This window comes from Diadema antillarum, unplaced genomic scaffold, assembly GCF_040938485.1.
Source record: "Diadema antillarum isolate AM-2024a unplaced genomic scaffold, OU_Dant_1.0 scf00000098, whole genome shotgun sequence".
NCBI lineage: Eukaryota > Metazoa > Echinodermata > Echinoidea > Diadematoida > Diadematidae > Diadema > Diadema antillarum.
The window spans coordinates 1,138,346-1,275,000 of NW_027270987.1; the positions used below are offsets into that span (position 1 = coordinate 1,138,346).

At 39.1% G+C, this 136,655-nt stretch overlaps 6 protein-coding genes, 1 long non-coding RNA gene and 2 pseudogenes across 7 annotated transcripts; 5 read left to right on the forward strand and 4 right to left on the reverse strand.

Annotated features, from left to right (window-relative positions):
* Window positions 1-2,688: 2,688 nt before the first annotated feature.
* On the reverse strand, window positions 2,689-19,688 carry LOC139718617 (EGF domain-specific O-linked N-acetylglucosamine transferase-like). Its single transcript, XM_071630076.1, has 16 exons — window positions 19,633-19,688; window positions 15,644-15,835; window positions 14,943-15,046; window positions 13,830-13,938; window positions 12,590-12,690; window positions 11,377-11,484; window positions 9,848-9,957; window positions 9,279-9,382; window positions 8,988-9,080; window positions 8,045-8,203; window positions 6,674-6,742; window positions 6,195-6,253; window positions 5,216-5,246; window positions 4,613-4,704; window positions 3,590-3,692; window positions 2,689-2,970 (listed from the first exon to the last, which is right to left on the reverse strand). The coding sequence occupies exons 2-16, from the start codon at window positions 15,830-15,832 to the stop codon at window positions 2,821-2,823; spliced, it is 1,581 nt and encodes a 526-aa protein (XP_071486177.1). The 5' UTR covers window positions 15,833-15,835; window positions 19,633-19,688; the 3' UTR covers window positions 2,689-2,820.
* Window positions 19,689-19,864: 176 nt separating this feature from the next.
* LOC139718681 (zinc finger protein 277-like) lies at window positions 19,865-34,878 on the forward strand. Its single transcript, XM_071630140.1, has 8 exons — window positions 19,865-19,939; window positions 20,744-21,025; window positions 21,794-21,864; window positions 22,416-22,646; window positions 23,459-23,714; window positions 25,737-25,879; window positions 33,322-33,499; window positions 34,213-34,878. Exons 2-8 carry the CDS (start codon window positions 20,766-20,768, stop codon window positions 34,409-34,411), a joined length of 1,338 nt encoding a protein of 445 aa, XP_071486241.1. The 5' UTR covers window positions 19,865-19,939; window positions 20,744-20,765; the 3' UTR covers window positions 34,412-34,878.
* An 8,663-nt stretch (window positions 34,879-43,541) lies between these two features.
* LOC139718682 (uncharacterized) lies at window positions 43,542-48,172 on the reverse strand. Its single transcript, XR_011710045.1, has 2 exons — window positions 46,966-48,172; window positions 43,542-46,095 (listed from the first exon to the last, which is right to left on the reverse strand). It is a non-coding gene; the product is annotated as an uncharacterized lncRNA (long non-coding RNA).
* A 54-nt stretch (window positions 48,173-48,226) lies between these two features.
* Window positions 48,227-51,729, reverse strand: LOC139718683 (RNA-binding protein 15-like). Its single transcript, XM_071630141.1, has one exon. It carries the CDS (start codon window positions 51,647-51,649, stop codon window positions 49,280-49,282), a length of 2,370 nt encoding a protein of 789 aa, XP_071486242.1. The 5' UTR covers window positions 51,650-51,729; the 3' UTR covers window positions 48,227-49,279.
* A 5,369-nt stretch (window positions 51,730-57,098) lies between these two features.
* LOC139718618 (large ribosomal subunit protein mL42-like) lies at window positions 57,099-69,000 on the reverse strand. Its single transcript, XM_071630077.1, has 6 exons — window positions 68,876-69,000; window positions 65,681-65,723; window positions 64,683-64,773; window positions 63,495-63,527; window positions 62,375-62,499; window positions 57,099-58,818 (listed from the first exon to the last, which is right to left on the reverse strand). The coding sequence occupies exons 1-6, from the start codon at window positions 68,952-68,954 to the stop codon at window positions 58,758-58,760; spliced, it is 432 nt and encodes a 143-aa protein (XP_071486178.1). The 5' UTR covers window positions 68,955-69,000; the 3' UTR covers window positions 57,099-58,757.
* Window positions 69,001-84,057: 15,057 nt separating this feature from the next.
* Window positions 84,058-85,414, forward strand: LOC139718614 (lengsin-like; annotated as a pseudogene).
* A 6,418-nt stretch (window positions 85,415-91,832) lies between these two features.
* On the forward strand, window positions 91,833-93,176 carry LOC139718619 (lengsin-like). The gene has a single exon (XM_071630078.1). It carries the CDS (start codon window positions 91,833-91,835, stop codon window positions 93,174-93,176), a length of 1,344 nt encoding a protein of 447 aa, XP_071486179.1.
* A 10,660-nt stretch (window positions 93,177-103,836) lies between these two features.
* On the forward strand, window positions 103,837-105,194 carry LOC139718649 (lengsin-like; annotated as a pseudogene).
* Window positions 105,195-119,894: 14,700 nt separating this feature from the next.
* On the forward strand, window positions 119,895-121,238 carry LOC139718620 (lengsin-like). The gene has a single exon (XM_071630079.1). The coding sequence runs from the start codon at window positions 119,895-119,897 to the stop codon at window positions 121,236-121,238; it is 1,344 nt and encodes a 447-aa protein (XP_071486180.1).
* Window positions 121,239-136,655: the final 15,417 nt, after the last annotated feature.

Sequence of the window (136,655 nt, forward strand, 5' to 3'; positions counted from 1 at the left end):
ATCTATTCATTCATAGATTACTCATCATCCAAAAAGGTGCAATGTTCAAAATATTCAAAGTGCACTTTGGAATACACATTATTCATTCACATCGAAATTCCAATATATATACATCTTAATTCACACAATTCAGATCCACAGATACTGACACTAGTATAAATATTGACGAAAGACTTTTGCAGCGCATCAGAAAAGGCAAAGTTTGGACTTGCTCGAGAGAGAAATAATATGCTAAGAGAACCCGATAAGGCAGTTTTTTTTTTTCAAATACCTGGCAAATACAGCTTTGCCACAAGCTCCCCATGCTTTGAATATTTTTGGTGCGGTTGTCTGAAACAACTTAACAGGCAGTAATCCTCATTTGCATATCAGCATGGGGGAGGGGTCTCTCAAAGTATGTTGATACAATCAGTCATAACATAATTAACGACGGCTAAGAATATCTCATGTCTTCACAGCTTCTCTCGACATGATAAAATGTGCAACGGGCAAGTTCAATAACCGCATTCCATTTAGATTTAAACAAATCCATTAACAACAGCAACAAAAAAAAATGTACCCTCTACTCATCCCACAGACATGAATGTCCAATCGTTAAAAACAGCTAACTATGACCCCGTTTACAGTGCGGGGCTGGGCCGAGCCGCGGCCGAGCCCAGCCTCAATTGCGGGGCCAAGCCCCGCAATTTTGTCCGTTTACACTGTCGGGCTCGGCCGCACTTTTAATTCAAACCTTTCAATATTTTGTCGTAGTGGCGCTCTGCTCGTAAACAAACGCAATTTGGTATAGTCTGGTTTTCAGACCCTTTGCCAACTGGATTCCGTGGCGACGAAGTCGCCGTTTGGGCAAAGACCTTTGCCGAAGGAAAAAATCCTTTGCAGGACAAAACCACCTTAAACTATACTAGTTTTCGGCGTTGAGGGGGTTAATATCCTGAATAGCGAAATAGTACGGGCAGAGGGTTTGGAAGCCAGACTAAAATTGGCCGCGCATTTGGCCCAGTTTGCGTTTACACTGAGAAAAGGCCGGGCTCGGCTGCGGCCGAGACCACCTCCAGAGCGTGCCCAAATGCGCGGCCAGTTTTGGCCCCGCATTTGGCCTTTTGCGCGTTTACACTGAAATGAATGCGAACTTGGCCGCGGCTGAGCTGCGGCCGAGCCTCGCACTGTAAATGGGGTCTATGGTAATCTTCCCGTACATTGATTGCTTTTACGCATCTACAGTTTGGCATGAAAAAAAAAAGAAGGAAAACAAACCCCTCATGACAACAACCAAAAAACAAACAACAAATAATTAGGAACTGGGAGCACTTTGTATGTTGGTCCAGATATATATATACATTATAGATCTATAGGTGGGAGAATCATAAATAGTGTAACAACAAATAATTTTGCACTCCTAATGTAAACTCATACATTTGTATTACACACACATAGTTCCTCGTGCACTTTGAAGTATGATCTCCACAGTCATCACTGCATTACACTGATTAAAGATTGGTAAATATAAAATCTGAGGCAGTAAAGTTTGTGCAGATTTGGTGGACGAAGTTGTCATGACATACAAATATATCAGAGTTGCAGAGAATAACATTATTCATGAAGTAGAAAAATTACCCCTACAAAAACGAACAATTGATGCATATTTCAGTGTTCTTGACCACAGAAAAAATGAAATGTATATACATAAATCTGCCAGTAATCTAACGGACTCACGGCTATAAAGGATGGGAGCAAAGAGCTGAGAAATGCCAGATTTCAAAGTGCATCAGAACACATAGCTGTCTTTGAAGACTTGACAGTAAAATCACAAAATGATAAGACGATCACGATGTTCTCACATACTTGTTTTTTGTCATAAAGAATATACAACAATGAAGGGAAACCCCACTGTAATAAGGTCATTGGGACCACCAGTTTTACCTTGTTATAACTGGCACATTGTAAACGTACTTCAAAAGAAAGCAGTTAGCTACAGTAGGGGAAAATCTATACCGCCGAATGAAACTCTTTAAAAGCAGCACCTCATTGTAAGTGAGCTCTTTGAGCGGGTTTTCCCTGAACTCTGTGGATTTGAAGAAGGCCAAATATTGCAGCTTAATCTTCTCGTCAAATGCCATGATCATATAGTCTAATAAAACTTACATATTGCATCCATTTCTTCATGCAGGGAACAAGGTGCATATAAAGATATGGCTAGGTGGGACTGTGACCAAATGATCTCACAGTGCACCATTGCTCATCACTTTGTACATCCAATCTGCAGAAGAAAAAAAAAAAGCCTTGCAATTTTTGTCTCCTCTCTGACATCACCCGACAACGACATCCTTCAGAAATTACTTCCAATGAAACCATATGATCTCACAGACACTTAATAATACAGCACAAGTAAATTTCTTCATCCCAGCTGGGTCCATTCAAAGGAGACTTTGTGCAAACATATCCTCATGTAAATTAAAGGTTTCTTCCCCCTTTTGGTAAACATGCGCCGTTCACATTTGCAAATCCATCAAGTTACCAGGTGAATCACAAACAAACTGATACTGTATAAGCCGGTATTTTCGCGTATAGATATTTTTATGAATGAGCAGTTCACGGATATTTTTGCGAATTGACACCAAGGCTTTTGTAAGTGCACTACTGCCCCAGGGCATGGCGACATTTTCGTGTGTTGTTATTTTTTGCAGTTCAACAATGATTTGTGAAATTCACGAAAATTAAACCATCGTGAAAAATGACGGCTTATACAGTAAAAGAATCATCCCAAAACTAATATACAGACAAACCTATAGGAATAATTCACATGGAATCACACTGACATCACAACTCATCCTTTTTGACCCACTGTCTGTACTCTGGATGTGTCTTTACGTGATTTATTGCTTGCTTCATCAGTCGAACAAACTCGGGCACATCGAATTCATAGTCGCAGAACTTGTCGTGGGGAGTTCCAAGGGAAGGATGAACAATCTGGATAAAAGACATTTAAGTACAACAGGAATAAACAAACAAACAATAAAATTCTTACCTAACCCCATCTTCTAGTATTCAGCATCAATGGCCTTCCCTTGCATAGGTTTTATAGACACAGATATCCCTGAGCAGCTAGAATTACATAAATGATAATAATACAGGGCACTTGTAATGTGCCAATTCCACATGACTACTGTGCTCTATGCACAGTGGGAAAGAATGAATTGTTATAAAATACATACACAAAAAACAACAACCAAGTACATGTACATGAAAATATGTAAAAGAATTACATGTATTTATTTTACAAGGGGAAAAAATCAAACATTGTCACACATGTCAATATCCATATTAGAAGCTTTAAGTGTGGAACTGTTGTCAGAAAATGTCAACAGCACTACACAATCGATCTAATCATGCTCAGTCAACAGTGGCAAATATTTTGGCATTTAAACCTAAGCAGGACTAAGTGTGATTAACCATTCAGAACAAATTTTACACAGCTTCTGCAATCAGAAGGATTTATTATACCCAAACTTTGCTGGTAGATTTTCTAGTCTCGACTTTATTTGCTGAGGTTTTATCAAGGTTATTGCACACACATTCATTGACTTACGATGTTGTGCTTTTGGAAGAGCTCCGTTTTCTGCCATGTGATGTATTTCACCCCTCGAATGGCAGCCAAGTCCTTGTAGCAATTCTTATCTCCACAGTTGCATCTTTAAAAGAAAGAAGGCACAACTTTGATATTAAATCAATCTCATCAAATTGCAGCACATAAAGCTAGACTGATTGAATTCATGTGGTTCAGAATCAGTGATTTCTATGAAATTTCTCTTTTTATCTTGTCGCCATCATTGCATGCATTTGTGCAAGAATTTCAATTTCATTTATACTGCTATGCACCACTTGATAGATGTAGTTATCTCCTTCTTTACATCGTGAATGTTGCTGTTCAGCCAAGTTTGCATATAGATTATGTTGATCCTGTGTAAGTACAAAAATCAGTTGTGAACCTTGTGCTAGATAACGTCCTGATCTTTCTCAGAATTGATGTCTGGCCTGAGCAATTACGTTGATCACGATGTGAATCATAACAAAGTCTTTTAATTTGGTCCAAGAACAGGTTTGCCCAAGTGATGCAAGGTTGACTACACAAACAGAACATGTTTTTCCTCTTCAAAGACGTGCGTATACAGAGACTCCAACTCTTGATTTTTGAAATCTTCTTCTCTCCAACTTGAGTGTGAATTTCTCCCACTCAAAATTTAGCTTTATCCTGCCCAACTTTAAGTTTTGTCATATACTATATAAGCTGTTATTTTCACAAATTTCACAAATCACTACATTGGACCGTGAATTTAGCAACATGCAAAAACATCTCGAACCAACAGGCATTAGTGCACTTATGGGAGCCTCAGTGTCAAAACCGCGAAAATGATATCTTGCGATTATGTCTGTGACCACCTCATTCGCAAAAATATCTGTACGTGAAAATAACAGCTTATACGGTACCACAGTATGTTCAATTGACAGGGCAAGAAGAAATACAATCCTGTCATCCAACCCCTTGCAGGGATCTACAGAGATGGGAGATGGAGAGGGGAGTGAGTTGTGAGTCTTAAGATGGAATGCTCACAGCTCAAAGATGACAGCCCAGTCTGGTAGAAAGAGAAGGTGGGTCAAGCCAGCACCATGCATGCCAATAAAGATGTCAGAATTCTGAGTGTTCTGCAATGGGGTAAAAACACAAAAATTTACAATTTAGAGAGCTATACTAAGGTCTAAAACTATTCAAGAAGGTACTGCTTGCTTGCTTGGTACGTTTCTGTCATGGCTGACAGTTTGTGACTTCCATGATTGATCTCCACATTTTACGGTCAGCAGCGAGTTGACAAACAGTTGATAGGGGTTTACGAACAAGGGGTTTGATTCTATCAATCCACCTAGCTTTTGGTCGTCCTGGTATTCTTGAGCCCTCAATTTTCCCCTGAAGCATTACTTTCTCAAGACAGTTGTTTTCTCATCTTGCTATGTAACCAAAGTAGCTCAGTGCCAAATGATTTATCATATCAAGCAGTCTTTTCTTCAAGAAGGTATACATTACGTGAAAATGTCATTGAGAACGTTAGAAAACATAACAATCTGAATTAGGTAAAAGTTAGCAATAGGGTAGCCCAGATTTATTTTGCTAAAAATGTATACTTGGTTTACAACTCTCATAGAGGGAAAACTCACTCACCATAAGTTGTTCCTTGAATGTAATATTTCGCCTGTAAAGATAAACACATCAGAATTAAGCACTTGTATCCAGTGGAAAAGGTGCAACACAGATATCGGCACTATAACAATTACAGAATAACTCACTGCTGTGTGAACAAATTAACTTGATGCTACCTCAAAATCAGTAATGATGTGAAGAACATACATCAATGTACATAGCATGATGATATTAGTTACTCAATGCTTCCCAAAGTGAACTAACAACCTTTTAGCCTCTCAAGAGATGACATTGTACATGTAGAACTTCCTTCTATGCCACGCATGGTATGTACTAGACAATCTGTTCAGGAAGTATTATAGAATGGGTAGCGAGAATCCTGCGATCTGATTGGTGGAGAGCTATGTGTTGATTTTTACTGGCCGCACGCTGAATCACAGTGGTAAACATGTTATCGCGCACTTGTAGCAAGAGTACGCGTACTTGTAACAAAGGTTCGCGCACTCAGTACGAGACGCCTATTGGCTAAAACAACCATGCATCAGTTTTTACTGGATGCATGGCTGGCCGTGTGTCCAGTAAAAACTAATACACGGCTGGCTGTGCGTCCAGTAAAAACTGATGCATGCTCGTTTATGGCAAGCCAAAAGGAAATGCATCCAGTAATTTTGTCATCGGGTAACACGATAGAAAAATGGGTTTTTGGCAAGAAAATTACCCATTCTATAAATCAGATGACGCACATGTCTTTTTGTGCGTCAGTCGGAATATAGTGTGCATGCGGTAACTATGGAATTTAGCCTAAACCCACTCGGCTTCGCCTCGTGGGTTAAGCATTCCATAGTTACCTTATGCACACAATTCCGACTGACGCACTCAGACCTGTGCGTCATTTGTATACCGAGGAAAGTTAACCCATAACCTCTGGAGGTGAAGCAAATCAATGTTTAGCACACATAGTTCCAGTATGCAGAGGGTTAAAACTGAAAGGCACACTCACCAGTGGTAGACTATGACAGTCACTTCCACTCCAGGGATGTCTCTGAGAGCTGCTACCAACTATTGACACATACACAGGATAGGTGAGAAAGAGAACATACACTGAAAGGTTCAGATATTGGCTGGGCTAATCAAGAGCTCTTTAATAAAGCAGTCACATGTTTGTCAGTGAAACTGGTCCAAAGAGGAAGACATTTAAATGCCCATGATATGTATAAAAGCTATACTGCAACTCAATGAAAGACACACTTTAAAAAATATATATATATTTGCCAATGATATAGGCACATTCCATGCAAAGTCAAAACTTCTACACACTTTATTACTTTACTATTCATTCTTGAAATTCCAAGTGTGCAGCATGTTCACTAAACAAATCATACACAAAACACTGAAACTTAGTATGAGGTGAAGAATTGCCATATTTCATTAGCTCCTTGGCAGAATCGCTCTTAAAAGAAAAGAATCCGCACATCTCACCTCATCCTGATTGATAATGTTCCGATGCTTTGACTTTCTGTCCAGCAGAGTCACTCTGATCTTTCCTCTCTAAAAAAAACAAAAAACAAACAAAACAAACAAACAAACAGTGCATCACCAATATCAATATTGGCAGGTATATAGACACACTAAGAATGTAGATTCGTAATTCAGAATACATCTATGAGCATCTGTGCACTTACGATATCTATGACACCTTTCAGTGGCGGATTCAGGGGGGGGGGCGCACCAGGCACACGCCCCCTCTCTATTTTTTGCTAAAACAGAAGAAATGATAAGAAAAAAATGGGGGGTGGGGTGGGGTGCGCCCCGCCTCCTTTAATTTTGTAAAGGCGCCTCCCCTTCACGGAATTCCTGGATCCGCCCCTGCCTTTGGTACTAACTAGGCCACTTTCTGACTCATTCCACCATGGACTGTTATAAGCTGATTGTTGTGTTGTTCTCAATCGTATAAATGGACATAACAGACAAGAACAAAAAAATTGATATGTACCACTTTGCAAGTGACTACTTCTGTGTCCATGGGCAGAAGAGTGTGCACAGAGCATTTTCACAATGGTCTAGACTTCTACGCATGGGTTTAGATCCTTTTCCAGTAACATTTCTCGGTACTGAGTGTATAAATAGGTATCTGGTAGGTTTTGAGGCTCATAGGAATTGAATACATACTCTTTAAGTGTGAGGTTCTTGGTCTGACACCGCTTAAAAAGCAGCAGTTGTGGCCCTTGACAAGGCATTTTATCCTCATTGCTGAGTCCCTTGCAGGGGACTGGATCCCATTGGTCCCTGGTCACATGTTCAAAAGCAAATCCCTGGGGGCCATGTTAAATAAATCCAAACAAACAAACCGGACAAAACCGTATGTATTTCCACATGTGTGTACCCAAAAAAAAAAAAATGAATAAATAAATAAATAAATAAAAGAAATAAAAAAATGGCAGTCTTGCTGGAATCTGATGCAGCTCAATAATAAGACCATGGACCAGAAATCACAATGTTCCTGGTTCCGGTCTGCCGGCTGCAGCAGTCATGCCCCCTGGCAAGGCACTTTATTCTCACTGCTTATATATATCCTTCTACGGGGACTAAAGGCCATAAGTCCTGTGGTTGTTTGTGTATGAGCATATCATGCTTTCCCTAGTGGTCACATGAACAAAATCAATTCTAATCAAATCAAATCAATTGCTGCCAAGGGGAGCAATGGATGTACACCATACATGGTGGTTTGATTTAGAGCCAGGGTAAGTGCCTTGACATGCTGGAAAAGTGCCATATATAAAAAAGGAAAGGACTATTATCATTTTAAAAGGCTTTATTTATGGGCCATTCTTGTGCCCTATGATATCTTACCGTGGGGCCTTCTTGGGCTACGCCAAGCCTGTTGAGGAGATGCTGGGAGAAGGCCCGCATCATTGCACTCCCATGGCAGTGGGGTACCAGTGGCATGTTGTAGTACATTCCTCGCTGCATTCGGGGTAAGAGGCTGAACACACCATCCGCAATGCAAACCTACATGTGGAAGGTTTCAAGTATATTGGTGCTATTAGCAATTGTATAGAAATGTACATGTATGTAAGTGTGTTTGCTTTATTTAAATGATGCTGAAGCCATATAATGCACTAAACATTGAGACAAGGATTCCATTTTTAACTTTTGGCAAGATACTTAGAAAACACTTTATTAAATGTTAAAGAGCATACAATTCTAGGGAAATTTAAAGTTTTTTTGATAAAAATTGGTATTGAAATGGCTGATATCCAAAAACAAAGTAAAACAAAGCAATCCTAATGAAACGGTGGACCCATCTTTTATTAGGATTGCTTTGTTTTGGATATCTCAGCCGTTTCAAAACCAATTTTCATCAAATAAACTTTAAATTTCTCTTTGAATTATATGCTCTTTCATATATCATAAGAAGTTTCTCATTATCTCACAAAAGAGTTGGAAACCTCAAGCCCCATCTCAACTGAAACTATACCATCCCTTTCAAGTACATACAGACTACAGTAAATTTCACAATGAAGGAAGGTGTGATGATTACCATGATGACTTTCATTCCTATTATCTGATACAGAGCACTCCCGTCAAAACGAACGCTGTAATAATGAAATTCTTGCTACAATGCAATCAAAATTGAGGTCCCAAATTATCATCTATATAATCTTTATACACTATACTGTTTGGCTATAACAAAGTTTTGATATAACAAAAGAAAACCACCGGTCCCAAAGACTTTGTTATATCGGGAGAGCCGTGTACTATGACTTGAAACTATCAGTCTGCTCTGACTCACCCTTTTTCCGTCCCAGTTACGCAGAGGAATCATTTCAGTGTCGCTGAATGCTGACCAGGTGTCGTGGAACAAGTCTCCGTAATGCAAGCCACTCTGACAGATCACAACGCAAAGCACACACAGAGTTGACTGAAATGCGATCTTCTTTGCATGATTACAACAACAACATCATTTAGCAGTGTACTGAATACATGATTTTCAAAGCGCAATCAGTCAGCAGTATCGAAGACCATTTTTGACGTAAACACTATATTTAAGTGCAAAAAGCACTGGAGAAGTTACAAGACTTACAGCATCCCACATGACGATGTTGACATCCCGTGTGAAGCTTCCATTGATATGTTGAGACATGTACAGATTGATGAAGTCACAGAAATGGTGGTACATATTTACTCCTAAATGACAAAAAAAAGAAGAAAGATTGAACATTGTTATAACCAGGGAAAAAAACAAACACATCCAAACAGAGAGAACTGACTGCACTTATTTAACCCTCTGTTCACATTTTTCTCCGTCAGATTTCACAGTGACACGTCTGTAAAAAACATGAATCAAGACATGTGTATAGTATTCATGGTGTCATCAATAGTTATCATAAATGTTTTATTTGTAAATTTAAATTCATCATAAGCAACACTTGACATGATCAGATTATTTGCCAGGTTCATGATAGCTCTCTTTTTAGAAGAGAGAGCGAAAGAAAAAAAGAAAGAAAGGGATATTACTGTTACAATGTAACCATTTATTTTTTCTCAGATGGTAACTCCATCACGAGTAAAGGGAAAAGCTTTGCAAATCAGTGTTCCGGTATGAAACATTTTTTGCTTCAAGCTTTCATCTGACCTAAAAAATATCCTCACCTGCATCTAGTTTCATAAAGATGGTAGGGCGAGTGATCGTAATGTCACATCTTGCCTCTTGTACAACAGGTTGGAAATCCACTTCTGTGTATTCATTCAGTTCCCCGTACCTGATGCAAAGAGAACAAAGATAAAATGAATTTGACACCTCTCTTTCTCTGAGCTCTCTCTCTAGGCCCATCCTGTACAATATGAGCCATCTGTATCTCCTCAACGTAGCCTCACATGGCATTGCCATCACTTTCCATTCTAGGGCTTTCTTGAATGCACAAAGAAACTAGAGAAGCACTCTGAGAGCACAGACCTCCGCTAGGCAGCTAATTTCCACCAATAATCCTGTTCTTCCGGAGATCAGTGAATTCCACCCATACATATTGCATGCTAAAAATCATCCACATTCCTAAATATCGAAGACTTTTGTTACGTCATCAACCCTCAGCTGCGTGGAGCGCCTAGCAGTAGAGCATGCACTTTAGTGCGCGTATGAAAACCTAAAAAATATGCAGCTTGAACTCCCAAGGTAGGGTCAAGTTCATTGACCCTACCTGCCAAAATATCGAAAATCCTTCATAAAATCAATAAAAATTTCCAGGTTACTACCAAAATTTAATCATCTGTTCCTTGTGCCATTCTCAACCTTTCCTGCAAGTTTCATCCAAATCTGTTCACATTTTGCACACGGACAAACAAATCAACAAACAAACAATCAAACTAACTAACGGTAATGAAAACATAACCTCCTCCCTTGGTGGAGGTAATAAGTGCATAAATGCATAAATGCTGAATGTCCATTATTATGTACACACAAAAATCAATTCTTGGATGCAGCAACTGTCGAACCTTATAGTGTGGGTCACATTTCAAAGAAATACCAGTTCAGCACACACTTTCCCAGTCATTGAACATCTTTGTAGATCTATACTTGATATCAGTTCACAACACAGGTGACAGCAATACTGTAATCTGCTCCCTGCCTTCTACATCTTGTATAATCAACCCATCAAGTCCCCAAACCATCATTATTTAATTATCATTATTATTACTATCATTTATTTATTCTTATTTTCTTTTGGGGAGGGTTTGGGCAGAGTCTCATCATGATTTTCATCATTCGTTGCCAGTATTTCATAAGGTACAAAACAAAATTCTGTTTCACTTGAGCCTTATTTGGATCACATATCGAAGATTCTTTCAGTTGCAAAATGCTTGAATGCCTCTAAATTTACAACTGATCCTCAAATTGGCAACACTAAAATGCTTCTGTCTCAAATTTCCTTATTCATGCTATGTGTGCAAATTCAATGAATTCAACCAGTCTAACCTCATATTTTCCAATAAAGTATACACAGTAAAATTCATTTGCCAATTTAATGACAAGATAATCAGTTCTGCAGCAAATCTATTCCAAGACTTGATGATTTAAAATTTCATAATAATAACTGAGGCTGTGACATAAAACTTTTATATTCCCAAAGTCTTGCTGAAAGAATGCTCACGACAAAATAAAAAATGTACGGAGCCTGTCTTACCATGACTGAAGCTCCGAAAAATGTGCACTCTGGGACTTGAGGTAGTCTCTGTCCAGCTTGCAGTGGCCTCCAACTACCCCTGGCTTGTTGAATGCTTCTACACTAAACCTGCAGAATATTTCGCAGAGCATGCTAACAATCAGCAATCCAATACTATCCATGTACACATAATTGAGTGTGACATAATAAATGCCATGACACATGGTATTAGCCTTTTTTAAGTTACATGGACCAAAAATTTAAGATTGTGCTGTTGCATGAACCCATATCAACACATCTGCCATGTACCGAATGTGCATATAAAACCAATTCATATGGTAAATATGTCAAAAATGGCTTGAAAAATGACCTTCTCAGTTTGTCTCCAGATTGGTTCATCAATCTTGACTGGTTCCACCTACTACATACAGATCCTTCAGAGACAAAAGTTTGCTGGCTAGCTAGCTGCAGAAACTTGCGAGTAAATACATGATCTACTTTGATTGATAGTAAACTAGATTTTTGTTGATCTTCATAATGATGATCACAGCAATCAGCGGGAGTAATTATCACGCTATCCAACAGTGCCCTCTTGAACCTCGGGTCCACGTACCTTAAAAACTCACAGTAGCTTTTTTAAATTTTAGTGCTGTTCTTCCCAAGGGCTCCTCCTTTATTAGTTGCACTCCAGCATTGCCATTTCCAATAATATGCTTTACATACCATGGGTCAATTGGGACATTGTGGGGGAAATTTCTCATCCATGGAAGTACATGTAGGCACCTGGCGTGATTTGAACCCAGAGTCCCCTCTTTACAAATGACAGGGGCTTATTTACTGGACCACAGTGCTCCATCCAGATCTTTTGTTTTCCGAACAGGGTACTACTAATATATGGATCAACCTTGCACCATCTCTATATCAAATTCACATTTTGGTTTGATTAAAAAATATGTTCGTAACTTGGATGTTCCTATTGTAAAATGCATCCAAGTGCTTCTCAGCAAATACACGCCACATCTGATGTTTACTTCCTTGACCACAATGGATAAGTTTAATGGCACCTAGAAAAACAGTAACATTCATAAAGTAACAATGGTGTACAACCTTAATCCTTAACTTTGAGTTTCACATGTCTTGGTGCATCCATGCACTTTAATCTGCACTGGGTTTTTTTTTCCCCTAAAATGGTATAGAGATATCAAAGAAAACTTTACTGCAGCACTGCACATACCTGTTTCTGCTGCCTGCCGTACCCAAATTCCTCAGATCCAGATACAAATTCTTCACCTGGCAGTGACGGATAAATTCACTACACCTGAGCATGGAATCACCCTGGAGGTCGGGAAAAAAGGAAGCAATAATCAGTAATATGACAATTTCCTTATGGACAGAACCTCAGTGGACATTCTGGAACCATAAGCCTGTAGAATTATATATGCTATCTGTGTTGTCACCCACTGGTGATACAGGCACAGTGTAACATGACTTTCCATAGAGAGTTTCATCGACACAACTTACAAAAGAAGAACTGCTTTAATATTTTTTTTTTTTAATTCATGTTCCATATTCCACATTTCATATTCAGGTTTCATATTCCATTTGATTTTGAAATAAAATATGTTTAACACAACAGTCAATTTTAGACATACATGTAATTTCACAAATGTATAAGGACATACAGTTTATAATATAATGATGTGTAATATGACAAACCAACTAAAAAGCAATGTTTGTAGGATGAAGGTTCCAAAGTTATAATATAGGCATCTGGTACAACATGCCAATTACGAAAGATGACGAAACACATGCGAAATTCAATATGTCGAGATTATAATAAAAACTACGGAATGTACAAAACAGTATGTAATGTTCAAGATAAATCTGAAAAAAAAAACACCAAAAAAACAAAAACAAAAATAAAAAAACAAACTAATTACCTACAAAGTTAAAGTCCAACAAAAGTTCAGCGTTTCTGCTTTGACCCTTTATGTGCTCTGGCACTTGGCTTAACTTGCCAAGCTTTTTCATCAGCATTCAGCAATCCATTCAAACTTGACCTGGTGGTGACATTGGCAAGCCCACCCAGGTGTAACAGTGTGCCTCAGTCCAACAGGTAGATATGGTGGCACACTAGGGATTACTGAGATTTTATAATCCCTATTCATTGACAATTAGCTTCCACTAGTTGCCAACTGGCGAATAAAGCACAGTAAGGGTTAACCCTAAATCACTAACAGGTTTCTTGAAGCATCAACTTCTACTCACTGGAGAAAGATGCAAGGGTTTACACTATCATTGGACAAGACAGGAATGATTCACATACAAAAGTTACACATGCATGTGCATTGTCATCCACGGAAGGGGCAGCTGTAGTATACACAAATGCTACGCATGTACAGTATCTGGAGACTTATTACTTGAGCATTGTTGTGCCCTCTTTACTCAAAGCTACATATGCTAATCATACAAACCTCCTTCTCTGGTTGGCAGATTGTCTTCATTGAGGCAAAAGTGTTTTTGATGAAGCCAAAGTCTGCTTGTGTCCAGAAAATGTCCCTCTGAGCTTCAATATTTGCTGACCTTCAGGGGGAAAAGGTTGACATTGTAATCATTCAATAGCATAAGAAATATATAATTGCCTGTGAAACATCATTTTTCAAATTAAAGTTTCAAGTTTGTAAAACATTTATTTCCAATATGTTCTTCATATTGTGTATTGCATACATGATATCATACAAAGGAAGGCAGCGCCTAAAAAACCCCCAAAAACAATGCCTGCGGTGAACTGCCCACCAGACACACACTACATTACAATAACAAGAAACAACAACAAATCATAGTTCCAATGGCAATATCAAAATAGGATGCTCTTCCAAGAGAATAAGTATCATAGTTAACATCTCACCTTTGCAAGTAATCAGAAAAAGGTATACAATACAATGTTGAAATTCATTTTTCCCCTCAAATTCAACGATACCAGTCTAGAAACATGTATCTGATAATGATCCCCCATGATGAGCAACATTTCATTGTTAGATGTATAATGACCACCAATGCCAAAGTTTATACATAAAAATAAGGAATGATTAACATGCACATGATAAACTTTACATTTTTTAATCTATTCTGAGACTGGTTGCAGAGACTCCAACTCTCCCGTCTCCCGCCGAAAACCCATTTTTGCAAAATCTCCCGTTCTCCCGCTTAAGATTTAATTTCTCCCGCCCTGGCTCTTTGTCTCCCGTTGGAAAGGATTTCTTACTTATTTCTATCGTACTTGAAAAAATAAGCCTTAGATAGCACCAGAGAGCATCTAGAACACTGGGAATTTCGCGCTTCGCACACATCAAGTTGGAGTCTCCCGTTTGCTAGGGGTTTCAGGCGGGAGAATCTCCAGATCAGAAGGTGCTTGGGGTTGGAGTCTCTGTGGTTGTGAGCATTAATCTCGTATCAAGAAAAATGACAGCAAGCATAATCTAACACATCTAATCCGTAGAATATTCCATCAAGATAAATCTGCTGTTTGACTATCACAAACTAGTTGACTGAAGATGAGACTACAAGTGTTGTGCAAGGAAACATACCAGCCTCTGGCAAACTCTGTGCATACAGGATAACTTGGATAGTCTTCCCTCAAGCAGCTAGCCTCATAGCCCCAGCAACAGCAACTGGACTTGTCAAGTGCATCCTACGTATGAAAAGGTTACATTGCGAACATGAACATTAGCATGCACTTACAAGTTAATACAACTCTCTCTGCAAAACTCTCCTAACAACTGCACAGGTGATGATTTTGATAGCACAATACATGATTGCTTTTGTTTTGGTAATGAAACATTAGTTGCATTCATTCGTGTGCTTTCTGCTTTCATTGAGAGAAAACCCATGACTCAACCCAACAGTTCACTTGTACTTTAGTTTGGTTGCAGGAGGCTTACATTATGCAAAATATTGATGACATCTGATACAGAAATAAAGTCAAACATCAGTTACAGTTCAGATACAGTTCATTATAATTCATTAAAAAAAATTTGCAATGTAAAACACAACAAATTCATCTATCAATTGCAGCTTCCTTCAAAACAATTTTTATCAATTTCAACTGGTGAAGCACATACCACAAGAAGTTATGGTGACAACAAGAAATAAAATCATGATGCTCACAAACAAATGTGAAATAATGTTAAACCTAAATGCTCCTTTTCAAAGACCAAGCAAGGTCATGAAATGTGAATAAAAGTCTTACTTGGGTTTTGGTGAGTCAGTGAATAGAAATAAAACACACCTTATATGGGCAGCTTGCATCTTGCCTGCAACTTTTCGCCGCCTCTTTGTCATTTCTGAAGAAGTACGGATAGTGTGATGGGGGAAGGTCGGGGTCAACAAACTTTTCAGCATCTCCGTCTCCGTGGCAATCACAGAAACACAGCCAGGTGAGGAGGGCAGATAAGGTAAGCATCAGTGGCAGATCCATCTTCTTCATGTTGTGTGAACAAGATTAAGGCAAGAACAGAAAAAACAAAACAAAACAGAATATAGGTTATGATCATACTCATACTTTTACATCAATATCAGATTACCCATGGTATTATTATGCAAATCACAGAAAAAAAATCAATAATTTGTATTCTGTATAAAGGGACTTTGAATAAAAAACATGATGACATCATTACATATATTATTCCTCTCTCTCTCTCCATATACACAGAATACATAATTATACACAGATATTTATGCACCACTTTCAGACAGTAAGTGTACCTCATCATCAAATATGCACCGTCTTTGGGACAGGGTTAGCATGGTCATAATATTCATTTCTGATGTTTTGTCTGAGAATTTGATGATCAACTGCCTGAGGAAACATTAAACATATCATGTTGATAATGCAAATCATACATGCAACAATTAAGCCCCATCAGATGCTGAACAAAGCACAGCACGATACAAATAGTGCTGTGCAGCGACAGGGCTGTGTAGAGTTAAAGGGCAAGTTCACCTCCATCCCAGCAAACACATAACGTTTTCAGAACGTTTCCTAAAAGTTTTTTTTTTTTTTAGGTTCCGTATGTCTTAGTAGACGTTTTTAAAACGTACATACAACGTCAAAGTTGGGACTTAGCATTTACAGCAAAGCACAGGTTTTTTGGAAAACGTTTTAAAAACGTCAATGGACGTTACAAAACACTTTTTATTATGTCTGCTACATCTTCGTCCTTTATAAATGTCCACAAATCGTTTTTCTTAGGTCTGCTACGACTTCGTCTTTAATGAACGTTTAAAAAACGTTTTTATTTGGTCCGCTACATGTTCGTCATTGGTTTCTTTATCATGAATATTCATGCCTATTTATGAATATTCAAATAAGAAAATATAAGATTTGAAAACTAGTGGAAATAGATAAAAGACATTGAAATCTAAATATCTATGCTGGGTTCAAACTTTCTGTGTTAAAAATAAACTTACCTACGTTATTGTTCAGTTATTGTCAATTTCAACTTGTGTTATGAAGAGGTATTTTCATATGTTAATAGGCCTAATTAAGGTGTGTATGATCTAATTTTAGTAACCATGTCTTCATGCATCACAACATTTTGCTGGTAAAAGAATGTGATACAGATTCATCAATTGTAGTATAGGTATAGGTGGTAGGACAATAGGAACAGGTTAGGATAGGATCAAAATAATTCATAAGATTAGGATTAGGGTACATTAATCACAGATTGTGCCTGTATAATCTCATAGCTATAATTTTTTTTTTTTTAAAATATCCAATAAAAAATAAACATTAGACATTCTTAAAAGGTTTTCTGGATGTTCTAAACGCATATGAAAGGTTCTCTAAATGTTCTGGAACAGGTCTCACTTTTTAGACGTTCTTAAAACGTTTTTTGAACGTTCTAGACGGTTTTCAAAGGTTTTCTGGACGTCCGCATAACGTCCACAGAACGTTTTGAATATTCTTAAAGGGTTTTACTGACGTCTATAACGTCCAAAAGGTTTTCTGCAGGTCCTTAAAAATTCCGAAAGGTTTTTTATTGTTGTTTTTTTACATTTAAAAAATGTTTTTATAACGTCCATATGAAACGTTTCAAATACGTCAAAAACCTTCCAAAAAAAGACGTTCTGAAAACGTTTTGAAAAAAACGTCCAAATAACGAACTTGGAACATTTCACGAACGTTCAGAAAACGTCCAAATGCTAGCTGGGATACATGTGGATTGAGTAAATGCAGCAATACTAGCAGAACAAATCAGTAAAAGTTTGAGGAAAATTGGACAATCCATTCAAAAGTTACTGATTTTCTGCACAGTCACAGAATTTCACAAAATTTCATTTTCTCATGTACTTATCCCCTCGACTTGTCACTGACAATTATCCCCTGCCTTCTGAAAAAGGCAAGTCAAGTACTCTCCAGAGACTCCAACCCCAAGCACATTCTGATCTGAAACCCCTAGCAAACGGGAGACTCCAAGTTGATGTGCACGAAGCGCACATCACGAGCACGAAGTTCCTTGCTGCCGGGGTCCAAGCTCTAGGTTTCTAGATGCGAGCTCTTGTGCTAGCTAAGGCTTATTTTTAAACATATGATGGCAATACGTAAGAAATCCTTTCCAACAGGAGACACAGAGCCAGGGCGGGAGAAATTAAATCTCAAGCAGGAGAACGGGAGAATTTACAAAGATGGGCTTTCGGCGGGAGGTCTCCCGTCGAAAGCAGGAGAGTTGGAGTCTCTGACTCTCTATTAACTATGCGAGAAAAGTGAAGATATGTTGAATTTTCTTTATACATGTAGGGCCTATGTATTTTCTTTACATCTTTCAGCACATGTGACATCACAAGCTGTGTTAGTCTTCTCATCCAGTGATGGCAGCACTGAAAACTAAAGTAAAACAATTCAGAACTTTGAACAGATTGTCTGATTTTCCTCAAACTTTCATTGCTGCATTCTCTCAATTCACATGAATATGAAGGTGAACTTGTCCTTAAACACGCAACATGACCATCCCTATAACAGGGTAAGCTCAAAGCAGACAGGACAACTGATATTATCGAGTATGTTTCAATATTTTGTACAGAAATTTATGGAAAAATGTTCTACTTCTAGATTAAGAAGTAGCCACCCATTGGACATGTTGGATGTGTATGCTGATGATGATACACTCTCCACATACGGTTTAACTGACAGAATTGTATTTAGGGACCTACTTAGATTGTTTGTACTAATTGTAGATCAACTTTTGCCCAATTGAGGAAGTAATTCTGCTCAATAAATTCACTGGGTGGCTACTGAGGTGAATAGAAGACCCAACATAAAGTCTATGTAGTATGGTCTGTACATGTGCAATCTGAATTGTTATATAAGTGAATTGGATTTATTTACAGACACTCTCTTGACTCTAGCCTACTCTTTTACAACAACAATGTATCACTTATAGCTTAATATACACCTGTCTGGTTCAAAGGCTTCAGTCTGACTCCATACATTCTCTAAACCCTAACACAAACAAGACATCCAGAAACCATCAAATTCGTGTTCTGCCACTGGTTTGATTTGTGCTAGAAGTACACTGACGTGAAGAAATTACGGAAAGAGTTCCATATGTCCCCCCCCCCCCCCCCACTTATTTGCACAAAATAAATAAATTACTTTTTTTTTCTGATAATAAACTAAATTACAAAGGTTATGCCATTTATGGGAAGACTTCCTTTTGAGACCAACTATACACAGCCCTGTCGCTGTACAGCGACAGGGCTGTGACTAGCCCCGGAGACCGCGCCGCCAGGCGCGGTCCTGGCGGCTTCCCCGCAGTTTCGCTTATGTTAGTTCCTAAGTATTCTGTGCGCTTGTGCAAGTGATTGTGAATTCTGTGAACATCGGTGAGCTGCTTATAAGACATCATTTTGTGCATCACAAGCAATGAAATGCATCAAACAGTCGCCGATGATAGTCATTTAGGTTTCATCGACCCATGTAAGTATTCCTAGTAGTTTCTGTTGAAAAATTAAGGAAATATAGCGCCGCAAAGGCACCCGTTTGTTCAACATGAAGATCTTTTATGGGAGCACGGCGCAGCCGCCACAGTCGCAGTTAGGCTGTGACGTGTAGAGACCTAGATCTCTAGTTATTTTGAGACATAACCCTAGCATAACCTTTATTTAGTTTATGTTCTTAAAAAAAAAGTAATTTATTTATTTTGTGCAAATTAGTGGGGGGACATAAGGAACTCTTTCCGAAATGACGACACAAACCACCTCAAAACAACAACTTACCGGGAATATCTTGTCATTGATGCTGCCACGTTGAACTTGCCATCTGATGCAAAACGGCCCGCTCCGATCCCCGCACCGCCGGGCGCGGTGCGCTGCTGGCTTACCTACCTGCCTGCCTGGCCTCGCCCGTTCGTCCGCGACCCGTTCCGCTAGACCGGCCCTGTACTAGCTACTATCGATACGTGTGTGTGTGTGGCGTACACATGCGGCCGCTGCGGCGGGGTTGAATGGACTTCGACTAGTGAACAAGTACTGTGGCGTGGACAGGGAATCATGATTATTCTCTCCTCGCCTCTGCTGAGCTAGGGTGAGTGTATCTACAACTGTACATGACTGAAAGCTGAAAGACCACATGACAGTATGAAATGGAATTGCTCTTTTCATCATTGTTCATTTAGGAAGAACAGCCCTAAACTATCTCGCCTTTAGAGTTGATGTAACGCAACTACTCGTGAATTGTAGTCCCACATATTCAAAATCAAATTAGTTTGCCGTCGGTTGACGAGTGCAGAGTGTTTGTTCATTTTGTGATTTAAATAAGAAATTATTGTGCTTCGTGTCTAGAGATTTCTACTTCATTATAAGAGATTCATATCAGGAACAAAATAGTTCAAAGTATTCAGATAATTATGTACCGGCGCGGTAATGGTATATTTCCATACTGGCCATGGACCTTACATTTTTTTTTTTTCTAATTTAATGCGAAATGAAAATTCCGTAAGGTGAGTGTAAGGTATGTATTTTACCAGTACTATATTAAGCCTCTTTAACAATGATATTAAAGTCAAAGAGCTCTTATATCTCAATGTTAGTCACCTACATTGTTATTGTCTTCACCTGCCTGTAGTTATATCAGATAACTTTATTTTTTATCTGTGTTTCCTCTGCTTTTCTCTTTGTGTATCTCTCTCTCTCTCTCTTTCTCTCCCCACTGATTTATCATGTTTACATGCTGTGGAGTCTACGTCTACTCATTTGCTTTTAATTTTAGGTAACCGCACCAGCGACCCCAACACATACATTTACAGTGCCCCCGGGGTTACATTTTAGGTATAATTTATCGTTATAATTACTGTCATTTAATATTTTCTCCTTGCATTTACTTTTACAGCGAGAACAGCAGTGGTGTTGCTATGGCTGGTGTTTCAGACAATCCTGGTAGCCATGTCACGGAAATCCTACAATTCCCAGAAGTTCCTGAAAATGGCATACAGCATCAGAGTGATGCCAATGACTTAGTAGACAGAGTGACGAATGAGGGCGCTTCTCAAACTTGTATGCTGTGTCATGTGATGTTCAGTCTCCCAAATAATGCCGATGATTTCCACCAACATCTCCTTCAAGAACATCAACTGGTCATAAAGGATCCCCACTTGATATGTAATCTTAACAAGTGAGTGATCGTTTGTATCACTATAGAGTCGACTCCCATTATAACAAAGTCCTCAGGACTGGCAGTTTTCTTTCATTATATCGAAATTTCGTTTCAACTGAACAAGTAAAGAATAACAAGTATAAAGCAGAGAATGTTGGGGCTTGAATTTTTTACCCCATTGTAACCAGAATTTCATTGTAACAGTATTTGTTATAACAGGAGTGCACTGTATTTACAATTGAATGTGGCATTGAAAACAAGAAAACTCAGGTGTCTCATTCATTACGTGTTGAAGGAAAGTCTGCCAAGTACAACAGTGATGTCCTCTTAAATTCATGTTTTAGAGCTTTGCTTTGGGTTTGGGTCATTTATTATTTTTATTCCTGTGTTACAAAACCATATGGGAAATCAAATTCTCAAGGCCCAAATTAGATGATTGGATAAGTTTAAACAAAATTGATGAGTATGAATTATTTCTATTTTCCTATGAACATTTTACATTTGTGCATTTGTCAATTTGTATGTGAATTGTCATATATCTACCACCAAAACTGTAGCACATTATATTCTGGACACTATATTTATCTATAGTTCAGAGCAGCTATAGAAGACTATTACAAGGAATGATGTATTGAAGTTTGCATACCATTATGGAATACTGATTATATGATATATTTCCCATGGACCAAAATCATCACCCCAATTCTTTTTGCTTGATGTCGTTATAAATTTCCTTTTCAGTTTCATTACCCAGACTGCATTTTACACTCATGCTTTATTTTGCAGGTATGCTGAATACTGGCGGCTGCAATTTTCTCAAGAGAGTTACAAGTCGATTTGCAGCTATTCAGAGAATGGTAATTTCACATGATCATTGATTCAGATTGCCAGATTGAAAATTCTATAGATGTAAAATTGCAGCATATGTGATAACAAGTCACTGATTACTTTCTTCAACTTTCTTCTCGTGAGTTCTTCATGCGTTTCTTCCCTGAAATCTTTATGGTGAGCAATGGTGATCTTTTTGTACATCCCTTCACGTGTGCCATTGTGTGAGTAAAGTCACACACATATCTAAAACAGATTTGATTTTTAATTGTTCCATTAAGCATGAACCAAAAAAACAAGTTATGAAATGTTACTTATCCACTCAACTTGCCTACAACTGTTGTTAGGTGTTTTGAGAATTGAAATTATGGTAAGAAGATTTATCTAATTTATGTCTTCTAAGGCTGCTTAAAAAAAAAAAATTGTTATATTTAAAAAAAATTGAAAAGTATATGTTAACCTTCAGCAAACCTTGTGCAGTGCCTTCGCTTTCAAACATCATTTTTCCTTTGTAATTTTACATATCGGATGTGAACTTGATTTTTGCTGAAAATTTCTGCCATTGGAATCTCTCCATCAGACCAGCACTACAGCCTAGATCCATCCATGAGTCAGGACCATCAGATCCGCGAGTGTCTGCAGCGAGAGCGGCTGGACGCCGTACTGACCGTCCAGCAGAGGGAGCGGGATGGCAGTTCCTTGTCCAGGTCGTGCCTCTTCTGTCGCGAGCACTTCGAGGGCAACCGAGCGCCGCTCCTCAATCACATGGCCTTCGACCACAACTTCAATGTTGGTCAACCGGACAATATTGGTGAGATTAACTCAGCAATGTACAGTATACCGGTAGCAGCTCCCATGTTTGAGACGATACTGTTTAATAGATATTCTGCTCGAACTTACAAGGTGTTTATTTTCAGTCAAAGGCCTGTATCACTTCCCATAACCGACCTTGTTTAATTGGTCATAAACTCTCTGTTCCCCTGAAAACAATTACTGCACAAGTGTATGTCTTTGCTACCTGCTTCAGTGAACACTTTTATCATGTATATCTTTTGATAAGTTTTTATGTCACGACAAGATGCCTGCTATTCTTGTATTCCTGACTGCAATAGCTTTCTGTCAAGAATGTTCATGATAGCAGAGCTTGTGGAAAACATTTGGACCGCTTCTGAGAACAGGGACAACACCATGAAATATGATGGATTTATAGTAATCCAGCTACCACAAAAATTCATGGATGTTTAGCTCTGATTTCTGGTAAAATTTATGACTTTATTTAGGGAACTATTTTTCATGCCGATAGAAATATTTCAAGGCTCGTGTGATTGTAAAGAACATGATACAAGCCAGCGAGTACTACTGTAAGTGTAAAACACGATATATTTGCGGCGTGAAATTTTTGCAAATTGCCACTGGCAATCAATGCATATAGTGTAGTTTAAAACTTTTGTGTGCATTTGAATTTTGCGAATCTTGGCTCTCACAAAATTCGCAAAATTGAAGTGCACGCCAACATTCCTCTTTTCACAGTATTTACTACAGACAATATGGTCAGAGTTATTCCAAAATGCTGCAATGTCTTGGCAGAATGAATTGTCTCGTTTACATTTGTCTTTTTGACAGTGTTTGCGAATGAGTTCCTGGATCTCCTGCAGAGTAAGCTGGAGAGCCTACAGTGCCTCTATTGCGAGAAGACCTTTCGGGACAAGACCGTCCTCAAGGACCACATGCGCAAGAAGCAGCACCGGCGGCTGAACCCCAACAACAAAGCTTATGACCGCTTCTACATCATCAACTACCTGGAGGCGGGAAAGGATTGGCAAGAAGTCCAGGCAGAAAGGGACTTTATTCCTGGCTCACCGGACTCCGAGAATGAGGAGTGAGTAAAAAATAGATTTTCATGGATTCATACCTCCTTGCTCAGGACGCTTGCAGACACAGATTTTAAGACTTAACAGTTATGTGGATACAGTAAATTAGCTATGTTGAGAAAATGCATGTAGGATTAAAAACAAAAATAATAATGTAGGGAAATTTTGTACTGTAAAGTCCTGTGTAGGGGAAGGTCAGTTTGAAAAGATGTTTCAAAGGCATGACAGATCAGAGCTCTTTGAACAATCAACCTGTGAAAGAATCACACAAATCAATTTAGCATGTGTGTCTGCCTAGGCTGCTTTTTGTGATAAGAATGATGCTCACACAGGATATGTAGATTGGCATGGGTTAATGCATTCCATGGGGGGGGGGGGGGGGGAATGGAGGTTTAAAGGAGACCTTTGGATGATTTTCAGACTTTTACATGTGGTCAACTATAAATTGGTTATACTGTAAAAGTGGAAATTTTCGCGGTGTTGAAATTTTCGCGCATTTCGCGCAACCCGAAACTAGCGCGAAAATAAGAGCACGCAAATATTTTTGCTTGCCATATGTTCCAGTAGTCGATGCCTTGATTCCGCGGAATTAAAAACACACAAAACTCTTCTCAGCTCGCCCAGCGCGAAATATTAGTCACGCAAAAATATCCACTTTTACAGTACTGGGTAGTGAGTCTCAGAATTTGTAGTAATTATAGGAATGTTTTTAAAATTTATAACAAATCACAATGAACAAGAATGATGACATAGCAGCCTCACTATAAGAATGCATGTGTAGGGGCTCAAGGAATCAGAACAAAAGACATAAGCCTGCTTAAATTTTACACAGGTGAACTTCTTAAGCATTGTAAAGGAATTGCATTGCTACATTTCTGAAATATATGAGGCTCCTATGTCATCATCTTTGTTCAGGTGTACATTTGTAATTTGTTTTTGGTTTTCAGAGTTTTGATTTCTCTGCTCAAGGACCACAATAAATTCCACAAATCTACACATGGAACTGTTGATTATGTACCACATGATGTGAAATTATGAAAGTCGTCTGGAATGCCCCTTTAAGAAACAAGTGAAGATGTAATGACCTGCAGATCTGTGGTCTTGCATGTGCAGCAAGCCCTCCTCTTTGTTCACAATGGACCATTCACGCTTCTCTCTGAGTTAATATTAGCCTAATTCTCTTTTTCCTTACCTTTGTAGCTTATTTTTTGAAGAGAAGTGACTTCACTTGCTTTCCTATTTCCCTTTTCAAATCTCTTTTCCTTGGAGATGTAGTGTGCAGATCAGTAGATTATATTAAATGGGTTAGCCAAATACCGGTTAGTGATTGGCTAAACAGAGTCACGTGATGGAGGCACATTGGTTATGTTCGCCCTTGGGCAGAACACTGTTGTAATGTTCTCCCATGGGAAAACATTTTCACATAACAAATGGCAAACGATACCAAACGATTGAATGATCATATTTTTCACGCAGTCAATACGATAAATTTGCCTATTCCATACAATGTGAAAAAGCAGATGACCGATTATTGTAATGCATATGCAAGTGTGATTTGAAGGACCCGCGCACAGTGAATTTGGCTCTGTGCGAGCGATCGAGTGCGCTGTGCTGTTGGTTGACGTTGCGAACATGGCTTCCACGGAAAATTCTGCACAAAATGCAAGATTTCCTTCGTTTTCCGACAACGAACTCGACACTTGACTATAATATCAACCCATAACAGATGATGGTATTTGACTAACCCATATAATATAACAGATGATGACTTATGTTGTCGGGAACATGTACCAAACGTTCCACCCTCAGAGTTTGAAATGCTATTTCGGGAGGCTGTTAGTCCCTCAATAGCATTTCAACTTTCATTCAGTATGTTTCCTTAGCCACCAGTCGTCATCTATATAATGTCGTATTGAAAGGTGGTGTGCAGCTAGTTTCATTTTTGTTTCCTTAAGTGTAAATGTGATAAAAAGAATGTTTACAACATGATACCTATCAGGACAACCATTTTTTTCCTTCCCTGTTGGCAGGCGTTGGGATGACTGGGAGGAGGAGCTGCAGACAACTGTCGTGTGTCTCTTCTGCAGACATTCGGTTTCCATGGCAACAGACATCCTGGAACACATGATCGTCACTCACAACTTTAACCTCTCCAATATGAGGGCAAAACAAGGTACTGTGTTTGTCTCAGAAAAAAAAAGCAATGGCATAAAAGATGTGGCATAAAAGATGTGGCACAATGGCAGTAATAGATACCAGTCAAGTCACTGATAAATGATTTTAGAATTGGTTTGGAATGGATTTTCTGTTATTCTTTCTAATGTGTTAGAATAAACAGGTTTGTGTATGAAGATTATTTGATGCTTATTTCATTGTTTCAATCTCTATTTGAAATGAAAACAGTGGAAATGAATATTTTATTACCAACTGGTACCCATGTTTGTTGTTGCTGGAGCACTTGCAAGCGAAGAGGCTACTTGTCCTAGAATGTTGCTGGACAAATACTGTATACGCTATAATTTTCGCGTACATAAATTTTCGCGAATTGCTGCTGTCACACATTTTCGCGAGTGGTTAAATTCGCGATTGGGCGACCAGAGAAAATATGAAGTGGCAAAGAAAGTGAGAATTTTCAACTTACTAGCAAATAAGAATGATACTAGTTATACACTGCAAGAAAAAAAAAATTACCAAACTCTGCGAACTAGTAAGTTATATTTCAACATTTTTGAAGTGGTTAAGTCCATCGCGCTAGATTTCTGACGAGTGGTCCCCTTGCGATAATGGATTGGCTCTCTACAGTATTCGTAAGTAGACGTGGACGTGCGTAAACAAGCTTAGCCAGTATGGTCTGTTCGGTAAGCCGTGACATGGTATACTAGTACTGAAATGTTCGTATCATCAAGGCAAGGGATTCATTTTGGAAGGTAATATTTTCGCGTGTTGTTAATTTCGCGAATAGCTCTCGATTCGCGAAATTCGCGAAAATAAAACCCCCGCGAAATATATAGCGTATACAGTGTTACAAGATGTGATAGCGCCATCTACGGCACACAGTTGTTAGCAGCACAGCCATGAGCTGAGAGAAGTTTGCCTGAGAATAAAGCCTCTGTTTAAAGAACTTGATATTACAGAACTTGATTTATTATCATCTGTTGAGTAGCCTACAGAGTGAATGTGGGTGAAGAAGGTGAAAACTAACATGGTGTCAGGAGTGAAGTGACTTTTGTTCTCTCTCTCAGGCCGTTTGTAATTGTGTCGTCCAGCTGCTGGTCGTGGACATAGTGGTCCCACCGTATATGAACATGTGTATGCTTCCAGTACAGGATTCAGCGGGACTGTCTGCAGTGGTGTTGTGCACAGCCACAGTATGTCGCCATCGGTAATCCTCCCGTCCTGTTTCGCTCGCGATCGCGATTCGTTCCGTATGTTTTCGGTACGCGTGTATGAAGCTGGTCAAGCTGTTCTGACAGTCGCGACGCGATCATGTTTGTACCGATGGAATGCTCTGTTTCAGTGAGCGATTGATATGAATTTTACCATTCTAGAGACTTTGGACTTAGTGTGAAAACCTAATAATACTTTATTGGTAGAGTAATACTAATGTCTGTAAATGTTTAACTCAGAGTGATCTATGCCTATGTATGGATATGGTCTTGTTATCTGGCTATTTAAGCTTATATTTTGTGTGTTCAAAATATAATTAATTTAATAGCCCGAGTCTGTCATGTGTTATGTGTAGATCTCTGGAATATTTTTACCAGGATTTACAATTACAGTTGATGTCCTGAAATTTCATTATCGCGTAACAAAGTTGAGTCGTACTCTTAGTCTCATGGTCGTACTCTTATAGCTCATGTGCATACATGTAGGAGTCAGTACATGCAAATACTTTTATTTTAGCTAAAAGTTGTAATTTGTATGGGATTTTGTCTCACACAGTGAGAATGTACATTGTATATTTTGTACAATGACATTGTAGACTTGAGCTATTTATGACTGAGCCTGAAATTGAGTTATGATAAAGGAATATCAGTAACTTTAGTTGGCTGTACTGCTCATGTACACAATAATTGTAATACATTTGTGAGTAATTACTGTGAGGTGGTTTTGTTTATACAGAACAATGTCTAACACTCAAGAAGCCAGTGGTTCTGCAGATTCTGCACCCGGTCATGAACGTGGTACAGGTTCACGGTTTGTTAAGAGTAATGTCCCTCTTCCATATGCACTCTCCCTTCATGGAGACGTAAAGGAAAATTGGTCTGTTTTTAAGCAATTGTGGGACAATTATGAAATCATAACTGGCTTGGAACATGAATCTGATAGGCTCAGAATTGCACATTTCATGACGGCTATTGGCCCAGATGCAGTCAAAGTGCAAAATGGATTTGCATTTTCTTGTGATGATGACAAGAAGAATTTCGCTGTTGTACTCAAATTATGGGATGAATATTGTAATGGTAGAACAAATGTAACGTATGAGCGTTATAGGTTCAATGTGTGTTCACAAAAGAAAGATGAATCCTTTCAGAATTACTACATTCGTTTGCGTAGTCTAGCAACCACATGTGAGTATGGGAAGCTCACTGATGAGCTAATCAAGGACAGAATTGTGGTTGGCATTACAGATGAGAATGTCCGCAAAAGATTGCTTCAGGAACAAAATTTGACTTTACAGTCATGCCTTGATATTTGTAGAGCTCATGAATCTTCAAAGGCGCAGTCCCAGGCCATGTCTAGTGAGTCGATAGCAAATGTGAAAGCGACCCAAAAGCCCGGGAAGAAAAGTGCTCAAAAACCCAGACATGGGGAAGGCCATTGCAAATTTTGCGGATACACTCATGTACTCAAAAGGGACATGTGTCCTGCTTTTGGTAAAACTTGCAATAAGTGTAAAGGTCAAAATCACTTTGCCAGTAAATGCAAGGTTGCTGTTCATGGAAAAAAGAAATATGGTAAACACAAAGAAAGTGTGAAAGCACTACATGGTGACAGTGACACAGACACTGAGTCGGATGAAAGTGTCATGTCGGTTGAGACAGATAGTCAGCACAAGTACAAGAAGAAAATCATGGGTAGATTTTCAATCAAAGGAAAGAAAATACAGATGCAAATTGACTGTGGTGCAACTGTAAACATTCTTCCAAAGAAATGTGTACCTGATAATGTGCAAATTGAGCAAAGTCCAAGACAGCTCAATCTCTATGGTAATGGTGCAAGCATTGTAGCAGAGGGTACATGTAAAGTCTTGCTAAAAAACCCCAAGAACCACAGAAAATATGAGGTTGAATTTGTTGTTGTAGACAAAGACTGTGTCCCTCTGATAGGGTCTGAAACTGCACAACTCATGAAGTTGATCAAGGTCAAGTATGAGAATATTGCAATAGTGCAGGGTACTGATAGCCATTCACCAATGGTTCACTCTAAAAGTGAAGTCTTAGAGTCTTACAAAGATGTGTTCAAAGGTCTAGGTAAGATGCCTGGAAAAGTGCATCTAAAGACAGATAGTAGTGTTGATCCGGTCATTATGCCCCCTAGACGTGTGCCCATAGCGGTCAAAGAAAAATTGAAGCATGAACTAGATAGGCTTGAAAACATGGCTGTTATCGCCAAGGTAACTGAGCCCACTGAATGGGTGTCTAGTTTGGTAGCAGTCCAAAAGCCCAGTGGAAAAATCAGGGTTTGCATTGACCCACAACACTTAAATCGTGCACTACAGAGGGGTCACTATCCACTTCCTGTGTTAGAAGATGTGTTACCTATGCTAGGCAATGTGAAAGTCTTTACAAAGACTGATTGTAAAGAAGGTTTTCTACAGTGTGAGTTAGACGAGGAGTCATCCTATCTCACAACATTTCAAACTCCATGGGGTAGATTCCGATGGAAAAGGATGCCCTTCGGCATTAGTCCTGCCCCGGAGATATTTCAGTGTCATTTGGATCAAAATCTGGAAGGTCTTCCGGGTATGTACAAAATCGCAGATGACATACTGATCGTAGGACGTGGTGACACAATGGAGGAAACGAACGCAGATCATGACCACAATTTGAGCATGTTCCTTGACAGGTGTCGCGAACGCGGAATCAGGCTGAATCCTGATAAATTTGACTTCAAGCAAGACGAGGTCAAGTTCATGGGTCACATTCTCGCAAGTGATGGTTTGAAAGTGGACCCAGTGAAAGTTGCTGCAATCGCGAATATGCCTGTACCTGACAATGTTGAAGCACTGCAACGTTTTGTCGGAATGGTCAAATATCTCGCGAAGTTTCTTCCGTCATTGTCCGACTTGAGCGAACCACTGCGCCGCCTCACCCATAAAAACTGTGAATGGAAATGGGACACAGAGCAGCAGGCAGCGTTCGACATGATCAACACAAAGTTTGTGAAGCCCCAGTACTGAAATACTTTGATCCAAAATGTCCGACAGAAGGCCAGGGTGATGCATCTCAGAATGGCCTCGGTTTTGTTCTTCTTCAAAATGGACATCCTGTGGCGTATGCTAGTCGCGCTCTTACGCCAGCAGAACAACGGTACTCTCAGATCGAGAAGGAGTTACTCGCACAGGTCTTCGGCCTTGAAAGACATCACGAGTTTGTCTATGGTCGTCAAATTACCCTTTGGACAGACCACAAGCCCCTTGTAGCAATCACGCAAAAACCACTCGCTACAGCTCCAAAGAGGTTACAGAGACTTCTTCTACGACTGAATCGCTACTCAGTCAAGATCCAATACATGCCTGGACCACAGCTCTATGTTGCGGACACGTTATCCCGAGCATACATCAATGACACTCAACGATCTGTGACTGAGGCAGAGATTGAGAGCATTCATCTCATTGAGGGACTGAGAATTTCAGACGCAACAAAACGCGAAATTCAGCAGATGACTGCCGCAGACAGCACGCTTCAAACTGTCATACAGTACATAAGCGAAGGGTGGCCTTCTTCTATCGCTGCATGCGCAATAGATGCTCGCCCGTACTACGGCATACGACATGAAATGACAATGGACGATGGTATAGTCTTCAAAGGCTTAAGATGTGTCATTCCTCGTGCCATGAGAACGAAAATCAGAGACAAACTGCATGCCGCACATACCGGTATTGAGAGCACACTTAAACGCGCACGAGAGTGTGTATATTGGCCATCTATCACGGCAGATCTGAAGGACTTCATCGCGAAATGTGACATTTGCAATGAAATGCCTAGTGCCCAGCAGAAAGAGACACTCCATCCTCATCAAATCCCTAACCGCCCATGGGAGAAAGTAGGCTGTGATATCTTTGAAGTAGACGGTGATAGTTTCTTGTGCACAGTTGACTACTTCTCAGATTATTTTGAAGTGGACAAACTTACCAAGAAAGATGGTAGTGCCATCATAGGTCGTCTGAAACGGCACTTTGCTACACATGGCATTCCAGATTGCGTTCATAGTGACAATGGACCCCCTTTCAATTCAAAGGAATTCGCTGATTTTGCGCAATCCTATGGTTTTGAACTGTCCAAGAGCTCCCCAGAATTTCCTCAAAGCAACGGCAAAGTTGAAGCTGCCGTAAAAATCGCAAAAAGACTTGTGAAGCGGTCCAAGCGTGACCACGGAGATTTCTATCTCAGTGTACTCATCTGGAGAAATACCCCAACCGCGAGTATCGACAGTTCGCCTGCGCAGAGGTTGTTCGGACGCCGCACTAAAAACAATCTTCCTATGGCCGCGAAACTCCTCAAACCAAAGATTGTCGAGGATGTGAAAACGCGAAAACAAGCGTCCCAAAATCGGCAAGCAAAGTACTACAATGCCACCGCGAAAGATTTGGAACCATTGAAGGAGGGAGATGTTGTGCGAATACAACCCAAGAAAAAGCATGTCACTTGGGAGAAAGCGAGGGTAGTTGAGCAAGTTTCGCACAGATCGTACATTGTTGAAACTGAGCAAGGCGTTCGACGTCGCAGAAACCGGAGACACCTTCGAAAAACCGCGGAGCGATATAAACGCGAAAGTGAAATCGTGCCATCTTCGCTAATTCCACAGCCAGTTCAAACGCGAAGTGAAGCGAACAGGAATAGCGTAGAAAGAGCGAGAAGTACAAGCGTTGTACAAGTCATGCCTGAAAATGTACAAGCTCCAGGCCTGACTCGCAGAAGCTCGCGAAACAAACGCTCACCAACATACCTCAAAGACTATATTTGGTCAAAGTGAGCTAAATGAAGAAATAAACAAAAGAAAGAAGGAAAGAAAAAAGTGAAAAGTAAAATCAGTTTGTTTTCAAGATCTTACTTGAAATTATGGAGTATCAGTTATAAACATGTTCAATTTATGATTTTGGAGACAAGTACAGTTTTGCCTATAATTTTTGGAGGTAATCAGAAGTGCCCAGTGCAGTTATTTTAATTATAGGTACTACTGCACATGTTGATATATGATGTCATTCGTCAAAGATATGAAGCTTTATGATTACAAAGCAAAGTTTGAAGTTTAAGTTTACCAGGTTGTTATAAAGTCACCATCCCACTGTCATCTATACTTCCGGTTTTATGAGAACTAATTTACATGCTTTCACACTTTACAGATAAACTTTGACATCTAATGTTTCTTTGGAATTGCAAGTGGTTTAAAGCAATTTTTTTAATTTGTCATAATAGTTATAGAACGATGTTCTTGTCTGTTCAAAAAAGGAAAGGTGTTACAAGATGTGATAGCGCCATCTACGGCACACAGTTGTTAGCAGCACAGCCATGAGCTGAGAGAAGTTTGCCTGAGAATAAAGCCTCTGTTTAAAGAACTTGAAATTACAGAACTTGATTTATTATCATCTGTTGAGTAGCCTACAGAGTGAATGTGGGTGAAGAAGGTGAAAACTAACATACAGTATACTGTAAAAGTGGATATTTTCGCGATCGGCGGGGTAAGAAGAGTTTCGCGTGTTTTTAATTCCGCGCAATCAAGACATCAACTACTTGAACATATGGCGAGCAAAAGTATTCGCGTGCTTTTATTTTCGCGCTAGTTTCGGCTTGCGCGAAATGCGCGAAAATTTCAACACCGCGAAAATTTCCACTTTTACAGTAATGTATAAATCAGAAATATTTCATAATGACTCCATGTTTTTGTAATCATATGCACATATAATACATTTTTCATGAAAGTTATTGTAAACTAGTTGATAAATTACTTGATGTGAAATGAACCCAAATTCATGTTAATACTGGGTGTAGAATTATTTTTTAGCATAATCAAAGAGTACCTGTACTTTGCTTGCCTCTTTTAGAAGGCAGTGGGAATAATACTACCCTCAACATATGTCAGAAACCAGTGGAAAGATTGTGTGCTTTCCAACAAGAATGAAATTTTGTGAAATTCTCTCTTTTTTTTAAAGGTATTGTTGTACATGTATTACCACGACACCACAAATTGTAGTCTTTTTACCCAGTGATTCTTACTTTTGAATGGATTTATCGGATTTCCCTCAAACTTCACTGTTGTGTACTACTACATGTATTTCTGCATTCACTCAATCCACATATGGTATATATTTGGGGTTCATTATCCTTATGACTGGAAAAGCATTTTGCACATGGTTTATCGGAGACCTTCATGTTTGTCATCTCAACTCAGGACTGAACTTCTATGAGCAGATCAAGTTGGTGAATTTTGTGCGGCGCTGCACCCACCAAAGCATATGCATCTTCTGCAATGAGAAGTGTGGATCCAGGGATGTCCTTTTGGAACATCTCGCCTCACACAGGGCAGATATGGAAGATGGTCCAGCCAGGACTGAATGGGACCAGCCACAGTGAGTGTTCCATCATCAATTTTGGTCTGAAGGCAGACAGTAGCATAATTCATAGAGCATTGGAATGATATGTCAAGGGAGCACAGCAATTTGCAAGAATACACCTACTAAATTTTTTTTTTCTGTGTATCTCAAGACAGACTTTGCTCAAATGATACATGTCATGAGTTGATGAGTTCAAGTCTCAAAATTTATGTTCTGTATTGTTCTATTATGTTTGCAATATTATGTTATGCTTCCTACGTGGATACAGTGTATAGAAAATGTATTACAACTGTATTTCATTTTGTCATATTTGAATGTATTTTCACTGAGAAATATGAAAATAAATTGAAATTTAAATGGGCAATGGTGTTTGTGTGCTTGCACATTACAATCAGTCAAGACCTTGAAACCAGTCTACCCAATAAATATTACACGTACATAGTGAGTTTCCTTCTTTTTCAGACTGGTTAAAGAACCAGTGTGCCATAATGTGCCTTTTGTATTTGCCCTTGACTTGCACTTCACAGATGTTGTTGGGTGTTAAAAAACTTGCACAATGTTAGCTCATTGTAAAGTATCATCTCCAGTTCACTTGAGGCACAGGTTCAGCTAGAGCTGAATTTGTGAAAAGCTTGGAAAGGGGGTAAAATACAGACAATAGTAATACCACTGGAGTTTCAGTATTTACAGAATAAGCTGATCTAAAGATATCCAATTCTTCCCAACAGATACCTGTTTCCGACCTACGAGAACGACGCTTTACTGTGTGCCCTCGAAGACATCAGTGATGACGACGAAGAGCTCTCTGCGGCATCGCCGAGTTCCGTCTCCAATGTGCCCATACACGCCGAAGATCAACCCACAACTGAGAACAGCATTCTACTCACAGAGCACGATGTACTGAGGTCACTGGTTTGCGACAGATGACAGCTCTCCCTAGTGGCTCTACAGTGTATGCAAGCCCAACCTTTGCCCAAAGATGGATATCTCTTACTGGCGAGCTGGACATTAAATGTGCAATATGGGATTTGTAGAATACAATGAACATTGTAACAAGGTGATTGTGCCCTTGTTTTATAGGTCACATTTTATTCATGGTCATCCCCTATGATACTTGTGTTCCCTAATCAAGTGGCATCATCTTCACCCTGGCCTTCAGTCATCGTGCCTTTAAAGCCACAATTTACCATTTGCAGATGAAACAGAAATCCAGCATTTGTGCTTCAAAATAGTTCTGAAATTTGAGTTAGGGATACACAACTAATATAAAAATTTGAACCAGTATAATTGATGTACATGTAAGTACACCTTATTGTTAAATATACAAAATATGAAAAAAAGTTATAATTCAAATGCTTCCAGACTAAACCGTCTACAGTTGTGGTTTGTTGAGAAAAATAAACATATCTCCTCATAATAGGCTTTATCGCAAAAAAAAAAAAAAAATCTAAATGATAGGATGTTTTGTGGTACAACAGACCTACACATAATTATGTATCAAATATCATATCTTGAAAATCTCTTTTATAAATCACTGTTCCCAAAGGTAAACAAGACCTCTAATAATTTCCTGGGCCCCATTTCATAAAAGATGTTGGATAGCAACTCTTCCTGGAATGGCAGCTTAACAATAGCAACAGCCCATCAGGAAGCTGGATTCTTGTCATTACCATGACAATTACAATTCCAGCAAGAGTTGCTTTCATATCAACCTTTTAGTATGGGGCCCTTATGACACATGTCAAGGGATATAGAGACTGGGCAGTTTCCTGTACTGCTCCTTGCCTTTGGTACTCCCTCCCATCATTTCTCTGTGAAATTGACAATTTGGAGCACTTCAAAGCTCCTTCAAAACTCTTTTTTTTTTTCACTAGGCATTCAATTCCTAACTCTCTTGGAGGAGTATGCACATTTGAATGTTTTTAAACAGATCGTGTATATGGCGCAATACAAATGCTGTGAATCCTCATGAACATCATGAAGAACCAAAATTAACAGTAACCTGTTTGAAGATACAGTTGTACTTAAATACAGTATAAACACCGTTGTACGAGTAGTCTTAACATACCAGTACCAGTACCAAACCAGTAGAGTAAGAAAGATATGCACTCATAATCTGAAATTACTTGTAAATACAAATGTACATGTAAATGTATGAAGTGTACTCAAAAAGATCTTTTTTTATGTTGCCAATGTTACCTATTTCAATAATGAAACTCAAAATTAAAGTTGTTTCATAAACATAAGTTTTTGGATACGTTTTGTGATTACCAGTACCCTTGCTTGGACAGTTTGACAAAAGCCAAGTGATTTTCGGCTGGCGGTTGAATTGTGTCTTTTGGTGCAGTACATTGGTAATACACATTATTGATTGTAAAAAGTAAGTTAACCCTAGGTTGTACACTGTATAAACTGTAGTATACAGTGTATGTAGTTTATTTACAGGGAACAACAATTCAGATGTTACATGTACTATGCTACAGTGTACTCCCGTTGTAACGAAATGCTCGGGACTGGCAGTTTTCTTTCGTTATAACAAAATTTCGTTATAACCGAACAAATACAACATATGATATAACGAAAACAAGGAAACCACACATAGTACATCATTATATATACATGTATGTTTGTTGAATACTCATCATACACTGGAAAGCTATGTGAATAAGGATGGTACCTTTTTAATTTCGTTTTTAAAAATATTACATTGAATATTTAACATGTAAATAGAAAATGATGGTTTAGGATTCGGTTAAAGGGACTGTACAGTACTGGTTATGGTGGGGATTCATGTTTTGAACATTCCTAGGTGAGATAATGAAAAGCCTCTTATGAAATATGAAAGAGCATGTAATTTTAAGAAGGATTCAACGTTTATTTGACGAAAATTGGTTTTCAAATGGCTAAGATATCCAAAAAAGTGCTAATAATAAAAGGCGACATGCCACAACTTTATTAGGATCTCTTTGTTTCACCTTGTTTTTGGATATCTCAGCCATTTCAAAACCGATTTTCATCTAATAAAGTTTTGATACCCCTTAGAACTGTATGCTTTTTGGCATCTCATAGAGTGGTTTCTGAATATCTCGCAAAACTTTAAAAGCTAAATCCTCACCTCGACCAGAACTGTACACACCCTTTAAGTTCGCTATTCCAAACGTTCGTTTCTTACTTCAGTTTTTTTTTTCCCGTTATAACGGAACACATTTCTTTCGTTTCTCTTTGTCAGTGGCGCTCGGAAAATACTTCGTTATAACGAACGTTTCGCTATAACCATGTTCGTTATAAGCAAATTTTGTACCATAGACTTTAATGGAGATAATTTTGGGACCAGAAGTTTTACTTTATTATAACCGTGTTCGTTGTAATGGGAGTGCACTGTACTAACAAGACATTAGGAAAGGGAAGTGTGGGTGAAATGTGCAGTGCTGGCTAAAGTAGTGTGGCTGACATTTTAAGAATGTATGTCTTTTGTGACTCGGGAGTTAGTGCCATCACAGAAGTCAGAGGTGTGCTGAAAGTGCTGTGTAATCAAGTCAGGTAATACAACGTGTAGTAGTGATTAGATGGAGTCACAGACATTTACAAGATGATAATCAACATTGTAGGCATGAGTAAACTTACCGTTACCTCACTTACCTCACACATTGGCTATCTTGCCAGAATCATGACAGCTACATTGTACAATATGTATACAAGAACACTAGCACACTGATAAGAGTACGCATATGGTATGACTGCCTTGGTAGTCGGTGCGAGGTAAACTACCATGGGTGGTCATTTTCACACAAACAATCCACACTCCAAGTATAAGCAGAGACTCCAACCCTCCCGTTTTCGATGGGAGATCTCCCGCCGAAAGCCCATTTTTGCAAAATCTCCCATTCTCCCATTTGAGATTTGATTTCTCCCACCCTGGCTCTCCGTCTCCCAGTGGAAAAGGATTTCTTACTTATTGCTATTGTATGTTGAAAAAATAAGCCTTGGATAGCACCAGAGAACATCTAGAACCCTAGGAACTTCGCGTTTCGCACACATCAACTTGGAGTCTCCCGTTTGCTAGGGGTTTCGGGCGGGAGAATCTCCAGATCAGGAGGTGCTTGGGGTTGGAGTCTCTGTATAAGGCTTTAACAACAACGCATCCCATCACCAGTTAATGATGAGAGGAGACCATCTTGCATTAGTGATTTGTTGTTTGCCGTCTTGGTAAGATGATGATGTCCTTTGTAAGGGGAATGAAACCCAATTACATGTACACTGTAAGTTGTACCAATGTACAGGTACGTACATGTGGATCGAGTGAATGATTGAGTGAATTGAGTGAAAAATTACAACTCATCAGTGAAGTCTGAGGAAAATCGGACAATCCTACGTGTACGAAAAGTAATTAATTTTCACAGTTTCAGTGCATCCAATGCTGGATGAGAAGACTTCTACAGTTTGTGACATCAGGTACATTGTATGCACGATGTTAAGAACATTTATAAAAAGAATTCTATGAAATTTCATCTTTCATGAAAAGTATGTGTATATGTTTCTTTGACTTGTCAATGACATGAGGGTTGCAATATTCCTCTTGCTTTCTAAAAGAGGCAAGTCGAGCACACTTTCATTTTGCTAAGAAAATTGAAATACACTGTATGTTGAATTTTCTGTTTTCTTTATATCTTTTTTTTTTATACATGTACGTATGTGACATCACAAAGTGTCAGTCTTCTCATCCAGCAATGGCTGCACCACAAATTCAAAAATTCAGCAACTTTTGAACAGATTTTCCGGTCTTCCTGAGACTTCACTAAAGCTTTCTACATACATTTTGTTGCTGAATTTTCTTGGTTCACATACACTTTTACACATATAGTGTATGTACAATACACATACAATGTACGTGTACATGTACAGTGTATACACTCAGGGATGCCAAGTTCAACAAAATTTTATGAGTGAGATTTTCATGACTCGGCATCTCGGCATGCGAATGTGCGCGCGAGCGAGGGTGTGGGAGGGGTTTTTCCCCCCTGTGGAGTCCCACGGTAGGGAGCTTTTTCAATTTTTAGCTCTTAATGGTGCGATCAGGTGCATACTTACAGTAAGTGACTATTTTTTACTTATTTTGAAAGACAAAAGGGAAATATACTTGTACCTTCATTTGCACCTATCACTTTAATTTTTTGAGCTATGCTCATTATTATATGCCCAAGTTGCAGACTTCGCCCGATGCGTGAGAAAAATGGGTGCCATGCGTGAGATCGTGAGATGGCCCCTAAATGCTTGAGTCTCACGCAGAATGCGTGAGACTTGGTAGCTCTGTACACTATACATTATATGTACATTGTATAGTCAACCTTGCCCTGTACACATGTCATTGGACTGAAAAAAAAAAAAAAGCTTTGACTTCGGAAAAATTTGACTAATGAGGGATTAAATTCAATAGAATACAATTTGTATGAAGAGGACTTGAAAAGACCTTTTTTAGGTGATTACTTGACTGAAATGCACAGTTGACTTCAGCAAATTTGACTGCATTTGGGTTTCAATCTTTTTCAGTATCGCTGGAGAATGACCAGCGTATGAATTTCTTGAATTTGTACATGCATGAAGGAATTAACTTCTATATATTAAACCAAAACATCCTCATTTATTTTGAGCACAGTGGGTGGTTTCAAGATTGGTGCTACATGTAGATGTTGGTTTTAGTGCCACCTCGACACTAGCACCAGGGACAATCCCAAACTTGAAGTCATTACGATACATTATTTTAACCCTAACCAGGCCGGGCTTTTTTGGGTGTTCTGTGGCCGGGGAGGGGTTGATTCAACCCCCCCCCCCCCCCCCCGAGATCTCGGCCGTCGATCGCGCAATCACCATGAAATTTGGCACGTGCATTACCTGTGGCGTAATCTACCAAGCTATACATAAAGAAATGGAAATTTTCATCATAATAATTAATTATGCTAATATATGCATAAAATCATACATTTTGCTCTAAATCAGAAATTAAAGCTCCTAGAATCCTAATTTTTGGTGAAAACATTCTTTGTAGCATTCCTAACAATGTACTTGAGAAAAAAAATTTGGTATCAAAGTCAATTTCTTATGTATTTTCTTGTTTTATGAATTTCTTATGTATTTCATTGTTTTTTCGACCTTTTGTTTTATCATTTTTTTTCCGCAAAATTTATGACAGAACCTATTTCGAGCATAATCATGCTAAGATTAATTAGTTTCAGCTTAAAAAAGTGAAAATAATCATATCTTTATGAATAAGAAGAGAAAACTCCATTTGCATAGACTTTATACACAAAATCACGTTTTTGAGCCATTTTCGGTCTGACAGGCATATATAAAACGTTATGCAGCGCCGTAACGGTATGCGCGATTTTCGCGAAAATGGTGTCAAAAGATGCGCGAGACTTGAAAGTAAAAAGTCAGCGAACGGCGCGGTCAAAAAATTTCGCACAGCGGAGTAGTCGCGAAAAATGTCGAGGGGGGGGGGTTGATTCAACCCCCCCCCCCCCCCCCCCCCCCCGGCCTTTTTAGGGTTAATACATGTACATGTAGCAAGTTGACCTCGACATACATGTAGTTCTGGTAGCTAGTGTTTTGCCTGGTGTTGAGCATTGTCTGCTGAACTAAGCTTCACTGTTGCCTTGCTGACACCAGCTTCTAGGGATTATCAAATCAGTCATTTCACACAGTGTTGGTGTTGTGCTACTGTACATGTAAGTACAGTGTATGTGTGAGACCCACATTTACATTGTACGTTCATAGATACACATTGTACATTGTACATGCACAGTCTATGCTTTATAATGCAATGGTGGTCCATGGAACGAGCACAATCACTCTCCACATGGCCACATACATAAATCTGAGCCTGAAGCAAAACAGTACAGTGAAAAATTAAGATTGTTGTACAACATGTACTTTGAAGTAGAGATGAAATTTGTGGCATTTTAATCGGTCTTCCCCATCACATCTACATTTTTCCGTTTATTGTATTTGACTTGAACCAAGCGCCATCACGTTTTTCATCATGCAATTCCAGTGTGGTTCCGCATACTACATTGTATGTGATAGTGTTCAGATAACACAACCTGTAGCCTGTAGGCATTGGGAAACAAATATGTTCGGTATCACTTGCTTTTATCCGACTGTTGGTGTTGAAGCTCGATTTTAATGTATGTAGTAATTCAGGAGATAACACTAGCACCAGCACTAGCACAGAACGTGAAATCACCCATGGTCACAAATAAATAATGGAGGTCATTCCGAATATATTTGTGAAACTAATGAAATTATGTACAGCTGTACATACATTGTATTTGTACATTTGCAGTACATGTACCTACAGTTGTACAGGAAGTACAAGGTTACAGAGCTCCAACAGAGGCATATCCAGAGGGGGCGCGTGCCCCTATTTCATTTTTTTTTAAAACAAAAGAAATAAAAAGGAAAAATGGGGGGGGGGGGGCGTGCGCCCCCTTTAATTTTATAAAGGCGCCTCTCCTTTATGGAATTCCTGGATCCGCCCCTGACAAAGACTACAATTTGTAAGAATGAAACCCAAATACTGAATACTGTACATAAACATTATGTGGATTGAGTGAATGCAGAAATATTACCAGTTGGCTAACACCTCAGTACAATTTGAGGAAATTGGACAATCTATTCAAAAGTTACGAATTTTCAAATATAAGTTTCAGTTCTGCCATTGCTGGATTGGAATGGTACAACAGTTTGTGATGTCACAGTACGACAATGATACCGGTATAAAGAAAACAAACATGTACAAAAATGTATACCGGTACTAGTATTACTACTTTTACTTTCTTATCACAATGAATAGACCTACAGTGTATATATACAGTGCACTCCTGTTACAACGAACACGGTTCGTTATAACGAAGTAAAACTTCTGGTCCTAAAATTATCGCTATTAAAGCATATGGTACAAAATTTGCTTATAACAAACACGGTTATAGTGAAATTTTCGTTATAACGAAGTCTTTTCCGAGCACCACTGACAAAAACAAAAGAAATACGTTCTGTTATAATGAAATGCGGATCGCTTTCGAAAATACGTAGCGGAACAAGGCATTTACAGCGTCTCTGCATGGGCGAACGCGTCACATCACTGTGTGTTCACTTGGTGTGTCATGCAGAGTTTCCGAGGGGAACATGCGTTATTGTAATACAATAATTTGAAATTGATTAACTATTTGTTTTATTGTTCACATAGCTTTAGTATGACAAGTATTCAACAAACAGAATATCATATATGCGTGGCTTCCTTGTTTTCGTTATATATTGTATTTGTTCGGTTATAACGAAATTTCGTTATAACGAAAGAAAACTGCTGGTCCCGAGCATTTCGTTATAACGGGAGTGCACTGTATACTTTTCATTGAAAAAAAATGTGGAATCTTTAATTTTTTTTCCACTTTACATTTTCATGTATCATTGTCCTACATTGGTACTACAGTATGACATCCATCATGAATTGTTGTAATCATAATACCAAGCAATGACCATGTACCGAAACTCTAAAAAACTGTAACTTTCGGATAGATTGTCTGATTTCCTCACACTTCACAGATGTGTTCTAGACACTACAGTACAAGCTGTACTACGATTATATGTATTGCAGTACATGTATTCACTCAATCTACAATTTGTAATGTACATACCAGGGGATGTGTTTTGCTGACATACTTTGTACAGTTGTACTGTACATTGTACATTTGTAATACACTGTATACAAAGTGTATTGTACATTGTACAATGTACATGTATGTGTATTTGGATTTCATTCCCCTGTTCATGTAAACATGTGTACAGTGATGTACAAGAAAAATAAAAAGAAAAAAGGAAGCTCGTTCAAAATTCACTGAGGAGCATCACAGTACAATACAAAAATCAAAACACAATATGATTTACATCACATTTCAATATTTTATTCACAGGTTCCTGCAATGAATTACAGCTTACATGTCGGAATTACATTGAACATTATCACTGACAATATACAGTTTACACACATGTACACCTGTAATCAGCACATCACATCTATAAGGTTTAGGGCATGTCATCAGTGGACAAAAGATACCTTCTAATTGATGATCAAAGTCTACAATCGTACATGAAAAATTAGTCCTGGCAACAGAGACTTAAAGAGAACCAAATTGCATGCAGTATGCTAAGTTGTACACATATAATATGTTGGTTGGCTTCTGCATGTACATCTGTACATGTATGTAATGACTAATCTTCGACAAAATACTGCTCAGCTTGCATATACAATGTAGGTGTATCACTAAATTGTCTGTAACTCATTAATTACAATGTACACTGTTTCTTCTCATTTTAACAGGTGTACCTTAATAAACGTGGCACATGTGCAAACGTCTAGATGTACTATGCATCATTGTCTTACACTGTATTTTAAAAACCTATCCAAATAAAAAACAAAACATGAACACGTACAATGTACATTAAGATAATTCAAAATTATTTCATTTCTCTATTGTATACATTCTACACGCACATTCATGCAGAAGTCCTCGTGGCTCATCAGTGTTAATTTCATTCTGTAAACCAAATAAACATGCATACCATGACAAATATTACAAGAGTGTGAACTTCACAACAAACTGAAACACAGACATTCTACAAAACGAATATGTAATGCAAATTTATGTCTCCTATATTGTACTACAATTTGTATGTATGTACATTAAGAACTCCTTACAATTAAACAATGCAGAACCAGTGGTATCTCGTATCACTTTCCTTTCTTAATACATTTGTATATACAATGCATCTAATTTTATCAACCCAAAATTCTGACTTGAAAATAAGTGTACCTTGATTTGATAGTGTTTTGACTTCAGTAAATACTTTGAGACTAGAAGCTTTTATTTTACTGATTTTGGTACAACAAACATTGGGCAAGTTGTCACTTGTCAATAAATACCGAATTTTTTGTTCAAAGGAAATAAATCCACTGAGTAATCCCTTGTGAACAACATGCTGCTTTTTTTTTTGGGGGGGGGGGGTGGTGAGAGGAAGGATACTGTACATGTAGATCAGGGGTCGCACTTAACTTTTTTTTTAACTTGCCAGACGGACTACTTAGAATCAATTTTGACACTGAAGCAATATTTTGGCTAGCCAGACGGACTAGTTACTTCAGGATTTTATGATTTTTAGTTAGTCCGACGTGATTTTGGGTGGCCAATGGCCAGCGGACCATTGCCAATTTCGAACCCTGTAGATAGGGGAAAAAAATCCGCACACATGTCTGTTATTCCAGTGAAACCTAGATACAAAACATTTTTTTAATGAACATGTACTGTTGTAGGTCTTTGTAATAACGATTATAAAACAAAAAACATATGAAAGTGCATGATCTATACATGTCTTGTGGTATAAGCTGAAAATGCTTTGGGAAGATGTGGCAGAAAGACATAACAGACTTTATTTTTGTGTTCACTATTGGCATTAAAAAAAAATGATAACATTACATGTATATGACTTCCAAAAGAATTACTGAACTGAAAAAAAAATAGTAATAACACAGGTGGTAGTAAGCAAAGAACTATGTAAGTGTAATCTCTGTGCTTTTCTTGTGTATCAGCATAAAATAAGTATGATTGTATGCATACATTTAATAGAATGTGTATATACACATAAGTCGTGGTGCATGCTGAACGGAAGCAAGCACTACTGTATGTACAGTCAACCTTGCTAAGTCGACCTCACATAAATGGAATAATCGCCTAGAGTACTGTAAGTCGAAGGTCTTTTCAAGTCCTCTGCTCTTTACATTCTATTGATTTTAATCCCTCATAAGTCAATTTTCTTAAGTCAAAGCTATTTCTTCAGTCAAAATAGATTCGACTTAAACAAAGGAACAAGTTGCTCTTTTTGTGTAAGGGTCAACGTGCAAGATTTTGCAAATGTTAGAGCATGTGAGGAAAGTCCATGTCAAGCTTATTTTATGGAGTCAAACCTTTGCTCGAAGTACTATACGAGGGTTAAAACACGGTTCCACTGCACAAGTTTGAGAAGTGAGCAGCTGAGAGATGACCCCACATTATTGCAGCCAAAAATTTGTCTAGACTCATGATTGCTTCGAAATGCTTACAAACTGCACTTCTGATGGCTTAGTCCTGCTTAGATTGCTTCCTACAATTAAAAGGATTCTTGCAGCATACACAATGGACACAAAAATGCTGCTGCAGAAAACTTGTATCAATCACAACACAGACAGTCTCTGCACAATCTTAGGAGTCCTACTAACATACTGTATTAAGTTGACATTGTGAAACAGCTTAACTATCACTTACTGTATTTAGCACCCTCCTGGATTTCATGACACACAGGTTGTACATGTACTTGTACATTTCTACATCCCATACTGCATGCAATACACATAGGGTATGTTCTGAATATTGTAGAATCAGCAGCAACTACCAACGTACATGTACACCTGTACATTGTAGTAACAAATAAATGTTACACGTACGATGTACTTTTACATTTAAATTGTTAAGACTATTGCCAGACATTACATCACGCCTGGTCGTTCTTTACAAGTAAAAACTGCATAGCATGTTGAATAATTAACTTTTATTTGGTCATGATGACTGTTGGAAAAAAAAATGACGTACTGTAAAATTAACTAGAAAAGTGCTAAACAGCCCTATACACAGTAGCCCACCCTTGCAAGAGATTGTTGTTTTTGGCTTTGTTTTTTTTTTTTCCATATTAAGCTCTTTGTTCTGTATTTCAGATGAGCATAGAAAGTTGTTTACATTGACATTAAGGGCTTTCAAATTACAGCTTGCAGATGCATCATTTCCCTAATCTAAAACCCACAAAAGATGCATTTCAAGCCATTTTGGATATGCCACAAGAACAGAAAATAAACTTAGCCAGGAATTTCAAGGATTCTCCCATCTCTTACTGCAAAATTAAGTACACTGTATGTGTAGGCAGTTCGAATCCAGTGGGCTTGCAAGGGAGGGGTACTAAATTCAACATTAAGGAAACACAAGAGTATACAGAGTTGTATGCGCTGACATTCATCTCGTTAACACTTACAACATATGCAGAACTGATATCATCTCAAAATGATCGAACATGAACTGATTACAGTGGATTACATGTACACAATGTATTTGTAGATATGCACAGCGCTCTCTCAGTAGAAATTCCCCTTCGATGAAGACGAGGCGACATGTTGTAGCTCAGCACCTCTGCCAACCGCTCTGCTGGAACTCCCTGTCCATCTCTCAATGCATCCTGGTAGTAGCATCACTATCCACCGTGAGATTTTTCAATTCATGCAATCATATAAACTGTCATGATACACTACTGATCCTCCAAGCAATTGGGTGGCACCACAAAGACACAAATTTAACCTGAACGCACACATTTTGTATTCACTCCACAGGATCACAGAGTTCCGGATGCATTGGATTTTTCCCCTCCCTGGTTGCACAGATATTTCGCAGGTGTTATCACATTTTCCATAGAACTGTCACTTCACATGCTCTCCAATGCACTTTTACGAAAGTGACTGGCTAAGATGATTCTCCTGACTCCTGGGTGGGTGGGATGGACAACAAAAACACAAATTCGCACTCACTGTGATTGAAGCCAAACAACTCTGCGAACACATGATTTCCAGCACTTCATCAAACAAATAGTAAAAATGATGGGGCAGCCATAAGCTCCACTTGACACCAAATCTACACAAAACTGGCAGAATCTCCGAATTTTAGGTTTTCACAATTCACATGCGAGGACAGGATTTAAACACACATTTTGTCTAACACAGCAGAAGTGGTTCTCCATGTTGTACACAATGTGTTTCCCTACATGCTTGTATCAGTACGCAGAAGGAACTAACTAATTTAAGATGCAAATGTAGCGGCAATGTTAACACGGTTATTCCCACAGGACTCCACACAGAATGAATTCCAAGATACACATTGCAGTTATTGACTACAGTTGTATGAGCTGTTTGCAAGGCTGGCCGTTGAAATGCCACACAATTTTCTTTACTCATTCAGACTGGCATCTCCAACATAAAACAAAAAATAAAAATTGTATAGAACACATGTGTAGAACCACAAATACCAATTGCTTTCTCTTCACAGAAGATACGTTTGGTTTAAGAAAATTTCCTCACTTCCATTGGAAGTATGTCTGGAACATCACATCATCTTTGTTGTTTTTGTTTTTGTTTTTTTCTACAAACAGCTGTTGATATGACCAAAAAAAAAAAAAATGTCACATGGCCATGCCAATCCTGTTTTTTTCTCACTCTACTTCCTTTCCACAATGCAATGATGGCAACATCCCTGGCGGAACACAAAAATCACCAAATTATCATCAGCAATTCTGTTCCTGGTTGCACACCGCAGATATCCACTACACTTGTACAACAGAGGCAATGGTTGCATTCTTACCTTCCGTGTCCCAGCTAAGATTCACTGTGGCTGCTATTAGCTGCTGGCAAATTGGTTCCATAGCACAGATTTGTCCAGCTGAGTTGACAGGCAGGCTTACATTGTAGCAACACACATCAGCAAATTGAGCATTACTTCAACATTGGAGAGCATGCTGGTGCATAGGGGGAATATCTTGACGCCCTTTACGCAACATTATGGTATGATTGAGGTGGTGGGAGAATGGATTACACTGTTTGGGTAGGGCGAGATTTGAATCAGGCGTAAAAAGTAACGTTTCTAGAGATCACATTCACATTAAGTATATTCAGAGCTCATTTCAAGCTTGCAGATTTATTCGACATATTGTGCCAAGATATGTGCCAAGAACAGTAATGACATGTCAACATTTCTCAGAATCAAGGTACTCTGACATTGTTCCATCCACAGGTTTATGGTTTTTCCTCCGTCACATTGCAGTATCACACATCCACAGCACTGCTGAGCAAAGATGCATGTGAACAAAACCACAATCACCACTGGAGAGATAAAGCACCAAGTATGCACAGGCTCACAGCATACTCCAAAAAGTAAACTTCCATCCATGCTAACTTGATGAAGGGCCATTGTTCCATTTATACACAAATGAAATACGCAATCACAAGAACATGCAATTCCATTAAAATCATGAAGACAGATTTGCTTTCCACATAAAATGTAAATGCTCACGTCGGTCAGTCACATGTTAACGCTGAGATGCAACAGCATTTGATCCCTCCTGGCAAGTTTTCACAAAATCTTGTCACGCATCATCCAATGCTTCCACAGGGTATCTTTCCAATATTCTGGTTGCAGCATCTTGACACTCAACAAGATCTCCATAAGTCCTTCAGAAGACCGTCAGGTATGGTGGCATGTATTGACAGGCTACAACGGCCTTCTATTTGAATAATTTAAAAAAGTAATGTAACATGGAAAACGTCTGGAAACTAAAAACAGTATTTCAGCTTTAAACAAACAAAGAAAAAAGAAGAAGTAAAGGGTAATTTCTGTCATGTTTCCATAGTTTCGTACTAAAATATAACCTGCACTGATGAAATGGGAAGTATTTTTGAAATTAACGTAATACAAAAAATGAGAATTAGTACATGTAAGGAATGACAATGATTAGGAAATTTCATGTGGGTAAACAGTTTCAAGCAACTTGGATATGAACAAGTGTGTTCTACTTGTATAGCATACAGCACACAGTGCACATGTAAGTCACAGTAAAAGTGAAAGTGAATGATACAGGATATGTGAAGAAGTACCATAGGATCAGGGCAGAATGTGTGATTCAATAATGTGACTCACATTCATAGGATACAACTACACAGGTGGATGTTTATACCGGTAATTAAATTGGGCTTTGATTGCTGTAAATATTTTACTACTATTACACTTGCAATCTGAAAAAAAAAAAAAAAAGGTAGCCACACTGAAAAGTTCAATGACATTTGTATGCCCTAGCTGTTGAAGTCAATTTGGGAAAAATTGCAACAGATTACGTGTTGTTGTTGTTTTTTTTATTTAAGTTTCATTTTACATCCTGGAGAGTGTTATTTACTTTTATTTCAATCAAAGATAATCTGCACTGGATGCATTGTGTGCCAACTTTCAAAACAAACAAGTGTGCTATCACATGCAGTGTTACATAATTTGCATTATCACTTCACCATGAACACATTGTTGATACGATATGCTGAAAGCTATGCACTATTGCCTCCATCCTAATTTTGTAAAATGAAAGAAGGAAAATCATTTTACCGACTAATGTCATCAGATACCATAAAACCCCGAGTTCTGACAATACTAAATGAGGGTGTACAGGTGTACATACTTGTACATGCTGTTGCATTCGTACATGATAAACTATTACATTTTTTGTGTGTTTTCATACAGTAATACAAATCTTAATTTAACTATTAGAAAACATTTGGACTTGTACAGTTGTACATTACACCTGGATGGTGTAACATGCATACATTACATACTGACTGCTTTCAGAGCACTGTGATGATACACAATGTACAACGGTATTGCTCCCAGCAAATCATACAAGCCACATTACACTCATAGTTTCATTACAATACACCACTTTTCAGCTTACAAAAATTGTACACCAATTCTTGTTGATTAAGTGTTTAAATGATTCCACAGCATTTTTTTTTAAAAACATGATGCACCTACATGAACTATACATAAATCCCCCCTACAACTAAGTAATTCAAATTAATACTACATTTGCCTATTCATACAGCAGACACAAAATGTGCAATGATGTAGACGAGCCTCTTTAAGCAACCCCCTTCACAATAATCACGACAAGGTGATCATCTTTGCTTGGCTCTGGACCAAGTCCCGGGGCAATGTCAAGCAAATACTTGTGACTAAATTCACACGGAGGAAATGCATGAAGAACACCAACATTATCCTTGTTCTGGGCAGCACTAACTGGCAAACTAATGACTCCAGCAGCTTGCTTCTGTTGGAGGTAAGTCACCAAATTCAATAGTGCACGAGACTGAGCACCAGATGGCAGGGTTTCAGAATCATCACTTGTTCCTGGCATAGCTAACAAGACAGCATGATCCCCAGAGCCAGCTTGGGAGATTCTTTTACCAACTTCCTCCAGTTTGGGGTGGTCCAGGCGGAGCCGCTGTGTGATCTTCAGAGCAGATTCGTCATTTCCTACGTCATGTGGAAGAAGATTTGCAGCTGTATTTGCATCCCCTCCAACGAGAAACATACGTGTTGCAAACGCACTGTTTTTCAACACCAAGTGGCCCCTCCATAACATATTGAGATATTTGACAAGATCGGGCAGTCGACTAATTCCATCAGGAATTTTGGAACGTTTCCCTCGCTTGTGGCGCCGCTCCACTGGTTGGCCATCAAAATCAGCATCAGACAAATCACTGCTTAAAGATCGTTGACGCCGAACTCTCTCCACTGGGGAAGTCTCCCAGTCCCGTCCACGTGGCGACACATCTCCTCGGTGTTTCCTGTGGTCTGGAGACCAGTCTCTGGATTCTATGCCGGGGGATTTACGGCGCCTCGCAGCTTTATTGTTTGGTGGCGACCAATCATCTCGAATATAATCGTCTGGGGAGCCAGGACGTTTTCGACGATTGTCCATTCTCTGCATCATTCTTCCAGACTGGTCATTCTCTTTACGAATCCAGGTGTCATTGCGACTGTATCTGTTTCCAGACTGCCAATTTCCTCGGTTTTGCCCTTCATAGCTTCCTCCGCCTCCCTGCCACTGATCTGGGCCATCCCGATACGGCGGGGGTGACAGATCTGGACCAAAATCCCTGTCTTGATTGTAACGAGAATACCCTCTGCTGCTTATTGAGTCATCATGACGTGATGGAGAAGGCTGGTACCTGAATGGCTTCTTCAGAGTCTGAAAGCCTGGTGCTTCAGCAAAGTCAACTCTAAGCCGCTTGTCCGGGCCTCCAAGGGGTATCCCACGCATCTGGCCTGCTGCTGCCTGAGCCGCTTCCACAGTCTCATACTGAATGTAGGCAAATGAATCACCTTTGGTGTAATCAATCTTGCGAATAGCTCCAAAGCGGTCAAATTCCCTCTCTAGCACACCAAGTGTTATCCATGGGCCAAGCCCACCAACCCACAAACAATTCGTTGGGGACTGCTTGCCATAGCCCGTCTTACACTGGTTCCTACCAATATATTGACCAGACATTGAAATAATTGCTTTGTAAGCCATATCCAGGTTTTCAAATTTCACAAATGCAAATGGATTTCCTTGGCCCCTTGGAGGATACTTGATATCCACATCTTCAACAAAACCATACCTCTCAAAATGATGTCTAATTTCACTCTCCGTGATTCCTTCCTCCAAATTGCCACAAAACACTGTTCTTGTTGCCTTTGGATCATCCTCGGGGAGAAACATTGCATCACGTTCCCTATCACGGCCTTGACCTTGATGGTAATTATCATTTCCATAATTACGTCTGTTATCATACTGATAATCTCGGTCCCTACCCCTTCCTCCACCCCCACTTCCCATGTCTTGCCTAAAATTTCTTCCCTGCATGCCACCATACTGACGTCTTCCTTGAAAATCATTGTTTCTCGACATAAATCCTCCATCTGAGCCCTGATCACGATTAGTGCGATTCACAATGGCTACAATGTGAAGCGGTCTGGCAAACAAGGTTAGTCGATCTCCACGAGCTTGCTTCGCATCATGTGCCTGCTCAGGAAGGCGAAACTTGACATATGCAATCCGCTCATTTTTGGCGTTGTTGAACACCACACGCACATTCACTTCACCATACTTTTTGAATTCATGGAAAAGGGCATCCCTGATTGCAGTATCAGACACATGAGATGGAAAATTGGAAATTCTCAAACAGTCGGGTTCCCTTTTGTAACCATCATTGTGGAAACTTTGTCCACGATCGTAGTTTGTGTATGGTTCATGATCTCTATCGTCACGCTGAGGACGCCTATCCCTACCATCCCCACGCCTGTCCTCTCTTTCCATACTTCTCACTCGCCCTCCCATTTTTCCACCTCCCCTACCGTCATACCTGTCACTTCCAGGGCTCATTCTATCCCTTTCTTGCACCCTTGGCATGTCAGGGCTTTCTCTCATCCTCCGCATGGGTTTCCTTCCCTGCTGCCGGTCCATGTTTACTCTGTATTTGCCTCAGATTTGAGATCGGCTTGTTTCTTCTTGCATGCCTGCCACAGCGTTTTATCAAAAGAATATGGCTGCTGTATGAACATCCGGGTACCGGGCATCTAGCTTGCTAGCTTTGCATACGATCACACGATAGCCGCCCCGTACTGTAGCATGCTGCCTGTACATGTACTGAGGGCGTTCAATCAAGCCACTACGCACAGAGACACAGCTCCTCACAGATACACATGTAGTTCTATGCAGGCCTTACACACGCTACTTCAGACAAACAGACAATAGCGGCGGCGTTTGTGCAGCCTTCTCTCAAGCCGTTCATTCCATTGAACCCGCAGCTACGAATCTAGTAAAGTAGGCTTTACTTGAGTATGATTTTGTAGTGTTTGCACAATAAATAACACACCGGCGTGGAACAAGTTGAAAAATATTGTTTTGCGCTATAAAGCTTGAGCACATGATACTAGTAGTTCATAGGCTTAATTTATGCACAAACCAGGGAGATGGTCCCACCTTCCTGCACAAACATAGATGGAGTTAATTAATGCACTGGTAAACGCTATCAGGTAAAAGAGAGCATTCTCACTGCATTTGTCAAGTATAGAATTTGTAAACTCAACACCAACATGTTAATTGACTGGCCTGTCAAAACTAAAAGGAAGGGGTGGGTTGTTGTTGTTGTTGTTGTTGTTGTTTTTTTTTTTTTTTTACTTCGTATTGTCTCTCGGTCCACTTAATATCTTTCTAGCATGAATCTAGAATTCTATACAGATAGGTTTACACAAGATAGAAAAATAGTTAGGCCTATAGGAGCAATAATAGAGGCCAAACAAGTCTCTATGCCATCTTTTTTTAATTTTTTTTTTCTGGCCACAGTGCACCCAGGTAGGCCTACATCACCATATCAAATTATTCAGAATTATTGCCTGATCTTTGGGAGGGCCAACGATCTGGTGGTTGCTTGCACGTCAAGGTATCTCCTAACCAGAGCTTCTCCATAGCAACCACATAAAACCAATCATTATTCAAATTCAAATAAATAAAATACATGTACAAGTATGGTAAGGGCCTATATGCAGGGATATATTTATGTGTGTGTAGGGCCTATATATATATGATATACATATCTACATATGTATTTGTGTATATATTTATATATATATATATATATATATATATATATATATATATATATATATATACATATATATATAAATGCCCATGATCAGACGTGTTTTCATGTCTGTTTCAGAAACGGGTTTGATTAAGATCTTTTGTCACACCATGGGCACTGATGAAGAGTGTGACCTTGCCTTTCGGTATTTGAGAGCTATGCTCCGTTTTTAAGATCTTCAAGATCTAGGATTTATTATTTTTTTTCACGGCGTTCTTCTTCTACTGATTCGTTAACTATATATATATATATATATATATATATATATATATATGCATACATATATATATGGTATTATTATCCGCGTGTTGGAATAAGAGCATGAAGACGATGAAGACAAACAAGTTGACATAATGCATTAGAATCCAACTTCATTTATTTGTAAACCAAATTTTCGACCCTTGCACCAGCTTCAAATACAAATATCACTGTTACCCGAGGAAGATCCGTGCAAGGGTCGAAAATTTGGTTTACAAATAAATGAAGTTGGATTCTAATGCATTATGTCAACTTGTTTGTCTTCATCGTCTTCATATATATATATATATATATATATATATATATATATATATATATATATATATATATATATATAGGGCCGGCGCAGCGTTTTCAAAAGTGTGGGGCCCACTTCCGGGTTTCATGAGCTAACAAGCAACAACAAAAAAACGAAAAAAAACAGAAAAAAAAAAAAAAAAAACACGTCGGCTCATATCTTCTCCCCGTCCACTTCCGGGTTTCTTCAGCTGACAAGCTCGTGATTTCTGTATTATCTCCTGAACTTCCTTTGTACACATTTGGTATCTCTGCTATTGTATACACTGCATCTGACTCGTACCTCGCTCGGGTGATCACGCAACTCTCAAGAAGTCTGTGCCGCGGACATTGTTTTCTTTGTTTTTTTCTTTTTCTTTTTACTTTTTGGCGTTTATATTTCTCCAATTCACAAATTGTCATTCCTTTAATTACAATCATAACCAAGTAAGAAATAATCTCACATCCGCATTTGGGAATCTACACCCTACAAGCAATGCTTCTATGTAGATTCCTCATATTTCACATGTTTTATTGTCTTATAAGCTGTACTTGACAATTCATCCAGGCATTTGTATTGTGATGTTTATGTTTCATGTATTTGTTGAAATGTGGAATATGGAACAATAAAAAACAAAACAAAAACAAACAAGCAAAAGGTCCTCAGCTCATCTCTACCCGTCCACTTCCGGGTTTCTTCAGCTGACAAGCAAAAAAAAAAAAAAAAAGGTCTTCAGAGAAAAAATTTAACCTTATCGCCGCCATACTTCAAGATCTCTATCTATTTCTATTTTAGTGCCACTTACGTACTTCCGGGTTAAAAAAAAAGTGTGGGGGCCCAAAGTGATGACACCTTATGTATTCCTTTGTATGGTGCACAAAAAGTGTGGGGGCCCGAGCCCCCACGGCCCCCACGGCTGCGCCGGCCATGATATATATAATAGACAGCAGTGATGAAATAAAAAAAACACTAAAGACAAAAAAGATAAAAAACTAGGCTCACCCTCTGCACTACAAGCTAGAAAAACACTACTTTGTATTGTGTTCTTTGCCCACAAGCTTTCCACAACGTAAATTTCTACTTTCATATATGAATTAATGAATCAATTTTTCTTGGTTATGGGAGATATATTTATGATATATACCTTGGAAGGATTCATGCAGAAAGTGTCTGATTTAAAAAAGGACATGACAGGGGCGGAGCAGCCGTGGGGGCCGTGGGGGCTCGGGCCCCCACACTTTTTGTGCACCATACAGAGGAATACATAAGGTGTCATCACTTTGGGCCCCCACACTTTTTCAACCCGTTTTGCTTGTTAGCTCATGAAACCCGGAAGTGGCCCCCACACTTTTGAAAACACTGCGCCGGCCCTGCATGATACTATGTAACAGTGATTAGAAAGAGGGGGCTATGTCAAGTGCATTAATTGTGTCAAGGGTTTGGCGACAGTGCAAAGCAAATTATCTACTTTACTGACTCAAAAGATATAACATACATGAGCCTTTAAACTTTTTTCATATCAACTCATCATGGTGGTGGACTGTGTGAGCATGGATGCTACCACAATGTTAGGCCCATGGTGCACATGTTGTGTGTTTGCACATGATTATGTGAGTATGTAATACAGAAGCCTCGTACACATCCCCTCAAAATTTTCCAATAAACTTGTACTTACAAAAACAACTCTTCTAAAATCAAACACACACACACACACACACACACACACACACACAAGCATTGTCTCCTTTTCTATTAGAGTACATATATATGTATTGAATTTAAACCTGCGAACATCTACTTCTTCTTTATACCTTCATTAATTGGGACAAAAATTTCACTTCCCCAGAAAATTATGTACTGCTCTAAGCATGGAAAATATATGGGTAAATATCATTGTTATCTGTTATTCAATAAGAGTGCACAGGACGACTGATTTACAGTGGCTCTGCCAAATATATTGTGTGGATTCACTTTGCTGTCACAATGACAGAGCATTTACTTACCTCTACCAGAAGGGGGAATTATTATCAACGTAACATATGCTAAACAAGTCAAAGGAATGTGCACTTTAAAAAACAAAAACAAAAAACGATAATATTGTAATTTTGAGGAACTTTCTCTAGATTTTCTTTCTATTGTTGCACTAATGTGACATCACAAATTGCCATGCTTCTTTTCCAAAATGGAATTTCCAGCATGGATTTAAACAAAATGTTGAAAATTCACAACTTTCTAATGCAATGTCTGAATTTCCTGAAACTCGAGTAAAGTACTAATATTTCTGCATTCACTGAATAAAAATGCATGTATAAGGGATAAACTCCCCATACACAAGTACAATTTCTTCTTTCATTGACCTTGGATCATGTATATGTACATTGAGATCATTTACTTTACCGAGATGTCAAAGTGTTTATTTCTCTCAAGATTGTGAGGTTTCTACCATGCTTGCTGATGACTACAACTACAGCATTCAAACTATCTTTCACGCCCTTTTTTATCAGTTGTGTAACTGAACCAATCATAGAGCATATTCCATACAAAATGAAGCAATCTGCAAAAGTGTAGAGACGTTTAGTTCTGTTGACAAGGTCCCTCTACATTGAAGAGAGACAAGCAAGCAAGCAAATAAACAAATCATCTTAGGAGGAAAACAGGTTCATTATTTTTTTCTGTCACATGTTGTATAAATGTAAATTGAAGTCTTATACGTGTATCTCATAAGTTATCTTTCAAAGTACACACAAACTTGCAATAACCGAGTACACGTACAAGGACAAGACAATATTCTCTCAAGAAACATGTATCATATTCCACGAGGTAAATCATCAGTGAAATGTTTATTGTGCATATTTCACCAGATCTTCAGACAAATTGCACACTTGTGTTCAAGAAGTTTGCAGTAGTGGTTGCAAAAGACCTAGGCATGATTACTCTCAAAGCTATGACACATAAGAACGATAAGATAAAATTCCGCCCCCCCTTCAGATCTCGCCTATGGAACGCGCGATCGCGCCGAAAATCGGCACACGCGACGCCCGCGACGTATTCTATCAAAATGTATGGTTGCTTTCTCCGAAAATTTTTTCTTATATTTTATATTAATTAACTATTGTAATTTATGCATAAAATCAGTTTTGGGCTCTAAATCACTTAATAATGCTCCAATTAAGCTAATTTCTTTTTTAAAATGTTTCTTGCATCATTCTCCTGAGACATAGGATAAAAAAACATCTGTATCGAAATTAATTTCTTATGTATTTTATTGTTTTTTGAATTTCTTATGTATTTCCTTGTTTTTTGACCTTTTGTTTTTGTTTGTTTTTTGGCCAAAATTTGTCACAGACATTTTTCGAAGCATTATTATGCTAAAATGAATTCATTTTGGCCATTCTAAGTGAAGATATGAATTTTTATGTGAATTAATTGAAAAAACACAATTTGCATTGGATTTGTACACAAAATCACGTTTTGGAGCAATTTTGGGGTTGACAAATTTTTCTCGAACGGGCGTCGCGTCAAAATGGTACGCGCGGACGCAACAATTTGGGTCTCAAAAGTTGCGCGATACTTGAAAGAAAAAAGTCATGAAACATCGCGGCAGGAGCTTATCACGTTGCGAAGATATTGTGCGAAACGTCGAGGGGGGGCGGATTCCGCCCCCCCCCCCAGCCTGATTAGGGTTAAGACCATGTACATATAAATAAATACATGTACATGTACAACGTGTTCGTGTACTACAAATCATAGTTGAGGTAAAATTACAACAGATATTGCATCAACAGTACCAACTGCAGTGTACTCCCATTATCACAAAGTCCTCGGGAATGGTAGTTTGCTTCTGTTATGTTATACTGAAATTTCATTACAACCAAACAGTATACAGTGTATAAATACATAAGATGATAATTTTGGGGCCTGAATTTTTATTTTGTTGTAAGGAGAATTTCATTATACCAGGGGTGCACTGTAGTATTTCTCTGTCTTCTTTTATGCTTAACTCGTTGAGGATGAGCTGATTTTGCTATACACACTGTAACGTACACTTCCCATAGACATCTGCCCGAGTGTACTCGGGACTAGTCTTCAACAAAATAAGTATCTTCCACTCGCTCTGAACGAATGAATCTCACAAGGGAATTCTGGCATTTGAATACTAACTGGAAGTGGTAAATTGTTCTCAACATCATACCTAGCATTCAAATATTAGTGAGCATAATTTTAGTTCGAAATATTCTCCTCTATCTCTCACCTTGATGCGTTGCTTCAAATGAGGGCACCTGCATATTACTCCAAAATTAAGAATCATAGAAAGTCCACAATATTAAATGCAGGTTGTTTTTTGAAGACTGAATTAGATTAATAACTTAGGGAAAACAGGACCCATAAATCTATGCTTAAAAGCATATCATACTGCATTGTACAAAGTTTACAGCTGCTAAACTTGGAGGCCATGCTTGTCTGGAAAATTACACACATTCCTATCCATAAGTGGTTATAAGCTGAAGGAACACAACATTTTCTAATGTACATTTCTGCCCTTATAATAAATATACATGGAGGACAAAATTGTGATCATCAATAACTGATGTCAAAATCCAGGGAGTGTAAGCCTCTTCTGGTTGAATATATGTACTTCATTTCCAAGCACCCAATGTATATAGTGCACTCTTGGTCAACACTATACCTTCTTGCATGTTAGAAATCTGCATACCACTGTAGTTTAAGTCTTTCCTTTGGCCCTACATTGATATCAATCAGTCTGCATCCCTTACTATCATAAGTCTTATCAGGCGCACAAAAATTAAATGGTCCAATTTGTAACTTTAAAAAAGAAAAGGTTACTGACGTAACCAACAAAGACGAATGAAAAGAGATTGTACAGATATGCCATACAGTTGGCAGTGGGTCAAATTTTCCAAAGTTGATGGGTACTTCAAGAATAACATCACCACACAATATTGCCTGTAGTAGCTCAGTCACAAATGTGTACCATTTCCACCTTAAAATTTCACTTATTGGCTTCTTGAAAAGCCACTTGGGTTCTTGATCATGACCTGAATATCATGCATGCTTCATATATCATACAAAAGGGCTGAAAATGGGCAGTTCAGGGGCTTAGGAGCTAAAACATTCTCTTTGCAGCCCAGAGTCCAGTCTTCCGCAGCATGTTTTGTTGCCATTTGTCATCATGCACTCTCAAGACTTTGTTTATACCAGTACTCCGTATCATCCATCACTGCTTGATAAAGGACTCCACACTGTAGCTCTGCCTCAAGTCATGCTCCATTCAGTTCTAACAGCTTCTTGCTGAGTACGCTGTACATCTCTCTGTAGCCAATCCCAATGATGCGCCCCGACTGCGGCCAATTCCTGCTAATCTGAAGGACGCATCAGCAATCAGGTCGGTCACGAGGTGGGTTGGGCTTAGCAAGGCTCCTCCTTCGTATTCCCCTGCAAACATATGAAAGCAAAAAGTTAGTTCATTGCCTGCCTATTCAACTTAAAGCAAAGTTGGCTGAATTAAAAAAATAAATAAATTAAAAAAAAAAAATATATATATATATATACACACACACACATATATTCAAAGAATTAATGAAATGTACACACTCATCAACTTGTTACTTCTCAACCTGGTAATATATATAAAGGCCAGCAAATTTACTCTCCATGCCTTCTGGAGGAGATGACTTCAAGTGCTTTTCTGATCTGCCATGACAAAAAAATTGTGAAATTCATTTTACATTTTCCTTGCATCATTCTACAACTGTGACACCACAAATGTGACCCGCTGCCACAAAAGGATCCGAAAGTCGGACATGCCATTATTCCCTCACTCTTCCACTTTAATGTCATATATAAGGGCAAGTCCAAGATAACACGCGCGTTACGTATGGGACATTCAGAGACTTTTATGACCTGAAAAATAGTGTTAATGGCTTTTGATCATATCAAACTTTATCATGGTGATTGATATCTAGGAGAAGTATAATCATGCAAAAAATGGAGAAAAATGACCTTCACAATTATATTCTAGAAGAGAAAATATGTGCCGTTACGTATGGGACCAGAAAAATTTTGTTTTTTTGAACATTTTTTTCAACCTCAAAACTCTCTGAAAGTATTTCATTCTACAACTTGTAACTCACTGTGATGAAAGTCACAACACTCAAGATTATCATAGGTAAGTTTCGTGCCATTAGGTAAAAAGCTCTAATTACAGGTTCTAATTAAAGACAGACATGACGTGTTACGTATGGGACAGTTACGTATGGGACAGGTTTGTCCCCCATTCATTTAGTGTGTGAAGAACCATGTTTATGGGTATTTTGCATAATTATTGAAGTAAAATCAGTTGAAACTACTCAAATACTGATCCAGATTGTCAAGGAAACAATATTCCCCAAATATTCACCATCCTAATCATATTCAATCATATTTTTATATTTTTATGACCAACCTGAGTATGCATGCCCTTTGTCCCCCATTCGTTTAGTGTGTGGAGAGACACATTTATGGGTATTTTGCAAAATAATTTTGCAAAATACCCATTTAAATTTTTGCATAATTATTGAAATGGAATCAGTTGAAACTACTCAAATACTGATCCAGATTGACAAGGGAACAATATTCCCCAAATATTTACCATCATAATCATATTTAATCATATTCTATATTTTCATGACCAACCTGAGTATGGGGTATGCCCTATTTTTATCAGGATAGTTACTACTGAAAAATTGAATAGTTTAAAGTGTTTACTTCCATTGATGAAGGGCAGTTTGCCATTTCGTTTCAATAAAAAACAACTTGACACAAGAAATATTAATTTTTATGAATAAGCAATACCTGCTGCGTGGAACCCCTGTGATCGAGTAGATATATGATGTCTGTCTAGCAGTCAGGTCATTGATTCGAGTCACACCTCAGTATGTATACCCATGAATTTTGTCGTGGCTATTATTGAAACCTGAATAAGGACAATTTGTGTATCACTTGCAATGAAAAAAATCATTTTACTTCATATTCTTTTTAAATATTTATATCACAACCATTTCAAATTGGATCTCCATCACTAAACTTTGAATTCCTCTAGTCTTAGGATTGTATGCTCTTTAGTAATTCATATAATTGGTTTCCAATCATCTCATTAAATGTTGAAAACTGAATCCCCATTTCTACAAAAAACTATACCATCCCTTTAATGCTGTTTTTTCATTGTGTATTTTGCCATTTTCCCCTCCCCCTTTCTGAAAATTGTTCAGTCAAGTACATGTATTGTTTAAAGTGTCTATAACTCAAAAAGTAGCGACAATGTTGGGATGCTTTCTTCAGGATGATTGACCATTTGTGTACTGAGAGACCTTCCCAGCTAGCTACATGCATTCACATGCATTATGTATGAGGATGTCCCATACGTAACGCATTTGTCTCACACGTAACATTATTTCAATGCCTTATAAAAAATATTCCTTTTACTGTTTTTTCTTTTTTCTGTGGTATTTAATTTCTCTAAACAATAAATTAGAACTTTCCAAAAGGGCATTAATATAACCTTAGCAATTTCAGAAAAAAACCTAAAAAAATGACCTCAATTTGTTACGTATGGGACATCTCATGATAGGACACGAGCTAATTTGCATAATCATTTGCATAATCCCTAAGTTTTCATACCAAGTTAAACTATTTGATGAACTTCTTATGTCCACATATTAATCAAATATCATTTGCTTTCCTTTGAATTAATATGAATTTTTATAAATGTCCCATACGTAACGCTGTGTTTCACATTTATGCAAATGAAGCCCTTGAAATTTGCATAAATTTACGTAATATAATTTTTTCCTCCATGGAAATCAAAACTTCAACTCATAAGCTTCAAAATGATACCAAACATGTCAATATTGAGCAAAGATGAAATTTTGCCTTCTGAGGGGACCTTATCTTGGACTTGCCCATAACATGAAAATAAAAGTCCTCGGTTGCAGAGATATCGATGATTTTATTAGCGCATGTCGAGTGGTTTAGGAAATCACCATTTCGAGAAAACCGCCTTCAAAGTTTTCCTTCCGACACTATCAGGATCAAGGGGAAGTAAGACAGCTTTCACCAATTAACAATAGAAGGTACGCTCCTAGCAACCTCCGCGATGCTTACTCAAGCTTAGCGCCAGCAGTCTACGCACGACCAATCAGTAACCAGGATGCCATGCACTGACCAATGGGATCACTCCCTCGTTGCTAGGGGCGGAGTCTAGCTGCGGCGCTAAATCCAAATCTTCGGACACGTTTCTGTTCCGTTTAAAGTCGGAAAATCATGGTCAAGAGAAACGCTATTTTCTTGCCTTTCCATTGAACATTTAGCTTTGAAATTTTGGTAGATGATAGAAGATACATTACACTAAGAATTATGTCAAAAGCTGCAATCTGAACGTTTTGACGGATTTTGATGATCTGACTTCACACTTGATTTTCTTGGCTCACCCGTCAGCGACTTTAGGATCCTTTTGTTGCAGCAGGTCACAAATTTTAGCAGAGTCCCCTACCAGAGAATTACTAAAAACTGCAACAATTCATGACTTTTGAATGAATTGTCTGATTTTCCTGAAACTTTCACTGAATGCCTCCCTAAGCTTTCTGCTCCTCATGAATTTGTGAATATAAGTTTGGGGAAGCTTTCCCTTTGAGTGTGAGGAACATTTTCGCCCAAAGCAAAACTGAAACCAGTTCTCAGATACCAGTGTGTCACAAGCTTCCTTTTATCATCCTAAAGCATCTGTAGTATTATGAATTGGGTTTGACACCAACATGAGTGGTTTCTTATGTATATGTGACAGCTGTGACCTTTATCCAGCTTATCAATATGCCTGCATCAATCATCATGAAGAAGAATGTGATTCTCAGTTAAGTGTTGGTAACTTTTAGAGTTATAAATGAGCCTATGCCTGTAATTAAAAATTAATCTCAACTGTGGAAGTGGAAGTACATGACAGCTAGCACAGACTTACAGAGGATACCAGCGGTGCTTGGTGGTGTAGAACATTTCACTCAGCTCTTCAATGGATGGCCCTTGGCGCTCTCTGTCCCAGCTCTTGGACTTGAATTTCACCTTAAGCATTCCCTCAGCAGAACTCTATGGGGACGAAAGATGAAGTCAATACTTCAGCAGCAAGTGCATCAGAATGAATGAATAATGAAATAAAATGAAATGAATGAATGATGATTAGAATGAATGGATAAATGGATGGATGGATGGATGGATGGATGGATGGATGGATGGATGGATGAATGAATGAATGAATGGATGAATGGATGGATGAATCAATCAATCAATCAATCAATCAATCAATCAATCAATTGATGAAGGAATACACATCATAATCCTGAGATCCGTTTATGATTCTATGCAGTAGAATTAATAAAATCTCGAGTGTGGACATGGTCCATCCTGATGACCTCTTCTGCAACACTATGTTCTTTACATGAGCATAATGTGGCACACAACAATATGTAATGTGGACAAGTAATGTCTACACGAGAAATCTACTACCCTCTAATTTCATGGCTACGCAACAAGAGTCTATTCATCTACTGCAACATTTGTTTTAATAACTTTTTGATGATATAAATGTATTCTCATGGTCAGGTATATGTCACTTCCAGTATAGTTGGAGTGAAAACAAGCAGCTCGCCTGTAGCTGTACAAAATATTATTGTGCAGAGCTTGAATGTGAATTAGTGTGAATGCAGTGCAACCATGCAACTGCAAGCATGCAGTGTGAGAATCTATATGGTGATTGAGACGGACATGATGCGGTGTTGGCATTCAGAATCCGTTATCTACCATTCTTTTTTGTTACGTATCAAAAACACTTCTTGTGGCTATCAGAACTGTTTAGATGGACCATATTTGATATTTTCTTGGAATTTCAAAGCCAATTATGGAAGAAAGGAAGATACTTCTGTTTGAAAAGTATGCTTGGGGTAGGTTTGATTTCACCCCAACCACCTCTAAATACCTGGATGTCCTGTCATGAGAATATATCATATAATCATATGTAATGTGCATAAATAATGTACAAAATAGAGTCATGGACATCTCTGAAAAGGGAATGAAGTACTACATACCTCAGGCATTGATGGATCTGGCCTTGGAATGGGCTGCCAATAATCAATAAAAATGAGGGCAGAATGGATACCTTTAATAAGCATGACATATGGATTATACAAATTATACGCTATATTGCTGGAGCACACATGCACATCTACAAATGGCATGGAAGTTTGCATTGAAATAAAATAAAAGGTGCAGTAATATGTCACTCAATTTGGCAGATTGGGATTCCATTTCAAAACTTTGCAGACAGGTGGCTCCAGGATCACCAACATTCACACATCACAATAAGGGAAATTCTAGAGAGCAATCGGGTAGATACTTGTGTGTTGCATGCATCTCAATGGGCAGAAATAATTCCTGGATCAAGTATGTATTATATCATATTATTGATGCATGTAGAGGTATTTCGGTTTTCAGGAAGACTCTTGCAGCATCAGAAAGACTTGGCAGCTCTTGTGGCTCTTAACCCATTCCATACAGTAACATGGAGGCCTGTGAATTGTCTCTATTGGGATTTAAGAATTCAGTACGGAACGGGTTAACAGAGTACAGTTTACAGGTACTTTGCTTTACATTGCTTCTCAATTCATTGGTACATCAAAAGGAAGGTGGGTCACCTTGGCCTACGTTCGATTCATCACTAATACACAAGTGGCACTCCTCTATGTTACATACAATGATTTTGATAACTGGTACATGCATGAACTAAAAAAATCATAAATAATGCCTCTTGCAATCTTGATGCGCCAAAATGAAAACTGTTGAGATTCAAAAAAAAAAAAAAAGACAAACAAAAAGACATAATACCGGTAATAAGGAACCTGTGTAATAAAACCTTGCTTTGCCATGGGCATTAATACGGGCCATAAATGTAGTGTGACAAATTTTCTTACAGATACGAAGTCATCATATATGGGCACTCAAGAAAAGAAGTCACAAAAATGATTACAGGTTGCTACAAATATACTCGCCCACTTGCCCCGGGGCATTCAAAAGTCACTGCCAGGCAAGTATACTGCATGCTGGCAACTAACCTGCTAAGAGCATTGGGCCCTTGCTCAAATGTGCTCATTCTAGCAGAGGGGGAAAATATTCTTTGCACTGCCCTGAATTTACCCACATCGATCACATGATTAAAAAAAAAAATACATACGTAAAATCACGTCCGTACAAAAGAAAGTGTACTGGTAATTTCTTACCCTAGTATGTTCGTATGGAAAGTCCTCTGTTGGATGATAGCACACGATCATTTCTCCATCTGCTGATTCCACCATGGCAGGTCCATTTCCTCTGTGTGCAAAATATGAGGGTTGTGAACATAGAGTCACACTTTCAGTTGCACAAGTCGTACTGAATCATGAGAGTTTAAAATTCAAAGAAGGTTGACTTCACTATACTTGTTGTTTATGCTCACATTCACAAGAAAAATGAATTCTGCTGGCATTGCTTTGCTTCATTAACCCTTTGTTTTTCTCATTTCAGAGCGTTTGCCCCCTTCAGCTGCTTGTATCAACTGGCCAGTCTATTTCTTTGTTTGCAGAAAATGATATGGTCCATATTCTTTGAAAGTACTGTACGCTATTCGAGATGACTGTGTGACCAGTAGTCCAAAATTGTGACTCACTGGTAATGTTGCTAGTTTCATACAACTGAATCTGCAATTTTGTGTCTGAATAATCAAGTTAGACATCTAGTTCATATGATATAAACAGAATCAAACTTCCCATTCTTTTTCCAAACAGGGTAGTCAGGTGATTAATGAAAAGATTCAGTATCAATGCAAAATCTGACTAGTTAGCAGCTGTGAAACTGTTATGTTAGGGTCCCATTTTTCTCTCTCTTCTTTCTTTCTATAAAACAACAACATACTGTTATGATAGTCAAATCCTAAATATGCAATACATAGATCTAATGCTTCAACTGTCACACAACCAGAGCAAAAACATGTTCTTGTCAACAGGTAGTAATTCTAATAGACGTATTGCAAAATGGAGACCTTGGACTGACGTTGAGATCACTCTTGTACGTATCAACATGATTGCAATCCCATAAACATTGTTATCATTATTTTTTGTGGACATCTTAGCATCTAGAGAGATCAAACTGTTTACAAGCATCATTTGGAAGAAAAACAATATAGCTACAGAGTAGAGAGGATTTGTAATCAATAGAACTACCGACTGATCTTTCCACTTACTCTTGCATGTGACTCCTTGAGCTTTTGTGTCTACACCATGTGCCTGCAAAGCAATAACATCAGGATGGATCACTCTGACAAAATTTCAAAGAATTACAGATTTCAACTCTTTACTGCTAGATAAAGCTTCATCACTCCAGTGGTGTACATCGTTATACAACACAATGTACCATATATGTAAAGAAAGAATGCTAACTAACTGCCATGTGCAGCAAAGCAAGCACATGATATGTCCAGTGATTGAACCAGTCAGACCGCAGCACGTATGCTAATGAGCTGATCCGGCAAGATTTATTCAGCACTCTCGTTGACGATCTTTGCGTTCGAAAGGTCTCTCGTCGTGCGAGATTTTGCGAGAGTTTGACAGGGCTATGGTTTTCACAGTGTAGCGACTTGTACATTTGTACATACATTCATTATGGCTACAAGTCACGAAAAATTGTTCTCCAGACTTTGATCTTTATTTTGATACTAAATTTGCGTATAATATCGGTTCTTATCATAACGATATAATCAGTTGAATTTGCGTAGATTTTACCTGCTTTTCACGGAAGATTTTGTTGTCTAAAGTTCGTTTTTGGTTCCTGACCGGATTAAGAAACTGTTGTTTCTGATTTTGGCTTTTTCGTAGAGAGGAAACTTAGATGCCTATCATATATTGGAGTCAAGGAGGCGCAAGCATGATTTATACTAGTTTTTCCATTTTGAAATGTCTGTAAAATTCACTCCTAAGCTGGAAGTATGCTCCATACAAAGTGTACAGTGGCGCGAAAGAGCTCTCTCATTGGACAATGCTTGCATTCAGCGCGCGCTGTACCACTGCTTCTAGCTTCTAGCTTCTGTCCGAAGCACAGAAATCTACACGCGTGCCTATGCAAGCATGCGCTATGCACGCACATGGCATGAATCCAAAACAGCGTAATGACGTAATGCAAGCGCTGAATGCAAGCGCTTACTTCTTTCATCATTTTTCAAGCTCAAATTACGCTATGATATTTTTCATTTACAATAATTTGAGTAACATGTGACGATAGCTTACATATTTTCCTTGAATTTGATACCAAATTTGTGAATATAAAGGTGTATTTTTGTTGCCGAAAGCCCAAGGACAAAATCCCCTTACGCAGCTCATTACGTATGCAAGCCTCGAGCGGGCTTGCATACAAGTTGAATAAATACGAGCAAATTATCGGAAGCTGCGGTCTGACTGGAACTCTACTTCAGTACTTGCTACAATCTGTAGGGTTGGACCTACTACTCATCGACCGCCTAATGTTTATTTGCTTGATAAGAATATTTAACACTGAAATTCACGTAAAAAACTTGACCTACGTGATTGAGAAAATCCAGCTCTATCAAATGCCGTTGTTCCCTTTTCGATTCGAAGTTTCAGTGCAAAAATATCGCCGACGAACTTGCGTGGCCTCGTTTCAGCTCCCCGCGGTAAATCGCGTTATTAGGATCGACCGCTGTTTTTGCATTAACAATGCACGCAAACCGAGTTGTATTGAACACCGTGTTGTACGAAGCTTTTTAGAAGCCTTTTAGAAACTTCCATAGACATTACATTGTGCTGTCATTACGATTCGGTGAAAATATTCATTCGAAATTTTGTCCTTGATTAAAACCATTAATGAACAGTGAATTATCGCGTTTTCCCACACCATCCTCATCTACATTCAAAGCCAATTCCATTTTTATGTGCTTTGCGCGCAGAGAAGTGCGTAATAAGTGTTCAGTGCGCGAATTATACGCGGTCGGTTTAAAAGAAGGTGGTCGATATGTAGTAGTGCTACCATACTTGCAATTCTTGCAACAGTGTAGTGCAAATCCTAATAATTTTTGTATTATTTAACACTGTGATAGGGTAACTGGGCAAGTACACTGAAAAAATTGACCAGGTTATGTTCTTGAAAGGGCAAACAGAATGAAACAACTTTATTTTAAACAAAGTCCTTAGAATTTAAACTAGATCTATTAGGGCCTAAATACTTGTTGGTTGTAGAGTTTTAAGACTACTACATAGTACATGTCTGCTTCTTTAATACGTGACTCTTTACAGTGGGTTTATAATTTGTATTCTGGGGTAATAACATCATAACATCTTGGTATGGAATAACCCAAGGGAGCTCCTTCACACAATTTATGTTTGGGCTGGTTGCAGTTAGGTATGGAATAATCCCATTGCGGGGCGCTGTTAAGAGTTACTCAAACTGACACATGTGTGTTGGGGTCGCTGTTGGCAGCGTTGCGGCGCTCTTTGTACACAGTTATACTGTTTGGGCTGTGTTCCGCAGTTACGGTTAGGTACATGTATGGTAGGCCTACCTGCCTACTGAATAGTCTTGAAACATTTTCGTTTTGAAGTTTACTAGTAGAGTAACTAGACTAGACTAGACTGGTGATCAAAATAAGTATTTTTTATTGATTAATGTTAGGTCTCTCATCTAGTTTGTAATGTTAATGTAGGCAAGCCAAAGTAGAAGTACCAGAGAATATAAATGTAGGTTATTAAAGAAAGCCTCGCTCTTGATTGGAGTCATTTAAATTGATCTACTACGTGCCTTAAATTTCTAATTATTTAACATCTAGGGCTAGGCATAGATTAATTCATAGATAGAAGTAGAACTGTAGGCCTTGACCGAAAGATCCGTCTGTATCTGGTCGTCGGGAAAATGTTCCGCGGAGACTGCGTCTGGCTTCACGGATCCCCTCCTTTCTACGGAGGATCTCATGATCTAGTCTAGAGAGCAATAACGTCAAAAAAATAAGACTCCTCCGCACACTCCGGACAGATGAGATGGATCTTTCTGTCTAACTCTCGACTAATTTAGTCTAGATAGGCCTTGCCTAACTCGTAAGACTATATGGACTACACAAACAAAACAATGCAGGCAATATGTAGGTGAGATACAAAAGTCGGAATTTCAAGTTAGAAGTCTTATCGTGTTATTACTAGCGCCGAAAACGGTCAACTAACGAGGCAGAGATGCTGTAGCTGCAAGTGTAAATCGAATTGACACTACACTAGACTACATTCACTAATCACAGTCAGAGCTCGGGCAGCTCAGTCCCACGTATTGCAATACATGTCATCAAAGTACCATGCTTCATGCATCGATTCAAAACTAAAAGGTGTCATTACTTCAATAACTTCACATGATAAGAATTCAAGCTCCCCGACTTTTCTCTTACCTAGTAGAAGAGATACAGTGGGTCTGCTGGTATTCCTGAACAAAAGTAATGACCCACTTCGCATCAGTTGAGACGACATGGTGTTGGAGCCACCAATCTAGGCGTTAGGACCCTCACGAACAGAGTAAAGCAGCAACGCAATCCAAGCAATAAAGCAGCGCAGCTTGTGCTAGCTGCTGCGCCAAGCTATTATATGCACGTTTGTTCACACTGGCAGCTATGGCCAGTGGCGTATCTAGGGGAAACGGCGCCCGGGGCAAGCGCGAAAATTGCGCCCCTAATTTCTGCAGAAGTGTTCAACCCCAACCCCATCCCGGTAGCGTTTTTTTTTTAAGACGGCACAGATTGGGGCATGGCGCGTGTTAAACCTATGGGAAAAACGTTGGGTTAGGGTTTTTGGTTATGGTTAGGGTTAGGGTTAGGGTTAGGGTTGGGGTTAGGATTAGGGTTAGGGTTAGGGTTAGGGTTTGATGGTTAGGGTTAGGATTAGGATTAGGGTCAGGTTTAGGGATAGGGTCCATGATAGATTTTTAGTTTCCCCAATCTGTGCCGTCTAAAAAAAACACGCATCCCGGTAGGGACTTTAAACAAAGTCCACATGATATGCTTTTTCAAGCATTTAAAAGGAGTCTTTTGAGGGTGATTTAAATGTAATGAATTTTGATAAATTTTGGCGAGCGAGTGCAGCGAGCGAGCCGAAAATTTTGGTATTTTAGCTTACAAAACATGGAATTCTTGTCATTTTTTGCTAATCAAATCTTACAATTGCAATCAAGATAATAGTGACGGCTTTGTAGATAACGATTTATACCAACAAACTGCATGAGGAATTTCAAAAGTACTCTAAATTAGTACGCGCGAGTTAGCCGAAATTTGTATATTTCCACGTCCTCATCACGTTTTGTTCTTATCTCTTTTTTCTTTTTTTTTTGGATAAATTTTGGCGAGCGAGCGCAGCGAGCGAGCCGAAAATTTTGGTATTTCAGCGTACAAAACATGGAATTCTTGTCATTTTTGCTTATTAACTCTTACAATTCTAATCAAGATATAGTGACGACCTTATAGATAACGATTTATACCAACAAACTGAGGACTTATAATACTGTACTCTAAATTAGTACGAGGCGAGTGACCCGAAATTTGCATATTTCCGTGTCATCATTACGTTTTGTTCTTATCTTTTTTGAATTGTTTTTTTTGCAACCCCTCCCCATATGTTCGAAACTGTTGGCGTTTTGTGCGCGTCATCGTCACATCTTCTTCTTTTCTTCTTTTTTTTTTTTGATAAATTTTGGCGAGCGAGCGCAGCGAGCGAGCCGAAATTTTTTGTATTTCAGCTTACAAAACATGGAATTCTTGTCATTTTTTGCTTATTTAATCTTACAATCCTAATCAAGATAATAGTGACGGCCTTATAGAGAACGATTTATACCAAGAAACTGTGGATTTGAAAAAAAAATACTCTAAATTGTACGAGCGAGTGAGCCGAAATTTGCATATTTCCTCGTCATCATTACGTTTTGTTCTTATCTTGCTTGAATTTTTTTTGCGCCCCCTCCCCCCCCCACATGTTCGAAACCGTTGGCACATTATCTTTTGATCCAATTGGCGATCGCTTCAGAACGAAAGAAATTGAAGCCGCTGCTCCGTGAAACATTTTGCTTGCTAAATATAAAATGACATGTGTGAACACAATAGACGTTGTCATTTTGTCCGCGTCATCATCACGTTTTGTTCTTACCTTCTTTATTTATATAAATTTTGGCGAGCGAACGCAGCGAGCGAGCCGAAAATTTTTGTATTTCAGCTGACAGAACATGGAATTTTTGTGTGAACACAATAAACATTGTCATTTTGTCCGCGTCATCATCATGTTTTGTTTTTATCTTGTTTGATTTGGTTTTCTCCCCCCCCCCCCCCCCCCACTATTCTCCCTCCCCCCTTCCGGGCGAGCTTTTTTTTTTTTCTTCTTCTTCTTCTTCTTCTTCTTCTTCTTTTCTTTTTTCTTTTTACTTCTTCTTCGTTTTTTTTCTTCTTCTTTTTTTTTTCGTTTTTTTTTCGTTTTTTGCGCCCCCAAGGAGTGGCGCCCGGGGCACGTGCCCCCCTTGCCCCCCCCCCCCTAGATACGCCACTGGCTATGGCATATTAACACCCCCGCCCCCCCCCCCCCCCCCCCAAACTTGGGCTGCCAAGTAAAAAAAAAGAAAGAAAGAAAGAAAGAAAGAACGCACAAACAAACAACAAATGATTAATCCATTCCATAATCGTGATCATTACTTTAAGACCAAAATGAACAATAAAGGCACTTTTTTGTCTAAAAGTTGTCAATTTCATAACTGAAAATGGAAAATTTTCGCCCCTAACAATACACTAATATCTACTCATGAGTAGATTAAGTGTATAGATGGTAGCCTCGCGTCCTCGAGTGTGCCCCGTGGAACATACCTTATGTAAACCCTACATTTTTCCTTTTCTTCTATGCTTTCTAGTAATATAAGAATAAGCTGGAACAATGCGATTGCGTTCTAGTTTTTAATGAATACATTTTAGACGAATGTTTAAGTGAGAGTTAGTGGCTCGCTCGCTCTGTCCGTACTTATAGTAAAATGAATAGCCTAGTTTGCATAAGTTATGATCATAGTCCTTCGCAGTGATCTTTTTTTTTAATACTATGTTTAATTCCCTATAAATTTGGCAAAAAAAAAACTGCTGAAAACTGCTTATCCAATAAAGGCGAGCCAATGGAGTAAAATGGAGTCAAAAGAGGCCTGAGCTTTCGATCCTAGCAGAATCTTCGTCAGAGGCAAAATGACAAACAAGCAGGGAAAGCAATCACATATAAGGACTTCACACAAGAACAGACAGGGACAGGCTGGGTACACAGAACAAAGAAAACAAAGGAGAGGATGGGAGGTAATGGGCAAGGAGCCCAACAAGTAAAGAGAGGGGGATTAGAGCAGGAGGGTGGACAGGACAAAGGGCAGAGGAGAGTGGACAGACAAAAGGCAGAGGAGGGTCAGTGCTGATCAAGAGGATCAAGGGGGCAACCAATGAAGGAAAAGGATGAATAGGGAGGCAACATCAAGGAAGATAAGGAACACCAGAGGGATAAAGAAAGGGAAAGAGTGAAAAAGGCAACAGCAAGGGGAAGGGGGGGGGGGGGGGGCTGAGCTAACAGTGAACCCTGAAGGGAGTACCAGGAAGAGGCAGCAAAAGGAAGTAATCAAACATAAAAAGTGTATATACACACACAGTAATGATAATGACAAATGAAATAACAGTAATGAAAAAGATATTGATAAAAGAAAAGAAATAAAACACATATGAAAAAAGGGGGAGAGAAAATTGTATACAATGTATGTAGATGAGCAGGCAAGGCATAGTAAGCACAAGTATGTATAAGCCAACAAAACCAAGTGTGTGTATGTTTAGGTAGAAATGGGCTGTATAAAGGAGACTCGGACTAGAGGAAGGAAGTAATAGGGAATAAACGGGTCTGCAAATGGAAAAAGCGCAAGGAAAGAACAGAATGAAATTCAAAAATGAAAAAGAGAAAAACAATGGTAATAATAATAAAAAGAAATAAAAGGTGGTTAGTCATTTCCCTCCTGGATGTTGAGGCCATGGGGTTGGATGGTGTGAAGACGTCTGGTTCTGACTGTGTCTGGACGAGTGCCTAAAGATTCAATGCCCTGTAGAGTCATATCAGTGATGGAATGATCGGGTAGATTGAAATGGTGGCCCACTGGAGTGTCGAGCTTGGCTGTGTTGACAGTAGATCTGTGTCCATAGAAGCGTCTTTTGAGTGTTGTCTTGGTTTCCCCAACATACTGGATTCTACAAACTCGCCTTTTGTACTCTGTTTTTACAAAAAGTCCCTACCGTGAGAAGGGGTATCCCCCTCCCACACCCTCCCCGCTCGGTCACAAAATAATTTTTAGAGCTTTATAGGCCTACGTCAAGATGTGTTAGTCATATCTGATATTAGACACAACAATAAATAAATTAACACCATACATGTACCTGTAAATATTCAATATTCAATAGTTTATCCCCATCATAAAAAAGGGAACATGAATATTATAAATCATAATAATATTATATAAATGCGTTATAATCAATCATTATTTTATATACAGGGCTACAAAGGAATCTGAATAAAATTCCTTTGTAATAATTATGGGTCTTGTGTAGTGCGCAACCCAGGTACGGCCTATACCCTTTGGGTACCAATATAGGAGCTTATGTCAAGGGACAGCCAAAATCGCAATCGGAGGATAAAGCTAAAAATAGGACCTGATAGACAGTTTCTTCATGTACCAAATGAGGAAAACTTTATACACAGTCAAAAAGTAGAAAAGGGGAAATAATAACGGGTGATTTTAGGTGCAATGAAATAAGTCCACTTGTCCATGAATAGTGTTCAATACAACTGTTGCACCCTTGTTAAAACGGACAGAAATGACGCTTTAAATAGGCATATCTGAAATTGTACAACGAAATGACGAGAGCAAAAGGGAAGGCAAACAATTTAGATGACACTCATTTTGCAGGAGTAAAGTTTTGCAAAACCACTCCTAACACAATGAAGTCACCGCTGTAAGATCTGAAAGAGAAAATCATTTCTCACTCAAGTGAAATTTATACAAGGAAATGGTCAATGCAGTACGGTTAAACCTCAATGAAAGCTTATCAAAACTCCGAAGATTCTAGCATGTCTAGGATTTTATATTTTCACATGAATTAAAAGAGAAAGAATATAACAGGCTTATACTTTAATTAGATGAGGACTGTGATCCTGTTATCGCGTTCAAACTACAGAGCGAAGGTGTGTAAATCCGAAAACGAAATGAGGATCATAAATCCGAAAGTTTGTTTAAGTATGCACTTTTTAAAGTTTTCGTATAAACGAACATCATACAGGGAATTCGTGTGTTTCGGAATAACGGACCTTCGGAAAAAACACACCATATCTTATTTTCGGTTAAACAATTACAAAGCTTCGGAGTAACAAACATCATCCATGTAGGACTATACGCTATCTGTTTATGAGAGGACAACATACATTGAGCCTTCGGATAATAAACTTTTCGGGAGAGTGACCTTTCGGAATATTAACTGTCACCTATATTAGTCCATGGGCCAGGCAAGATATAGGTACCACCTGAGGTGGCAAAACCTTTTTGGTGTCATTTTGTTTGTCGGGCATAGATACCATATGCTTATCAAGCTATGATAGCATTTCCAAATGAGTAGCTTAGTCATAATAAATGAATTTTTAACCAATCTGGTCTCGTTGTTATATCCCTATACTTCTGAATCGAAACTACTGCTATACAAAGAAGAGCACTGTCTTCTGTATGTTCACAGGTGTTCTGTTGTTAACGCGGTGCGCTTAGTCTTTATTCAAGGCAGCAAAGGGAATATCCAAAGGTTATGATGTCCACAGCGCTTAGTCTTTATTCAAGACGGCGAAGGGAATAGCCAAAGCTTATGATACAGTGTATATCCTTTTATCTAAAAAAACAACAACAACAAAAGCAACTCCTCGTGAATTTTACCGTATTTTTCAATTATTTATCATTTTTCGGTGAAAACGCTACGGTGGAAACGCTAACACCACGCCAATGTCGCTTTATTTCCATCCAACAATAAAAGATAATGCAAAAACAATGTACCGGTACAATACAATACATTATGATGAATAATACTGTAAATGAACGGGGTGATTTTTGTTTAAAACTGATGTATTTGTTGAGAGGGTAGTATAAAAACAGTATAGATAATCCCTTCATGAGGAACTTTAGATATGATAACGGTACATTGGTCTAGATAAAGACTAACCGCACCGCGTGACAGCTGTGAACATCATAACCCTTTGGATATTCCCTTCGCTGCCTTCAATAAAGACTAAGCGCACCGCGTTTACAACAGAACACCTGTGGACATACAGAGACAGAGCTCTTCTTTGTATAGCCGTTAGTTTCGATTCAGAAGTTTCGGGATATAAAAACGAGACCAAATTGGTTAAAAAATCATTTATTATGACTAAGCTACTCATTTGCAAATGCTATCATAGCTTGATAAGCATATCTATGTCCGACAAACAAAATGACACCAAAAAGGTTTTGCCACCTCAGGTGGTACCAACAACCCATTTTCGAGCCTTGGCCCATAGACTATTTAGAGCGCTGAATAATGTGATGCAGCAAGCAGGAAGATTGAACCTTTGCTTTTGGGATGGGTTTCTTTTGAGAGTGCGCCAGCTCATCCCCACCCCGCTTTGACGGAGAAAGTCTCCGCTGGTTTTGTGTGATTAAAAGTGTGGTGTCAGGAGGGGCTGCAGCCCATCCCCCCCCCCCCCCCCCCACCACCGCTTTCACGGTCGTGCATTCGTCAAATAAAATTGCCATTTAACTGAATAGAATAAGCCGTCTATTATGGAGACCTTTCATTCATCTATCACTTTCTATTATTCTACTATGGCGTCATTCTCTCTCTCTCTCTCTCCTTCTCTCTGTCCCTTTTCATTTTCCTCTAATCTTCAATTTCTACTTAACAGCATTGCCATATTATTTCCATATACTATACCACTGGTATAGGCCTAGATACGAGGCGATAGTATGGTTCTGCGTGTAACATCAGTTCAATGTATTGCTGCGTATAGTCAACCGTTGAACACGAATAGGAGTGGCGGTGTTATTACTCTTTTTCTTTGAAGAATTACTAAACCCTCGATTCCGTGGCTATCTAGCACTGTGAGGTGCGCTGTCTCTTCAATATAAGCAGGGCTCTGCCTCGTTTTATCGCATGACCAGGTAGGTGACTGATTAAATGGTTTATTTCATCATTCAAACGCACAGATTTTTCCTATATCGGTGCTGCTTGTACATGACCTTTCTCACGTGCGCCCATGGAGGTGAACTCTCCACCTCCCTGGTGTATATATTTATATTTTATTTTTTTTTTTTTTTTTTTTTTGCAGAAGGTATTTTGTATACTGGACCTATAATAAAAATTCTGAATAAGAATAGGAGAAGAGGAGAGAGGGGTGGTGAGAAAGATAAAAACTAGAAAGGGCATGAGCATGAAACAGGAAAAAAGAAACAGGAGGAGAACTGAAGGAGGAAAACAGGAGGAGGAAAACTGTCAGTATAACCAGGGAGGTGGTCCCACCTCCTTGGTATAATGTTTGTAATACATCCTAAACATTGGTCATACAGGCACACATACTTATATCAAGCAATTAACCACTGCATCCATCCTTAAAGTAATCTACTTTCAGTTTAATTGATTATGTTTTATCTCCACCCAACAAAAGGTAATACAAATACAAAACATACATTTTATTTGATTTAAATCTATGCGCATCCGCATCGCAATCGTTCGTTTTTTGCATTGTAGGTTTAAAAAAAAAGTAGAATTGAGATACAGGTACATCTGTATCACTCTGGTGACGACCGACTTACTATCCATCAAGCATTAACCATGACCATGAATTGACCATGTGGTCCTTCAGTTTGCAGCATGGTTGCGTGCTCACAGAACGTCTCTTTTTCTTTGGCCCGCCATAGCATTGATCGAATTGGTCATTATTGGTTGTATGAATTAAAGGGTGTGTACAGTTTTGGTCGAGGTGAGGATTTAGCTTTTAACGTTTTGTGAGATATTCAGAAACCACTCTGAGATGTCAAAGAGCATGCAATTCTAAGGGGTATCAAAAGTTTATTTAATGACAATCGGTTTTGAAATGGCTGAGATATCCAAAAACAAGGTGAGACAAAGAGATCCTAATAAAAGGCGTGGCCTGTCGCCTTTTATTATTATCACTTTTTTGGATATCTCAGGCATTTGAAAACCAATTTTCATCAAATAAACATTGAGTCCTTGTTAACACTACATGCTCTTTCATATTTCAAAAGAGGTTTCTCATTATCTCACTTAGGAATGTTCAAAACATGAATCTCCACCTCAACCACTACTGTACAGTCCCTTAAAAGTGCATATATTCCTCCCTTCTGCCAGGTTTGACTGGGCCTGACTTACATTCCTTATGTGCAAAGCTCTATTCAACCGCATAATAATCTGTCTATTGTGTCATTCTCCTGTTGTCATTTCTCCATTTCTCTGCCTCTCTTTCCATTTTCTCTGATCTATAAAGTAATGTACAAGAGCTAGTCAGTTCCATCCAATGTATAGTGAACTGTAGTGCGGTCTGTATGGTGGAGCTGTAACATATTGATATGCGGTGTAGTAGTTCCATATTCAAGTATTGAACACGAACGAGTTTGGCTGGGCATGTGATAACTGTTTCTCTCCTAAGAATTGGTAAAACCGCGGTTTCGTGGCTGTCTTAGTGGTAAGTTAGAAGGTTTCTGTCTTCTTTTACAGCAACATCAAACAACACACACACATTGTATGAACATTTTAACAATAACAAATTCCAATTACATTAACATAACAAATACACAACATCATATCATATCAAACTTAATTTTCCCTGTGATTAATTCAATGCAATATAAAAATTCAATAATATATTATGCATATCATCTATTAAAAAAACCCATTAACCATTAACACTTTAATGCTCAAATAACTGTATCTGCATTCATTTTCAATTGGACTTAACATCACTTTCCCAAATCCAATTACTCATATCAATCTTGTCAATTATTGTATACAGAAAACACAAAACAAATGATACTTTACGATACAGATACACAGAGTAATAGATTATTTCTTATTGCACAAACACCATATGACATAAATTCAGAGGATGACTGTATACTACACATGAGGTACCTGTACATTTGATGGCAAGGTGCGATCTCTTCCTTGCATTATAAATGGGTGATCACTGGTGGGTAACGAGAGTAGGAAATCAGCAGGACCGATAATTCAACAGTATGTTGTGTGGGCGTAATGGTGTGTATGAAAAAAAAAAAAAAAACATGAGAGAAAGAGCGAGTGAAAGTGACAAAGACGGAAAGAGGGGGACGGAGTGCGAGAGGGGTATTGAAAGAGAGAGAGTGTGATTACCAAACTCTGATCACCTGTGTTTTTATTATGATGTAATGTTTAGCGTGCGCAGTCTGTAAATCTACATATCCTGTCATAAAATCTCATTTTATAATAACTGTATTTAACTTATTTCTTTTATATTATAAATACCTGTTTCATAATCCTTATTATCTCTTTTACAATATAATTTTATGTACAATTAGATCCTATAACTGCGAGACATATATATCTCAATGAAATACCATTATCTAATTCACATAAAACATCAAACAGTAAAGGCATAAATTCATAAGATGAGCATTAACAGATACTGACAATCAGATATAACATAATTGGTAGGAACTAAAAGAAAATGGCAATAACAAACAACTATACATCATTAAAAACAGATTATTCATTATTATAACCGTGCCTATTCAACAATCTCGTGAGGTAAATGGGACACAGCTGTTTCGATAGCGATCAGTTTTACACTTTGGTTCAAAACACAGTCGATTGCTTCTTAGACTCCTCGATAGATTTGCAGGCAAAAACCATTGATTTGACATATTTGATTTGAAAACCTTCTGGGCAAACTCTAGACACAAGTAGTGACGTCTTTCCTCAAGTGACTGATGTCCTGCGAGTTCTAATGCTTGGGAATAAGAGAGATAATTGAATGACAGAATTATTCAGCATGAGCGCTTTTGTACTTTCTCTATTTTACTTCGTTGGGACAGAGTTAAAGCACTGTGCCAGACAGGGCAGGCATATTCGAGCAAAGGTCGAACAAAACTTGCATAAACAGTTAACAAATTTTTCCTGGCAATATTAAAGGTCTTGAGAGTTCGCAACATAAACAAACGTTGATTGGCTCGGGAAACCATAGAGGCTACTTGAGAATTCCATTAAGTCATCAAGGACAACAACACCAAGAATTTTCATGTGTTTCACATTACTGAGTTTTTGGCCGCACAAAGAAACATTTGGTTTTTGAAAAAGAAATTAGGAGTATAGAACATTTCTTCGGACTTAATCTGACATAATTGTCATCACACCAATTTTCGAGGATTTGTAGAGAATCCAGCAAATCCCTGCTGATTTCGGTCGGAGCCTTGTGGCTGTCGGCGACTGACATGATATCATCTACATATTTCCATCGCATAACAGGTTGGTCGCGGAGGGCGTCATCAACAAGTGATAGAAAAATCAACGGTCCCAATAGCGTCCTTGTGGCACACCTGCTTACATACGTTGCCAAGATGACAGCGTCCCTTCGTAACGTACACAGCTCATGCGATTTGTCGAAAAGTCGCATATCCACGGGATGATAGACGGACGGGCCGGACTTTCCTTAGCCCACTTTCTGTTTACACTTGTTTTTGCGAAAGTGGGCTAGCCCCACCGATAATCCCGTACTATCTGGCCCTGCAAAATAGCAAGGTTAGCACCGCAATTGCGGTGCTAACCCCGCAATTGTGGTGCCAAGCAAATGAGTGTAAACAGAACGAAAAAATAATCCGGGGCTAAGCGACGGAGACGAAGTCCGACCCCCCACTGACCAATCAGAAACGAGGTAATCAAGTGCGCTGCCGGTGCGTGCGTGTACTTGCAATGTACAGTGCACAGCGTAATCATGGATATTCATGTGGTTTCGAAAGTACGGGGCTAAGAAATACGAGTGTAAAAAGGTCAGTTTTCTCCTTAGCAGTTTTCTCCTTAGAACGGGATTCATGAGCGAGTGTAAAAAGCTGAAAAAATTGGTACGGGACTAACGATAGTCCTGGATCAGAGAAAGTACGGGGTTAAGAAACACAAGTGTAAAAAGGGCTTTACTTTCCCTACTTTTAATTTCAAAAGCTGTTTACACACTTCCCATGGTTGAACGGTGATGGGTGGGATGGGGCAAGGCAAGAACGATGACAATGCTTTAGTGTTGATTTCAGGGATGTCTACATTCATATTTATGAAGAAATCATTTATTGCAGCAGCAACACCCTCAATATCAGTAGATTCGACTCCTTCAGCTTCGACACTGAAAACTGTATATAGCATTTCTATTTCCAGTCATGATCTTTAAATTCTGGTACCAACGGGATGGGTTCTCTTTCTTCAGTTTTCTTACTCGCTCAGCATAGAATATTTCCTTCTGAGATTTTATTTCACGTTGCACTTTATTTCGGAGAGCTTTCCACCTAACACTTTCGCCGCGAATGAAAGCTGCTTGCCTTTGATGGATCAGAGCTTTGATATACGGAGTTATCCATGGTCTATCAGAAGAGTGTAGTTTTATTGTTTTGGTGGTGAAGAATCAATCCTTTCATTCAGAGTGTTACAGAACGCGTCACACATGGACTGGACATTTTGTGCCTCCGAAATTTCTGGCCAATCATATTGTGCGATCCACTGACCAAAGCACCGAATATCCGAGTCTCTCATTGGCCTAACCGTGCGCTTCCGAAATCGAGAGTTATGCGCGATATGAGCGGGTTCTTTGGGAAGCCATAACACTGTCCGGTGGTCCGAGGAACCGATCGGTAAGGATATCTGAGGTTCATTATAAAACATTCGGACATTGGTGATAATCTTATCCATAATGACTCCTTGTCTTGTGGGTTTATTCACCACTTGAAACATTTCGCTGCCCTCGCAGATCGGTACAGTGTTAAATTTATCGCCCAGTAAAAACTATTCCAGCGTGCACGACTTGTCGTGTCTAGTCTTAATTAAATCAATGGATGTAGTAAGGTAGTCAATCAGTTCTTCTTCATGTTGATTTGCGGGCGGGGAATATACACCTGCAACAAATATAGAGAGCTGACAGCGCGGGGCAAGCGTTTCGGTCTAAGATGAATCCAGAGCACCTCGTGATGATCTGGGTCTGGGAGAAATTCAGGGACAGTAGGATTGAGGTCCGCTACTCCTCCACCTTTACGTTCTTGACGTGATTTAGTGAAAACTCGGCAACCGTTCACTGCATAACTCGACTCATAGGTTGGTCTTTAGTAAACCAGGTTTCCGTAATGACGCTTATGTCGACATCAAAATCGCGAATCAAAACGGATAATTCATCTAGCTTATTATTCAAAGAACGTGCATTACACAGATGAAATGAGGGAAGCACGACGGAATTTATTTCTGTTCTTATTGGAACAAGAGCAGATTTCCTCGGGGAGAAAACACTTTGCGTTCGTGACATTGGTGAGAAGCAGTGACAGATATAGGTAGCCGAATATGGCGTTCCCTCGGCCACCGCGTTGTTTCTGTATGCCAAGATGCTTGATTCTGGCTTTCACATCTCCAGGTACGAGTAATGCAACGTTTGTTTGATTACGTAATGCGTGCAGTTCAGATGCGGTGTATTGTGTGAGAACCGCACTTGACAGAGGGTGCGTTTATCAACTCCTTTTCTCGTCGGCAGAAACAGGTTTTCCAAACAGCTTTCAAGGAATTTTCATGAGTTGATAAACGCAAAGCTGTTTTGAAAGCCCTTTCGGAAAGCCTTTCGAAAGGGTTCGTTTATCAACTCTCCTTTTCTTGGCAGAAACAGGTTTTCCAAACAGCTTTCAAGGAATTTTTACAAGTTAATAAACGCAAACCTGTTTTGAAAGCCCTTTCGGAAAGCCTTTTCGAAAGCCGCAAATTTGTGGCTTTCCAAACAGGTTTCCTAAACAGGTTTTCAGAAACCTGTTTGTAAAAGCTTTTTGAAGCTGATAAACGCAAAGCTGTATTGAAACGGCTTTATTGTAGTACTCAACTCATCGCGAACAATTTTTATTCGCACATCCCCGTGCCTGTACTATTAATGTGCCGCTTGTTCTCTAAGAAGGGACGGCGAAAAGCAATTACCATCATAAAGACATATCTTCCTCTGAGAGTGACGAGTCATGATGCAATGCCACATGAATCAATTGTCTTCCTATCTGTGAGGCAGCTCCAGTTTAGCACATACTTCAAATATTTCTGAATGGCGGCATGAGACAGTGGACCAAAGGGAATGAGACTGCTGTTACTCCATTTCTCAAACCTCCTTGGTGAGAAGTAGGAACTTTCTACACCTCCCTGTCCCTAGCATATGCGTGCATTACGCACAGCTGTATGTATACACATGTGTACAGGTACTCGTATGCACTTTAGTAACAATAATAATAACTATTTCCTATTGAGCGCTTTTACAGGACCTGATCATCAAAGAGCTGTACATATATCAACAACCAACATTCACACAGTATAAGATCAACATAATTACAATAAAAACAGTTCAGTCTTGAGCCACTTTATGTGGCGCGCGTCTTTTCAGAAACCGGAAACGCATGGTTGCGTAACCGCAGTAGGGCGACCTACAAATCCGTTTCAAAACAGCTTTGCGTTTATCAACTTCAAAAGGCTTTTACAAACAGGTTACTTAAAACCTGTTTACGAAACCTGTTTGGAAAGCCACAAATTGCGGCTTTCGAAAAGGCTTTCCGAAAGGGCTTTCAAAACAGCTTTGCGTTTATCAACTCGTAAAATTCCTTGAAAGCTGTTTGGATAACCTGTTTCTGCCGAGAAAGGAGAGTTGATAAACGCACCCTTTCGTAAAGGCTTTCCGAAAGGGCTTTCAAAACAGCTTTGCGTTTATCAACTCGTAAAAATTCCTTCAAAGCTGTTTGGATAATCTGTTTCTGCCGAAAAAAAAAGGAGTTGATAAACGCACCCTTCGGAAAGGGCTTTGGAAAGGGCTTTGGAAAGGGCTTTGGAAAGCCGTTTAAGCAGGGGAAAGTTGATAAACGCAGCCTTTGGCTTTGGAATACCACACGGAGGTACCGGTATCAAGCGGGTCTTTTGCAAGGTGAACGGCCGAAGCGTGGCGCACGAGAATATCAATGCATGGACATACAGAACCACAGCAAGCTCGAACAGAAACGTCAACATTTTCATCTCTATAGTCACAAAAGGAACTCAATATTCAAACTGCAATACGAACCAACAGTGTCATTGGAAGATGTTTCCTCGGATTCCAACTTAAAAGACACACAAGACTGACGTATACACTGACAAATGACAAAAAAGGAGGACAACTTCCCTCGATGGCGCAGCTAGGACAGCGCCATGTTTATTTATATGGCTAGTTGTTAGGCTAGTTAACCTAGGCTAGTTGACGCGAAGCTGAATTTCTCGCTGCCAAGATGGACTTTGGCGACAGCACTAAATGTGAAATTCAATTATAACAATCGTTAATCATTCAATGTCAAAAGGAGATGTATATTCATGAGCAACAGGAGTTTTAGTAAAGGTAGTGCGCATGTGCATAGATTGCTTCATCATTAATATTAATGAGCCCATTTGTTTCCTGCCTCGCTATGGTACGGAAAAAAAAGGACGCTGCCCGGACAGCAGTAGATGAGAGGTTCCATTTCCGCTGGTTCTCCTCTTCCGGCATGTTTGTTAAAATAAATAATACATAATTCATCTGTGCAAAGGGCAGAAAGGAGTTACCTCACGGCCGGCGCCACATTTTCAAAAGTGGAAGGAGAGGGCCACTTCCGGGTTTCACGGACTAACAAGCGCAAAAAAAAAAGAAGAAGAGAGAAACGAAAATAAAACGGAAAAAAATAAAACAGAAAAAAAATAAACAATAAAAGTCTTCAGTGCAAAATCAAAGCCTTATGGTTAAAGGTTTATATTCCTTTCTAGTGCCAATTCCGCACTTCCACGGTTAAAAAATAAGGGGGGGGGGGGGGGGGGGGGCAAAGTGGTGACACCTATTCGAAGTTGTATGGTGCAAAAAAAAGGTGCCCCCCCCCCCCCCCCCCGATTCCGGCGGCCATGGGTCAACTGTTGGCGTTTACTGGGGAAGGGGTGGTATAGAAAGGATCAGTGATGAATGAAATTTGAATTCTCCAAATAAAAATATATGAATTAAAAAAAAACCCCTCTTCCTTAGTAAGTTCCTGTCGGAGCCTGAGAAACTGATCCATCCACAGTCAAACGAAGGCTTAAAATGCCATCACAAATGACAAGACGTGTATACGATCAGAGTTGTATTGTCGTATTTCCTTCATCATTGTGTCCATCTCTGCTCAATTTTGGGACGGTGTTGACGCCTGCATTATAGGGTGGCGTTACATTGTGAAATATGAAATATTTTCTGCTTCTCCTCTCAACACACAGAAACAGATATTACAGGGAACTCCAGAATGAACTCCAAGAAGAACTGTGAAGAAATACTCCGGGAGATCGAGAAGGAGGAACTACTGGCTGTGCGGTTTGAGCAGACCGACATGAATGGAATCGCCAGGTCCAAGATTATACCTAGCTGTCACTTCAGGGAGAAGGCGACAGGTGGACTCGGCGTGGTTCTGGGACACCTCGCTTTTGGCGTCCAGGCAGAGCTGATAGCGGGCACTGGTTACAACGAAGAAATCGGTTATGCAGATGCGATGATGTTTCCCGATTACGACACGTTCCAGGTCTTGCCGTGGTTGGAGAAAACCGGACGGATCCTAACTGAGCCAACGTACAAAGGCGAGTAAGTCGTGGCTATACCCTCGAATTGTGGCGCGAAAACAGCTTGAGAAATTAAATACTCTTGGACTGTCTTTGCTTTCTGCACATGAGCTCGAGTTTTGCCTGCTGGATAAGAAAACTCTACAACCGTTTAGTAGTGACATTAATGCACACAGCATTATCCGAGGAACTCCCATAAACGGATTTTTCAATCGTCTGATCGAATATCTTCCAAAAGTTGGCATCAACGTCGAATCTTTGGAGACTGAGTACGACCCTGGTCAAGTGGAGATAACCTACAAACCGGCTCTTGGTATTCGTTCCGCCCACACATTCAAAACATCCGTCAAGGAGATTGCTTTACTCAATGACTACGTAGCCACCTTCATGTGCAAGCCATATCCCGATTCCGTAGGCAGTGCATGCCATTTCTGTCATTCTCTCTGGGATGTACAAGGGAAGACCCCTCTTCTGTATGATTCCGGTGACCCTCAAGGACTGTCGCAAACCGCCAAGTGGTGGATTGCTGGTCTTCTGGCCCACTCGCCTGCCATTCAAATACTCATGGAGCCAACTGTAAACTGCCTCAAGCGCACTCAACCCTTCAATTTCTACCCAGTAAGCGCTACCTGGGGAATGGACAATCGCTCTTGCGCAATGCGGGTGAAATTGAACGGCGGGCAAGGAACCTACATCGAGAATCGCATGGGTTCATCAGGCTGCAATCCTTATCTGGCGCTGGCGGCAACGGTTGCTGCTGGAATGGATGGCATCATCAGCTAGTTGCCACTCCCACCCGAATGCACCGGCAACGCCTATATCGAGAGAGACGTGCCTCCCAAAACTCCGGTACTCCCCGTCAACACGGAAGACGCCATTCAAGCATTGCGGAACGACGAGGTGATCAGTGAGGCTTTAGGAGAAGACTTCATCAAGTGTTTCTCCGCGATCAGAATCAACGAAGCTAAAGTAGAGAAAGAAGCTCTGGAGAAGGGCGACGCGAATTGGGAATTCAATTACTTTCATGAGTATTTTGTAAGATGTTAGGCAACAAGCCGTTTATAAAGATGAGCGATGTATTCTTTTTGAGTTAGATAGGCTAAGTAGTAATGTCGACTGACACCATAGCGCCTATTAATTCTGCAGTATGTGCTTACACGAGTAGGCCTACACGTCGCACGGATTATGCACAATTAAGAAATTACGTTCATGAAGCATTGTCTTATTTTTTTTTTTTTTGTATTAGAATAACCCGTAAAGTTTGAATCATTATTATGCAATGGTGGTTGGTCGCATCATAATGTGGTATACGGGGTGGGCCTATGATCAAAGATACTTCGCATATGTATCCTATATAATATGAATATACAATACATTATCTGAGATACATATACAGGGATTTGTATACAGGGAATAGCCTATACTATGTACGATATAATGTGTTTTTTTTTTCTTGCAGTCCAAATGAGCAAATATTATGTATGCATATTGCAGATAAATGTAGTAATGACGCCATGCTTTTGACTTCATGGGTGCAACTAGGAGAATCTGGAGGCACGATTTTAGAAGTCATTATCAGTGCATGTAATTTTTTTTTTTGCGTTAAATATTACCTATATACGACATTCTATATCAAGTCGAGCCGGTAAAATGTGTCTGTATCTGTCTGTATCATCCGTTTATTCACGTGCAGTGTAGACAAATGAGGTAAAGGGTGCTGTAACGTATGGCCTACAATATTATTCCAATTCTTAGCCATTTAAGATTAGTCAAGGATTATGAATTTATTATTTCCTCTCCTTATCGTATTCTATATATTTAGCACGCTGATGCCATAATATGCATTATTCTATTAATTGTCATATCTAAGTAAGCACAAGTTATCATATTTAGATTTGTACTATGTGCAGAGATTAAATATACACAGATACACAGGGAGACCAGTAGTGGACCAAATTTGAAATTGGTATAGTCTAGCCTTGTCAGAAATAATATCTATACATGTATCACACAGATATCTTGACAAAGACCAAAATTACGGAAAGTTCGAGAAAATAAATGATGGGATCGGTCTGGTAGCACCTGTCTATACCTCATTCTCCAAGCCCTGCATGACTTGCACTTGTAGGCCTACATAATAGCTTTCTGTGAAACCGTGAACAGGGTATGCAACGCCAGTCTGAACGATTATCTCGTTTTGAGTATACTTTCAAGGTAATACGCCTGTTGATCTGCGAACCAATGCTGATGAGTATACCTACTAACTTTATAAGGTGATCAACCATTTCGTTGAACTGTCATCATTTGACACGAAAAGTGATTGTACTTGTTGCATTTCTTGACCAATTGAACAGAATCACGTGATCACCGAGATTACAGAGGTGTCATAAGCCTACACGATGGTGGTGAAAACACCCAAATTCATGCATGAGTTTGGAATCCGTCACATTCGACAATGAAAGTCATCCAGATGTCAGTGTCGTTGTTGATTTAAGTGTGTCGTTTTTTTTTTCTTTTTGCATCATTATAATACTCGAAACTGATTAATACCATAAAGAGGGTTATCACAACAGGGATACACTCTTAAAACATCCGAGCCAGAACTGACCCGGAACTGGGTCTGTTGGGGTCATACACCGTTCCGGGGCAGAAATGACAAGGGATGTAGTCAGATATGACCCATTCAGAGTCATGAATCGGGTCAGGATGATCCCATTCGGGGTCTTCATGACCAAATTCCAAGTCATTTCTGACCCGGAACTGGGTCTGTTGGGGTCATACACCGTTCCGGGGCAGAAATGACAAGGGATATGGTCAGATATGACCCATTCAGAGTCATGAATCGGGTCAGGATGATCCCATTCGGGGTCTTCATGACCAAATTCCAAGTCATTTCTGACCCGGAACGGTGTATGACCCCAACGGACCCAGTTCCGGGTCAGTTTTGACTCGGGTCTTTTTAGAGTGTACAATGTATAAAATACAAGGAACGAACAATGTGTCGACTCTACACTTGGTTGATAGGATTACATGTGATGACGGCTGCACGTCATGTGTCCGACATCCACGAGTCATATAGCCCATGAGATCAACAATACGCAAAAAAGGCCCACGATGAGTCCGACACTATTATACAAGCGAAAAAGGCCCACGAGATCGACATTACATCATGGGCCTTATTGTAGGTAGTGTCTCCTGGTTTTCTTTGTTTGTTTGTTTGTTTGATGATGTTGTTGTTGTCTTTTTTTTTTTGCATATAGTGTCTATAGCTCATGGGCTGTAGGCCCCTATTATTATGAGTCAAGGACTGTATGGCTAATGGACCTTCGTTTTTGTTTTTGTTTTTTGTTTTTGTAGTCGTGACCCCGTACGTGATGTTGCACAGTGACGAGAGAAATGAAAGACATGCATTTGTACAGACAACGGACAGAGAAGAGCGAGAGAGGGAGTAGTTAAATACAATACAGAGATTTAAAGGGGAAACTTGACAGAGAGATACCCCCAAAATATGTTGTTTCTTCACATGATAATGTTGGTGTCATGGCTGTCAGCTTCTAGTGGTGTTAGTACATGTATTTAGCACACAAAAATGAGGTCAATGTATATTACAAAGTCAAATATTACAACATTCAAGCTAGATAAGGACATCCAATATTCACTTGATGAAGTGGGAAAGTAATTCCAGTCAGCGTCGGTGTATTCGCCTTCTTGCAGATTGTTTGAAGATAGCAACAATAACATTTTTATTATCATTACATTTGCTTCCGATTGACTGCGATAGTGCATCAACTGTGTTTTGGTCATCTTCTGGCAGGGGTTATAAGAGTTTATCACAGTCACGCGGGAAGAATTTATATGGAGAGTTATTTTTTGGATTTCAGGTTCCGTCTGACAGGTTGGCGAGTTGTAGGACCTATGGGGTAGTGTTATGCACATAGGTAGCACACCCGCCTCGGGGGCCACTCTTCCTATTTCGTGGGAAGCGTGTGTAGTTGGCATTTGCATAATGTTATCCTATAAAGAGAACCAAGTATCTTGTTGATGCAAGCAGCATCAACAATATCAATCAAATACCAGCATGCGCAGCCACGCTACCTGCATGCATCGCATGCATAATAATGATTATGACGGGACAGGGTGTGTGCTTCATGCCGATTGATACCTTGTACATTTTCAGGCCTTCTTGACTGTGCAAGAGCGCATTCACACTGGCAGCCATATGGCATAAGGAGTCGTCGTCGTCGATGTTTGTTTTCTTATGTTGTCGAGTGTTGGTGTGGTGGTGGTGGTGGAGATGGTGGTGGTGGAAGTGGTGGTGGTGGGTGTAGTTATTGTGCTTGCTTGTTAACTGTGGTTCTGTTCCTTTTCAATCTCATGCTCTCGTTTGGTACTTGGGGGGGGGGGGGGCTGGGTACTCCAAGGTTAACCATGCAAATAGGGTCAACAAAGTAATTTTAGGGCTTTGTAGGCCTACAAAAAGATGTGTTAGTGATTAGACACAACAATAAATAAATTAACACCATACATGTACCTGTAAATTCGTTATAATCAATCGTGTACAAGTCTTAAAGGAATCTGAATAAAATTCCTAATATCGATCTTGTATAGTGCGCAACCCAAATATGGCCTACCCTTTGGGCACCAATATGAGCTTATGTCAAAGGGACAACCAAAATTGGAATCGGAGGATAAAGAAAATATAGACAGTTTCTTTATGTATACGAAATTAGGAAATCTTAACACATTATACACAGGCAAGAAAATGGAAAATAATAATGGATGGTTTCAGGTGCAATGAAATAAGTCCACGAATAGTGCTCAATACATCTGTTGCACCCTTGTTTCAACGGACAGAAATGACGCTTTAAATAGACATATCCGAAATTGTATAGAGAAAAAAAAAAGATGAGAGCAAAAAGGAAGGCAACCAAATTTATATGACACTCATTCAGCAGGAGTAAAATTTTGCAAGACCACTCCTAATACACTGAATTCGCCACTGTAAGATCTGAAAGAGAAAACTTAATCATTCTTTTTATACGTTGAGAGGAATAATTGATAACAAGGCAATGGTCAAGCAGTACGATTAAACCTGAATGCAAGTTTATTAGAACTCCGAAGATTCTAGGATTTTATTTTTTCACATGAATTAATAGAGAAAGAATATGATACAGCCTTATACAAATTAGATGAGGTGATCCTGTTATCGCGTTCAAACTCCAAATGTATAGCGATGGTTTGTAAATCCGAAAACGAAATAAGGATCATAATTCCGAAGGTTTGTTAAATGCACTTCAAGTTTTCGTATTAACGAACATTTATAGGGAATTCGTGTGCTTCAAAATAATGGACCTTTGGAAAAAAAAAAACCCTATTTTATAGATTTTCGGATAAACAATTACAAAGCGTCGGAATAACGAACGTCATCCATGTAGGAATATACGCTATCAAAAAACTGACCTCTGTTTATTTCGGACAATATACATTGAGGCTTCGGATAATAAACCTTTTCGGAAGAGTAACTTTGTCACCTGTCTAGAGCGTATTGTGAAGCAGCATGCATGAAGCGGATGCCACCACTCAACCCTTATTGTTGGTGTGAAAGGCATAGGTCAAGGTAGGTCATGCAGGAAGATGGAACCTATGGGATGGGTTTCTTTTGAGACCAGCGCGCCCCCACACCGCTTTGACGGAAAGAGTCACCTGTGGAATCATTGATTGGGGAGTCGTGGGGTTTGTGGGGTTTCAGAGGGGGACTGCAGCCCACCCCCCCCCCCCCCCCCCAACACACCGCTTTCACGGTCTTGCATTCGTCATACGAAATTGGCTTTCAACTGAATAGAATAAGCCGTCTATGGATATTTTTAATTCATCTCCTTTCTATTATTCTATTATGGCGTCATTCTCTCCCTCTCTCTCCCTTTTCAATATTCCTCTGATCTTTTTATACTTAACAGCAAAGCATATTATTATAGTTCCATATGTATATGTACCACTGATATAGGCCTAGATACGAGGCGATATGGTTCTGCGTGTAATATCAGTTCAGTGTATTGCTGCATGATCCATAGTCAACCATTGAACACGAATAGGTGTGGCGGTGTTATTACTATTTTTCTTTTCAGAATTACTAAATCATCGGCTTCGTTGCCATTACCTAGCACTGTGAGGCGCGCTACATCTCTTCAGTAAGCAGGTTTCCACCTTGTTTTATCTCGTGACCAGGTAAGTGATTGATTCATGACGTATTTCATTATTCAAACGCACAGATCTGTCCTATGTCTGTGCTTTGTGTACATTTTTCTCACGTGCGTCCATGGAGGTAAGCTCTCCATTTTCCCGACAGTTGCCCGATGTGTCCAATCTGCATGCAGGTGTTGCAAATTTTTGTAGAAATAGATTTGTATGCTGGACCTAAAAATTCTGAATTTAAAAAGAAAAGGAGAGGAAGAGGGGAGAGTTATGAGGAAGAGATACATTAGAAAAGAGGAAAGAAGTGCAGAATAAGGTAACATGAAGACACTTTGCTAAACGACTGTCGTCCTAGGGTTGTTTTTTTTCCCCCTAAATTAATCGGCATTAGAGGGAGGACATCAGTATTCTTATAATGAAATGATCGCCAATTATTGGGCATGACAGAAAGGGTGGGGTAGCCGATTCGGTCTGCTCTCCGAAACGCTCCAATGGACCAATTCGGGTATGGGAATGATTTCAAGCTTTTGTGCTAGAGGACGAAAACATAAAAAAAGTATATACTTCCAACAATTGTAGGGTTTCCAATTTTATTGCTTTGTTATATCAGAAAAGATATTGTGGACCTATACTTTTTTTTCGAGAAAGATAAATTGATAGGAACTGATAAAATTCTTTCTCAGCCGGTTTTGCCTGGCCAGTTGTCAATGTCTTTGGAGTAAATCTCTTACAGACATTTTAGCAATGGTCATACAAGCACACACACTTTTATCAAGCTATATACACTTCACCATTGCATGCATTCTTTAATCTATTTCATTTCAATTTAATTAATTATGCTTTATTTCCAGCCAACTAAAGGTTATACAATTACAAAGTATACAATTAATGATTCATAGTGTTACCGATTAAGAAATATAACCTTCATGCGCATCGCAATCACTGGCAATCGCTATTTTTGTACTGAAGGGACAAAAAGGAAGAAGTAGAATTGTGACATATATAGGTAGGCCTACATCTCTATCTGATCACTCTTGTGATGACCTACTATCCTCAAGCATTCAAGCATACGCAAACAGAATTAATAGATGATAAAAGTACTGAATGCTTGTGTGCGAGAGTTAGTCAATATTTTCAAATCAGTCAAAACAAACATGTTTCGAATTCGAATATTGATATTAATATAACGTAATGACGTAATATGCATTTCCTATTTCTCTTCGCATTTCCAACAGCAACAGATGTCACAGAGAACTCCAGAATGAACTCCAAGATGAGCTGTGAGGAAATCCTGACGGAGATCGAGAAGCAAGAGCTCCTGGCGGTGCGGTTTGAGCAGACCGACATGAACGGAGTCGCCAGGTCCAAGACCATACGTAGCTGCCACTTCAGGGAGAAGGCGACAGGTGGACTCAACGTGTTTCTGGGAGATTTCACTCTTGGTATGCAGGGAGAGATGATCGCGGACACTGGTTACATCGAGGAAACCGGTTACGCAGATGCGAAGATGTTTCCCGATTACGACACGTTCCAGGTCTTGCCGTGGTTGGAGAAAACCGGACGGATCCTAACTGAGCCAACGTACAAAGGCAAGTACGTAATGGCTCACCCTCGAGTTGTGGCGCGAAAACAGTTGGAGAAATTAAAGACGCTTGGACTCTCTCTGCTTTCTGCACATGAGCTCGAGTTTTACCTGCTGGATAAGAAAAGTCTACAACCGTTTAGTAGTGACGTTAATTTGCACAGTACTATCCGAGGCACTCCAATCAACGACTTTTTCCACCGTCTGATCAAAAATCTTCCAAAAGTTGGCATCAACGTCGAAGCTTTGGAGACTGAAGTAGACCCTGGTCAAGTGGAAATAACCTACAAACCTGCTTTTGGTATTCGTTCCGCGGACAACACCCACACATACAAAACATCCGTCAAGGAGATTGCTTTACTCAATGGCTATGTAGCCACCTTCATGTGCAAGCCATATCCCGATTCCGTAGGCAGTGCATGCCATTTCTGTCATTCTCTCTGGGATGTGGAAGGTAGGATCCCTTTGATGTATGATTCCAGTGACCCTCAAGGACTGTCGCAAACTGCCAAGTGGTGGATTGCTGGTCTCCTGGCCCACTTGCCTGCCATTCAAATACTCATGAAGCCAACTGTAAACTGCCGCAATGGCACTCAACCCTTCAAGTTCTGGCCGGTCAACGCTACGTGGGGAATGGGCAATCGCTCTTGCGCAATGCGGGTGAAAGTGAACGGCGGGCAAGGAACCTACATCGAGAATCGCATGGGTTCATCAGGCTGCAATCCTTATCTGGCGCTGGCGGCAACGGTTGCTGCTGGAATGGATGGCATCATCAACAAGTTGCCACTCCCACCCGAATGCACCGGCAACGCCTATATCGAGAGAGACGTGCCTCCCAAAACTCCGGTACTCCCCGTCAACACGGAAGACGCCCTTCAAGCATTGCGGAACGACGAGGTGATCAGTGAGGCTTTAGGAGAAGACTTCATCAAGTGTTTCTCCGCGATCAGAATCAACGAAGCTAAAGTAGAGAAAGAAGCTCTGGAGAAGGGCGACGCGAACTGGGAATTCAATTACTTTCATGAGTACTTGTAAGATGTTATAGCCAACAAGCAGTTTATAAAGATGAGCGATGTATTCTTTTGGAGTTAGGCTAAGTAGTAATGTCGACTGACACCATAGCGCTTATTCTGCAGTATATTCTGCAGTTGTAGGCCTACACGTCGCACGGATTACTCACAATGAAGAAATTACGTTCATGAAGCACTGTCTAATTTCTGTATTTGAATAATCCGTACATAACATTTGAATCCTTTCTATTATGCAATGGTGGTTGGTCGCATTATAATGTGGTATACGGGGTGGGCCTATGATCAAAGATACTTCACACATGTACTGTATTCTATACATTGATCATTTTGCTGTGTTCATATATTGATGTTGAATGCACGAATATTCTGCAAGCTCTTACTTTTTAATGACAAGGAGCTACGGGATTATCTGAGATACCTATACAGGGTTTACAGGGAATAGCCTATACTTCGTATACGATATATGTTTTTTTTTTCTTGCAGTCCAAATGAGCAAATATTATGTATGCATATTACAGATAAATGTAGTAATGACGCCATGCTTTTGACTTCATGGGTGGAACTAGGAGAATCTGGAGGCACGATTTCAGAAATTATTATTATTAACATAACATACTTAGTGCATGCAAATTATTTTTCTGCGTGAAATATTACCTATACATTGTACAGGACATTCTATATCAAGTCGAGCCTGTAGAATTTGTCTGTATCATCCGTTCATTCATATGCAGCGTAGACAAATGAGGTGAAGGGTGCTGTAACGTATAGGGCATGTAATCATTTCAACTCTTAACCATTTAAGATTAGTCATGGATTATTATTTCCTCTCCTTGTCGTATTGTATTTAGCACGCTGATGCCATATGCATTATTCTATTGGTTGTCATATCTAAGTAAGCACAAATTATCATTACATTTGTACTATGTGCAGAGATTTGATATACACAGGGCCACCAGTAGTGGACCAAATTTGAAATTGGTAGTTTAGCCTGGTCAGAAATAATATCTACGTGTATACATGTATCACACAGATATCTTGACAAAGGCCAAAATTACTGAAAGCTCGAGAAAAAAAAATGATGGGATCGGTCTGGTAGCACCTGTCTACCTCATCCTCGAAGCCCTGCATGAATTGCACTTGTAGGCCTACATAATAGTTTTCTGTGAAACCGTGAAAAGGGTATGTATTATGTATCTCGTTTTGAGTATACACGATACTTTCAAGGTAATACGCCATAGCTGATCTGCGAATCAATGCTGATGGGTATACCTACTAACTTAGTTGATCAGCCATTTCGTTGAACTGTCATCATTTAACACGAAAAGTGATTGTACTTGTCGCATTTCTTGACCTGTTGAACAGAATCACGTGATCACCGAGATTACAGAGGTGTCACAAGCCTACATGAAGGTGGCAAAAACACCAAAATTCATGCATGATTCTTTGGCGATGAGTATGGAATCCGTCACATTCGACAATGAAAGTCACCCAGATGTCAGTGTTGTTGTTGATTTAAGTTTGTAGGTTTTTTTTCTTTTTGCATCATTATGATACGCGAAACTGATTAATACCATTAATACCATAAAATCACAACAGGAATATAATGAATATAATAAAAAGAACGAACAATTTGTCGACTCTACAGTTGGTTGGTTTGATTACATGTGATAACGGGGTGCACGTCACGTGTCCGACACCCACGAGTCAAACAGACCATGAGTCAGAGTGACAGCCAGTGAAATCGACACTACGCATAAAAGGCCCATAATGAGTCCGGCACTATATATACAAGTAAGGCCAATGAGTCTGACACTATATACAAGCGAAAAGGGCCCCAAGATCGACATTATAATGGGGCTTAAAGGGATGGTACAGAATTGGTGGAGATGAAAATTGGGCTTTAACTTTTTCTCGAGATACGAAGAAAACACTTATGAAATAGTACAGAGCATACCATTTTACGAGGAATTCAAAGTTTATTTGATGAAAATCGGGTTTGGACTAGCTGAAACATCCAAAAACAAAATAAAACAAAACGGTCGTAATAAAATGTGGGTCCCACACTTTATTAAAGGACAGGTTCACCTTCATAAACATAAGGATTGAGAAAATGCAGCAATATAAGTAGAACACATCAGTGAAAGTTTGAGGAAAATTGGACAATCGATGCAAAAGTTATGAATTTTTAATATTTTTGTGTTAGAACCGCTGGATGAGGAGACTACTACAGCTTGTGAGTCATATGCGTACAACAGGATAAAGAAAATGTGAAAATTCAACATATTTTCACTTTTTTCGGACCAATGATCTAAGGCAGGGGGAATAATATTACCCATAACATATTATGTTAACGAGTCAATGGAAAGTATCAAAAGATGACATTTTGTGAAATATAATATTGTTGTACGCATGTGACATCTAAGTTATTCATACACTGCAGTAGTCTTCTCTCCAGCGGTTATGCACAAAAACTTAAAAGATTCATAACTTTTGAACGGATTGTCCGATTTTCCTCAAACTTTCAATGATGTGTTCTACTAATATTGCTACATTCTCTCAATCCTTATGTTTAGAAGGTGAACTTGTCCTTTAAGATCACTCTGCATGTTTTGGATATCTCACCAATTTTTATAAAATAAAAAAAAAAAAAAAAAAGGTTTCTCACTATCTGATAAAAACCTGAAGTTAGGTCTCAACCAAAACTATACGATCCCTTTGATGTACGCAGTGTCGATCTCCTGTTTTATTTTTTTCCTTTTCTTTTTTTCGTATAGTGTCTAGCTCATGGGCTGTATTATGACTCATGGAATGAGCTAATGGACCTTCGTTGTTGTTGTTGTTGTTTTTTAATGTCGCGAGCTCATGGGCCGTATGACTCGTTGGTGTCAAGCTTGTTGTCGTGGGATGACCCCGTGATGATCCACCGTGACGAGAGAAAATGAAAGACATGCATTAATTTTGTACAGATAAACGGACAGAGAAGAGAGAGAGAGAGGGAAGACTTAAATGCAATATAGAGATTTAAAGGGGGAAATTGACAGAGAGATACCCCCAAAAATATGTTGTTTCTTCACATAATACTGGTGTTATGGCTGTCCGCTGTGAGTACATGTATATAGTGTAAATGTAGCACACGAAAGTGAGGTCAATGTCTGCAATAGTGCATCAACTGTGATTTGGTCATCTTCTGGCAGGGGTTATAAAAATTCATCACAGTCACGCTGGAATATGGAGAGTTATTGTTTGGATTTTAGGTTCCGTCTGAGAGGTTGGCGAGTTGTAGGACCTATTGGCTAGTGTTATGAACATAGGTGGCACACCCGCCTCGGGGGCCACTCTTCCTATTTCGTGGGAAGGATGTGTAGTTTGGTATTTGCATAATGTTATCTTCAGAAAACCAAGTTTCTTGTTGATGCAAGCAGCAATATCAATCAAATACCAGCATACCAAGCTACCTGCATGCATCGCATGCATAACGGGACAGAGCACGTTCACACTGGCAGTGTAGTCCTCGTCATCGATGTTTGTTTTCTTGTGTTGTTGTTGTGGTGGTGGTGGTAGTGGTGGTGGTGGTGGTGGTGGTGGAGGTGGTGGAGGTGGTGATGGTGGGTGTAGTTATTGTGCTTGCTTGTTAACTGTGGTTCTGTTCCTTTTCAATCTCATGCCCAGCTCGTTTGGTGCTTGGATGGAGGGGGCTGGGTACTCCAAGGTTACCATGCAAATTGGGTCAACAAAGTAATTTTAGAGCTTTGTAGGCCTACAAAAAGATGTGTTAGAGATTAGACACAACAATAAATAAATTAACACCATACATGTACCTGTGAATGCGTTATAATCAATCATGTATAAGCCTACAAAGGAATCTTAATAAAATTCCTTTGTAATATGGGTCTTGTATAGTGCGCAACCCAAATATGGCCTACCCTTTGGGCACCAATATGAGCTTATGTCAAAGAGGAACCAAAATCGCAATCGGAGGATAAAGCGAAATATAGAAAGTTTCTTTTTGTATCAAATTAGGAAAAGTAACACATTATACACAGTCAAAAATAGAAAAAGAAAATAATAACGGGTGGTTTCAGGTGCAATGAAATAAGTCCACTTGTCCACAAATAGTGTTCAATACATCTGTTGCACCCTTGTTAAAACGGACAGAAATGACGCTTTAAATAGACATATCTGAAATTCTACAAAGAAATGACGAGAGCAAAAGGGAAGGCAAACAATTTAGATGACACTCATTTTGCAGGAGTAAAGTTTTGCAAAACCACTCCTAACACAATGAAGTCACCGCTGTAAGATCGGAAAGAGAAAATCATTTCCCATTCAAGGGGAATTTAATAACAAGGAAATGGTCAATGTAGTACGGTTAAACCTCAGTGAAAGGTTATCAAAACTCCGAAGATTCTAGCATGTCTAGGATTTTATATTTTCACATGAATTAAGAGAGAAAGAATATAACAGGCTTATGGGACTGTGATCCTGTTATCGCGTTCAAACTACATAGCGAAGGTGTGTAAATCCGAAAACGAAATAAGGATCATAATTCCGAAAGTTTGTTAAAGTATGAACTTTTTAAAGTTTTCGTATAAACGAACATCTGTCCAGGGAATTCGTGCGTTTCGGAATAACGGACCGAACAATTGCAAAGCTTCGGAGTAACAAACATCATCCATGTAGGACTATACGCTATCTGTTTATGAGAGGACAACATACATTGAGCCTTCGGATAATAAACTTTTCGGGAGAGTGACCTTTCGGAATAATAGCTGTCACCTATATTTAGAGCGCTGAATTGTGATGCAGCAAGCAGGAAGATTGAACCTTTGCTTTTGGGATGGGTTTCTTTTGAGAGTGCGCCATAAACAGCTCGCCCCCACCCCGCTTTGACGGAAAGAGTCTCCGCTGGTTTTGTGCGATTTAAAGTGTGGTGTCAGGAGGGGCTGCAGCCCACCCCCCCCCCCTCCCCCCACCACCACCACCACCGCTTTCACGGTCTTGCATTCGTTAAACAAAATTGGCATTCAACTGAATAGAATAAGCCGTCTATGGAGACTTTTCATTCATCTATCACTTTCTCTAATTATTCTATTATGCTGTCATTCTCTCTCTCTCTCCCTCTCTCTCTCTCTCTCTCTCTCCCTCTCTCTCTCTTCCTTTTCATTTTCCTCTGATCTTCAATTTCTACTTAACAGCAATGCCATATATTATAGTTCCATACTATACCACTGGTATAGGTCTAGATACGAGGCGATAGTATGGTTCTGCGTGTAACATCAGTTCAGTGTATTGCTGCGTATAGTCAACCGTTGAACACGAATAGGAGTGGCGGTGTTATTACTCTTTTTCTTTGAAGAATTACTAAACCCTCGACTCCGTGGCTATCTACCACTGTGAGGTGCGCTGTCTCTTCAATAAAGGCAGGGATCCGCCTCGTTTTATCGTATGACCAGGTAGGTGACCGATTAAATGGTTTATAGTCATCATTCAAACGCACCTATATCTGTTTCTGTCTTCTTTTACAGCACCAGGGAGGTGATTCATTAAAATGAAAATGATTCAATTCATCGTTCTAATGCATCAGATCCCTCTTACTTGATACGTGAATCCCTGTTGTTTCCATTATCTTTTGCAATTTTGTGCAGAAATAACTTTATACTATAGACCTATAGGTTCTATAAGAATTAGAAAAGAAGAAGATGAAGACGGGATGAAGAGAATACATTGGAAAGAGGGGGAACTGTAAAGCACTGTGACTTGAATACAATTTACTGGATGGCCCCGGTGCATAGGGTCCTATAGATCAGATTTTGTAAATTAATCAACACTGGAGCGAAGAAATCGTCAATAACTGGGCATGACAGAAAAGTTGGGGTAGCCGATTTGCTCCACTCTCCGAAACGCTTCTGTGGACCGGCAATTCGGTGAAAACGACTTCATCTATATTGGACGAGAGTGGATATGGGAAGACAAATTCGTGTCCGAGGGGGACCAATTCGGCTTGTGATTTTTTAAACCAAAATCTTAGTCCAGTCTGCCTTCAAAAACTTTGTGTATGTGTGTGTGTGTGTGCGTGTGTGTTGAAACTCCTTTTTAATGTTACATGAGATATGAGTCTTATTCAATTTATCTGCATACCCTCTGTACAAATGATATTATAATGTTGTAAGATCGCAACTGCTGATCTACATTTTTAACAAGCATGTCGGGGGAAAAAAATGAACCGAACTCGTCAATTACTGCTATCTATACAGCTGTTCTTCAGTCGAGCCTACTCGTCTATAAACTATTCATCCCTCTGATTAATAATCTTTTGCTTTCATTAAATATACCTAATCCGCCTTGGACTATGCAAATAACAATGTCGGAATTTTGGAGCTTGGGTAAAGTTCATTGCGTCACTGCTGGTATCAAGGGATAGCTGTTGCTACGTGGACGCGTCTTTTTTTTTCCCCATACCACAGCGAGGCAGGAAACCAATGGACTCATTAATATTCATGAAAAACTATGGCTTGAAAGTAGATGCGCATGCGTACAAGCGACTTACGTATGCAAATTAAATTGAATTGATAAGGGTTTATTAGATCAAACATTCAAAGTGGTAGCCCGAAGGCTAGATTATAATGCATCACATAAAAACTTATAAATTACATCAAAACAACACACATTGTATGAACATTTTAACAATAAAAAAATCCAATTAAATTAACATAACAAATACACAACATCATATCATATCAAACTTAAATTTCCCTGTGATTAATTCAATGCAATATGAAAATTCAATGAATATATTATGCATATCATCACATAACAAATACACAACATCATATCATATCAAACTTAAATTTCCCTGTGATTAATTCAATGCAATATGAAAATTCAATGAATATATTATGCATATCATCTATAAAAAAAAAAACATTAACCATTAACACTTTGATGCTCAAATAACTGTATCTGCATTCATTTTTAATTGGACTTAACATCACTTTCCCAAATCCAATTACTCACATCAATCTTGTCAATATTATTATTGTATACAGAAAACACAAAACAAATGATACTTTACAATACAGATACACAGACTAATGAATTATTTCTTATTGCACAAACACCATATGATATAAATTCATGAGGATGACTGTATACTACACATGAGGTACCTGTACATTTATTTTGATGGCAAGGTGCGATCTCTTCCTTGCATTATAAATGGATGATCACTGGTGGGTAACGAGAGTAGGAAATCAGCAGGACCGATAATTCAACAGTATGTTGTGTGGGCGTAATGGTGTGTATGAAAAAAAAAACATGAGAGAAAGAGCGAATGAAAGTGACAAAGAGGGAAAGAGGGGGAGGGAGTGCGAGAGAGGTATTGAAAGAGAGAGTGTGATTACCAAACTCTGATCACCTGTGTTTTTATTATGATATAATGTTTAGCGTGCGCAGTCTGTAAATCTACATATCCTGTCATAAAACCTCATTTTATAATAACTGTATTTTACTTATTTCTTTTATATATATTATAAATACCTGTTTCATAATCCTTGTTATCTCTTTTACAATATAATTTTATGTACAAGTCAATCCTATAACTATGAGACATATATATCTCAATGAAATACCATTATCTAATTCACATAAAACATCAAACAGTAAAGGCATAAATTCATAAGATGAGCAATAACAGATACTGACAATCAGATATAACATAATTGGTAGAAACTAAAAAAAAAATGGCATTAACAAACAACATAATGATTACATCATTAAAAACAAATGATTCAATTATAACCGTGCCTTATTCAAGAATCTCGTGAGGTATACATGGGACACTCGGGCAGCTGTTTCGATAGCGGTCAGTTTTACACTTTGGTTCAAAACACAGTCGATTGCTTCTTAGACTCCTCGATAGATTTGCAGGCAAAAACCATTGATTTGACATATTTGATTTGAAAACCTTCCGAGCAAACTCTAGACACAAGTACTGACGTCTTTCCTCAAGTGACTGAAGTCCTGCGAGTTCTAGTGCTTGGGAATAAGAGAGATAATTGAATGACAGCATTATTCGGAGTGAGCGCTTTTGTACTTTCTCTATTTTATTTCGTTGGGACAGAGTTAAAGCACTGTGCCAGACAGGGCAAGCATATTCAAGCAAAGGTCGAACAAAACTTGCATAAACAGTTAACAAATCTTTCCTGGCAACATTAAAGGTCTTGAGAGTTCGCAACATAAACAAACGTTGATTGACTCGGGAAACCATAGAGGCTACTTGAGAATCCCATTTTAAGTTATCCTGGACAACAACACCAAGAATTTTTATGTGTTTCACATTACTGAGTTTTTGGCCGCACCAAGAAACATTTGGTTCGGGAACATGTGTTTTTGAAAAAGAAATTAGGAGTACAGAACATTTCTTCGGACTTAATCTGACATAATTGTCATCACACCAATTTTCGAGGATTTGTAGAGAATCCAGCAAATCCCTGCTAATTTCGGTCGGAGTCTTGTGGCTGTCGGCGACTGACATAATATCATCTACATATTTCCATCGCATAACAGGTTGGTCGCGGAGGGCGTCATCAACAAATGATAGAAAAATCAACGGTCCCAATAGCGTCCTTGTGGCACACCTGCTTTCATACGTTGCCAAGATGAGTGGCGGCATGAGACTTTGGCTGCATTTATCAACTTTCCCCTGTTTGAGGCTGCGTTTATGAACTTTCCCCTGTTTAAACGGCTTTCGAAAGCCCTTTCGATAGCCCTTTCGAAAGCCCTTTCCATAGCCCTTTCCAAATCCCTTTCCATTGCCCTTTCGAAAGCCGTTTCCAAATCCCTGTACTATTAATGTGCCGCTTGTTTTCTAAGAAGGGACGGCGAAAAGCAATTACCATTTTACGTGGCGCGCGTCTTTTCAGAAACCGGAAACGCATGGTTGCGTAACCGCAGTAGGGCGACCTACAAAGCCGTTTCAAAACAGCTTTGCGTTTATCAACTTCAAAGGGCTTTTACAAACAGGTTTCTGAAAACCTGTTTTTACGAAACCTGTTTGGAAAGCCACAAATTACGGCTTTCGAAAAGGCTTTCCGAAGGGGCTTTCAAAACAGCTTTGCGTTTATCAACTCGTAAAAATTCCTTGAAAGCTGTTTGGATAACCTGTTTCTGCCGAGAAAAGGAGTTGATAAACGCACCCTTTGGAAAGGGCTTCAGGGCTTTGGAAAGCCGTTTAAACAGGGGAAAGTTGATTAACGCAGCCTTTGGCTTTGGAATATCACACGGAGGTACCGGTATCAAGCGGGTCTTTAGCAAGGTGAATGGCCGAAGCGTGGCGCACGAGAATATCAATGCATGGACATACAGAATCACAGCAAGCTCGAACAGAAACGTCAACATTTTCATCTCTATAGTCACAAAATGAACTCAATATTCAAACTACAATACGAACCAACAGTGTCATTGGAAGATGTTTCCTCGGATTCCAACGTAAAAGACACACAAGATTGACATATACACTGACAAATGACAAAAATGGAGGACAACTTCCCTCGACTGGCGCAGCTAGGACAGCGCCATGTTTATTTATATGGCTAGTTGTTAGGCTAGTTAGCCTCGGCTAGTTGACGCGAAGCTGAATTTCTCGCTGCCAAGATGGACTTTGGCGACAGCACTGAATGTGAAATTCAATTATAGCAATCATTAATTATTCAATGTCAAAAGGGGATGTATATTCATGAGCAACAGGAGTTTTAGTAAAGGTAGTGCGCATGTGCATAGATTGCTTCATCATTAATATTAATGAGCCCATTTGTTTCCTGCCTCGCTATGGTACGGAAAAAAAAAGGACGCTGCCTGGACAGCAGTAGATGAGAGGTTCCATTTCCGCTGGTTCTCCTCTTCCGACATGTTAATTGTTAAAATAAATAATACATAATTCATTTGTACAAAGGGCAGAAAAAAGTTACCTCACGGCCGGCGCCACATTTTCAAAAGTGGAAGGAGCGGGCCACTTCCGGGTTTCACGGACTAACAAGCAAAAAAAAAAAAAAAAAAAAAAAAAAGAGAAAAGAAAAGAAAACACACAAAAAAAAAATAAAACACACAAAAAAAATAAAACAGAAAAAGTCTTCAGTGCAAAATCAAAGCCTTAGGGTTAAAGGTTTCTATTCCTTTCTAGTGCCAATTCCGCACTTCCACGGTTAAAAAATAAGGGGGGGGGGGGCAAAGTGGTGACGCCTATTCGAAGTTATATGGTGCAAAAAAAAAAAGGTGCCCCCCCCCCCCCGATTCCGGCGGCCATGGGTCAACTGTTGGCGTTTACTGGGGAAGGGGTAGTATAGAAAGGATCAGTGATTATTGAAATTTGAATTCTCCAAATTAAAAAATAAGAATAAAAAAACCCTCTTTCTTAGTAAGTTCCTGTCGGAGCCTGAGAAACTGATCCATCCACAGTCATACGAAGGCTTAAAATGCCATCACAAATGACAAGACGTGTATACGATCAGAGTCGTATTGTCGTATTTCCTTCATCAAGTGTCCATCTCTGCTCAATTTTGGGACGGTGTTGACGCCTGCATTATAGGGTGGCGTTACATTGTGAAATATGAAATATTTTCTGCTTCTCCTCTCAACACACAGCAACAGATATTACAGGGAACTCCAGAATGAACTCCAAGATTAACTGTGAAGAAATACTCCGGGAGATCGAGAAGGAGGAACTTCTGGCTGTGCGGTTTGAGCAGACCGACATGAATGGAATCGCCAGGTCCAAGATTATACCTAGCTGTCACTTCAGGGAGAAGGCGACAGGTGGACTCGGCGTGGTTCTGGGACACCTCGCTTTTGGCGCCCAGGAAGAGCTGATAGCGGGCACTGGTTACAACGAAGAAATCGGTTATGCAGATGCGATGATGTTTCCCAATTACGACACGTTCCAGGTCTTGCCGTGGTTGGAGAAAACCGGACGGATCCTAACTGAGCCAACGTACAAAGGCGAGTATACGTCGTGGCTTACCCCCGAATTGTGGCGCGAACACAGCTTGAGAAATTAAATACTCTTGGACTGTCCATGCTTTCTGCACATGAGCTCGAGTTTTACCTGCTGGATAAAAAAAAAACTCTACAACCGTTTAGTAGTGACATTAATGCTCACAGCATTATCCGAGGAGCTCCCATCAACGGATTTTTCAATCGTCTGATCGAATATCTCCCAAAAGTTGGCATCAACGTCGAATCTGGAGACTGAGTACGACCCTGGTCAAGTGGAGATTCATACAAACCGGCTCTTGGTATTCGTTCCGCGGATAACGCCCACACATTCAAAACATCCGTCAAGGAGATTGCTTTACTCAATGGCTACGTAGCCACCTTCATGTGCAAGCCATATCCCGATTCCGTAGGCAGTGCATGCCATTTCTGTCATTCTCTCTGGGATGTACAAGAGAAGACCCCTCTTCTGTATGATTCCGATGACCCTCAAGGACTGTCGCAAACCGCCAAGTGGTGGATTGCTGGTCTTCTGGCCCACTCGCCTGCCATTCAAATACTCATGGAGCCTACTGTAAACTGCCTCAAGCGCACTCAACCCTTCAATTTCTGCCCTGTAAACGCTACCTGGGGAATGGACAATCGCTCTTGCGCAATGCGGGTGAAATTGAACGGCGGGCAAGGAACCTACATCGAGAATCGCATGGGTTCATCAGGCTGCAATCCTTATCTGGCGCTGGCGGCAACGGTTGCTGCTGGAATGGATGGCATCATCAACAAGTTGCCACTCCCACCCGAATGCACCGGCAACGCTTATATCGAGAGAGACGTGCCTCCGAAAACTCCGGTACTCCCCGTCAACACTGAAGACGCCATTCACGCGTTGCGGAACGACGAGGTGATCAGTGAGGCTCTGGGAGAAGACTTCATCAAGTGTTTCTCCGCGATCAGAATCAACGAAGCTAACGTAGAGAAAGAAGCCCTGGAGAAGGGTGACGCGAACTGGGAATTCAATTACTTTCATGAATACTTGTAAGATGTTAGCCAACAAGCGGTTTATAAAGATTAGCAATGTATTCTTTTGGTGTTAGATAGGCTAAGTAGTAATGTCGACTGACACTAAAGCGCTTATTCTGCGGTATGTGCTTACACGAGTAGGCCTACACGTTGCTTGGATTACGCACAATTAAGAAATTACGTTCATGAAGCATTGTCTTATTTTTTGTATTTACTATACTATACATACTATACTGAATTTGAATATACTGTATTTGAATTACCCGTAACGTTTGAATCCTTTCTATTATGCAATGGTGGTTGGTCGCATCATAATGTGGTATACGGGGTGGGCCTATGATCAAAGATACTTCGCATATGTATCCTATATATAATATAAATATATAATACATTATCTGAGATACCTACAGGGATATGTATACAGGGAATAGCCTATACTTTGTACGATAAGCGTTTTTTTTTTTCTTGCAGTCCAAATGAGCAAATATTATGTATGCATATTGCAGATAAATGTAGTAATGACGCCATGCTTTTGACTTCATGGGTGCAACTAGGAGAATCTGGAGGCACGATTTTAGAAGTCATTATCAGTGCATGTAATTTTTTTTAACGTTAAATATTACCTAAATACGGAAGGATTTCTGGTTCCGTCTGAGAGGTTGGCGAGTTGTAGGACCTATGGGGTAGTGTTATGCACATAGGTGGCACACCCGCCTCGGGGGCCACTTTTCCTATTTCGTGGGAAGCATGTGTAGTTGGCATTTGCATAATGTTATCTTCAGAAAACCATGTATCTTGTTGATGCAAGCAGCATCAACAATATCAATCAAATACCAGCATGCGCTGCCACGCTACCTGCATGCATCACATGCATTACGGGACAGGGTGTGTACTGTCAGTGTGCTTCATGCCAATTGATACCTTGTACATTTTCAGGCCTTCCTGACTGTGCATGAGCGCGTTCACACTGGCAGCTACGGCATAAAGAGTCGTCGTCGTCGTCGATGTTTGTTTTCTTATGTTGTTGTTGTTGTTGTTGAGGTGGTGGTGTTGGTGGGTGTGGTTACTGCGCTTGCTTGTTAACTGTGGTTCTGTTTCTTTTCAATCTCATGCTCTCGTTTGGTATGGGGGGTGGGTACTCCAAGGTTACCATGCAATTTGGGTCAACAAAGTAATTTTTAGGGCTTTGCAGGTCTACAAAAAGATGTGGGTGTGTTAGTGATTAGACACAACAATAAGTAAATTAACACCATACATGTACCTGTGAATGCGTTATAATCAATCATGTATAAGCCTACAAAGGAATCTGAATAAAATTCCTTTGTAATATGGATCTTGTATAGTGTGCAACCCAGATACGGCCTATACCCTTTGGGCACCAATAGGAGCTTGTCAAAGGGGCAACCAAAATTGCAATCGGAGGATGAAGAGAAATATAGACAGTTTCTTTACGTATTGTACGAAATTAGGAAATCTTAACACATTATACAGGCAAGAAAATGGAAAATAATAACGGATGGTTTCAGGTGCAATGAAATAAGTCCACGAATAGTGCTCAATACATCTGTTGCACCCTTGTTTCAACGGACAGAAATGACGCTTTAAATAGACATATCCGAAATTGTATAAAGAAAAAAAAAGATCGATGAGAGCAAAAGGGAAGGCAACCAAATTTATATGACACCCATTCAGCAGGAGTAAAATTTTGCAAAACCACTCCTAATACACTGAAGTCGCCACTGTAAGATCTGAAAGAGAAAACTTAATCATTCTTTATATAGTCGAGAGGAATTTAATAACAAGGCAATGGTCAAGCAGTACGATTAAACCTGAATGAAAGTTTATTAAAACTCTAGGATTTTATATTTTCTCCACATGAATAAATAAATAAAGAATATGATACAGCCTAAATACAAATTAGATGAGGTGATCCTGTTATCGCGTTCAAGCTCCATAGCGAAGGTTTGCTAAATCCGAAAACGAAATAGGGATCATAATTCCGAAGGTTTGTCAAATGCACTTCAAGTTTTCGTATTAACGAACAATTATAGGGAATTCGTGTGCTTCTAAAAATCGGACCTTTGGAAAAAAACAAACCCTATTTTATATATTTCGGATAAACAATTACAAAGCGTCGAAATAACGAACGTCATCCATGTGGGACTATACGCTATCAAAAAACTGACCTCTGTTTATTTCGGACGATATACATTGAGCCTTCGGATAATAAACCTTTTCGGAAGAGTAACCTTGTCACCTGTCTAGAGCGTATTGTGATGCAGCATGCATGAAGCGTATTGTGATGCAGCATGCATGAAGCCGATGCCACCACTCAACCTTTCGTTGGTGTGAAAGGCATAGGTCAAGGTAGGTCATGCAGGAAGATGGAACCTATGGAATGGGTTTCTTCTGAGAGCAGCACGCCCCCACCCCGTTTTGACGGAAAGAGTCACCGGTGGAATCATTGACTGGGGAGGCAGGGGGGGGGGTTGTGGGGTGTCAGAATGAGAGGGCTGCAGCCCATGGGGAGGCGGGGGGGGGTTGTGGGGTGTCCCCCCCCCCCCCCCCACCCCCACCGCTTTCATGGTCCTGCATTCGTCATACAAAATTGGCATTCAACTGAATAGAACAAGCCGTCTATGGAGACTTTTCATTCATCTACTTTCTATTATCCTATCATGGCATCATTCTCTCTCTCTCTCTCTCCCTTTTCATTTTCCTCTGATCTTTCTATACTAAACAGCAAAGCATATTATAATAGTTCCATACATACCACTGGGCCTAGATACAAGGCGATATGGTTCTGCGTGTAACATCAGTTCAGTGTATTGCTGCATAATCCATAGTCAACCATTGAACACGAATAGGTGTGGCGGTGTTATTACTATTTTTCTTTTCAGAATTACTAAATCATCGGCTTCGTAGCCATACCCTAGCACTGTGAGGCGCGCTACATCTCTTCAGTAAGCAGGTTTCCACCTTGTTTTATCTCGTGACCAGGTAGGTGATTGATTCATGATGTATTTCATTATTCAAACGCACAGATCTGTCCTATATCTGTGCTTTGTGTACATTTTTCTCACGTGCGTCCATTGGAGGTGAGCTCTCCATTTTCCCGACAGTTGCCCGATGTGTCCAATCTGCATGCAGGTATTGCAAATCTTTGTAGCAAAAGATTTGTATACTGGACCTGAAAACTCCGAATTTAAAACGAAAAGGGGAGGAAGAGGGGAGAGTTATGAGGAAGAGATACATTAGAAAAGATGGAAAGAAAAGTGCAGTAAAAGGTAACATGAAGACACTTTGCTAAACGACTGTGGTCCTAGGGTTGTTTTTTACCCCTTAATTAATCGGCATTGGACGGAGGACATCAGTATTCTTATAATGATATGATCGCCAATTATTGGGCATGACAGAAAGGGTGAGGTAGCCGATGCGGTCTGCCCTCCGAAACGCTCCAATGGACCAATTCCGGGTATGGGGATGATTTCAAGCTTTTGTGTTCGAGGACGAAAACAGAAAAAAGGGTCTGTCCCAGCTTTCATAGGGTTTCCAATTTTATTGCCTTGTTATATCAGAAGAGATAGTGTAGGCCTATACCTTTTTTCGAAAAAAATAAATTGATGTGAACTAATGAAAATTCTCTCTCAGCCGGTTTTGCCTGGCCAGTTGTCACTGTCTTTGGAGTAAATCTCTTACAGACATTTTAGCAATGGTCATACAAGCACACACACTTTTATCAAGCTATATACACTTCACCATTGCATCCATAATCTATTTCATTTCAATTTAATTAATTATACAATAACAAAGTATACAATTAATGATTCATAGTGTTACCGATTAAGAAATATAACCTTCATGCGCATCGCAATCACTGGCAATCGCTATTTTTGTACTGAAGGGACAAAAAGGAAGAAGTAGAATTGTGGCATATATAGGTAGGCCTACATCTCTATCTGATCACACTTGTGATGACCTACTATCCTCAAGCATTCAAGCATACACACTAGAAAAAAAGGTTCAATAAGGGAGCTAGAAGGGTTCGAAGTCGCGGAAATGGGTGCAAATTACACGATTTGCGAAAATGGTGGAACTTTGCTTCTTATATGGTTCATTTGGGATTCGATCTTGCCACGGTCATTGACGGTGCAATATTGCGCCCCAAACTAGTCTCAAAACAAAGACCTCCTATGGTGTTGCTCGACACTAAAATGCAATATTACATATCCTTGTGCTGGTACTATGAACACATATTTTTTGATATCAGGAAACTTCATTTTCTTTCATATTCTATAATCATTCATCGAGAGTATATTTTCAAATTAAGTTGAGTCCACGATGAAAGGGGTCTACTAAAAAACTAACGTAGAATCCCTGATTGCTTGTCTGGTATTGACCAATCACATTGTACACATAACCTAGGAGGTTTAACAGATGAAGTTCCAACTGGCTGTAATTATTCAAATAGTCGTCAGATTTCTATTGCTGTACAAAACAATTCCACAGGTGCATTTGTGCCTTCGCTGATCGGGATTCGATGCCGCCGTCTCGCTGAGCAATCTGAAGATTCATTTTGGACGTTAACATAATTTTGGCTATATTTTGCTTGTTTATCTATTAAATGAAATGAAATCCTATACTTTAAGATAAAAACATATAAAGCAAAAGTCAATTCTGAACAGAAATATCATTGTGCAAAAGTGTTAATCAGAGCTGTTTCATGTGAAAGTGTTTAAACTGTACCCTGGATAGCCGGTTTATTTCATCACTTTTCCTCATGATTCTGACAAAGCAAACTGATATGAATCTTCAAATAGAATTCTTTATCAATAGATACATCAGATTACTGCCCAGGCATGCCTATTAGAATAATGTTCGTTTTATTTCATTTTTTTTTGGCGCAATTTCTATTCGTGTATCCCCGTGTCTTTAACATTCACCTAACCTATCTCTTATTGGTTGGGATGTCGAAACGTAATTACCATTACAAAGACATATCTTCCTGTTTGTGGTTCATTCTTGCTAAGGTGCAATATTGAACCCATAACTAGTCTCAAACAAAGACCTATATGGTTTTGATCGACACTTGAATACAATATTGCATACCGTCGTGGTGCTACTATGTACGTTTTTTTTTAAGACATCATAAAACTTGATGTTCCCCTATAATTTCATAATCATTCATCGGAACATTTTTAAATGAAGTTGAGTCCTTGATGAAAGGGTCTGCGAACAAGCTAACGAAGAATACCTGACTGCTCGTCTGGTATTGATCAATCAAAATGGAATATGTCACAGCATTCCCTGCATGCTTACTGTGCGATGATGGAGTCAAACCCTACTAAACGCTAAAGATTTTTGTTGCGACTCGATCTCGGGACAGCAAAAAAAAAGTCAATATTTTGTCAAGGCCCTCAAATCTGGAATTCCGTCCACTCTGATGTGAAATGTAAGAAAACGGGACAAAGTTTTAAGAAAGCTTTCAAGCGTATTTTACTTGAAAGTTTTTCTGGAAGTTACCAATATCATTTTACGAATTTATAAGAGACTAGCAAGATAGGGTGTGTTTGTGAAAATGACATCTTGCGTATTGTTAATGTGCGCTGGTCCATGTTTTTGTCTGTGTATGCATGTATGTGTATGTGTGAGTGTGTGTGTGTGTGTGTGTGTGTGCCACTGTTTTTCTCTGTATATACGATGTATTTACTTTTCCGGGATTAGTTTTAAATAAGGCCAATTGCCTTCTCACTCACCCCTTCACTTGATATCTTTTGCTGTTTGTTTGCTTTGTTTGTTTGTTTGTCACATTGTCATTTTATACTTGTCATACCATTGTCACATTTTATGTATGCATATTTTATTAAGTGAAAATAAATGAAATGATACAATGAAATCATTTAGAGAGCAAAATCGCGGATATATATGGTTGTAAACTACACGATTTATTTTTAAGGGTTGATTTTTTCCCCTTTTTTTCATGGATTCATGCACGGTAAAGCCTATAAGGGTAAAATACATGCACATGAAAAATGTAAGCACATGTTTCCATGTGCTTGCAAAACCACATTTCAGAATGAATAAAGACTAGCTGTGATAGTGGAATTTCCCATGAATAAATAATAAAGCATTCAAATCCTGGCCATTATTCAACACCATTGTCAGGGTTTTAACCACATACTCCCATACACACCCATTGACCCCTGTGCAAAGTGAAAGTTTTGTACAGAGGGTTGGAAATAGAGCAAAATCTGTACTGCGAAATTGATCATGGATTTCATGAAACTGATTTATGTTTTAAACCACCTCCAACAAAATTGTACACTATACAACTATCACCCATATCAATGACAGTGTTATCTGATATATAGTTACTGAATTATTAAGAATCAAAAGTGGAAAATGTTTTTTTTTAAACGCCTATTAATCCATAGAATACATTCGATGCAAAATAATGACATGAATATTCCTAAAGTGTCAATTCACGGACCCAGTCGTTTGGTCACCTGGTGTGGGCATGTTCATTCTTTTCTTGAACATGATTTATGAATTTAATGAATTGTTGAGTCGTGCGAACTTATGTGCACATAAGTTGACTCCCAGATGGCTCATTGTACAGCTCGTGCATGCGTGATTGAGCTGAGCATCTAGCGCAAATTCAATTTCCACAGCAGATCAGCTCTTCTGAGGCTTTTCGTAGCGGCTTACTGCAACTCTGACTTCAACATTATATTGTCCACTTCATGATATCAAGACCCCGCAGATTCCTATACGTGGAAAATGGTGAGTTAAAACATCATCGTAAAGCATGATTTGAAATATCCACAATGTTCTCGACCAATGCCTTACTCTCGATATTACCCTTCATCAAATTTCTTGTATCTGTTATGTTTTTGGTTGTATAGCCATGTCTTATAATGTAGGCTTGTAGGCAGTAATATCAAAATGTTAATTTTAGAGTTCTGTTAAAATTGACTAGTTTTATGCGTGCTGTTTTCTGTTTTATTTTGTTTTGTTTCGTAACCATTCTGTGGAATTAGATCAGCTTTAACGATGAAATGTCTTGCTAAAGACGTCATGGCATTCCGATTTCCGATTTCCGATTTCCGATTCATTTATTGTCCATTTAGGAAATTCTTTTTCTTGGTATATGGGCGTACACATAGGAATATCTACATACATGCATAAACTTACATGTACATGTACACATTATAAATGATACAATTTTCACTACATATACAAGCATAATTTATACTCACAATACAGTGAACACATACATCATCACAAATTTCAAATGATTCTTTATATTTGCCGATCAACAACAAAACAAAATAGTTAAGAAAACGTGGAATCGGATATTCCTATAGGAAGTGTATCCTTTACATAACCTCTACGCCCCCCCCCCCCACACACACATCCCCAAGGATAATACATCGCGTCGTGCCATACCACATTAATTGATTGATAACGAATGAAAGGAACGGAAGTTGATGAATTGTTGATAAACTTATGGATAAATAGACCAGTGTACTAACTAAACTTATAATGGCAAACATTGCACGCTATTTTTGTGCTGGGATAATTCTTTTTAGTCAGGTAGTGTTAGTGGTGGACTTAAGTACACCCTGTATGCAGCAGGGCAGTGCATAAGAATTGAACTATACATTAAGCTGCCATGGAGCGAGTTATGTAGTCACATTTACATAAGTCAGCTCTTCTGTAAAATTATTACACACGCATGAGCAGTGGCCTTGAACTCATGACACTTGATTTTTCTTTTCAGGTATTCAAGCAAGATGCAAGTTGCGCGCATTCTCCTGATCACGTAAACTTATGCAATTCTGAAGGACAGAGTGATTCCTCAACAGAATATGTAAGTTTCATTAATGGATTAATCCGTAATATATGTATTTTCAGGTTATTGATTCATCTATATTTTCAGCATGTGATATCCATGAAGTATATTATATTAAAGCTTATTATTACACATGAATGCAGTTTTATCAGTTACTATAACCATGGACCTACTACACATGGACATTCATCGCTCGTTAATTAATTCGTGCACCTGTTTCTGTCAAAAGCGTCACAAAAACATTTTGAACATGCTTTCCTGCTTTGCTCCAGTGTTGTCCACCGACAGCCAGCCTGGATAAAAACAAGACGGCGCTTTGAGAAATCTAAAAACTATACGTGCGCAGAAGCTAATAACTCTCTTAAATCAAGAAAAATGCATGTGCAGCTGTAGTGTATATTGCGAAATCATCACTAAAGCAATTTCATTTGCGAAATGCAAATACTTTACAAGAAAAAGCAACTAATTAAGCAGATTGACTGTGATTTGTAATCTATTTTCCCCATTTTTGTTGCACGTTGTTTTAGAGTAAACATGGACAGTAACAGTAGACGACATGCTTGTCTTGCCATTCAGGGCTGTTCCATGCATGGCCGCAAGTGGCCGCTTCAGTAATTACCAATTTTGTGACGCAAATTTTGGCCTTGTTCCAGGTTCGGTGCTCCCCATCATTGGTGTTTATTCAAAGGCAGTTGAGTCTGAAAAGGCACCTCAGCCAAATAGGACCGAAATGAGGGAAACCGAGTTCTTTTGTCAGTGATGATGCACGATTACACAATCGTCATTGTCCAAACGTCTGAATGTACTCATTAAGATGCACATAATAAGGTGGCGGTGGTGAACATTGGATCAAAGAAAGACCTCCGTTGATGGTCCATATGTGTAGTAGGTCCATGCTATAACGTAGCCACCGTTTAGTGGGTTGCGGAAAATTTGATAAGACTGTAGTGCAATTTTTGATACCATCTATAATCGAGAGATATGTTACTCAAGTGGACCATTGCGATCATTCATTCTTGCCTTTTCCGTTCTACGTCTTCTCAGTCTTTTTGGATTTTTTCCTGAAAACTCCATGATGGATTGTCATTCATACAGGCAGCATCTCTACCCCGCAAGAATCTTCAAATGCCCTGAATAGCCATTTTTATTTATTTATTTATTTATTAGTTTATTTTTTTTGGGGGGGGGAATCTTCTTTTCTGTAAGCAGTATTATTAAAGTAAATCAAATCAATGTTATGAATAAGTAGAGGGGGCTATATTTTCACTCTTTTGTGTGGTAACAGGATTAGAGGTGTCAACCATAATGGGCATCATTACACCCATTGCCATGGCCAGCACCCGGACCATCATCTGTGGCAAGCTCAGCAACGGCTGAATGGCTGAGGTCTATAAGTCTTACTCCTTTCCTAACTGTGTAAAATATACAGCAAACTGATGTTAAATTGGCATGTAATATGATGTTGTCTTACTTTGTTATTTTATGTTATGAAGACTGGAGTTGGTCAGGAAAAATGTGGGAATATTTGAATATGCCCTATGTCATAAATGTATGCAGGCCTACATAAAAGGTGTGTATTTTCATCTCAGTCCAAATTCGCCACATTTTTTTTCAACATGACTTTACTCAGGCTATTCCACATCTATCTTTTTTTTCAGCTCTAACTTAGTGATGTCTGCATGCTGTCTCCTAATTCCCCGTCTGCCTGGAGAGGACATGCTGTATGTCTGTGACAAAGTAAGTGCTGCATTTTTTTATGGGAGACGGGAATTCCATCTGCTTTGTGACTAGAAATATAAGAGGAATATTTCTTTGCAACATTATTATGTTTAACTTATATGACAAAGAGCTGAAATAAATTTATCCGACCGGATTTGTTTAGAAACCAATATCAAAACTTAAATGGATGGTATAGCATTGGTTGAGGTGAGGATATGGACTTTTAACTTTTTGTGATATACCAAGAAACTACTTATGAAATAATAGAGAGTATGCCATTTTAAGAGGAATTTTAAAGATTATTTGCTGAAAATTGGTTTTGAAATGGATGAGGCATCCAAAAACAAAGTAAAACGCAGCGATCGTGATAAAAAGTGGGTCCTACATTTTATTGTTATTGCTCTGTTTTGGATATCGCAGCTATTTCAAAACCATTTCTCATTATCTCAGCAAAAGATGTTAGAAACTTGAAGTAGATCTCAACAAAACTATACAATCAATTTAATTTTCCATTTTCTGGTCAATGGTCATAGTTGCAACCTGTTAGTTTAAAGCAACAAAACTGCGTAGTGTAAACGACCTATTTCCTTCGAAATTTTATTCAGTCATTTTATTCATGCCAAAATCTCTTTCAGAACCTGGCAGGACTAAATCCCACAATCTTCACTATGTGAATGCTGCGCACTAGTGACATCACTATTTGGCTGCATGGTGGTGAAATCTGCCCGGATTCCTGTATACAATCGTGTCTTCCTTCGCTACAATGTTTGCGGCCTTCTGTGCTCTGTGGCTTTGAGTATCCCAGACAAGGCAGAAACACTCGATGCATTCTTCAGCAATACATTGCAAGCCTTGATCTGAACAGGCAACTATCAAAAAAAAAAAAACTACGGCATTTCATTAACAATATTGTTCAATGATTGTCTTGATATAGTTTACCAGCCTAAAGTTTTCATGATGTATACTTTTACAAGGAATTGTCACCAGAGAAATGATGTTGTTCAGGTTGTCCCTCCGTTCGTACATCAGTCTGTAATCGATTATGGCAACGTTGTATCACGAAGGGAAATGAAACGAAAAGTACAAGTGGACAAGTTAATGCAGGGAGATTACTTTAGCAGTTGAACACATCGTCACAAATTGAGGAATATCGGAAAATCCGTTGAAGAGCTATATATACATATATTTAGAGTTTCAGTGCCGCCATTACGAGATGAGAAAGCTACATCTTTGACGTGAACCATGGAAAATTATATAAAGAAATGTAAAGAAAATAGGCACAGTTTCACGTTTCTAGCATTTCAAAAGGAGCACTTGATTTACTTCTTCCAGAAGGGGGGGGGGGGGGTACTATTACCCTTAACATTATGGCAACGACAAATAAGTCGAGGCAATTTGTACTTTTCATTTAGAATCAGATTTTATGGAATTCCCTTGATATTTTCTTCATATACGTTTTCATACATGAAAGTGACACTTAAACATTAAAAAATGCATAGCTTGCACTGGATCATACGATTTTCCATGTTTACTTATGTGTTCTTATGATATTGCTCCAATCCACGGGTACATTTGGGTTTCGTTCCCCTTTAAGTACTGTTTGAGGTATCCAAATGAAACTTTGCATATGTATGTACGATTGGACGAAGTTACTTCTACCACCTTGTGGGTGCCAGCGTTCAAGGTCAAATATTGTAGGTCATTGTCAAATTCTACAATGTCATTTCGTGCTCTTTCTTTGTATCTCACCTGGTAAGCACTGTCGACATAGTATTGTGGTGTTCTTTTAATAACTTTCCACACTTTTTAGCTATATGACCACCAAATTCACTCCTCAGATCATCCAAAGATGGCTGTCAATTGTTGATATTGGTGAAGTCCGACTCCGTCAACAGTCAAAAGTCAATGAGCTTACATTTGAAAATCAGTGTAATCACAAATTCGATATGTGGGCAAGACATCACTTCGCTTTTACCTTGTTAGATGGTGAATATTTGTGAAGCTTCCGTTTCTAATTCATACAGCATCAGCATACATGTCTGAGAATAGTGGTAAAGAAGATTAGAGACTTTGGCAACAGCGTGTAAAATTTGCAAAATTTTATTTTGTGCCTTATTTGCTGAACAAACGTCGTAGGAGTACTACAACCTGTTAGGCAATATGGCGGAACAATAACTCTATTATTAGCGTTATAGAATAAATGACAATGATGTAGTTCTGAAGCATACTTTTCATTAGATACTTTTGCAATGACTCCATGTATACTTTTGATCGAACTAGGTATATAATGATCAATGACTTGTACTTGAATAACGACAGAATGATTCGGTGAGGAAAGTTTTCTGTCACGTCATTAAGGAAGAATTGAACATGTCAATATTATGCTATTTGTTCCATAGTTATTTCTGAAGTGGTTAAATGTATTTTCCTAAAACATTTTTCATTTTATATATACCTATGTTGCATCCAGATGCCTATTCGTTGAAAAATGTGGGCAATGTATTCAAAGGTCAAAGATCATACGTTAATGGGCCTAGGGTATACAACATTTCACTAGTTGTTGTTTTGTTTTGTTTTGTTTTGTTTTGTTCTTTTGTTCTTTTTTTGTGGGGGGGGGGGGGGGACACGGTTCAAAGTGTCCTGAAACCTTGTATAATACATGTATTTAGTTTTAGCCACGACACTTGCTATGTATGATGCCAAACTGTTCCCGCTCATACAAATGCAGCCGTTTCAAGGAAATGATATCAGATTATTCTTATACTCCATGATTTGGTAATGCTTAAGTGGTTCATAAGATTCCATTGAAACTGTGTATAGAACATGAAGCGGATTTGACAATGGTATACGATATCCGCAATTTACTCTTTGACGAGGTCTATCATCCGATTATAAGTATGTATAAGCACGGTAGTCCCCTATTCGGAAACTACAAGTTAGATAAGCTGCATTCATTTTGCACGCGACCATGGCGTTATAGCCAAAGGTGATCTGCAAATCCCTGTGTGCCTACACAGGATCGGAAAACGTAACAACTTTCTGTGTATAGAACAACGAAACAGAAACTGGTGCATGTATTATTCTCAGTCACTTTGTTAGTCATAATGATGATTTGCTCATTGCAGTTCCGGAATCTCAGCTCGAGGGACTCGAATTGATCCCAAATCAGTCGGAATGCGTGTATCACCCAAAACAAAATCTGAATACATAACGGCGATTCTGCCTAGTCTCCATTGGTAGCCCATAAGGGCTGGTATCAAGTTCGATTTTCATATTATAATTATACCTTGTATTTAGATGTTTTCATCGAAATGCCCGTATACCTGTATACGGTATGCGTATGTCAGTTAAGTATCTAAACCATAATAAATTGTAGTCGTAATCTAAGTGCCAAGAATCTCATGATTTAAATAAATGTGACCCCCAAGACATGTCGTGATAAGGACTCTAAGACAATTGGCATCGTCATTATAAAACAAACTCCTAATTGTAAGACATGTTTTAGATTTTAGATAAATTCATGTCTATGCTGGAAACATATCTTTTTGATGATTCATGATGACGTCACTGTTACATGAATATTGCACGCATGGAAATATTATGTAGGCCTATTCGTTTAAATGCATACAAACAACTTGTTAAATCCTCTTTTTTTTTTCTTTTTTTTTAAAGATATGGTGCATACTTTAGAAATGTAAGTAGCATGCTCTTGTTTTTGAGGCTTTGTGTACTGGTAAGACGTATATCTTATTCTTATAGATTATGTGAATAAGTAATACGTATTCAAGTACGTTTTGAATAAAACGTATCCAGACAAATGTATATCATATTTTTACCTCTTCCTTCATGCAGATGTATCCTCTTGCCTAAAGGGTTTGTTTGATAGATAGTGATAGTGCTCACCTTATTGGAAAGGTAATTGGGTAAATATTTGGTTTTAGTATGTCATTCAAACACAACTAAGTTAACTTCTACATTAACATTTCAACTCACAAATTCCACACACACATACACACACACACATTTCATGATTCACAGGATCCAAATTACACCAATCCTATTTACTTTGCAGAGTGCAACAACAGCATAAGTTTGATATACTGAGCAAACAGGCTTGCATTAGTTCGCACTATTCAAGGTTTAAAGTAGTTAAGTAACCAAATTGTACCCGGGTATGTCATGCTAAGTATATGCCTTATAGGTATAATGTTGCAAGTATGTGGTGCTTATTTGATCCATAACTGTTGCAAAATTGCTTCTTTAAAGGAGCCAATCAGTGTCACTGCCTGTTCCTTTAGAGACGCAATATTGCTTAGTAATCTCAAGGTGCACTTGAGGTTACTGGGCAATATTGCGCCTCTAAAGGAGTAGACAGTGACACTGACTGGCTCCTTTAAAGAAGCAATTTTGCAGCAGTCATGGATCAAATAAGCACCACATAGGTGCAACATTATACCTATATATATGGCACAAAATCGCACCCTCAAGAGAGGCTACAATCTTGGAACTTTGGGTGCTTCTTTGCACCTTCACGAAAGGTGTAAAGTTGCACCAAAAGTAAAGGCAAGAAAGGGTGCAAAGTTGCGCCGAAAATGAAAGGGAGGAAGATCGCACCCTCAAGAAAGGTGCAACTCAGCACCACTTAGTGTGGGTGGAAAGATGCACCCTCAAGAAAAGGGTGCAACTTAGCACCACTTAGTGTGGGTGGAAATATGCACCCAAGGGAACCACTTCGCACCCTCAATAAACGGTGCAATGTTGCACCCTCTATGGAGGTGCAAAGGTGCACCCACAGGCTGCAAAATTATACCATTGCACCATGGTGCAACTTTTGCACCAATTTCTTGAGGGTGCAAGATAACACCCATAGGGAGCCACCAGTGTGACATCACTTTGCACCCTTAAAAGGTGCTAGAGTGAACCATTTTTTCTTAGTGTGTACTCAAACAGATTATTAATAGATGATAAAAGTATACTGAATACCTGTGTGCGAGTGTGAGTCAATATTTTCAAATCAGTCAATACATGTTTCGAATTCGAATATTGATATTAATACAACGTAATGACGAAATATGCATTTTCCTATTTCTCTATGTATTTCCCACAGCAACAGATATTAGAGGAAACTCCAGAATGAACTCCAAGATGAGCTGTGAGGAAATCCTCCGGGAGATCGAGAAGGAGGAACTCCTGGCTGTGCGGTTTGAGCAGACCGACATGAATGGAATCGCCAGGTCCAAGACCATACGTAGCTGTCATTTCAGGGAGAAGGCGACAGGAGGACTCAACGTGTTTCTGGGAGATTTCACTCTTGGTATGCAGGGAGAGATGATGTCGGGCACTGGTTACATCGAGGAAACCGGTTACGCAGATGCGATGATGTTTCCCGATTATGACACATTCCAGGTCTTGCCGTGGGTGGAGAACACCGGACGGATCCTTACCGAGCCAACGTACAAAGGTGAGTACGTTATGGCTCACCCTCGAGTTGTGGCGCGAAAACAGTTGGAGAAATTAAAGAAGCTTGGACTGTCTCTGCTTTCTGCACATGAGCTCGAGTTTTACCTGCTGGATAAGAAAACTCTACAACCGTTTAGTAGTGACGTTAATTTGCACAGTACTATCCGAGGCACTCCAATCAACGACTTTTTCAACCGTCTGATAAAAAATCTTCCAGAAGTTGGCATCAACGTCGAAGCTTTGGAGACTGAATTAGACCGTGGTCAACTGGAAATAACCTACAAACCGGCTTTTGGTATTCGTTCCGCGGACAACACCCACACATTCAGAACGTCCATCAAGGAGATTGCTTTACTCAATGGCTATATAGCCACCTTCATGTGCAAGCCATATCCCGATTCCGTAGGCAGTGCATGCCATTTCTGTCATTCTCTCTGGGATGTGGAAGGTAAGATCCCTTTGATGTTTGATTCCAGTGACCCTCAAGGACTGTCGCAATCTGCCAAGTGGTGGATTGCTGGTCTCCTGGCCCACTCGCCTGCCATTCAAATACTCATGGAGCCAACTGTAAACTGCCTCAAGCGCACTCAACCCTTCAATTTCTGCCCGGTCAACGCTACGTGGGGAATAGGCAATCGCTCTTGCGCAATGCGGGTGAAAGTGAATGGCGGGCAAGGAACCTACATCGAGAATCGCATGGGTTCATCAGGCTGCAATCCTTATCTGGCGCTGGCGGCAACGGTTGCTGCTGGAATGGATGGCATCATCAACAAGTTGCCACTCCCACCCGAATGCACCGGCAACGCGTATATCGAGAGAGACGTGCCTCCCAAAACTCCGGTACTGCCCGTCAACACTGAAGACGCCCTCCAAGCGTTGGGGAACGACGAGGTGATCAGTGAGGCTTTGGGAGAAGACTTCATCAAGTGTTTCTCCGCGATCAGAATCAACGAAGCTAAAATAGAGAAAGAAGCTCTGGAGAAGGGCGACGGGAATTGGGAATTCGATTACTTTCATGAGTACTTGTAAGATGTTAGCCAACAACTGACGGTTTACAATTAAATGAGCGACAATATTCTTTTGGAGTTAGATAGGCTTAAAGTGGTAATGTCGACAGACACTAGCGCTTATTCTGCAGTACGCGAGTAGGCCTATACACACTAAGAAAAAATGATTCATTCTTGCACCTTTTAAGGGTGCAAAGTGATGTCACACTGGTGGCTCCCTATGGGTGTTATCTTGCACCCTCGAGAAATGGGTGCAAAAGTGGTACCTTGCGCAAGGGTATAACCTTGCAACCTGTGGGTGCACCTTTGCACCGCCAAAGAAGGTGCAACAGCGCACCCTTTATTGAGGGTGCGAAGTGGTTCCCTTGGGTGCATATTTCCACCCACACTAAGTGGTGCTAAGTTGCACCCTTTTCTTGAGGGTGCATCTTTCCACCCACACTAATTGGTGCTGAGATGCACCTTTCTTGAGGGTGCGATCTTTCTCCCTTTAATTTTCGGCGCAACTTTGCACCCTCTCTTGCCTCTACTTTTGGTGCAACTTTACACCTTTCGTGAGGGTGCAAAGAAGCACCCTAAGTTCCAAGATTGTAGCCTCTTTTGAGGGTGCGATTTTGTGCCATATATATAGGTATAATGTTGCACCTATGTGGTGCTTATTTGCTCCATGACTGCAGCAAAATTGCTTCTTTAAAGGAGCCAGTCAGTGTCACTGTCTACGCCTTTAGAGACGCAATGTTGCCCAGTATAACCTCAAGTGAACCTTGAGATTACTGGGCAATATTGCGTCTCTAGAGGAACAGGCAGTGACACTGATTGGCTCCTTTAAAGAAGAAATTTTGCAGCAGTTATGGATGAAATAAGCACCACATATTTGCAACATTATACCTATAAGGTAAATATACTTAGCATCACATAACAAGGTACAATTTGGTTACTTAACTACTTTAAACCTTGAATAGTGCGAACTAATGCAAGCCTGTTTGCTCAGTATGCTGTTGTTGCACTCTGCAAAGTAAATAAGATTGGTGTAATTTAGATCCTGTGAATCATGAAATGTGTGCGTGGAATTTGTGAGTTTTGAAATGTTAATGTAGAAGTTAACTTATAGTTGTGTTTGAATGACATACTAAAACCAAATATTTACCCAATTACCTTTCCAATGAGGTGAGCACTATCACTATCTATCAAACAAACCCTCTAGGCAAGAGCATACATCTGCATGAAGGAAGAGGTAAAAATATGATATACATTTGTCTGGATACGTTTTATTCAAAACGTACTTGAATACGTACTTATTCACATAATCTATAAGAATAAGATATGCTTTTTGCCAGTACACAAAGCCTCAAAAAACAAAAGCATGCTACGTACATTTCTAAAGTATGCACCATATCTAAAAAAAAATGTAAGAGGATTTAACAAGTTGTTTGTGTGCATTTAAACGAATAGGTCTACATATTTCCATGCGTACAATATTCATGTAACAGTGACGTCATCATGAATCATCAAAAAGATATGTTTCCAGCATAGACATGAATTTATCTAAAATTTAAAACATGTCTTACAATTAGGAGTTTGTTTTATAATGACGATGCCAATTGTCTTAAAGTCCTTATCACGACATGTCTTGGTGTTCACACTTATTCAAATCATGAGATTCTTGGCACTTAGATTACGACTACAATTTATTATGGTTTACATACTTAACTGACATACGCATACCATATGCAGGTATACGGGCATTTCGATGAAAACATCTAAATACAAGGTATAATTATAATATGAAAATCGAACTTGATACCAGCCCTTATGGGCTACCAATGGAGACTAGGCAGAATCGCAGTTATCATGGTTATGTATTCAGATTTTGTTTTGGGTGATCAATTCGAGTCCCTCGAGCTGAGATTCCGGAACTGCAATGAGCAAATCATCATAATGACTAACAAAGTGACTGAGAATAATACATGCACCAGTTTCTGTTTCGTTGTTCTATACATAGAAAGTTGTTACGTTTTCCAATCCTCTGTAGGCACACAGGGATTTGCAGATCACCTTTGGCTATAACGCCATGGTCGTGTGCAAAATGATTGCAGCTTATCTAACTTGTAGTTTCCGAATAGGGGACTACCGTGCTTATACATATTAATCGGATGATAGACCCCGTCAAAGAGTAAATTGCGGATATCGTATACCATTGTCAAATCCACTTTTTGTTCTGTACACAGTTTCACTAGACTCTTATGAACCACTTAAGCATTACCAAATCATGGAGTATAAGAATAATCTTATGTTATTTCCTTGAAACGGCTGCATTTGTATGAGCGGGAACAGTTTGGCATCATACATGACTAAATGCATGTATTATACAAGGTTTCAGGACACTTTGAACCGTGTCCCCCCCCCCCCCCCCCCCACAAAAAAAACAAAGCAAAACAACAACAACGAGTGAAATGTTGTATACCCTAGGCCCATTAGTGTATGATCTTTGTCCTTTGAATACATTGCCCATATTTTTCAACGAATAAGCATCTGGATGCAACGTAGGTATATGTAAACTGATTTTTTTAAAAGGAAAATACATTTAACCACTTCAGAAATAACTATGGAACAAATAGCATAATATTGACACGTTCCCTTATTCCTAAATGACGTGACAGAAAACTTTCCTCACCGAAATCATTCTGTCGTTATTCAAGTACAAGACATTGATGATTATATACCTAGTTCGATTAAAAGTATACATGGAGTCATTGCAAAAGTCTCTAATGAATAGCATGCTTCAGAACTACATCATTGTCATTTATTCTATGACGTTAATAATAGAGTAATTGTTCCGCCATACTGCCTGGCAGGTTGTAGTCCTCCTACGACGTTTGTTCAGCAAATAAGGCACAAAATAAAATTTTGCGAATTTTACACGCTGTTGCCAAAGTATCTAATCTTCTTTACCACTATTCTCAGACATAAGGTATGCTGATGCTGTATGAATTAGAAACGGAAGCTTCACAAATATTCACCATCTAACAAGGTAAAAGCGAAGTGATGTCTTGCCCACATATCGAATTTGTGATTACACTGATTTTCAAATGTAAGCTCATTGACTTTTTGACTGTTGACGGAGTCGGACTTCACCAATATCAACACTTGACAGCCATCTTTAGATGTTCTGGGGAGTGAATTTGGTGGTCATATAGCTCAAAAGTGTGGAAAGTTATTAAAAGAACACCACAATACTATGTCGACAGTGCTTACAAGGTGAGATACAAAGAAAGAGCACGAAATGACATTGTAGAATTTGACAATGACCTACAATATTTGACCTTGAACGCTGGCACCCACAAGGTGGTAGAAGTAACTTCATCCAATCGTACATACATATGCAAAGTTTCATTTGGATACCTCAAACAGTACTTAAAGGGGAATGAAACCCAAATGTACCCGTGGATTGGAGCAATATCATAAGAACACATAAGTGAACATGGAAAATCGTATGATCCAGTGGAAGTTATGCATTTTTTAAAGTTTCAGTGTCACTTTCATATATGGAAACGTATATGACGAAAATATCAAGGGAATTCCATAAAATCTGATTCTAAATGAAAAGTACAAATTGCCTCCACTTATTTGTCGTTGCCATAATGTTAAGGGTAATATTACCCCCACCCCCTTCTGGAAGAAGTAAATCAAGTGCTCCTTTTGTAATGCTAGAAACGTGAAACTATGCCTATTTTCTTTACATTTCTTTATATAATTTTCCATGGTTGACGTCAAAGATGTAGCTTTCTCATCTCGTAATGGCGGCACTGAAACTCTAAATATATGTGTATATATAGCTCTTCAACGGATTTTCCGATATTCCTCAATTTGTGACGATGTGTTCAACTGCTAAAGTAATCTCCCTGCATTAACTTGTCCACTTGTACTTTTCGTTTCATTTCCCTTCGTGATACAACGTTGCCATAATCGATAACAGACTGATGTACGAACGGAGGGACAAGCTGAACAACATCATTTCTCTGGTGACAATTCCTTGTAAAAGTATACACCATGAAAACTTTAGGCTGGTAAACTATATCAAGACAATTATTGAACAATATTGTTAATGAAATGCCGTAGGTTTTTCTTCGTGATAGTTGCCTGTTCAGATCAAGGCTTGCAATGTACTGCTGAAGTATGCATCGGGTGTTTCTGCCTTGTCTGGGATACTGAAAGCCACAGAGCACAGCAGGCCGAAAACATTGTAGCGAAGGAAGACACGATTGTATACAAGAATTCGCGCAGATTTCACAACCATCCAGCCAAATAGTGCGCAGCATTGACAGTGAAGATTGTGGGATTTAGTCCTGCCAGGTTCTGAAAGAGATTTTGGCATGAATAAATAATGACTGAATAAAATTTCGAAGGAAATAGGTCGTTTACACTATAGGCGGTTTTGTTGCTTACATAAACTAACAGGTTGCAACTATGACCATTGACCAGAAAATGGAAAATTAAATTGATTGCATAGATCTACTTCAGGTTTCTAACGTCTTTTGCTGAAATAATGAGAAATGATTTTGAAATAGCTGCGATATCCAAAACAGAGCAATAATAATATAATATAGGACTCACTTTTTATCACGATCGCTGCGTTTTGTTTTGTTTTTGGATGGTTCATCCATTTCAAAACCAATTTTCATCAAATAATCTTTAGAATTCCTCTTAGAATGGCATACTCTCTATTATTTCATAAGTAGGTTCTTGGTATATCACAAAAAGTTAAAAGCCCAAATCCTCACCTCCACCAATACTATACCATCCCTTTGATATTGGTTTCTAAACAAATCCGGTCGGATAGATTTATTTCAGCTCTTTGTCATATAAGTAAAACATGATAATGTTGCAAAGAAATATTCCTCTTATATTTCTAGTCACAAAGCAGATGGAATTCCCGTCTCCCATAAAAAAATAAAAGTGCAGCACTTACTTTGTCACAGACATACAGCATGTCCTCTCCAGGCAGACGGGGAATTAGGAGACAGCATGCCGACATCACTAAGTTAGAGCTGAAAAAAAAAAGAATAAATGTGGAATAGCCTGAGTAAAGTCATGTTGAAAAGAAAAATGTGGCGAATTTGGACTGAGATGAAAATACACACCTTTTATGTAGGCCTGCATACATTTATGACATAGGGCATATTCAAATATTCCCACATTTTTTCCTGACCAACTCAAAGTCTTCATAACATAAAATAACAAAGTAAGACAACATCAAATTACATGCCAATTTAACATCAGTTTGCTGTATATTTTACACAGTTAGGAAAGGACTAAGACTTATAGACCTCAGCCATTCAGCCGTTGCTGAGCTTGCCACAGATGATGGTCCGGGTGCTGGCCATGGCAATGGGTATTATGATGCCCATTATGGTTGACACCTCTAATCCTGCTACCACACACACAAAAAAGTGAAAATATAGCCCCCTCTACTTATTCATAACATTGATTTGATTTACTTTGATAATACTGGTTACTCTCTAAAAAAAATCGAGTGAAAATTTTCACTAAAAAAAAAGTGAATACAAAAAACTCTTTTAAGAGTGAATATTTTCACTCGATTTTTTTTTAGAGAGTACAGAAAAGAAGATTACCCCCCCAAAAAAAAAAAGTTAAAAAAAATAATAATAATGAATAAAATAATATAAAATAAAATAAATAATATGTAAATAAATAAATAAATAAAAAATGAAAAAAAAATGAAGATTCTTGCGGGGTAGAGATGCTGCCTGTATGAGTTACAATCCATCATGGAGTTTTCAGGAAAAAGTCCAAAAAAACTGAGAAGACGTAGAACGGAAAAGGCAAGAATGAATGATCGCAATGGTCCACTTGAGTAACATATCTCTCGATTATAGATGGTATCAAAAATTGCACTATAGTCTTATCAAATTTTCCGCAACCCACTAAACGGTGGCTACGTTATAGTAACTGATAAAACTGCGTTCATGTGTAATAATACGCTTTAATATAATATACTTCACGGATATCACATGCTGAAAATCTAGATGAATCAATAACCTGAAAATACATATACAAGTGTACATGTATTACGGATTAATCCATTAATGAAACTTACATATTCTGTTGAGGAATCACTCTGTCCTTCAGAATTGCATATCAGTTTACGTGATCAGGAGAATGCGCGCAAATTATTGTATCTTGCTTGAATACCTGAAAAGGAAAATCAAGTGTCATGAGTTCAAGGCCACTGTTCATGCGTGTGTAATAATTTTGCAGAAGAGCTAACTTATGTAAATGTGACTACATAACTCTCTCCATGGCAGCTTAATGTATAGTTCAATTTTTATGCACTGCCTTGCTGCATACAGGGTGAACTTAAGTCTACCACTAACACTACCTGACTGCAGAGAATTATCCCAGCATAAAGATAAGCGTGCAATGTTTGCCATTATAAGTTTAGTTAGTACACTAGTCTATTTATCCATAAGTTTATCAACAATTATTCATCAACTTCAGTTCCGTTCCTTTTATTCGTTATTAATCAAATGTGGTATGGCACGACGCGATGTATTATCCTTGGGGATGTGTGTTTGTGTGTGTGTGTGGGGGGGGGGGGGGAGGTGGCGTAAAGGTTATGTTAAGGATACACTTCCTATAGGAATATCCGATTCCACGTTTTCTTAACTATTTTGTTTTGTTGTTGATCGGCAAATATAAAGAATTACTTGAAATTTGTGATTATGTATGTGTTCACTGTATTGTGAGTATAGATTATGCTTGTATAATTGTGTATGTAGTAAAAATTGTTTCATTTATACTGTGTACATGTACATGAATATATGTGAGTTTATGCATGTATGTAGATATTCCTTTGTGCACGCCCATGTACCAACAAAAAGAATTTCCTAAATGAATAAATGAATCTGAAATCTGAAATCGGAATGCCATGACGTCTTTAGCAAGACATTTTATCGCTAAAGCTGCTCTAATTCCACAGAATGGTTACGAAACAAAACAAAATAGAACAGAAAACAGCACGCATAAAACTAGCCAGTTTTAACAGAACTCTAAAATGAACATTTTAATATTACTGCCTGCAAGCCTACATTATAAGACATGGCTATACAACCAGAAACATAACAGATACAAGAAATTTGATGAAGGGTAATATCGAGAGTAAGGCCTTGGTCGAGAACATTGTGGATATTTCAAATCATGCTTTACGATGATGTTTTAACTCACCATTTTCCACGTGGTAGGAATCTGCGGGGTCTTGATATTATGAAGTGGACAAAATAATGTTGAAGTCAGAGTTGCAGTAAGCCGCTACGAAAAGCCTCAGAAGAGCTGATCTGCTGTGGAAATGGAATTTGCGCTAGATGCTCAGCTCAAACACGCATGCACGAGCTGTATACAATGAGCCATCTGGGAGTCAACGTATGTGCACATAAGTTCGCACGACTCAACAATTCATTGAATTCATAAATCATGTTCAAGAAAAGAATGAACACGCCCACACCAGGTGACCAAACTACTGGGTCCGTGAATTGACACTCTAGGAAACATCCATGTTATTATTTTGCATCGAATGTATTCTATGGATTAATAGGCGTTTAAAAAAAATCCACTTTTGATTCTTAATAATTCAGTAACTATATATCAGATAACACTATCATTGATATGGGAGATAGTTGTATAGTGTACAATTTCGTTGGAGGTGGTTTAAAACACAAACAAGTTTCATGAAATCCATGATCAATTTCACAGTTAGGTTACAGATTTTGCTCTATTTCCAACCCTCTGTACAAAATTTTCACTTTGCACAGGGGTCAATGGGTGTGTATGGGAGTATGTGGTTAACACCCTGACATTGGTGTTGAACAATAGCCAGGGTTTTAATGCTTTATGATTTATTCATGAGAAATTCCACTATCACAGCTAGTCTTTATTCATTCTAAAATGTGGTGTTTGCAAGCACACGGAAACATGTGCTTATATTTTTCATGTGCATGCATTTTACCCTTAGGCTTTACCGTGCATGAATCCATGAAAAAAAAGGGGGAAAAAATCAACCCTTACAAATAAATCGTGTAGTTTGCACCCTTATATATCCGCGAGTTTGCTCTCTAAATGATTTTAGTTTATCATTTCCTTTACGTTCACTTAATAAAATATGCATACATAAAATGTGACAATGGTATGAATAAAATGACAATGTGACAAACAAACAAACAAAGCAAACAAACAGCGAAAGATATCAAGTGAAGGGGTGAGTGAGAAGGCAATTGGCCTTATTTAAAACTAATCCCGAAAAAGTAAATACATTGTATATACAGAGAAAAACATTGGCACACACACACACACACACACACAAACACACACACACTCACACATACACACACATGCATACACAGACAAAAACATGGACCAGCGCATATTAGCAATACACAAGATGTCATTTTCACAAACACACCCTATCTTGCTAGTCTCTTATAAATTCGTAAAATGATATTGGTAACTTACAGAAAACCTTTCAAGTAAAATACGTTTTAAAGCTTCCTGAAAACTTTGTACCGTTTTCTTACATTTCACATCAGAGTGGATGGAATTCCAGATTTGAGGGCCTTGAAAAAATATTGACTTTTTTTTTCTGTCCCGAGATCGAGTCGCAACGAAAATCTTTAGCGTGTAGTAGGGTTTGATTCCATCATCGCACAGTAAGCATGCAGGGAATGCTGTGACATATTCCATTTCGATTGGTCAATACCAGACGAACAGTCAAGTATTCTTCGTTAGCTTGTTCGCAGACCCTTTCATCAAAGACTCAACTTCATTTAAAGATGCTCCGATGAATGATTATGAAATTATGGGAGAACATCAAGTTTTATGATGTCTTTAAAAAAACATGTACACAGTAGCACCACGACGGTATGCAATATTGTATACAAGTGTCAATCAACACCATATGTGTCTTTCTTTGAGACTTGTTATGGGCTCAATATTGCACCTTAGCAAGAATGAACCACAAACAGGAAGATATGTCTTTGTAATGGTAATTACGTTTCGACATCCCAACCAATAAGAGATAGGTTAGGTGAATGTTAAAGACACGGGGATACACGAATAGAAATTGCTCCAAAAAAAAAATGAAATAAAACGAACATTATTCTAATAGGCATGCCTGGGCAGTAATCTGATGTTTCTATTGATAGAGAATTCTATTTGAAGATTCATAACCGTTTGCTTTGTCAGAATCATGAGGAAAAGTGATAAAATAAACCGGCTATCCAGGGTACAGTTTAAACACTTTCACATGAAACAGCTCTGATTAACACTTTTGCACAATAATATTTCTGTTCAGAATTGACTTTTGTTTTGTATGTTTTTATCTTAAAGTATAGGATTTCATTTGAAGCAAAATATAGCCAAAATTATGTAAACGTCCAAAATGAATCTTCAGATTGCTCAGTGAGACGGCGGCATCGAATCCCGATCAGCGAAGGCACAAATGCACCTGTGGAATTGTTTTGTACAGCAATAGAAATCTGACGACTATTTGAATAATTACATCCAGTTGGAACTTCATCTGTTAAACCTCCTAGGTTATGTGTGCAATGTGATTGGTCAATACCAGACAAGCAATCAGGTATTCTACTTTTGTTTTTTTAGTAGACCCCTTTCATCATGGACTGAACTTAATTTGAAAATATACTCTCGATGAATGATTATAGAATATGAAAGAAATTTAAGTTTCCCGATATCAAAAAATATATGTTCATAATATCAGCACAAGGATATGTAATATTGCATTTTAGTGCCGAGCAACACCATAGGATGGCCTTTGTTTTGAGACTAGTTTGGGGCGTAATATTGCACCGTCAATGACCGTGGCAAGATGGAACCCAAAATGAACCATATAAGAAGCAAAGTTCCACCATTTTCTCAAATCGTGTAGTTTGCACCCATTTTCGCGACTTCGAACCCTTCTAGCTCCCTTATTGAACCTTTTTTTCTTAGTGTGTACATCGCACTGATTACTCACAATGAAGAAATATGACGTTAATGAAGCATTATATTATTTTTGTATTATGATTAATCCGTAACATTTGAATCCTTTATATTATGCAATGGTGGTTGGTCGCATCATAATTATTGTGGTATACGGGGTAGGTCTATGATCAAAGATACTTCGCACATGTTGTATCATATATAATACATTGATCATTTTGCTGTGTTTGTATTGATGGTGAATGCATTACTATTCTGCATGCTCTTACTTTTTAATGACAAGGAGCTACGGGATTATCTGAGGTACCTATACAGGGATTACAGGGAATAGCCTATACTTCGTAAGATATGCGGTTTTTTTTCTTGCAGTCCAAATGAGCAAACATTATGTATGCATAATAATATAGATAAATGTAGTAATGACGCCATGCTTTTGACTTCATGTGTGCAACTAGGAGAATCTGGAGGCACGATTTCAGAAGTCATTACCATTAACATACATGTATATTAGTGCATATTAATTACTTTTCTCCGTTAAATATTACCTACATAGGACATTCTATAAAAGTAAATCAAGTAGAATTTGTCTGTATCATCCGTTTATTCACGTGCAGTGTCTAGACAAATGAGGTGAGATGAGATGAAATGAGGGTGCTGTAACGTAGGACCTACAATTTCAACTCTTAACAATTTAAGATTAGTCAAGGATTACGAATTTATTATTTTCTCTCCTTACCATGTTCTGTTTAGCACGCTGATGCCATAAATAGTATGCATTATTCTATGGTCATATTTAACTAAGTTATCATTACATTCTCAGTATGTGCAGAGATTGAATACATACACAGGGTGACCAGTGGATCAATTGTAAAATTGGTATTTTAGCCTGGTCAGGAATAGTATATCACACAGATATCTTGACAAAGGCCAGAACTGCTTAAAGCTCGAGACAATTAATAATGGGATCGGTCTGGTAGCACCTACCTACCTCTTCCTCGAAGCCCTGCACGACTTGCACTTGTAGGCCTACATAATAGTTTTCTGTGAAACCGTGAAAAGGGCATGTCACTCCAATCTTAACGATATCTCGTTTTGAGTATACTTTCGTGGTAATACGCCATAGCTGATCTGCAAATCAATGCTGATGGGTATCTTCTATCTAGGCCTACTAACTTACTTAGGTGATCCAACATTTCGTTAAACTGTCATCAGTTGAGAAAAGTGATTGTACAAGTGGTCACCGACATTACATAGGTGCCATAAGAACACATGATGGTGGCGAAAACACCCAAATTCATGCATGATTCTCCGGCGATGATTTTGGAAGCCATCACAATCGACAGTGCAAGTCATCCGAATGTCAGTATCGTTGTCGAGTTAAGTTTGTCGTTTTCCGTCTTTTTGTATCATTGTAATTCTGTACGCGAAAATGATTAATACATAAAGAGGGTTTTACCACAACAGGGATACAATAAATGAAATAAAAGGAACGAACAATGCGTCGACTTGTGATAAAGGATGCGCGTCACTTGTTGGGTATAGGCATTTGTGGTGCGTATATTCCCATTCCACAGAGATTTTCTCTCATCGGTCACTCATCGGAAGCAGTTTATCGCTTCCGGCCACCCACCGAAGTGTATCGGATCACAGTCCGATTAATCTGACTTGTGTTGGTCGACTATCAGGTCAGTGTCAGACATGTTGGGCAGTGATCCAATGAGGCAAGATCGTCCGATGAAGATCACGTGCCACGCGTCTGATACCCTTATAGTCGACGAACAAAGTCGGATTCATCAGATTGCGATCCGATACACCTCGGTGGGTGGCCGGAATCAACATCCTTTGCTTCCGATGAGTGACCGATGAAAAAAAAAATATCATTGAAACGGGGGTGAAAAATAGGGAGAAGTCGGTGATGCGTGCTGTTCGTCTGACGTACAACTATAGAGATCAACGATCTGCCATTCTTACTTGTGGTCAAGAGATGGCGGTCTCCACAAACTTGTCAGGTGCACATACAGTGAGATAGGTAGGTCTACTAAGTATTCTGGGTGTCTTCGGACATTATTCTTCTTGCCTTTGCCTTTGCCATATAGAGGTTTGTTCAAGACCATGAACTAGAGAGATACCACCGGGCCATGTCTACGGGTATGCAAATGAATTCAAACTGCCCACAGCTTTCCTCGTACTCTGGGAGCCCAAACAGGGAATTGCAAAAAGAAAAAGAAGTAGGGCCACTTTCATCAGTGTGCTGAAGAGGGACACAAGCCTTCATAGTATAAATGAACTGAGGACAGCCATTAGATAGACACAGTGGCGTATCTAGGGAAAACGGCGCCCGGGGCAAGCGCGAAAATTGCGCCCCTAATTTCTGAAAAAGTGTTCAACCCCAACCCCATCCCGGTAGGGACTTACAAAAAAGTCCACATGATATGCTTTTTCAAGCACTTAAAAGGGGTCTTTCGAGGGTGATTTAAATGTATTAAATTTAGATAGATTTTGACGAGCGAGCGAAGCGAGCGAGTCGAAAATTTTTGTATATTTCCGCGTCATCATCACGTTTTTAATAAAGAGGCCCCGAAAATTGCTGTATTTCAGCTTACAAAACATTGAATTCTTGCCATTTTTTTGTCTATCAAATCTTACAATTCTAATCAAGATATAGTGACGGCCTTATAGATAACGATTTATACCAACAAACTGAGGACTTGAAAAAAAAAAATACTCTAAATTAGAACGCGTGAGTGAGCCGAAATTTGTTTATATCCGCGTCATCATTACGTTTTGTTCTTATCTTGTTTGATTTGAGCGAAAGAAATAAAATTGCAGCCGCTGCTCCGTGTAAAGCCTTCTAACGATGGCTTGTGTGAACACAATATACATTGTCATTTTGTCCACGTCATCATCACGTTTTGTTCTTTATCTTCTTTTTTATATATATAAATTTTTGCGAGCAGTTAGCGAGCGCAGCGAGCGAGCCGAAATTTCAGCTTACAAAACATGGAATTCTGGTGTGAACACAATAAACATTATCATTTTTGTTGTTATTTTGTTTGATTTAGTTTTCTCCCCCCCCCCCCCCCCCCCCCCCTTCCCGGTCCGGGCGAGGTTTTTTTTTTTTTTTTTTTTTTTCTTCTTCTTCTTCTTCTTCTTCTTCTTCTTTTCTTTCTTTTTCTTCTTCGATTTTTTTCGTTTTTTCGTTTTCGGCGCCCCCAAGGGGTGGCGCCCGGGGCACGTGCCCCCCTTGCCCCCCCCCCCCCCCCCTAGATACGCCACTGGATAGACAGGTTTGGAGGTGCAACTTTGTTATGGAACCCGAGTTGGCATAGGCTGAAGCTAATACATTATTAATTAATATACATACATTAATACATAATTAATAGTAATACATGTAGTAGCAGCTTCCTACAACATTTCGTACAAATTTGATAACACACTCACTGACTTGCCATGTGTTAGAAAGTGGAAACTTCAACTGCATGTACTATTTACACGTGTATATACAAATATCAACGAATGAACCCTATCTGTGCCATCAGGGACTTTGAACAGTGTCTCCACGCGAAAACATTTTCTGTGCCTCTTAGCCTCAAGGCACACAAATGGGTTAAACTACTACCTGACGGGTTATGTGGAAAGTCTTTAAAGATTTCAAAAGCTAGTGAACTCATAGGTGATGCCTTACTTACAGGCAAACGGCGGAACTCAATATAGACCTGTACACTCTTATGTAGGCCTGCCTGCAGTACAGTATAGGAGCCAGAGTTTAAACTCTTGCTTGTCCTGACTTTTAGTATGACCTATTCCAAGCCATCAGGTTGGGCATTATGTCGGAAGATTGCCTAACTAACCCAAAGCAAAACTAATCTACGCCAAATATTGATAAATACAATGAAATCACGCGAACATAATATTGATAACGACACGAAGCGTGCACATAGAAACGAAAACGTACACGGCTCCTCCTACAATATTTTTTTTTCTTCAATACTTGTTTTTTTTTTGTTTGTTTGTTTGTGTTTTTTTTAATCAATAGAATGAAGCCTTTTGAAGAATAGGGGAATTTTGCACGTATAGCAAAATCTGGATGGTAACATATCCACAGGTCTGTACATGTATAAGTGTGAGTATATGTATAGTTTCACTATGCAGTCTGCTGGTTTTTCTCTCCGAATCATTTCAATGACTATAGTGTATGTATCAACGGGGAGGCGGGACCTCGTCTTTGTGTTTTTGGTTCGTTCTCTATCCATCTTCATGTCCCATTCTTCTCCGTCTCTAAAAAAAGTCGACGAGGCAAGTTTCACATCAGGACGTTCCTGGTACAGTAAGGAGAAATTTCTGTAGGGCTATCGTAGAACTTAGGGCTAATTTTCCCTGCCTACATATACATTTTCCTTTCATTTTCGGTTAAGTTTAGTTTTTATTTTTGCGCTCCATTTTCACTATACGGTACTACAAATTTTTTACAAAGTATTGGCATTATCATAATTATAGATCTATATATGCATCAACATAGGGCTATCTTTATCTGTAGTAATTTTACCGTCGCGTCTGAAATGAGACCATTCTTAAGTGCTGCCTTTCCATGCTGAAAGAATATATCGGATATAGGAACTTAGAACATGCATTGTGTAAACTAGTCGCTAATCTATGGCATTCGTTTGCCTCACTACTAACTTGACATTATTTTAGTTTAGTGTATCGTATCGCGGGGTAGTATAAATGACTTTTTTATTTAGGTGGTTACTATATAAGGAAGCGATAGATCTTTGTAGGCAAACAGCCGAGTGACTGACGGAATTAAAGGGATGGTATAGGTTTGGTTGAGATGGGGCTTCAGGTTTACAAAGTTTTTATAAAATAATGGAAAACCTCTTATGAAATATGAAAGAGCATATACTTCTAAAAGGTATTCAAATTATTTGATGAAAATCGGTTTTCAAATGGCTGAGATATCCAAAATAAAGAGGCCCTGATAAAAGATGGGTCCCACCTTTTATCAGAACCACTTTGTTTTACTTTATTTTTGTATATCTCAGCCAGTAAAAAAAGGATTTTCATCAAATGAACTTAGAATTGTAGGCTTTTTAATATTTCATGAGAGGTTTTTCATTATCTCGAAAAAAAAGTGTGTAATATGTGCGTGCGTGTGTGAACAGGGTGGTGAGAGCTCTCACCTCCCTGGTGAGAAGGAGGGTGGTGTTAACCTAGATCCCTCTCCCCCTCCCCCATACCCCCCCCCCCCCCACCCCCGTCGGATTCCATAGTCATCGTGAATAGTGGGGAAGACTGGAGAACGACGAGTAGACCACTATTCTGCATGGACATGGCTCGATCCTTCCTTGGATTCTTAACTTAGAAGTTTCGAATTTCGCCATTGCTTGCCGTGCAAGTTATATTGCTTTGACGTGGTTTAAAAAACAAG

Coding starts and splice junctions, on each gene's coding strand:
- LOC139718617 (XM_071630076.1), bottom strand. CDS start 15,832: ATGGATCTGCCACTGATGCTTACCTTATCTGCCCTCCTCACCTGGCTG. Junction 11,485..12,589: donor ACGGCAGGCAGCAGAAACAG/GTATGTGCAGTG, acceptor AATATTCTGCAG/GTTTAGTGTAGAAGCATTCA. Junction 3,693..4,612: donor TGGGCTGTCATCTTTGAGCT/GTGAGCATTCCA, acceptor TTTCTTTTAAAG/ATGCAACTGTGGAGATAAGA.
- LOC139718681 (XM_071630140.1), top strand. CDS start 20,766: ATGGCTGGTGTTTCAGACAATCCTGGTAGCCATGTCACGGAAATCCTA. Junction 22,647..23,458: donor TGGTCAACCGGACAATATTG/GTGAGATTAACT, acceptor TCTTTTTGACAG/TGTTTGCGAATGAGTTCCTG. Junction 25,880..33,321: donor CAATATGAGGGCAAAACAAG/GTACTGTGTTTG, acceptor ATCTCAACTCAG/GACTGAACTTCTATGAGCAG.
- LOC139718683 (XM_071630141.1), bottom strand. CDS start 51,649: ATGGACCGGCAGCAGGGAAGGAAACCCATGCGGAGGATGAGAGAAAGC.
- LOC139718618 (XM_071630077.1), bottom strand. CDS start 68,954: ATGTCGTCTCAACTGATGCGAAGTGGGTCATTACTTTTGTTCAGGAAT. Junction 62,500..63,494: donor CAGATCCATCAATGCCTGAG/GTATGTAGTACT, acceptor TCGTCCCCATAG/AGTTCTGCTGAGGGAATGCT. Junction 58,819..62,374: donor AAGCACCGCTGGTATCCTCT/GTAAGTCTGTGC, acceptor ATATGTTTGCAG/GGGAATACGAAGGAGGAGCC.
- LOC139718619 (XM_071630078.1), top strand. CDS start 91,833: ATGAGCTGTGAGGAAATCCTGACGGAGATCGAGAAGCAAGAGCTCCTG.
- LOC139718620 (XM_071630079.1), top strand. CDS start 119,895: ATGAGCTGTGAGGAAATCCTCCGGGAGATCGAGAAGGAGGAACTCCTG.